The following is a 107,399-nucleotide window of genomic DNA, read 5'->3' as shown; positions in this document are numbered from 1 at the left end:
GCAGGACACCTATGATGTCGTGCGGGCGTCTAAGTAGCTTCTTTTCTAACTTTCTAGTCAAGACCGCATCGTTAGTTCTATCGCATCTGGTTGTCTTGTCAAGACCCCTTTACTAATTCTATCGCATCTGGTTGTCAAGTCCAAAACCCAGTCGTCAATTCTATTGCATTTGGTTGTGAAGTCACCCCAATGTTCTGCGTGCGTCCTTACATGCCTCCGATAGAGGCACATCTCACTAGATTAGGAAGTGGTGCCCATAGCAACGTGCCAAGCGCAGTGGTTTATCTACTTTCTCACGAAGCCTGCAGATCACAGGATTGCAGGTTCAATCCCCATCCTTTGAAGAAGGAAACCAACGCACACCAGAGGTTTCGAGGTGCAGGTAGCGGGTAGATCAGTTTTTGAGAAGAAGATACCGCACACTCTTGTCCATCGTGCTGCAATTTATTAAGAAAACAACATTTCGGTCCATATGGCCTTTCTCAAGTTTGTTGTTTTCTTAATAAATTGCAGCACGATGGACAAGAGTGTGCGGTATCTTCAATCCCCATCCTTAACAATCCCTACCAGACTCCATGGCTGAGGTGTCCTTGAGCAAGGCACCACCTAACCCCAGACTGCTTCAGGGACTGTAACCAATACTCTGTAAATAACTGTAAGTCGCTTTAGATAAAAAGTGTCAGTTAAATGTAATGTAATGTGTGCAGAGTTCAGTGCTGCCATCCTCTAAGAACTAAGATAATAAAGGTGTTGCTTGGCACATAGGTCTCACTGTGTTAAAGAACCTCATGTGACCTCTAAAGCCAGGCTCAAACTACACGACTCCCGATTTTGTGTCTGATTTTGACGTCGGGCTGTGCCGCACACATGAAGAGAATCTTTAACAAGATTATCAACTGTCAATCTTATCTCTGATCGTCAACACCGAGACAATGCCCAACGTTCTATTTCGAGTCGTAAATATAAAACAGTGTTTGATATCTACGATTTGCGATCGATGACTCTTTGAGCCGATGAGGAGATCTAGCCCGACAATCGCTTGTAATGGTCCTGGGGGGTAACGTTCCATCGATTGTCGGAACGGGGGTTTTCAGACAAGAATCGGGCCGATAGTCGTGTAGTTTCAAATCTTAAATCTGTACTCATTTACAGGAAAGCTCTACTTTAATCTTGGCATCATTGTTTTTAAATCACACATTGTTTTTTTTCCTGTGAAACTATGTTGTCTTCAAACCTTTGAGTCGCCCTCTGCAGTTTGCGTGAGTTTGAGTGTTGACCGCAGAATGCCTCAAAGGTCTCAAAATCTAAGCAATCAGGGAGAAAATGCTGTTAAAGTCCATTCGGGGTGTAAATGTTTTTCACCCCAGAGTACCAACAGTCGTTGCTAATGTGAATGTCTCCAGCAGCACGTGATGTCAGTTTTTGTTATGAGACGTCTTTTCCAGCGGCGCTCGCTCGACTCCGTCAGCCAAAAGTTACATCACTGCATCTGAATTCTGACAGCGGACCGAGAAAGTGGTTGGGAGAGTCACCATTCACCTACTAATGACTCATTTAAGCATCAGCTTACTCAGGACAGCAATTAATCAACCTTTTAATACTTCCTTGTGTCCCTTTAAGACTGCACCCATTGATTTGTCACATACACAACACCTCCGAGTACATTTCCACTCTTTCAGCCAATGTACAGTAGGCTATCTGTGCCAGCATACAGATTGCAGATTTGAAGTTAAGTCATCATCATCTTGTATTTTTCCATCATGCATGCCCTACTCGGACATACTACCCAGTGTGTTTGTGTCTGTGTTGTTACGGACCAATGGGGCTGCTCCCTACCCATTACTCATTAACCCACAGGTGCAGCACAGGTGTCCAGGTTACAGCACAACTCAGGTGTCCAGGTTACAGTGCAGGGCAGGTGTCCAGGTTACAGGGCAGGTGTCCAGGTTACAGGGCAGGTGTCCAGGTTACAGGGCAGGTGTCCAGGTTACAGTGCGGCAGGTGTCCAGGTTACAGCACAGCGCAGGTGTCCAGGTTACAGGGCAGGTGTCCAGGTTACAGGTTACAGGGCAGGTATCCAGGTTACAGCACAGGCCAGGTGTCCAGGTTACAGGGCAGGTGTCCAGGTTACAGCACAGGGCAGGTGTCCAGGTTACAGGGCAGGTGTCCAGGTTACAGGGCAGGTGTCCAGGTTACAGCACAGGGCAGGTGTCCAGGTTACAGGCACAGGGCAGGTGTCCAGGTTACAGGTTACAGGGCAGGTGTCCAGGTTACAGGCACAACGCAGGTGTCCAGGTTACAGCACAGCGCAGGTGTCCAGGTTACAGGGCAGGTGTCCAGGTTACAGGTTACAGGGCAGGTGTCCAGGTTACAGGGCAGGTGTCCAGGTTACAGGGCAGGTGTCCAGGTTACAGCACAGGGCAGGTGTCCAGGTTACAGGGCAGGTGTCCAGGTTACAGGTTACAGGGCAGGTGTCCAGGTTACAGCACAGGGCAGGTGTCCAGGTTACAGGGCAGGTGTCCAGGTTACAGGGCAGGTGTCCAGGTTACAGCACAGGGCAGGTGTCCAGGTTACAGGGCAGGTGTCCAGGTTACAGCACAGGGCAGGTGTCCAGGTTACAGGGCAGGTGTCCAGGTTACAGGGCAGGTGTCCAGGTTACAGCACAGGGCAGGTGTCCAGGTTACAGGGCAGGTGTCCAGGTTACAGGACAGGTGTCCAGGTTACAGGGCAGGTGTCCAGGTTACAGGGCAGGTGTCCAGGTTACAGGGCAGGTGTCCAGGTTACAGGTTACAGGTTACAGCGCAGGTGTCCAGGTTACAGGTTACAGGCACAACGCAGGTGTCCAGGTTACAGGACAGGTGTCCAGGTTACAGGGCAGGTGTCCAGGTTACAGGGCAGGTGTCCAGGTTACAGGGCAGGTGTCCAGGTTACAGGGCAGGTGTCCAGGTTACAGGTTACAGGGCAGGTGTCCAGGTTACAGCACAGGGCAGGTGTCCAGGTTACAGGGCAGGTGTCCAGGTTACAGGGCAGGTGTCCAGGTTACAGGTTACAGGGCAGGTGTCCAGGTTACAGCACAGGCCAGGTGTCCAGGTTACAGGTGTCCAGGTTACAGGACAGGTGTCCAGGTTACAGGGCAGGTGTCCAGGTTACAGGGCAGGTGTCCAGGTTACAGGGCAGGTGTCCAGGTTACAGGGCAGGTGTCCAGGTTACAGGTTACAGCACAGGGCAGGTGTCCAGGTTACAGGCACAGGGCAGGTGTCCAGGTTACAGGTTACAGGTTACAGGTTGCAGGTGTCCAGGTTACAGGCACAGGGCAGGTGTCCAGGTTACAGGTTACAGGTTACAGGGCAGGTGTCCAGGTTACAGGGCAGGTGTCCAGGTTACAGGGCAGGTGTCCAGGTTACAGGGCAGGTGTCCAGGTTACAGCACAGGGCAGGTGTCCAGGTTACAGGGCAGGTGTCCAGGTTACAGCACAGGGCAGGTGTCCAGGTTACCTGCGCCCAGGTACTGCTCATGTTGGCCTTGACTGACTGGCATTAAAGGTACACTGTGCAGGAAATGGTCAAAAAAGGTACTGCAAATATGCTGCTTATTGAAACTATGTTGCCTAATTGCCAAATTTGATCTTTTCATGAAAGTTTACTGAGTAATAAACTAATAATTTTGTAGTATGGCCTAAGTACAGTCATTTTGCCGATAAAAAAATGGCTATTTCTGGAAATTCAAAATGGCGGACCATGCAGAAGATGCCCCTTTTCGTGTATGAAAAATGCATTTTTTTCCTGTCATAATGAATACTTAAAATTTGATGCTGATGGTAAGTATTCATGAAAAGGGTAATATTAATGTATGGGTAGCATGAATTCTGGAAATAAACAACTAAAAATCTCACACAGTGTCCCTTTAAGAGGAGACCAGAAGACACAACGGACGCCCGCCGCATTCTCCTGCTCTCTCGTCCCGCACCTTTTGGACACTTTTGTTTACCTTTCATGCCACCCTGAGAGGACTGATGTGTACATTCATAGGCAGGTTCAGGGGGGGGGGGGAATGATGTCATTATAGAGCTGACCAATCCTAGGTACAGTTCTGTAAGATAGGAATCCTATGTTTGGAGACACTGGTACCGTACATACGCCCCAGTAATGTAGTCTACATAGAACGTGGGTATACAGAGTATACCCACTTCAAAATTTCAGTACACCCACTTAAAATTGATTGATCCATTATTTAGAATGGCACAAATATTTACAGTATTGGCAGAGGACGCGCTCAACTTCTTGGAAAAACGAAAGTCTTTGGGTGCGAGATAAAAAGCGTCAACTTAAGGAAGAAAAATCCGCACTCACAAACTGCGTCTCATTATTTATTTATATTGGACATGGTGGTAATATAAATAAATAATGAGACGCAGTTTGTGAGTACAAATATTTACAGTATACCCACTTCAAAAAATGCTCAAATATACAGTATAGCCACCACAAAAAAGTAGACTACTCTCTCTCTCTGTACGGTATACAGTATCTCTCTTGCACTCCTTCTCTCTCTCTTTCTCCCTCTGCACGGTATCTCTCTCTCTCTCTCTCTCTCTCTGTTCCTCTCTCTCTTTCTCTCTCTGTTGTCTTTCTTTGGCAGTGTGGCTGGTAAGGCCACCTCTTTGGCAGTATGGCTGGTAAGGCCACCTCTTTGGCAGGTGTGTATTCCCCTGAGCTCCTCTGCCTGTGTGGAGTTGGACTGTTTCACTTTATTTTATCCCAAACAAACATCCATTACCTTTAGTCTTTAGATAGTCACCCTGTCCTCCAAGGCGAACTCTGTCTCCCTCTTACCTGCTATCTCTGTGCTGTGCTGTGTGTGTCTGTGCGCGTGTGCGTGTGCGTGCGTGCGTGCGCTCGACCTGGGGCACTGATGGGATCTCGGTCAGCCTCATGGCTGATAGACAAGCCCTGGTTGATATACGCTCAGTACAGTGAGAGATAAAGAGCTGGCAGAGGAAGAGCTTGTTGAAAGGCCGAGATAACGGCATTGTAACATAGTGGAGTCCCAGCCAGAGGAGCAACAACTAAATGGAAATAAGTGATCAAGTGCCCCAAAGGCATGTGTGGTGGAGGATGGAGAGGATCAAGTGCCCCAAAGGCATGTGTGGTGGAGGATGGAGAGGAGGATGCACTCTACTCTTTGGGCGGGCCGAATAATCTCTTTAGATATCTCAACCACATGCAGAGGTGGACTTACCATTTGGCAAACCTAGCCAGATGCCTAGGGCCCCGACCAAATCTGCCCTCCATAGGGCCCCCCAACTGTCACACCTGTCACAGTAACCACACAAAATGTAGGCCTGATTTAAAGTAATCGAAGATACAGTATATACAAGACAAAACACTAAAATAGCACCTTCACTCCCTCTATGCCAATTGATGAGGTGTTTAAAGAATGACTTTTGAGGCCCCATGTTTATATTTTGCCTAGGGCCCCGAAATGGCTAGATCCACCCCTGATCACATGGTGGCTCTTACTGTATATATTCTACCGTGTACAGTAGTAGTGTAATATCTGTTATTTCAACTTCAGCCAATATCACAACACATTAAGTATTTGGGCCCCTGTGGTTTCACCTCCATAGTAAACATGTCAGATGTGCAGAGAAAAAAAACTGTAAACAAGATGACACAATTCCAGTTTTTAGTGACGTTTTATTAGTGTTGCCATACTTTACATCTTTATTGTCTCTTCTGAGGACTACAAGACCAAAAGGACATACAGTACAATACAGGAGAACAACAAGTAAAGTGTGCCTTACAGTACAATACAGGAGAACAAAAAGTAAAGTGTGCCTTACAGTTCAATATGAACATTTACTGTGTTTAGTAACTGGTGGCAGCTCTGAACTTCTCTCCCATGTGTGTCTCAGAGAACATTCTGTGGTGTGGCAACAGCGTAGCAGAAAAGTCTCTTTTATCATACCATGCCACTTATTGTACTCACCATTTCATTGAAAAGGCACTGCAGATAATAACTTATTGTGCTCATAATTGCTGTTTATTTCTAATTATTTAATTATTCTAATGATCTAATGATTAAATGACCATATACAGTATGCTTCTGTATTTGGATATAGTAGTAGTTGGGGTAGACTTCTTTGTTGTGTAGCTACAGTATGTGTGCCTGTTGCTCTCCACAACCGATTAGCCTCCTCAGACACCATCTCTGCTGATGACAGACGAGACTTGTCACCTACTGGTGCACAACAGGGCCAGACAGTGGGCTGCATACATTGTCTTTGTCAGTATCTCACTTACTACAGTAGAGTAGATACACTTATTTAACCCCAAAGCTAATTATGGATTAAGGGCATTAGTAGGGTGTAATGATTAATAATCATCTGTTATTCCTTGTGGTGTCCCTCTCTCTTACCCTCTTCCATTGCCCCTGTCCCTCTCCCTCTCCCCTTGCCCCTGCCCCTCTCCCCTCTTCCCTCTCCCCTTGCCCCTGCCCCTCTCCCCTCTCCCCTGTCTCTCAGCCCCTCTCCCCTCTGCTCCTCTCCCCTGCCCCTCAGCCTCTGTAGGCCTCCAGTGCTGCCCCGTACGTCTCCTTAAAGCCGGTGGCCTTCGCCCCCACAGCTGAGGCGTCCCTCGTGTCCCTGGGGTGCCAGTGGAGGCTGGCGTTGGGGTGCCCAGCGGCAGCGCCCCCCAGAGGCAGGGTTATCCTCCGCGGCTGCCGGTCGACCCCCCCACTGCGCAGCTCTGCCAGGCCCGCATGGCAGCCTCCGTCTGTGGGGAGAGAGCGCCGGCAGCTGGCCTCCCACTCCTGGGAGAAGCACTGGTGATGGGAGCTATCCACCTCTCTCACCGTCTCCCTGGAAGACACACAGACGCTGGTTTAAGACACACAGGACCATCACAGACGCTGGTTTAGGTGTCTGTTTTTCAAAGGGGTGTGCGTGTATGGGTATGTGCATGTGTGTGTACATCTGTGTGTGTGTGTGTGTGTGTATGTCTGTGTGTGTGTGTGTGTTTATGTGCACCTGTCCTGCTGTATCTGCGGTAGTCTCATGCTCCACTGGTTGCTGTATCTCTCTCCGGTGCTCCAATCTTCCTCCTCTACGCAGCACAGCAGCTCCCTCACCCCCCCAGACATCAGCCCCCCAGCCTGGGGCCCAGTCGCACACATCCTCCCCTCTCTCTTTCCTTCTTTCTCTGTTGAAGCTTCTCTCTCTCTTTCTCTCTTTCTGTTGAAACCCGTCCCTCTATCTCTCTCTATCTCTCTCTGTTAAAGTCCCTTTCTCTCTTTGTTGAACTCTCTGTTGAACTCTCTCTCTCTCTCTTTCAGTTGAAACCTCTCTCTCCCTCTCTTGAAGTCCCTCTCTCTCTGTTGAAACCTCTCTCTCTCTCTCTCTTTCTGTTGAAACCCCTCTCTCTGTTAAAGTCTCTCTCTCTTTCTTTGTCACACTCTATTTCTATTTCCTCTGCTGCAGCTATCACTCTATAACACACACTCTCTCTCTCTCTCTTCGTCTTACTCTTCCTCTCCCGTCACACGCCCTGTCAGTTTCTCTCCTGCCAGCTGCCTGTGAAGAAAGAAAGTGATTGATATGTTATAAAGCACGAGGCGTGACAAAGTCTCCCAACAGATTATGTACTTGTGTGCCTACACACAATGGCATTGTTATTAAAGTGTCAACATGCTTTAGGCTAATGCATTTTTTAAATAACGTAACTGGGTGTGAATAAATTTGTTTCCTCATTCATTCACCTCTTGACATATAATGGATTATGGCACAGCTTCCTGCCGTGTTTTCATGTTCTGCTATTGATGTTGAGCGCTAATAGCTAGGGATGCACCGATACCAATACTGGTATCGGTATCGGCTGTCGATACTGCTCATTATACTCGTACTCGTCAAGCACTTGCCGATAGCAGGAACGATACTGCTATTACACAAAACAATGCAAAATCTTGTCACATTCTGTGGACTTGAAAGCAGCATGGGAAAAAAGTGCCACCTCATACATTTACTAGCATTTAAATCTACATGGAAATGGACAATACAATTATCACAGGTGGAAAAAACAAGGCCATGCATTTATTTTCATTGTATTTTGGCGGTAAAAGCTATCGGTATCGGTACTCGGTATCGGTAAGTACATTAATGTACTCGTACTTGTATCGGTTTTCAAAAAAGTGGTATGGGTGCATCCCTAGTTCTGAGAGTAGTGCAGCAGGTTTCTTAGCCACACTCAGTGCTGCCAGTTGCCACTAATGAGGCTGCTTGGGATAGCCGTCATGGCCGTAGCCAGGAGCTAGAAATAAGGGAGGTCCATAGTGCACTCGCAGCGCAGCACAGCACGCCAGAAATGGAGAAGATCCCCTTTTTCATGTATGAAAAATATTATTTTCTCTAAAAATAAGGGAGGTTCCGGACCTCCCTTACCTCATATGTGGCTATGGCCATGATAGCCGTCTGCCGTTAAAAACGGTCAAAAACAGCCATTGATGGACAGGTTTTTCTGTAGCTTTATGCCCATAGAAATCAATACAATTTGGTTGAAATTGTGCAGAATGTATGGCCTCCAGCCCAGGCGGTTGTTGAGGACCGTTTGGGCTGGAAATGATGAGACACATCTGGCAACCCTGGCCACACTTTGATCTAGCGGTAGTTCACTTTGAGTTGTGTTGCCTCACAAGTCATTGTTTGGTTATGCTCATTTCTTATTGGTCCAGGAACACCAGTCGGCACACTCACAGTACTACAAAGCATAAGGGTTATAGGTTACTGCCGGCCATTAGAGTCAATATTAGACTAAGGTGCACTATGTGTTTATCCATAGAGAAATGGACACGTGCTGACTCCGTCCACACTAGTTAGTTGATGTAAGATCTGCACTTACAGTACATGTGTCCTCAATCTCCTGTATTGTCCTCTGGGGGCTAGTCTGGAGCCTGGTGCGTCAGTGTGTGTGTGTGTGTGGAGTTTGGCGGTTGTGTGTCAGCAGGCATTGGGCCTTATATACTGTAGACCAGTTGGCTGTGTTGGAACAAGCTGGAGTGTAGAGTGCTCTTCCCGACACTTGGCTGTTCTCCTCTTAACTGCCAGAGATAAAGACATCAGCTGACACACACACACACACGCACACACAAACACACTCAGTCTCATGTTGTCTGAGCCTACGTGCCTACATAGCTCAAATCCTACATGCTATCAGCACTCCACACAACTATCAGAATCAGAAGACACACACACACACACACACAATTTATCAGGAGCCTGACAGAGCGGTCAGCTCCTGTGTGTGTGTGTGTGTGTGTGTGTGTGTGTGTGTGTGTGTGTGTGTGTGTGTGTGTGTGTGTGTGTGTCTGGGTCGAGCTGCAGTCTTATGCAACAGGGGCCACAGACGGCAACACGGCCCTCACGAGTCGACTCCCACTGACCTGAGGAGGAGCGATAGTCTTCAAATGCCATGTGAACCAGATAGTGTCGGCTTGCTACTACTTGTATGTTGTGTGTGTGCGTGTGTGTGTGTGTGCGCGGGGAGGTGGGTGGGTGTTCTTGGGGGTTGTTCTTGAGCCTGTCTACGTGGGGGTGTTTTGTTAGTTTGGTGGGTTTTTTTTTAGAGACGAGAGGTTGCATATCTCAGGCACAGTACAGCGCACTAACACGTCACAATGGAGTGTGTGCGTGTGTGCATGCGTTTGTGTTTTTCTTAAGACAGGGATTAGAGGCAAGATATTTAGGTTTGTATAGGCTGAGGGCAACTTTCCCAACAAGGGCTTAGGCATCAATGGGTTAAGACGGGGATTGGTGCCAGAGAGGCCGCCTTACAAGGCTCCAGGCCATCAGGGCAGCATTGTGGCAGCTCTGTGACAGGCTGATGGCAGTGTGACAAACATGCCACTGGGGAGTGTGGTGTGCCAGGAGCCTGGGCTCCCCCTTGATCTGACACATTTCACTTACTTAGTAGCGTACACAGCATACAATGATGATAAATAGATATTACGTTACACTCATTACACTTAGCTGAAGCTTTTTATCCAAAGGGACTTACAGTTATTTAAGTACAGGTTATTGGTTACAGTCTCTGGGTCAATGTGGGGTTGATGCCCTGCTGAAGGGCACTTCAGCCATGGATGGAGGTGCTGGTAAGGATGGGATTTGAACCACCAACCCTCTGATTTTAAAGGTGCACTGTGTAAGATTGTGGCCAGAATAGGTATTGCAACCATGCCTCTCATTGAAAGTGTGCTGCCTATTACAAATTCTCTTACAAATCTTTTCATGAGTATTTACTAAGTAATAAACTAATATTTACTAGTATGACAAAATTACAGTAAGTTTTGCAGCTAAAAATGTCTATTTTTTGACATTCAAAATGGCGGACCATGGAATAGATCCCCCTTTTCATGTATGAAAAGTGCAATTTTCTCAGTCATATTGAATACTTGGAATTTGATACAGTAGTGGCGTCACAGTTAAGTGCGTGTTCTTTCAAAAGGTAACACTGTCAAAAATAGGGGCTGACATCTTGAGATTTCAGCTCCTGTTTTTGCCATCAACATCAGTAAAAGTAAAAGGGGAGGCTGCTGGCAGCTGTGGCTGCCTGGCTTGTACATGGCTGTGTCTCTTCATGTGTGTGTGTGTGTGTGTGTGTGTGTGTGTGTGTGTGTGTGCATGTGTGTGTGTGTGTGTGTGTGTGTGTGTGTGTGTGTGAGAGAGTGAGTGAGTGAGTGAGTGAGTGAGTGAGTGAGTGAGTGAGTGAGTGAGTGAGTGAGTGAGTGAGTGAGTGTGTGTGAGTGAGTGAGTGAGTGAGTGAGTGAGTGAGTGAGTGAGTGAGTGAGTGAGTGTGTGTGTGTGTGTGTGTGTGTGTGTGTGTGTGTGTGTGTGTGTGTGTGAGGTTGTGACCTCGGTTACGTCACCAGCCTGTTACATAATAAGGAGCGCAGACGTGATGTTTGGCACCTGCCCTCTGCATGCAGTACATGTGGGCAGCCAGTGCATGGTGCTGTTGGGTGATAACAGCATGGGGCTCAGGACATGGGGATGGGAGGTTGGCAGACACCAATGACAAACTGACAAGGAGTAAAGCATGTCTTCTTGTGATGTTAAATTCAAGTTGGATAGGTGTGAAAAAGAAGCCATGGCAAGGGGTTTATTGTGGGAGAAAATGGGAAGGAGAGTGTTTTAAGGATGTGTGTCGATTTTTTCCTCACCCATTTTACCTTAATACATGTAGCCAGGTGTAATGAGACACGACTGACTCCTGTGCCTGCCTAATAACAACCAGGGGCGGTTCTAAGGGGTGGCAGGGGGTGGCATTTGCCCCCCCAGAAATATGATTTGCCACCCCAATTAAGAGCCCTGATTGTGACCAATAGCCTTAATGCTTGACATCATTTCAGACACAGAACTTTAGGTTGCAGGGTTTCACTTTAAGAGACTCACTGTATCACATAAGTGTATGTGTCGATTATATAGCGTTTATAATTTTCCCTTAGTATAGGAGCATGCCCCCCTGAAATACACTTCGCCACCCCTTTGCCACCCCAAGAAAAAATGTCTGGAACCGCCCCTGATAACAACTGATTTATGTGATGATGAAGCAGTCCAGATTTACATTCGGGTTGGGTGAAGAGGCGGCGCCCTCTAGTGCCGCGGAATATCATTTCACCAGGAACGCCGACACGGGGGGACAAAGGGGTCTGTTGATCCGAGCCCTGGGGGATGGGGGCCCCAGAATTGAGTCCTCATTACATTGAATTTATTGGGTGGGGGGCCCTTTCAGATGAGTTTGTCCTGAGCCCAGTGGAAGCTGCCAGCGGCCCTGCATGTAGCTGTGTATGATTGACGATGTCGTGCTACAGGTGTGTATGTTTGAAGCCCTAAACACTCTCTGCTGTGTGTGTGGCTGGCAGCTAAACGCTGGAGATGAATGTGATGAATGAGATGAGATGAATGTGATAGGCCCTAAACGGGTCGACCCTGCTCCCCCAGAATGTAATGTTTCCCGGACGCACAGAAATCTGTCATCATACTGTCAGGCTGGCAGCCACCGAAGTCAAAGAAATTGACAAATCTATTATCCTCACCCCTTTCACCCTCGCCCCTTTCATTCTAAAATCACAGTCAAGATACGTAAGTGTTTCCTGTCCTACTGTCTTTCAGAGGTCAGTGTCACCGTAGGCAGGGAGCAGAGGGCACAGGTGAAGACAGGGGGCAGCGTGAAGAGGAAACAGGTCATATGGCAGGGTATTTCGCAGCGTGCGGAGGGCAGAGCACAGAACAGCAGCACTCCAGAGCATTAACCACAGGCACTTAAACTTCACAATAACACTACAAAACAACACACCCTAGATCAGGGATGCTGATAGGGGGGACATAGGGGACATTTGTCCCGGGCCCAGGGAGACAGGGGGCCCAGAATTTTGTCCTCATTACATTGTATGTATTGGGCTGGGGGCCCTTTCAGATGTCCTGGGCCCGGCCAAAGCTGTCAGCGGCCCTGCCCTAGATACATACCATTGCACATACTCAAAAGAATTTAAGAACAAAACAAAGAAAAGATCATGGAAACCTGTCCTGCTGGTTGATATAATCTTGGATGGCAGCCAGTTCAGGGGTGAGTTTCTCAAAAGGGAAGTTGTTAGCCTGTTAGCAACTTCGGTAGTTGCCAATGGGAAAATGCATTGAAAGCAACGAAGTAGCTTATGTAGTTAGCAACTTTGGTTTTGAGAAATTCACCCCAGGTTGAGTACAGGGTAATGAGCTGAAACCTGACAGGACTGGAGGGTAATTTTGTTGGTTTGTTTGTTTTGTTTATTTATTAATTTTGTGGGTTTTTTTTAAACAAACTAGCACATTACATTAGATTACACTTTATTTGATCTTAGCTTAGCTGGCTAGTGGATATCTTTGCAAGTGTATCTGATTGTAGGCACTGGCTTATGTAGCAGTAAGCAGTGATGCCAGCAGAGATGGTCAAGGGCCAAGGCAGAAGCCATAGACTCTGATAGCAGCCATAGCCGTCAAACACTCACCTGCCTGTCTGCTCCTGATGGATGCCACAGAGATGAATTTGCTGATGATAACAGCTAATCTGAACACAGTAATCTCTCACTCGCTCGCTCTTTCTCACTTGCACGCACACACACACACACATTCAGCAAGATGATTATCAGTAGTTTTGTCATGCCTTTCTTGAGCGGAAGACAGATCTGTCATCACCTTGTCATGCCTCAAGCACATGAAAGGCTCGGGGCTATGGGCCTGTGGTTACTGCTTATGTGTGACGAGGAAGCCCAGTGTGTGTGCGTGCAAGGGGAAGGTTGTGTGTGTGAGAGAGGGGAAGGCTGTGTGTGTGTCTCTGTGTGAGAGAGTGTTTGTGCATGTGCGTATGCGTGCCTGCGTATGTGTGAGGGGAAGGCTCTGTGTGTGTGTTTGGATGTGTGTGCATGAGTGTGTGTCTCTCTTTCTGTGTGCGGGCGTACAGTATGTGTGAGGGGAGGGGAGGGGAGGGGAAAGTCTCTGTCCGTGGTTCTGAAGAACAGAAAGTGAAAGAGTAGAGTGTCTGTCTATTACGCGTGTGGGAGTATACTGCAGCTGAAGGGCAGTGATGACTCATGCATACCTGAGACGAATGGCAGCCATGCAGACTGGCAGGATAGCCTACTGGAGGATGTTGCCACCGGGCAGGATAGCCTGTTGGAGGATGATGCCACCAGGCAGGGTAGCCTACTGGAGTTGCCACCGGGCAGGGTAGCCTACTAGAGGGAGTTGCCACCAGGCAGGGTAGCCTACTGGAGGGTGTTGCCACCAGGCAGGGTAGCCTACTGGAGGGTGATGCCACCGGGCAGGGGAGCCAGCTGGAGTTGCCACCGGGCAGGGGAGCCTACTGGAGGATGTTGCCACCGGGCAGGGTAGCCTACTGGAGGGTGTTGCCACCGGGCAGGGTAGCCTACTGTAGGGTGTTGCCACCGGGCAGGATAGCCTACTGTAGGGTGTTGCCACCGGGCAGGATAGCCTGTTGGAGGATGATGCCACCAGGCAGGGTAGCCTACTGGAGTTGCCACCGGGCAGGGTAGCCTACTAGAGGGAGTTGTCACCAGGCAGGGTAGCCTACTGGAGGATGATGCCACCAGGCAGGGTAGCCTACTAGAGGGAGTTGCCACCGGGCAGGGTAGCCTACTGTAGGGTGTTGCCACCGGGCAGGATAGCCTACTGTAGGGTGTTGCCACCGGGCAGGGTAGCCTACTGGAGTTGCCACCGGGCAGGGTAGCCTACTGGAGGGGGGCAGGGTAGCCTACTGGAGGGTGTTGCCACCGGGCAGGGTAGCCTACTGGAGGGTGATGCCACCAGGCAGGGTAGCCTACTAGAGGGAGTTGCCACCGGGCAGGGTAGCCTACTGGAGGGTGTTGCCACCGGGCAAGGTAGCCTACTGGAGTTGCCACCGGGCAGGGTAGCCTACTGGAGGGTGTTGCCACCGGGCAGGGTAGCCTACTGGAGTTGCCACCGGGCAGGGTAGCCTACTGTGTGGTGATGCCACCTGGCAGGGTAGTCTACTGGAGGGTGTTGCCACCGGGCAGGGTAGCCTACTGGAGGGTGTTGCCACCGGGCAGGGTAGCCTACTGGAGGGTGTTGCCACCGGGCAGGGTAGCCTACTGTAGGGTGTTGCCACCGGGCAGGATAGCCTACTGTAGGGTGTTGCCACCGGGCAGGGTAGCCTACTGGAGTTGCCACCGGGCAGGGTAGCCTACAGGAGGGTGTTGCCACCGGGCAGAATAGCCTACTGGAGGATGTTGCCACCGGGCAGGGTAGCCTATATACTGGAGGATGTTGCCACCGGGCAGGGTAGCCTACTGGAGGGTGTTGCCACCGGGCAGGATAGCCTACTGGAGGGTGTTGCCACCGGGCAGGGTAGCCTACTGGAGGGTGTTGCCACCGGGCAGGGTAGCCTACTGGAGGATGTTGCCACCGGGCAGGGTAGCCTACTGGAGGGTGTTGCCACCGGGCAGGGTAGCCTACTGGAGGGTGTTGCCACCGGGCAGGGTAGCCTACTGGAGTTGCCACCGGGCAGGGTAGCCTACTGGAGTTGCCACCGGGCAGGGTAGCCTACTGGAGGGGGGCAGGGTAGCCTACTGTGGGGTGTTGCCACCGGGCAGGGTAGCCTACTGGAGTTGCCACTGCCAGATATGCCACTGGGCAGGATAGGCCACAGCCACGACAGTTCACACAGCTGCTCTATTCATACCATTCAGGCCCAGCGTGTGTGTGCGTGTGTACTCCACTGTTATTGGGCCGTTATCGAGACCTTTCTCCTGGGACTCCACTATGTTGTTGTCCTCTTATCTATCTTATCTCGGCCTTTAAACAAGGTCTCTCTGCCTGGCCGTATGCTCTCACTGTCTGTTGAGCATATATATCAGCCAGGGCTTATGGTCTTTGGAGCAGTATGAGAGTATCAGAGTAAAATATTTGAGTACAGTCAAAGTGACAGATCAAAGTGCGGCTAAGAAACTTGTTGTGCTACTCCAGGAATGCTGGCATGCTCTACTGAGAAAGATTTTTAAGACGATTACTCCTCAAGCTACCTAACCAACAGGCAACAACAGGAAGCTGTGAGATAATCATCCATTATATTGTATTTATGTATGTTCAGAGCCGTGGCACGCACGGCACCACAAAGTTTATTCACACCCAACTGAAATCTTAAAAGCATGTTAGGTCACATGTTGCTTGTCACTTTAATGAGCATGTCATTGTGAATTAGCACATCATTACATGGTGAGTTTGGTATGCCTCAGGGCCTTTACAACAGAAGAACAAATGAGAGAGAGAGAGAGTGAGAGAGAGAGAGAGAGAGAGAGAGAGAGAGAGTGAGAGAGAGAGAGAGAGAGAGAGAGAGAGCTTTGCGGGGAAGAGTGTATGACATAAACAAAGGCAAAGAGATAGAGAGAAAGTGAAAGGGAGAGATATAGAGAAAGGGAGGGTGTGACAGAGAGGGAAGGTGTGACAGAGAGAGGGGGGGTTGACAGAGGAGGGGATGATGTGACAGAGAAAGAGATATATAGAGAGATGGAGGATGCATGAGACTGGGCCTGGCAGGGCTGGGTAGTGTGGGGGTCGACCGGCAGCGTCTGTCTGTGATGGTCCTGTGTCTTAAACCAGCGTCTGTGTGTCTGTGGTGGTCCTGTGTGTCTTAAACCAGCGTCTGTCTGTCTTCCAGGGAGACGGTGAGAGAGGTGGATAGCTCCCATCACCAGATGTCTTGGTTTTTGTTTGTTTGTTTGTGTTTTTTGCACATTTGACATGCTTATTATAAGCAGGTGAAACTACAGAGGGCCCAAGTACATAATGTGTTGTGATATTGCCTGATGGTGTGAAACTGTATTTGAAATGAATCATGACACAGTAGAATACAATATATACAGTAAAAGCAACGCTGCAGTTGCGATATCTAAACAGTTTGTTTTCTTCATATCAACCCACACAGATTAGAGTCCATCCTCCTCTCCATCCTGCACCATAAATGCCTTTGGGCAGTGGCCTTCTCCTTTCAAATTGGGTTCATCTGTTCTCGTATTTCCATTTCCATCTCCAGTACTCCTCTGTTGTTGTCCTCTTATCTCAGCCTTTCAACAAGCTCTTTCTCTGCCAGCTCTTTATCTCTCACTGTACTGAGCAACTATCAGCCAGGGCTTGTGGCCTATTGAGGTCTATCAGCCAGGGCTTGTGTCCTATCAGTCAGGGCTTGTGGTCTTTGGAGCAGTATGAGTGAATCTGAGTGAATCAGAGTGAATGCTGCGGGAAGGGGTCCTGTGCAGAGGCTATTCTAGGGTCAGATGGGGCCCCAAGCAAAAATGCAAAAGAATGAACATTTGAACCAAAATCACCACTACTGTAGTATAGCACATGTTGTTATTCACTATCTAGGGGCCTGGGGGCCCCAAGCAGCTGCCTGCCTTGCCTGGTGGCAAGATGCACCTCTGACTACTGTAGTATAGTATGGGCTGTTATTCACTATCTAGGGGCCTGGGGGCCCCAAGCAGCTGCCTGCCTTGCCTGGTGGCAAGATGTGCCTCCGGTCCTGGGGAGGCCCAGTGTAAATGCACTGGTGATGAGTGCAGAGGAGGTGAGTGCAGAGGGAGAGAGTGAGGGAGTGGAAGAGGGGTAGAGGGAGGGATGGAGAGAGGGCTAGAGGTAGAGAGGGAGGGAGAGAAGGATAGAAGGAATGATGGAGAGAAGGCTACAGGTAGTTAGGGAGAGAGGGGTGCTGAGGGGAGATAGCAGCAGAAGGGGCCGAGGGGTCGAGAGCCACCAGGAGCAGCCTGGACCATTACAGGATACACCCCCAACCCACACACACACACACACACACACCGAGATCCCATCAGCGCCCCAGGTCGAGCACACACACACACACACACACACACACACACACAGCACAGAGATAGCAGGTAGGAGAGAGACAGAGTTTGCCTGGGAGGACAGGATGGTTATCTAAAGACTAAAGGTAATGGATGTTTGGGATAAAATAAAGTGAAACCTCCAACTCCACCCACACACCCACAGGCAGAGGTATATTAATGACAACTAAGGAGCTCATATCTGCCACACATGCAGCCGGTCACACTGCCCAAGACAGACGACAGAGAGAGAGAGAGAGAGAGAGAGAGAGAGAGAGAGAGAGAGAGAGAGAGAGACGTACAGAGAGAGTGAGAGTGTGTGTAAAAGGCAGGAGGTATGCCAGGGGAGCGCGAGGGCCAGGAGGGAGCGGAGCAGCTGAGTGAGAAACCAAAGAGAGAGGAGGAAGAGGAGGAGAATGATGAAGATGAAGATGTAGTGGAGGCTATGCGCGCGTGTTACCAGGGCTTCGACCCGGCCGCCTACCTCCAGTTCAACTACACGCCACCGCGAGCAGACTTCCAACGCGCCGACAGCATCGTGCCCTGGAAACTGGCCTGTCTGCACAGGGCCTTTACAGAGGGTAGGTGGCCATCACACACAACACCAGTCCTCTTGTTATTTATCACTCTCAGAAATAACTACTACTACTACTAATAATAATGATAGTAATTATGGTACATACACTCTCAGAAATAAAGGTACAGAAACCGTCGCTGTGGCAGTACCTTCAAGGGGAGTACCATTGCGTCGCTTGATTGGTACCCCAAAAAAGAGGTGCGTCCAGGTTCTTGCAATGTCGACCAATGTGCATCTGTCACCTCTTTTTTGAGGCACCATCCAAGCGACGCCATGGTACTCCCCTTGAGGGTGCTGCCACAGCGACGAGTTCTGTACCTTTATTTCTGAGACTGTATGTACCATAATTATTATCGTTATCATTATTAGTAGTAGTAGTACTGGTGGACGTGGTTTGGGGCCGATGTCCTCTTATTATTCATAGCTATTTACAGTATTTATTACCAGATAGGTTATGTTTTCGGTCGTGTTCGTCTGTCTTTTGGTCCGTCAGCCTGTTTGTCTGTCTGTCACCAAGATAACTCAAAAAGTTATGAAAGGATTTTGATGATAGTTTGTGGAGTTGTTGGAAATGACAAAAGAAACAAGTGGTTAAAATTTATTTTAAAATTTAAATTGTATTAAATTATATTCCTGCTCTTCTTCTTTTATATCTTCTTATTAGGAGATGTGTGTGTGGGGAGGTACTGGTGGACATGGTTTGGGGCTGCTGTCCTCACTATAGGAGACATCTTGTTATTTATCACTATTTATGTATTTGTCATTGTTTTTATTTCTATTACTCTGACTATAGGAGACGTCTTGTTATTTATCACTATTTATGTATTTATTTATTTGTCATTGTTTTTATTTCTATTACTCTGACTATAGGAGACGTCTTGTTATTTATCACTATTTATGTATTTATTTATTTGTCATTATTGTTATTTCTATTATCCTCACTATAGGAGACGTGCGTGGGGAGGTGCTGGTGGACGTGGGTTCCGGTCCCACCCTGTACCAGGTAATAAGCGGTTGTGAGGTGTTATGATAATTATTATTGTTATTATTACTACTATTATTATTATTGTTGTTGTTATTACTATTATAACTATTATTGTTATTGTTATTATCATTATTATTATTATATTCTCTTTTTATGTATATTATAGAGGATATTCTATATCCTCTTGTTCTCCTTCTTGACCTGTCACCTGTGCCAGGTGATGAGCGGTTGTGAGGTGTTATGATTATTATTATTGTTGTTGTTGTTATTATTATTATTGTTGTTGTCACTATTATTATTATTGTTATTATTATATTATTATTATTGTTTTCCTTGTTCTCCTCCCTGTGCCAGGTGATGAGCGGTTGTGAGGTGTTTGGCCGCGTGGTGCTGACTGACTACCTGGAGGCCAACAGGAGAGAGCTGCAGCGCTGGCTGAGGGACGGCAGCAGCAGCCTGGACTGGAGCCCCTACCTGGAGCACGTCTGCAGACTAGAGGGCCGCAGGTAAGACTGGAGCCCCTACCTGGAGCACGTCTGCAGTCTAGAGGGCCGCAGGTAAGACTGGACTGGAGCACGTCTGCAGTCTGGAGGGCCGCAGGTAAGACTGGACCTGGAGCACGTCTGCAGTCTAGAGGGCCGCAGGTAAGACTGGAGCCCCTACCTGGAGCACGTCTGCAGTCTAGAGGGCCGCAGGTAAGACTGGACTGGAGCCCCTACCTGGAGCACGTCTGCAGTCTAGAGGGCCGCAGGTAAGACTGGACTGGAGCCCCTACCTGGAGCACGTCTAGAGGGCCGCAGGTAAGACTGGAGCCCCTACCTGGAGCACGTCTAGAGGGCCGCAGGTAAGACTGGACTGGAGCCCCTACCTGGAGCACGTCTGCAGTCTGGAGGGCCGCAGGTAAGACTGGACTGGAGCAGGTAAGGGGGCAGGGCAGGTGGAGGTGAGGGGGCAGGGCAGCAGGTGAGGGGGCTGGAGGGCAGGTGGGCAGGTGGTCAGGGAGGAGAGCAGATGGACGGAGAGGAGGAGATGGAGAGGCTCTAGTGATCTTATCACTTCATCTGGGCTATTGGTTTTAACCATTCACTTGAACAAACCTCTCTAGCAAGCCAGGGAAAAAAACATGATTATCACAATTCACAATTTCCTTCAGGCTCTGATTAGTGTACATTTGTGCGGCGTTAAAAACATCACTTTAGGTCCCACAAATCGTGCTGCAAAGTCCTTCAGTGTTTTCCCTCCTCTTAGCCCTCTGGAAGTCTTGAAAGAGTTTTCCTCCTCTCTCCTCCTCAGTGTGTTCCTCCTCTGTTGTCCGTCCCCTGTGCTGTAGGCCGTCCGCGTCCAGTGAGAAGGCGTCTCGTCTGCGTGCGGTGGTGAGCGACGTGCTTCCTATCGACGTGCACCGCGCGTGTCCCCTGGCTCCCGGCTCTCTCCCGCCGCAGGGGGCCGACTGTCTGGTGTCCTGCTTCTGCCTGGAGAGCGTGAGCCCAGACGTGGCGTCCCTGCGGCGCGCCCTGGGCCACCTGTCCTCCATGCTGCGTCCAGGGGGACACCTGCTGCTCATCGGGGCCCTGGGAGAGAGCTACTACCTGGGGGCGGCCGGCCTGCGCATCCCCGTGGTGGCCCTGGACGAGGCACAGGTTGGTTGGTTGGTTGGTTTGTTTGTTAACACTTGTTTTTTTAAGTACATACATAAAAGAAATACATAAACACCAAATAAATAACTGAATAACTAACTAAGTAAGTAAATAAATAAATAAATTACACAGATAATACATACGTTTCTCTTCAAGCATCATTAAGAAATTCTAAAATCAAAAAATAACACAAAAGACAAAACAAAGAACAGAATAAATACAAGGCATCTGTGTCTGTTGATATTCCTATAACATTTTTTACATTTGTATTTTAATTTGAATTGTATTTGTATGTGTATGTGTATGTGTATTCGTATTGTATGTGTATGTGTATTTGTATTTGTATTCGTATTGTATGTGTATTTGTACGTGTATTTGTATGTGTATGTGTGTACAGGGCAGCTGTGGCCTAGTGCAGTGTTTCCCAACCACTGTGCCGCGGCACACTAGTGTGCCGTGAGAGATCGTCAGGTGTGCCGTGGAAAATTCTTGGGGATTTTTTTTTTTAATTCATCGTTATTATCAGCAAATAATGCCTATGTCATTTTCTAGTAGCCTAGTGTCTGCTGTTGACTGGCGTCCTAAGCATGAAATAATTCCTTATCACTAGGTGGCAGCAGGTAGCGAATTGCATTGATGTATCTTCAGTAGCCCTAACAAAAAACGTCCATCAGCTGCTAGCCAAAACAATCCTCCAGACGTGACTGATAGTTAACTTTGCTAGCGCTGTTTCTTCATTAATTAGGTCAGAAAACCAAAATCCTACCCTGAAACAGATTTGTGTTTTGCTTACAACCTTACTGAAAAGTTAAACGAGTGAGGTGGTGGCATGATTGAGCACACAACGTAGTTTGTTGGTCCGCGTGCTTTAGTTAGTGCAGTGAGAAAGACACATTGTAAACAACAGCGTTATTTGCAAAGTTATTTGCAAACCCTTCACTCGGTCACTAAATCCTGTCCTCGCGCTCGCTGAGATAGCCTAATAGAGGCATGCATGTAGCCTATAGCTCTCAATGAGGAAAACTTAGCCGCAGTTACAGTTTTGTAATAAACAACAGCCAGCGAACACTGTTGTTAACATAGCGAGGCTGTCTTATGAAACTTAGTGGAGATATTACTTAGTAATGGGATCTGGACCGAAAGGAGTTGCCTTTTATTAAATAGGCAGATGGACACTTCACCATGGCATTTTCTTGTGTTGCACTCTCGGAAATCGCCTCTGACACGTTGTCCCCACATCAGCAGCCATCAGCTCCATGACAATGCATAAAAAAAATCACGACATGGAGGCTCAATCAATTAACTATCAGCGACTCAATTTATTCCGTGTGCGCGCGTCTGTATGCTTGCCAGCGACGTCGTGAAGTATAAGGTGCCACGTTTGTGCCACGACTCGGTGGACAACTTACCTCACCTTGAGGTTTGGATAATGTGAGTAAAATTAAATGGTACGAAACGTCATTTGCATCGCATCGTTGGGTAGGCCTGTTTTTGTTTATGCTTTTAGTGTCATCTGTTTCAAGAGATGAGGCAAATCATAAGAAAATGACATATGGCATTTGTAGGCCTATTCAAGGGAGTTTCCTGCAGTTAGTATAGCCTAATGTAAAATGAAATTGTAACGTCATTTGTAGGCGCTATAGGCCTACCCTAAATACTGGAGCTCATTGCATCGTTGGTTATGCCTACTTTTATTTTGTGAGGTCTAGGCTACTTAATATAGGCCTATCTGTTTCAAGAGATAGGCCTAAGCTATGCCAAACCAGGTAATGAAATAAAATGAAATGGGACACGGCATTTGTATAAGCGTAGGCCTAGCCTACTTCATCGTTTGGGTAACCTATACTTTTTTTTGTGTGTTAGCCTACTTTTAGTGTCATAGCCTATAGGCTACCTTAAACACTTAAGCTTTTCTTTTGCCTTAAGACTATAGGCTGTCTGTTTCAAGAGATGGGCCAAATTATTTGTATATGCGTGTTCTGCAAGCCTGCCTTGAGCGCGAGTTGACATTCTTGCTGTCAAATGAAAGCCATCAGAGGGGAGGCACAAGGGAGCCGCTGTGGCCAATTGGAGACGAGAAACGCGGGCGGACGCAACATCGCCCTATGTTTCGCAAACTCGCTCGCGGGGAAACTTGCACCTTTGTCACAAACAGCCCAGGCACAATTTCCAATCAGTTTTTAATAATAATATGACCGTATTATCTTGCATTTGAAAACATGAGATCCGCTTTGAGTATGGAGCATGGAGCGCTGTCAAACTGTCCGACTTCTTCGGACCGACCTCATCCTTTTGCATCGCTGTGATTGTGGTCAAACAAACAGCATTTTAGGGCCGGCCTTAGCCAAAGGTGAAAGACGCATAGGTTTCACATTAAAATTAAGTGAGTAAAATATACAGAGATTGATATTTGTACATATGCATCTTCAGTGAAATATTTCTCAAATGTTGCTATTGTCAGAATAAGCATTATTTTCTGTATTCCTGCTAATAGAATGCTTTTGGACAGAATAACAATTTGTAAATTGTAGGCCTACTTTGAAGTTTATAGCATTAAGTGCTCTTTTTATTTGAAAGAGGAAATATGAAATATGACTAAAACAATACAGTTTTGTGTTTATTTGATTGCTATTCAAGACACTTTGTAGCCGCCTATATTAACAATATAGTCATTCTTATCAGAGAATTATTTGTTTTCATTATTTCATCATTTTTGGTTGGTGGTGTGCCGCGAGATTTTTTCAAGGGAAAAAGTGTGCCTTGGCACAAAAAAGGTTGGGAAACACTGGCCTAGTGGTTAGGGAGTTGGTCTTTCAATCTAGGGGTTGCTGATTCGAGTCCCCTCTGACCTCTCCCTACACCTCCATCAATGGCTGAAGTGCCCTTGAGCAAGGCACCTAACCCCACATTGCTCCAGGGACTGTAACCAAAACCCTGAAAAATAATAGTCAGCTACACAGTAAATGTTGTGGTGTTAATTCAACACTTACAGATTTCATTTAAGTCCAAATGGACTCAAATGAACTCTCTAAGTGTTAAATGAGCACTGCAGTATTTACTGTGTAAGTGAAATGTAATGTAATATGTGTGTGTATTCATATTGTATTTGTGTGTGTATGTGTATTCGTATTGTATGTGTATGTGTATGTGTATTTATATGTGTTTTTTTTCAGGTGTGCAGTAGCCTCAGCAGTGTATGTGTATGTGTATTTGTATGTGTATTCGTATTGTATGTGTATTTGTATGTGTATTCGTATTGTATGTGTATTTGTATGTGTATTTGTATTTGTATGTGTATGTGTATGTGTATTTGTATGTGTATTTGTATTTGTATGTGTATTTGTATGTGTATGTGTATGTGTATGTGTATGTGTATTTGTATGTGTATGTGTATTTGTATTTGTATGTGTATGTGTATTTGTATGTGTATTCGTATTGTATGTGTATGTGTATGTGTATTTTTATGTGTATTTTGCAGGTGTGTAGCAGCCTCAGCAGCGCCGGCTACCGGCTGCAGCAGCTCAGCGTCTACACGCTAACGGCCGACATGAGCGTCGGCGTCGATGATGTCACCGGGGTCTTCTTCGCCAAAGCCAGGAAACCGTAGCCATGGAAGTCATAGTCATAGGCCATGGGACTGGTGCCAATAATACCATAAGCCAGGAAAGAAGGCAATATTGAAGAGCAGATCTCATCACATCACATCATGTCTTGTCATGTCATACAACACCGGAATGAATTTGTAAAGCCAGGAAACCGCAGCCATGGCAACACTAAAGAGTAGCTCACGTCATGGCACGTTACGTCACGAAACATGTAAATTAAAAAACAAAAAACAATTCATGAATGTGTAAAAGGTCATTCAGATAACATCAAAGAATCAGAGACAGAGAAAGCTGGAAATATCGTACCCATGGTAGTTAGCAGTGGCAAAGAAATAGAAGACATAGACGAAGATGATAATTAACTATGATATCTACCTTAGTATATATCCTAAATACAATGTAATGCTAGTGAAATATAGTTGCATTTCCATTTCTTGTGTATGTTATATTACACAAATATAATTAGTGTACTTACAGTAAGTGTAGCGCCTAGGCGCTAACCTAGGTTGTAGTAATTTGTACACCCAGGCGCTAACCTAGGTTGTAGTAATTTGTACGCCCAGGCGCTAACCTAGGTTGTAGTAATTTGTATGTTCTACCGTAATAAGAGCCTCTGGTGTTTATGACCTTGCATCCATTCAAACCATTTGATGATGAAATTCCACTTTTACACCACACGTCTGTGGTCAGCTTGACATGTTCACTATTCTAAATAAATCCCTCTATTTGTCTATGATTCCTGGTGCATGAAGTCTGTTTCTGTCATTACGACTACAGCATGAGGGTGTGTCTGCAGAGGTGAAAGTTATGGTTGACCCGGGAACATGCTCTTCATATCCAGCTAAAGGGCCGTACACACACGTCGCTGCAAGTTACTCGCTCAGCGAATGAACTCAATAGAATGTCAATGTGTCCCAGCGAGACTCGCAGGTGAGTAGGCGAGTACTGTACAAGCGATGCGATGTGGGCGGATCCCGAGTTGAAAATATTTTATCTCCGAGCGAGGCGAGTAAGCGAGTAACCAATTGGAGTGCAGAGTTCGGTACTTCTCGGCTGTCCATTGGCAGTTAAAGCCGCGGGAACTATCAGCGAACGTTCCATGAAAGAGTGGCGAGTAGACGAGCAAGCGAAATGCTAGCTTTGTGTGTGTACGCCGCTTAAGGCATCTGGGCCGGTGGCCAGGCTGCTTACCAAAGAATTCAGCACAATAACACTACGTAACTTTGGGCTGATCCCTGCACACCTACGCATGGCATCTCTCACCATGCCACCTGTTACCATGGCACCTGTTACCATGGCACCTGTTACCATGGTACCTGTGTTACCATGGCACCGGTCACCATGCCACCACATAAATGTCACCAAATGAGGTGGCACCACACTATGATACTGATCTGGGCGGTACCAACAGCGTTGCTTTTCTTTATCCTACATGTGTAGTAATGTTAACTGTGTCACTGTGTGGAGGTGTAAGAGTGCAGTAAATGCCATAGGACTCATGTGGGCAGCTGTGGCCTAGAGGTTAACGAGGTGGACTTTGGATCAAAGGGTTGCAGGTTCGAATCCCACCTTTCCACTCCCTACCACACACCATGGTTGAAGTACCCTTGAGCGAGGCACTGAAACATGATACTGCTCCAGGGACTGTAACCAATACCCTGTACTGATTGACTGTAGGTCGATTTGGATGAAAGCGTCAGTTTAGTGTAATGTAATAATGTAGTGTATCAGGGTACAGAAGTGGAAGAGAGCAGTAAATGCCTCACGACTCCATGAGTCTCGAGTACCCTGATGGGTAGTGAGACAGACAAGGGAGGGTCTTTAGGTAGAGTAGAATTAGGATGTCGAGTAGCTTGCATACGTACACACACACACACACAATGCTCACATTGACATTTGAAGACACATATAATACAGGTAATAGTTGGGGGAGGAAAATAAAGACTACAGAAAAAATAAGAAGGTAATAGTGCAAAACATATTCTATGAGTGGAGGTAGAGAAGACATTAGCATGACCAAGATGTGGGTTAGAGAAGTAGGACATGACTAGTTTTCAATAGAGATCATTAATCCTGAACGGTATCTGGGGAGCATCTGCACAGATGACTAAAGGCCATGGGAGGAACTCAACTGCAAAACAACAGGGCTACCAGTTGAACTACTTTTGTGCACGACTGAACTATATCCGACCCAAATTCCTTTGAACAACATACCACACACACACACACCCTCATTTCACCTTAAACAAATCTCATCAGCAATCAGAACTAAACAATAACAAAACAACAGTGATGGTTTCAGTCACGCAATGTTAAAAAAAATACTGTTTAATTGAAGTTATATTCTCAATTTACAACCATCGCATTGGTATTACAAGGCCTAGTGTTGACTGATTCGCTCTTCATGTATTAGACTGAAGCAGTGGTAGGCCTATACCCCATATGGGAATCAATCCGACTTTTCCTTAGCTTGAAGCAGCTACTACTGCGAGGAGGAGGAGGAGGCCCAACCATACCTGTCTTTAGTCAGAAGAACTACAGTACAACAGGTATTTCATTTTCAAATGGTTTAAAGCATTTAACATTTCAAGAATAAAAAGGTAGACAGTAGACATTCTCTTCCACGTTAAACGGGGTCTGATTTCACATGGTTTCCCCACATTTTTGGGGGTCTTTTTTTACATTATTTTTTGATAGGACAGCGTGAGAGGTGGACAGGAAGCGAATTGGAAGAGAGGTGTGGAGGAGTTGACAAAGGGCTCGGGCTGGGAATCAAACCCGGGTCAGCCGCATGGCAGGCGAGTGCCCTACTGGTTGGCCACGGCAGGGCCGTTTCCCAACATTTCACCTTGCAGTCCAGTTGAAAGTATGAAATATGTTGTTTTAAAAAAAGACGACTTCTTTAAGACTTTTTGAATTTAGTTATGTGACATTTAAGATCTTTGTAAAACACCTTGGGACTCTTCTGTGCAAACGTGACTTATGACTTATGACATGTTGTCAAGGCTGTCAAAGCATTCCAGGTTACGGAATAAGAAAAGGGCTTTCCTGTAAATGAGAACAAGAATGCATAATATTTGTTGGCTGAGCAAGGCTCCACTTGAGGCCTAGAGTGTGTGCAAATAAACCAGTTTATAAAAGACAGACTGCACTGGACACGGCCCTTTTGGCAGCGTACACTGGTGCTGATGCACAAGAACACAAGACACATTACTGGTACAGTAGGCATTACTTCACTACAAGACCCATTACTGGTACAGTAGGCATTACTTCACTACAAGACACATTACTGGTACAGTAGGCATTACTTCACTACAAGACACATTACTGGTACAGTAGGCATTACTTCACTACAAGACACATTACTGGTAGGCCATTACTTCACTACAAGACACATTACTGGTACAGTAGGCATTACTTCACTACAAGACACATTACTGGTACAGTAGGCATTACTTCACTACAAGACACATTACTGGTACAGTAGGCATTACTTCACTACAAGACACATTACTGGTAGGGCTTTACTTTACTTGACACAGACTGGCATCACTGCCTGGTACTGTAGATACATCCTAACTCCACTTTCCATTGTTTTTGAAGTATTATACATTCACTTATCACTGTTTTTCAAACAAATCCCTGCATGCAGAGCCTATGTTACAACCTTAGTGTCACCAAAGTTGTATTGCCCAATGTACTTCAAAGCAGGGTAATTTCATATCATGTCAATGTTGCAATGCTGTAGTCAAGTCTTTTCAGCAATGAGTGAACGGGCCCACCATGCACAAAGAGGCTACTAAACATTGCATTAAAGTTGGGATCAAATGATTTAAAACATATACTCTTGGAGACGAACTAATACTATTGATTTGTATTTAAATAAATAAATGATGGGGAGAAGTATATATGAGTCATGAGGTTTCTGCCAGAAAGTGGCGATCAAAGCCCATGATTATTTGCCTTAGAGAGATCATCGTGGGAAAACGAAGTATGTGGGGTGTCAAATGCCATTCATTGCTCGCTGACAAGACAAACACGGTACGGTACTATATCTTGCCAGCAGAGATATGCTGTTACAGAAAGATGCTCCACCTCAGTGTCATGTTTGTTTCTGCTTAACAGGTGAACTCCAACAGCTAGGCTCCTCACACAGTCACCACACCTGACAGGGAGGAGGAGACCCGACGCTCATATAGGTGATGCACTAGCAACAGGTAATGCACATTCCTCACTGCATATTATGGCATGTTGATTATTTATTACTGAACGACACGATACTTTAAAAGATTTTAAAGATCTTAAAGAGAGTGATCAGTACGATCCATTGCAAAATGACTTTGTCTCAGTTGAGGTAGTTTAGTTAAGTTACCTTTGCTTAAAGTGGCCATGCCAATCTAATTATAAACCCATTTCGGCCATTTTTTCACAATCCTTTATGTCATCTGACCCGGAATGCAAATTATTGTAGCTAGAAAGTTATTTTGTGGTATGTTTCAAAGCCCTTGATTGTGCCTAAAAAAGCCATCATCGGAGAGGCGACTGAATTTTCCTCATTCACATTATGTTTTGGAGCTGTGCGCTGATTGGCTCAGCTGTTGCTAGAGAACACACTCATTCACGACTCGCGCAGCTTCGCAGAGCTAGGAAGTTAACGCTAGTTGTTACGCCAACTGAAACAATAAAACAGGCGACGCTATTTTGTAATAAAAAAGAATGGCAGGAATCCAACCTTATGCATTTGAACCGGAGACCGAGACCGAGTCGGAGGAGGAGATCTCTGAAGAGGAAGCCGGGGGTCGGAGAAAAATGGATGTATCAGAATGGTAAGTTAATTTATCCCTTTCTCGTCGTAGTTTCACTACACGCCAACACCAGGCATATAGTCAATATATGTATTTCCGACAATGAAACTTTATGATCCTTTAGCGTGACACTTTATGAAGACATAACATTTTCATTAAGGTACGGATAACTATGGTTATTACCAGCGGCGCATCTTGTCACCAGGCTAACCTGGCAGCAGCTGCAAGACCCCCTAGTAGAGCTCTAGACTAGATAGCTCACGCTTTACCACCACAGTAGTGGTGAATGTCTTTCAATCGTTTACTCCTTTGAAATTTTACTTTGTGTTATGTTGTAAGATAGAAATAAAGCAGGAAGCCGTAGTACATTTTATAAACTTTATAACCAGGGTCACGTCATGTCTGTATCGTAGGTTTTACATCTTAGCATTGCTGCTGCACCAAGAACTTCCTCTATAATACATTGATAAATCATAAGATGTACCGGTGCCACCTAGCGGCGTGGCAATGTGTAGACACAACACTTTTAGCCCCAGCGGCTTCTGGTAATTACAATAACACTTACAATTTCCACGTCATTGCCTACCTTTTACCTCAGGTGTACATGTGGGCATTGCTGCACTATGGAGACGGAGGCAGAAAACATTTGTTGCAGAGAGGTGACCGTGGTAAGATGCATTGTATAACATTGCCCTCACACTTCAAATACTACTTTTGACCAAAATTATATTACATGTAGCTGACTTTTCTGCATTACCATTAGAACACGGCTGCATGTCTGAATGCAATATACCCATCACAGGTACTAAATAGAATGCAACAGCTGGAGTCACCAGTCCACTGCATGACAGACCACCCTGGCCTTCATCCAGTGTGTTTGAGCATTTATGCTTTACAAAATGCCCTCAACTTGTACCAACGGGATTTCGGGGACATACCAATTAGAGGTTATGGGAAGTATGTACAAGAATATTAAGCACATTCACTTACATCTACCAATAATACTTTATAAAGAAATAAGGATCAATCAGACAGAATTTGTTGTATTTTGCTGTATTATGACTTAAAAGGCAACCACCCACGCGCGCACACACAGACACACACACACACACACAGTAATGCTAACAGTGTACTAATATATATATATATACAGTAAGAAATTCCTATACATTAACAGCATCCTTTTCCCTCTTCTTCCTCTTCTTGTCTTTTACAGCCGTTGTAGATTCCTGGCGTATCGGTTTTTTGTTAGCTGGTGCTGGGGGTATCTGGGCCGGACAGTTCGAGTAGTGATCCCCTCCTGTGTCGTCCAGCGTGTCCGGCGAGAGTTCCCTGATGGGACGGGGCAATATGTTGGGTTCAGGCCTCCACTCTGAAACGCGACTTGTATGCTGCCACAGCGTCGTCCATGGTGGGGTGTACATACTGCGCTGAGAGGAAGCTGGGGACATTGATTGCTCGCATTTCATCTTGGAATGGCTGGGGGTTGAGGACGACCTCCTTGAAAAGCAACTCCATCAATTCGAAGATGTAATCTTAAAAATAAAATGTATATGAAAATGAAGTGAGCATTGACCAATTGCTATATTTAACAGTATTTAATAGGTACATTTTTTTTTAAATCCCAAAATGTAGTTCTTACTGTATGTAGGTGCCGTTTTTACTGGCTTCACAGATGCTGCTCCTTTTTTTGCCTTGGGGAAACTCATTTTAAATTTCAGGCGGCCAGATGATGTTTTAGCTTGGCAGCGACGAGCATTCTCATTAAAGTGCAGTGCTGCCAGGTACAGTCTATAGGGAGGGGAAGAGTGTTTGTTAGTAACTGTACTGTACTCAAGGTCAGAAAGATAACAGCTTAGGTTGGGTAGGTTATGTACTACACATAGATGTATTTATTCATTAGAAGTGAACATACCTGCACAACATCCCAATAAATGGGAAGACCACATTCTTCGGTGTGAATCTTAATAGCACACTATGGAATGCCTCCAATGTAGACGTTTGGTAGTCGGAGCTGAGCTTCTGCACATCTGTCAGGACCCTTTTGCTAAGAAGTAGCTTCTCCACCTTGCAGAGAGCTTTGGAGCCTACCAACAGATTTTTTGTTACTTGTACGACATAAACGGAAAACAAACCAAATTGACAGTAAAAATGTGGTGGGGTGCAGTGAGGAGCTCTAGGACTACATACCTGGCTTAAACCATTTTTTTGATCTTTTTTGAGGCAGCGCAGGGTGCAGACATTTGGGAAAGGTGGGGTCATCATGGGTGTGCCTATTTTGTATGTGGTTTAAAATGGAGGTCCATTTGGCCAGTTTTTCAGGGCCTGTGGAAGAGGATGTTGCTGCCCAGTAAGCATGGTTCCCGATGCTCCGCCGCCACTTTTTTAGAAGTTCGCATTCTTTGTCTTTGGACAGCTTGTCAAGTTTCTTAGATAGACCTGGTGAAAAAGAAAATGACAAAGAAAAGTTTTGAGAGATTTATTTTTGGTGTACACCTGGATGTCCTTGCAAAATGGTTTGTGTAAATATCTTGAATAGTTATTTTGTTGGGCATCCCATCCTTTCAGTGTTACAGTTATTGCTCAAATCAAGTTAAAAGACAAACATTACCTTTTTCAAAGTGCCAGACGTCATAGAAATGCTGGACATCACGATCACGCAGGTATTTCTGTATTTGAGGGTGCCGGTCAGTTACAATGTAGTCCACTGCCACACCCTTTGAGTCAAGCAACTCCAGGCTTCTTCTCAGACCCTCCTTCTCCATATTGCAGCTACCTCCAACCTCATTGCTCTTGTGGAATAAAAATCAAAGCATGATGAGTGTATGAATCCAAGAATGTCTATACTACAAAATAATGTTTCTACTTTTCAGTCTGTTTGAGTAGACTGGATATGCAAAACACACTTGCTGGTTGGAACATAGCTGTGCTAAATACTACCATCTACTCACCTGAACAAGCTGCACATCAATAATGTTGTTGTTCTCCAGGTTCATCAGCGAGTAGCTGCCATACTTCGCACTGTGACCTGCAAACACAATTAATGTCATGGGCACACTGATTTTGAGCGTTCAGACATAACCTCTGTTATAATTTTGCTGGCAGTGTAGTACTGTGGTAGTACGAGTGTAGTACTTTTGAGGGACCATTAAAGCTATGTAGGCCTACATTGTGAATCAATAAGTAGGCTTACCTGGACTGTCTGCCCTCATATCGCCACCAAGTTTGACTTTGTGTTGGCTGAGATCCTTCCACTGTTCCTCCTGAAATTGATGCCACTTGTGAATAATAGCTGGCTCCAGGTATGTCCGTGCATGTCTTCTGAAAGTTGTATACCCAATGGACCTGAGGTTCAACGCTTTGAATACCTACAAGTGAAATAGTCATTCATTACCACAGTTCTATGACAATTCTGCTCTTTGGATGACAATATTACAGTTATGAACAACAGTAGGACATTTGTGCTATACACAATGCATAGAAATGTGATGGTGCTAAGTGTGATCCCATACCTTGTTCAGCTGGAAAAATGATGTGCCGGTGAAGTAAATGGCTGCAGAGAGTTGTAAATTTGTTGTTGGACAGGTCCCTGTCACTGGCTGACTGCTCCATTCCCGGTAGTACCCACACCGGCCACATTTTTGCTGTACAGTCAAGAAGGTGCCTCGTCTGTGCGGTGTGACATCGCTTTTTGTTTTGCAAAGGGGGCACTTTTCGAAGATCTCCAAAAGGCACTTCTCGCTCACAATGTACTTAACATCTGTGTGACTGTGGCTGGTGTCACTAAGTAAGAAAATTAGACAAGTGGGGATTTAGAGTGTTCACAACACAAAAGCTTATTCTTTGCCATGAAGGAAGTAGGGGTGTGTTGTCTAGGTGGCATTTTGTTTTGTATGGTAAAGGATTTCAAATTCACTTACGAAATATGCGATGACTCCAAGTCTGACATTGTGTCTTGGTCGGGCACATATGTGGAGTCATGTGGTTCAGCGACTAATGAGGAGTCTTCCCCTTCATCTAGCAGTTCATCGTCATCCTCCTCCACAGCCAAGCGTGGTCTTTTGGCTGGCCGTGACTTGATGGGTGTGGAGGTCAGGGCTTCCCAAGTCGTTTCAGTGGCAGCTGCGCATGGTGTTTGAATTTCTATTTGCAATGAATTTTTACCACAATTACCATTATGTGAAAACACAGGAATAACGACAAAATAACACAGTGGCCCACACAACTATAGATGTCTATCAGATGCAACTAAAACAGAATAGAAGACACTGTTGCAAAATTTACGAAATCACAAACCTCTGCTTTTCACACGATAACCTCGTAAAGTCTTTGCTGACAACTGAGTACCCTTGGTGGACAGACTGGGTGGGTCTGTCTGACAAGCCGCATCCTTGAACGTGGGTGTTCCTAAGCAGGTCTGAGTGACAAACAAAAAGGGAAATGAACACAGAATAGTTGCTTTGACTTTTCAACTGCGTGTTGAGGACTTAAAACCATAATGAATTAGTCAGCGAGTTTGTCAGTGCCAAAACGCCGCCTAGCCTAATAAAAAGTTAAACATGGCAGACTGGCGTTACGTGACAGTAGCCCAAGATGTGCAGTGTTAGGCACGCAAACTAAGTTACGTTTATAGTTAAAATGTTAAAGATAGCAAATGACAGTTGGTTGTTGTTGGTCGCCTGTTGTTACGCTATGTTGCTACTTTGTATCACTAGCTTACGAGTGTGAAGACATTGTAGCGACAAAGGGCACAAATGTAGCGATTGCAGCCTGGCTACTTTGGACTGTGGTGGAGGCAATGTAGCCACGTTTGCATACGGTGGCATGGGAAACAGACTAGTTGCCTATTAAACATGGAGACTGTCAGAATCTTTCGGGACTTTTGAAATACGCCAGCTTTAACGGTAGAGCTCTAGCTACGTCTGCCAGCCAGATTACCCAGGATAGATACACAGTAGGCTACACACGCACACACGACACATTCATCAAATAATTGGTTTAGGTTACTTACGGGTACAGTAGGCCTACAACCAGACAGTCGGGATGATGGCACTGCGTCTGGTTTCAAATGTAACTTCGCCGCAAATCCACTATGGAACTGGCCAAAGTTGGTATAGTCATTCTCGTCGAAGTGCAGTGTACACACACTTAACTTTGAACTATGCTTCTCTGGCACAGCTCCAAAAATAAATTTAAGCCATTCCGTTTTCACTTGTGGGTCTTTTGGTAACATATGCAATTGTCCAATTTTGTTTGAACAAAGTTCGCAAGTTCGTAGACGTTCAGCCATAGTTGCTCGAAAAAATAACGATTAATTATGGAATTATAGAATCTGACTCATAGATACACATCTATGATCTGACTCCTCTGTGAGTGGGCGTGGTTAAGCGGCCGTGGTAGTCAGGGTGACGTAAGCCTGCCCTGTTTTTTGAATTGGCCAGGCTTACCATTTTTTTAATTTTCATAAACTGTAACAATCAAACGAAGTAAAAATATTTTTTCACATTCACAGGACCAGGAAAACATATTATGAACTTTTATAACACATAATCATGTAAGAAGGTTTAAAAAATGTGGCATGGCCTCTTTAACAATGTGAATGTGATCATGTGAACTAGGGCCGCGCAATTAATTGAAATTAATAGAAAATCGTGATATAATCGTGAAATCGAAGTCGTGATTTCAATCGTGATTTAATCGTGGCAATAGTGACCAACCTTTGAGAGCGTCCTTGAAGCCAGAACATACTGACAGACTGGTGTTTCTGGCCAGAAATTTGTCCACCTAAGTTTCATGCTATTGCCTTTACATAATAATCGTGATTAATAATCGTGATTACAATTTTGTCCAAAATAATCGTAATTATGATTTTTTCCCCTAATGTGAATGCAACAAACTGTTTTAATCTGTGATGTGAACTTAAAAGTACTGTACTCACCTGTGATTACTGTATATGAATGTAACAAAAAACCCGCTTAACCTGTAATCAGACGTATCTAAATAAAATTCTGAAATAGGCTATCCATTCATGAGGCCAGTCTAACTAACACATTAGAATGTGTGTGGAAAAGGTTCTCTATTCAGTCTGAGTACAATGCAAAAAGGGTGTTGTGTTGGTATGTAGAGCCAAGGAGGATTATAAAGTCCTATTTCCGTTTTACCTGGCGGGGCAATCAATATGTGTATCACTATCAAGCAGTACAAAATATCTTGGATAGCTACAAAAGAGACCTTGTGTAAACAGCATATAACGACTGCTTGAGGATATTGCTGAAGAAGCCTATAGGAGTAGTAAAATATTTTGTGACTCAGGACTAAGTACTTTACAGGCTCTCTCGTTTTCGCCTAGATAAGTCTCAAAACTGTATTATAAGGAGGATTCTCACAAGCCCCAGATGCAGCTCTACCAGATACCAATCATATATGTGGAAGCACTGGTATGGCTGCCTCACCCCCTTAGCGCAGCACTATGGCTCTCAGTAATGTCATAGCGATGTTGTTATGATGTAGTTAAGCATTTTCAGCAAGTGAATAGGGTCGCCGGCGACCCCTGCTGCAGTAAGAGACTGCGACTGTCATGACTGATGGTATGTTTGTATTACAATGTGTGTGCTAAAGGCATTTTGCATGTCACAGGTGTGATCCTGCCCAGATTTCAGAGACGAAAATTAACAAGATTTGCCTTCAGGTGACAACTTTTTTGAAAACTGACCCTGACTATTAAGGGGACCCTATTGAAAATGAGATGACACATCTCAAGAGGCACTCCCTGTAAATAAATAAATAAATAAATAAAATAAATATGTGGAAGCACTGGTATGGCGGCCTCTTAAGACTGTCATGACTGATGGTATGTTTGTATTACAATGTGTGTGCTAAAGGCATTGTATTGAACTACTTTGCGTGTCACAGGTGTGATCCTGCCCAGATTTCAGAGGAAAAGGTGCGGTCGTCTGCAGCATGACGCCTCATACCACCCTGTGTGTGATGGCTGCCATCATCCTAATGGGTAACGACAGCTTGGCATCTAATGACTTACTGTTATGTTTAAGTGGTGCAGTCTGACTACATTCCATTGATAATTAAGACACTAATACACATATAATTTCCAACAGGTGACCTGGCAGAGGCTCAAGGTATGTCTTACTGATGAACTATTTCAAGTAGCACAAATACAGACTTACTGTACAGGACTTAAACATTGTGTGTGTGTATGTGTGTGTGTGTGTGTGTGTGTGTGTGTGTGTGTGTGTGTGTGTGTGTGTGTGTGTGTGCGTGTGTGTGTTTTTACTGCTATAAGGTTGATTGCTGTACTCAAGTGAGTACTATATTCTTAGTGTGCAATAATGTGTATTAGGTCTTTGTGTATGTTTTGTATCTGTGCATTTACTGTATGTAAGACGACAGACACCTTAATGTCCTTCTGGATTAATAAAATTACCTCCCTACTCTACTCTGCTTTGCACTACTCTACATGGCACTACTGATTAACTATTAGAAGCAGCACAAATACCATACATACCTTGTACATATTATATACGGTATAATACGGTAACACACATGGTATTATAAGTTTTATATTGTATACTGTATATTTGTGCGTATGTGAAAATAAGCTGGCGTGCTTGTATTCATTGTCAACTGTAAACTTTCTTGTTAACAGGCGTGTTCTACCCCTATGGAGCTGGTGACATTGTAAACAGCCGCGTTGATGACGGGAGCTCCTCGCTCATCAATTTGCTTCGAAATTTCAAATTCTTCGGCAACACACACAGTAAAATATTTGTGAGTATACAAATCTTTTTACACACCGCAATGATGCACCTATGGTTCTGTAGCTATGGTTCTGTAGCATCTATGGCTCTGTAGCATCTATGGTTCTGTAGCATCTATGGTACCAGAGATTCTTTAAGTAGGCCTATATAGAGATATGCCAACATAATAGGTTTCTATGGGCACCTAACATGACCAGGTTCTGGTCTACCTAAAGGGGCCTGTCATAATGCACCTCGAATGAATAGAACAGTCCTTAGGTCTGCCTAAAGGGGGATCCCCCCGCCTCCCCCTTGCGACAGTAGAACCCGGAAACAATGGGCCAGCGGAACCTCTCTCTTATCTACTCTCTCTGATGGCTCTGTAGCATCTATGGTATTGTAGCATCTATGGTTCTGTAGCATCTATGGTTCTGTAGCACCTATGGTACTGTAGTTGGTTCATAAGGTCATCAAAGGGCAACATGGCATCATACGAGAGTTGTGACAGTGATGTGAATAGAACTACTGTATACAACTTGTGGTCACAACTTGCGTCTGTCTGTGCCTGTTTCGTGTCCTTGTGCATTTGTTAGAAAGCAAGAGAGCATGCTGGAGTTGGGGGAGTCAACGCAGTTTAAAAGATCTCGTGGTAAATAGTAAAGGTAAAGCGAGCAGCGAAAATGTAGCAGCAGCAAAAATGTACAGCTTTTCAAAAAAGAATTTAGACTAGGCTACCTTGCGTGTCAACTTCAAGTTATTTGAAAGAAATTAGAGGCGGTCAGTCATTAGGCTTTGCTGAGATGAAAAAAAAATGATAAGTGACAAAAAAGATTGTCAGACACATTGAAATAGGCCTATGATGTTTTGGGGCGTGCGATAGTGATCGTGGTGTGTGTGTGTGTTTCTGAGCTCCAGAGAAATCTGGAACTCCACCCACTTTGTCAGGAAGCAATAAACTTTGAGCAGCTCCAACGGCCCTGGGTAGAGGCATGTTCAAGGTAGTGATGTGGGTTAAGCAGAGACGTTCTATTGGGACTAAGAAAATGTTTGGTTTAATCTGGCCTCGACCAGTAGCAAGTTTGTCATCTTTTTGGTCAGACCAACATCTCGGTATGAGATTAGAAAGTCGATGATAATCAGGCAAGGGTTTAACCATGTTTTTGTTTTTGAACCACATGATGGGTGAGGCAGACAGACAAAAGAATTATAAAAATGTTTTTCACTGTGCCAGGTGTAGACAAAGACATGCCAAAGTACAGGGCACACATTGCAAAGCAGCACAGGGCGTATTGCAAAGTAATGTAAAGTGAATGGTGCAAAAAGGTACAGTGCAAGTAATGTGGAAGACATGGGTGGGGGTGAGACCAAGTTTTCCTTCTTGGGCAGATTCCTGTCTTAATGGTAGCATAGCGGTGCAGATTTCTAGTTTCCTGACAGATTGTGGGTGGAGCGGGAGATGGGAAAGGTGAAAGAGGGGCGGGGGAGTTCACCATCCTGATGGTTTATGAAGATGTTGGGGAGTCTAGTGGTTAAAGAACAGGCTTCTGTAGAATGTTTCCATGATGATGAATTGTGAAGCACTTGCCCCTCTTCAATTTGCGCAGGAATGTATGGCACCTACCATCGCTTTTTCTTTGTATTTTAGCACATTGTACCTTAAGTAAGCAATTAAATAATGAAAGATATTTTCAATAGAATACAAAATAGTTGGAAGTGTGTCCCCAAAGTGTGATGCTCTTAAAATAATGTATTGATTGACAAAGTCTCAGAAGGTGATCTGAAAAATGTTCGGTACGCACACGTGCACGCAAAATACCTCCTCTAGGGGCTAAGCCACCCCTGTCTCTCAAACCTAGTGACGTCCCCGACAGTATGTACACTACACTGCAGAAAGGTCAGGGGCGACATGCAGTCATGTCATTTAATCTCAAGGGGGCCGGACCAAAATTTCTGCTTCGTGATGGAGTTGTGAACTTGTGACCTAGATCATTGACTGTAAATGGCGAGCAAAAAAGGCAAACTCATTCTCAAGATTTGAAAACTTGATATTTTTTAGACACTTGCCACTTTGTAAAGGGCAGGAGATGTACTTCTTTTTTCAGTTTTTTTTCCCTCTCTTCAAGTCTGGGGCCGGATTAAACCCTCTGGCGGGCCGCTTCTGGTGTTTTTAAGACTCCTTGTCTAGATTCACAGTACTGTATATAAATGATATTTTTGTTTGTTTATTGCAAATAATGCTGTACCCAACTACAGGTGAATAACAATGGCCACCTCACATTTGACAACGCATGGTCCAGATACGTCCCGTCCCACTTCCCAGCGTATGGTCATCGTGACCTGATCACGCCCTTCTGGACAGACCTGGACAACAGAGAGAGAGGCACCATATCCTACCGCCAGTACACCAGTGGCAGTGTCCTGCAGCAAGCCACCACAGACATCAACCAATACTTCCCTGCCGTTAGCTTCTCCGCTAGCTGGGTCTTCGTTGCTACATGGGACAGGGTGGCATACTTTTCCAGGACAGCGACAGTAAGTCATCGTGATAAACAATGCTAATAATGAATTTTGTGTACATACGCATGATGAAGTGTGAGCTGATGGTCATGGTCTATATTTGCTACTATGGATGTGTACAACCTGAGAATGCGATTTTAAAAGAAATCACATACAGGCACTTGGGTGCTGCGGCGGCGACCCGGGTTTGATTCCATCGCAGGTCCTTTGCCGATCCCTGTCAATTTCTCGCTCTCATTCGTTTCCTGTCACTCTCTCATTGTCCTGTCGTAAAATAAAGTCAGAAAATACCAAAAAACGAAAGAAAGAAACGTCATACAGTAGTCTGCACACAAAGCTGACATTCCATAATCCCAACCTAGGAGACTTCATTCCAAGTGGTTCTCATCTCAGGAGGTCGATACACGTTTGTGCTGATGAACTACGGGGCCATCGCAGCAACACACCGGAATGTACAGGTATGTTAACATTATTTTGAGTTCTAATGTGAAGTACGCTAACACAGTGTAATGTACAGGTATGTTAATATTATTTTGAGTTCTAATGTGAAGTACAGTAAAACCAAATGTACTCAGTATAATTCCACTTTCCCAGGCTGGCTACGACACCGCCAACTCCACTCATCATTTTTCAATTCCTGGATCGTTTACGAGAAACTTCACAAATTTCACGCACACAAGCAACGTTAATGTACCAGGTCGCTGGGCATTCAGAACAGATCATGGTTCAAGGGACTGTCAATTCAATGGTAAGATTTTTTTAAAAGTGTTAAATGTCTAATTCACATCTGTGAATAAAAAACACCACTAGGAATGTACCCAAAACCGCAAAAATCGCAAAAACTGAATGCTCAGACGCCCAATGCTGTGCCATGCTGGGCCACATCACTAGTGTTGCAAATTTAGTGAATAACAAGTCTGGACCAAAAAGACATCTCTACTCTAAACAGCTCAATTTTAATTTAATTTCAAACCCATGCCTCTACCGTCAAATGCATGCCGCTGTGAACAACAAAGCAACTGAGAAATTAAATCATGCCAGTGCTGTCATGAAAACCCGTAATACATTGTATTCCATGACTTCAGCCAGTTTTTGAGAGTATGTTTACAAACAGACCACATAACAGCGAATGCAGTAGGAGTGTGGTGGCTGACGGGTTAGGGTTAGGAGTGTTTTTTTGGTCTAGGCAGGGTTCCTACAAGTTTCTTCAAGTAAAATCCAAGGCTTTGTAGAGTAGAGTAGAGTAGAGTAACTTTATTGATCCCCAGGGGGAAATTCAGGTATCCAGTAGCTTACATAAATACACAAATACACAAAAGCCCACATGGACATTTCAAGACAAAAATGAACACAGGAATAGTCATCATGGTGGGGAAAATAAAATAAAATAATAGAGATAATAAATGTAGAAAAGATAATTGTGCAAAAAGACATTCTGTGAGTTGGGATAGACTAATGCAGAAAAACATACTCTGTCAGTTAAGGTAGACAACAAGTGTTGATGGATACATCTATGATATAGTATAGTATGTAGAAGTAGGCAGTGTACAGAGTATGATAGGGGTTAAAAATTCTTACAATGTCACAGTAAAGTACAGGTAAGTGTATTAGGCAAGCACACACACACACACACACACACACACACACACACACACACACACACACACACACACACACACACACACACACACACACACACACAACACACACACACACAAAGAGGTTCCCCAGTAACTGGGCCAGCTCCGACAGATCACAGTCTTTGCTTGTGGTAAGCAGGAAAAACAAGTATGTCCAGTGGTCAAGGGTCAAAAGTTCCTTAGTGCAGTTATTGGACAGCACACACACACACACACACACCCACACACACACACACCCACACACACACACACACACACAAACACACACACACACACACACACACCAAGAGGTTTCCCGGGCTGGGCCAGCTCTGGCATCTCAGGCAGTCCAGTCCCCTATGATGATGTTCTTCTTAGTGTCCTTCTGTGTGTTGTTAAACAGCTGAATTGCCCATGGGACAAAGGACTTCCTTAGTCTGTCAGTCCTGCAGGTGAAAGCACGGAGTCTGTGGCTGAACAGACTCAGTTGGTTAGTGAAGGTGGCGTTAAGGGGGTGATGCTGATTGTCCATAATAGAGTCTAGTCTGCTCAGTGTTCTGCTCTCGGTTATTGAGGTGAGTGTCTCCAGTTCCATGCCCACCACTGATCCCGCCTTCATCACCAGTCTGTCAAGGCGTCCAGCATCTCTCTTCCTGATGCTTCCTCCCCAGCATGTCGCAGCAAAGAAGAGCACGCTGGCCATGACAGACTGGTAGAACATAAGCAGAAGTCGGCTGCAGACATTGAAGGACCTCAGCCTTCTGAGGAAATAGAGCCTGCTTTAGCCTTTCCTGTAGAGTGCATCTGAGTTTGTGGACCAGTCCAGTTTATTGTCGAGGTGCACTCCTAGGTACTTGTAAGTGCTGACAGTCTCCACTTTCTCTCCCCCAATAGAGACAGGCACCAAGGGTGGGATGGAGCGCCTGAAATCAACCACCATTTCCTTGGTTTTGGTGGTGTTCAGGTGCAGCTGATTGTTTTGACACCATCCCACAAAGTCGTCAACCAGTCCCCTGTACTCCTCCTCCTGACCATCTCTGATACACCCCACAATTGCAGTGTCGTCTGAGAACTTCTGCATGTGGCATGTCGCAGAGTTGTAGCTGAAGTCTGTCGTATACAGAGTGAACAGTACGGGGGAAAGCACCGTTCCTTGTGGCGCTCCTGTGCTGCTCACCACTGTCTCAGATGTGATGTCACCCATCCTTACAAACTGGGGTCATTCCGTGAGGTAGTCAGTGATCCAGGTCACCAGGCCAGGCTCCACTCCCATCTGCACCAGTTTATCTCTCAGCAGCAGTGGTTGAATAGTGTTGAAAGCGCTGGAGAAATCAAAAAACATGATTCTCACAGCACAGCCACCCTTGTCCAAGTGAGAATGTATCCTGTGGAGGAGATACAGGATAGCATCCTCCACTCCCACATTCTCTTGGTAGGCAAACTGCAGAGGATCCAGTGCGTGTCGTACCTGGGGCTTGAGGTGGTAGCGCAGCAGCACCCGTTCGAATGTTTTCATTAGATGTGAGGTGAGGGCAACCGGTCTGTAATCGTTGAGTTCCTTGGGGTGTGCTTTCTTTGGGACGGGTATCAGGCATGATGTTTTCCACATGGTGGGGACCTTTCCTTCCTGCAGACTCCTATTGTACAGGTGATGTAATGGCTCAGCTAATGCCTCAGCACATGTCTTGAGCAGTCTTGAACAAACGCCATCAGGGCCAGCTGCCTTGGATTTTAGCTTTTTCAGTACCCCTCTGACTTGTTCAGAGGTGATAGTCAGTGATGGCTGTGGCCGAATGAGGTTTGGGCGGGTGGGAGGGGTGGATGGTGGTGGTGGGTAAGTTGTTTCCAGTGGCAGAGGTGAGGGACTGGAGCGGGGGGTAGCGACAGTGGGGGTTGGTGGGCCTGCTGTGTCCATCAGTGGGGGTGCTATGGCAGAGTTGCAGATGGTCGGGGTTGTAAGACCATTGATACAGAAATTCAAGACCTATATCGCAGTTCACCAGAATTCACGGGCAAAGAAAAATCTCAAAGTTGTGTTTACTTCTCAAGACAAATCTAATATGTGTAAAGGATAATGAATAGTGTAACTTAATCTCATATTGTGTCACAGTAGGCCTACTCGCCCAACACCACAGTAGGCCTACTCGCCCAACACCACAGTAGCCCAACACCACAGTAGGCCTACTCTCCACAACACCACAATACAAAAATCATGTAATGTTCAGCAGACTATCAATCAATCAACCAAAATGAAGAAAATGGATAGTTTTTCCACCTCTTATCAACTGGAAAGGAAATTATTCCATATTTTATAAGTTGTGGTTCATGATTACAAATCCCATCACCAACTATTCCATAATTCCACTATGACAGATTTTATTTATTGGTAAAAAAAGACTTTCCTTTACTGCCAGCCGAACAATTTTGACAGGTTAGAGTTAGGAATGGGTTTTGGTATAGACACAGTTCGACATTACAAACATGGCCATAGCAGCCTACCATAACCAAAAACAGCATCATGTGACCACACTTGGATTGGCATGTGCTACATGCCACTAAATCATCTAACTCCCTCTCAACAGGAGGCTTGTCTTAAGAATTTAAAGAGGAGGTGCAAAATTGTATTTATATAGACAATACCATTGGCTGGCTTTGTTCTCACTTAGTTACACTATTACACTTCCATTTTCATTTCATGTGTGACGAGACAGTTGTAAACAAAATTAAATCTTAATATCATTACCTTAATATCATTTAGGAATGCCTGTACAGCAGGGAGATTCCTTCTGGACAGATGCTACGTGTCAGCAAAGATGCACGTGTGCAGGTGGAGGAGTCCTTCAGTGCCAGCAGCAGTCCTGCTCCTTCTCTCAAGCATGCAGACCTGCAACCTTCCAATACTCCTGCCAGAATATTCAGAGACAGACCTGCACCATCTCCGGTGACCCGCACTACTACACCTTTGACAGGAAACTCTTTCATTTCCAAGGCACCTGCACCTATGTGCTGTCTGAGGTATGACTTGGATATGATTTTTACTATTATAATTATCATCATCATTATTATTATTATTTTATGAATGAATGAAAGAATAGCCTACACCTTTATGGCCCCGAAGGGAATTTGTCTTGCGTTTTGGGAGTACAACAGACACTTGGAGAGACAATTACAATAGTACACAAAGACAAGACTAGACTAAAAAACAAACAAAACATACAAACAAAGGCTACATGTTTGACACTTGGACTGGTGGCTGAATTTGTCTATGAAATATCCCTCAGGCATGTAGCAATGGACTGCCTTATTATCGAATTGAAGGGAAGAATGAACATCGGGGAAGCACCCATGTGTCATGGACCCGCCTTGTGAGAGTGTGGGCATACGGTGAAGAGATTGAACTTGTCAAAGGACATCGTTATAATGCGATGGTAAGTGAGAAGAGCTTACTTTCCATATTGAGACTACTGTATACCAGAATCATAAAAAGTAATTTGAATCTTATGATGACGTAATTTTGCCACAGGTCAATGGGACATTTGTAACAACCCCATTCAGTCTAAAAGATGGAGCCATAAGAGTCTACCAGTCAGGATGGTCTATAGCTGTTAGTACAAACTTTGGACTGCTAGTCACCTATGATGCCTCCCACTATGTCACAATCTCAGTTCCCTATGAGTACCAGAATGGGACATGTGGTCTCTGTGGCAACTTCAACCACCGTTCTCATGATGACTTTCGGACGCGCACTGGCCAGATTGTCAGCTCAGATGTGGAGTTTGCCAACAGCTGGAAGGCGGCAGGGGACACTGACCCTGGCTGCCAGGACGTGCCCTGTGCCGGACTAGCGTGTGCTGCCTGCACTTCGAGTCAAAGGCAGCTGTATGGGAATACTGCTCACTGTGGAATCCTCAGCAACAATGTTGGCCCCTTTGCTGCCTGTCACTCAAGCCTACCCCCACACAACTTTGAGGAGAACTGCGTGTATGATCTCTGTGTGGGAGGAGGTTACCAGCCCATCCTCTGCCAAGCCCTCAATGTGTATGCTGCCCAGTGCCAACAGGAGGGAATCCAGTTGGGTCAGTGGAGAAGAGAGGGATTCTGTGGTGAGTACTGACTCTCTGAGCCACTTTGTAAATCAGGCATCAAGACATGTTGTTAAAGTTGTCTGACAACTTTTCCTCTTCCACAGAAATCCCATGTCCATCCAACAGTCATTTTGAGTCTCAAGGACCAGGATGCCATGCTACTTGCAGCAACCCCAATGCCACCCAGAACTGCCCACTTCCCAACCAGGAGAGCTGCATCTGTGATTCAGGCTACGTCCTAAGTGCTGGAGAGTGTGTTCGGCAGAGTGACTGTGGCTGCACATTTGAAGGGCGGTACTACAGGGCTGGGGAAACTGTGGTGCTAGACCAAGACTGTGAAAGGCGTTGCACATGCAGCCATGGGTCAATGACTTGCCAGGCACACGGCTGTGGAGATCTGGAGGAGTGCGCGGTCCATGAGGGCGTGAGGGGCTGCAGACCCGTTAGCTACGAAACCTGCTGGGTGGAGAGTTATGATTCATACCGCACATTTGATGGACTGACATTCCATTACCCAGGTGCCTGCAGTCTGACACTGGCAAGAGTCAGAGGACAGTCACAACTGGCACACTTTCAAGTAACAGTTGAGAAAGTTCCAAGAGGCCTGGGCGACTTTGTCAGAAACCTGAAGTTTGAAACAGAAGGGACACAAGTTTCTGTGGAGATGGACGATGGAGCCACAACAAAGGTAAATTTGTAAGATGGCAAACTTCAAAAGGTGAAACTAGCCTCCAAATAACATTATGGCTAAAAGTTGTAACATTTTGTTCTCTTATCAGGTGGATGGGCAATCAGTTGGCATTCCTTTCAGTGTCAGCTCTGGTCATATTCGCATCTACCACAGCAGTGTCAAAGGTGTTGTCATAGAAACTGACTATGGTGTGCTGGTGAGAGCAGACTGGCCACATGTCATCCGCATCACTGCTCCTGGCAACTACAATGGCACGCTTGGAGGACTGTGTGGAAATCTGAATGGCTACCCTGATGACGACTTCTTCTCTCCAACTGGTGTTCAGCTGAACAGCTCACAGCAGTTTGGGGACAGCTGGAGAGACGGCTCCCTTTCAGCACACTGTGTGGAACCCCAAGTGTGGGAACCAGGACACTACCAGAACAGCACACATTACAGGGAGCTCTGTGGCATCATGGCATCCGCCAATGGACCTTTTGGCCAGTGTCAAGCAAGTCTTGACCCCTCAATGCAGATTGAGGACTGTGTCCAGGAACTGGAGAGGACGCAAGGGGCTCAAGAAGCACTCTGTGAAGCTTTGCGTGGATACACTCTGCTTTGCCAACAGACTGGAGTCACAGTCGGGGAATGGAGGAACCTCACCAACTGTGGTAAGAGAATGACTACAGTAGCGTTTTGGAGGTGCCGGACTTAAACACGATTAAACACGAAAAGAAGGAAGGCCCGCATACTGTTGCTGCTCCAGGTTTATTAACACAACGTTTCGACCATGCAGTCTGGTCTTCGTCACCTTCTTTTAAAGAGAATGACTACCCCTGGCTATGTCAGGCATTTATGTAATAACATATGATGTTTAGTAATGGTATTAATACGTATTTCTCTTTATAGAGGTAACCTGCCCTCTAAACAGCCATTACGAGATATGTGGAACGTCCTGCCCAGCTTCCTGCCCCAGCTTGTCTTTCCCCTTCCTGTGCAATCAGCAGTGCCAGGAGGGCTGCCAGTGTGATGATGGCTTCCTCTTGAGTGGGGATCGCTGTGTGCCTCCCACAGGCTGTGGCTGCCACCATGGCGGACGCTACAGACAGAGTGGAGAGCGCTACTGGTATGGTGAAGAGTGCCAGCAAATCTGCCGCTGTAATGGCCTGACTGGTCAGTCCCATTGCACTGCCTCTTCCTGCAGTGAACAGGAGTCCTGTCGCATTGTGGACGGCCAGTTTGGTTGCCATCCTAAACCTGAAGCCACCTGCAGCGCCTCTGGAGACCCTCACTACACCTCCTTTGACAGGCAAACCTTCGACTTCCAGGGCACATGCCGTTACGTCCTGGCATCTGTCTGCAATGGAAGCCAGGGTCTACCACACTTCCAAGTGGAGGCCCGCAATGAGGCATGGAACGGTCTGCAGGTCTCCATAACAGTGGCAGTTTACGTCAATGTGTCTGGACATCAGATCTACATCTCAAAATACCATCCTGGAACTGTGCAAGTAAGTGTTGCCAAACATTTTTCAACTTAAACTTCACAGATGCATTCATTGTAGAACTAGTTCCTATTTTAACATGTGTTATTTTAGTGAAATTGCTGTAATTTTACAATTAATCACAAGGAATGTCCTGTCAAACCATGTTTGTCTTCAGGTAAATGGGGAGACAAGAAACCTACCAGTCCTCCTTGGTCAAGGCAAAGTATCGGTCTATGGCAATGGTCTCCACACATTCGTGACAACAGACTTTGGCCTGACTGTCAGTTATGATGGCCGCTGGGTGTTGGACATCACAGTGCCATCAAACTACAGTGGCGCCACCTGTGGCCTGTGTGGCAATTTCAACGGCCTCCAGGCTGATGACTTCACTGTCCAGAATCAGGTTTCAGGCTCTCAAGTCCTCTCCACCTCTGACTTTGGGAACTACTGGAAGGTTGATGATGGCATCCCCTGTACTGGAGGATGTGGAAACTCCTGCCCAGTATGCCATGATGACCGAAGAGCCCGTGCCATGTGTGAACTGGTCAAAGCTAGCAATGGACCACTGAGTTTCTGCCATGCACATGTGGATCCCCAAACATTCTTCAATGACTGTGTTTTTGACGTTTGCCTTTCTGGAAACAGAGCGGATGTTCTCTGTCGAACAATGGAGGCCTATGTCAGTGCATGTCAAGCAGCAAATGTGATCATCTACCCCTGGAGACAGAACTCCACCTGCCGTAAGTTTTCAGGTTATGGGAGCTAAAATCCTCAATATACTATGTAACATATAGTATTTGTAGTCTTTAGTATAATATGAGTATGTTTGTACTATTTGTACGTCTAAAACACAATTTCAATTTACCATTCACACAGAAATGGAGTGCCCAGAGAACAGCCACTATGACCTGTGTGGCACTGAGTGTGGCCACACCTGTGCTAGCAGCATTGATGCCAGCTGTGACAGAACCTGTGCTGAAGGCTGCTTCTGTGATGAAGGGTTTGTGAGGAGTGGGGGGCGTTGTGTTCCAGTGGAGCAGTGTGGCTGTCTGTATGATGGTCTCTACTTCGAGGTGAAGTGTACTTCCTCATTTGTTCATGTCATGATTCCATGTGCACACCATATTTGAGGAAGTTTAAAATGTCAGTGTTCCTTGTGTTTGACAGATTGGCGAAACCTTCTGGACCCAAGACTGCTCCCATCACTGTGAATGTTTTGCTCAAAACGACCTCCGTTGTTCCCAGTCCTCTTGCCCCCCTACTCAGGAGTGCTCTGTCAAAGATGGTCGACGTGGTTGTTATGGTCAGCTGTCAACCTGCACCGTCTGGGGAGACCCTCACTACATCACATTTGATGGAGCTGTGACACACTATCAGGTAGGAAAACAAGCAATGCCAAGAGGACTCCTTCCAAATACGTATATCTTTATATTTCATGTTTACTTGCCACATACAAATCCTGGTGTGTTTCCATCCACAGGGCACCTGTTCCTATGAGATAAGTCACACCTGTGGCAACATCAGTCAGGATGCCTTGGCCTTCCGCGTAGTAGCAGCCAACAGTCACCGTGGCAACCTGGTTGTGTCATTTGTGTCCACTGTGGACATGTGGCTCTCTAGAGGAGGAGTGCAAAGGCACATCACCATTGGCCAGAACAGGAGAGTCAAGGTGCTGCCCTTTGCTGTTATATACACATATACAACATACTTACTAAAGTGTGTTTTCAGAGTCAACTCTATGCAATTTGATTCATTTGGGTCCTGATATGCTTTCAGGTTGATGGCCATGAGAACAATGCGAACAGCATTCAGATTGGCTCCCTTGCACAGTTGACACGAGACTCTGGATTTGTGGTGGTGAACGCCTCAGGAGAGCTGGTGGTGCAGTTTGATGGGCGCAGTAGACTCCTGGTCAGACTCAACCCTGGTTTCCACCAATCAGTGTGTGGGATGTGTGGGAATCACAATGGCAACCCAGCAGACGACAAGGCCCTCCCCAACGGCAGTCTGGCGCAGACTGACACACAGTTTGGTCAGAGTTGGAAATCAGATGTCAGCAGTCCGGGGTGAGTTAGGAGATGTTTTACCATGGACAGATGCTACTGTTGTGACTGGTAATCTAATCTAATAGCTAATCAATCAAGTTATGCACCTTTAAAATAAAACATACAAATGCCTAATTTCTTTCAATATCTCCTTATTATCCTTGCATGTCCTGCCTTCTTCCCGATCCTCCATAGATGTGGTGCCAGTGACCGGATCGGTGATGGCGTGTGTCTCTTCAGAGAAGAATACACAGAGCTCTGCAGCATCATCAGCAACAGCAGCGGGCCATTCCAGCCGTGCCACCTGCATGTTGACCCTCAGGCCTACGTCACTTCCTGTGTGTATGATCTCTGTGCCTACACACCAGCCAATGGCATGCTGTGCTCAGCAGTGGAGGCTTATGAGACAGCCTGCAGTGTGCTGGGGCTGCAAACCCCAGAATGGCGCTCTGCACTTCACTGCTGTGAGTAAAGCTGGACATTTCTGTCTACCAATACAGTATAGCTCAGCTTGGGATTGTTGTGCTCTAGTTTTGTTTACTAAAGGGTTTTTTTTTGTAAATGACTGTGAATGTGCCATTTGACTTGGTAGCTGCAGCTGACCCCTGTGAGGATCTGGACTGTACTGAGGATGAGTGGTGTGGTCAGAAAGATGGAGTCTACGGCTGCTTCTGCAATGAGGACCATGCCAGACCTCAGTCTTTTGGTGAGATCCAGGAATATGTCCATGCACATCCAATACTTTCAATTTATCAAGTCTGCCACTGACACACAGTAGGGATGCAAATTATCAATTAATTCATTAATCGTTAGTTGATTGCCTTATCGATCGACTTACGATTAATTGATAAGCTGCGTTTTTCCCCCGAAATCTCCATGTTTCTCGAAAACAACCTACTAAATCTAAAAATGTATATTAAAAAGTGAGATAAAATGCTACATTTAAATGAATTCCATTTAAATTCTTTAGACCAAGGGTGATTTAAATATTCCCACTATTCACATCCCTCTTCACGCACACTCTTCTCATGCCCATTTCACCTGGGTCTCTTGTCAGTTGAATTGGCGATTAATTGCGATTAATGTTTTTTGATCGATTAAAGTTTGATTCCCTAACACACAGTGATCTTTCCCCTTGCCAGACTCTATGGAGCAGTGTTCCAGCAGCACAGGAACCATGTCTCTGTCTCGCTGCCAGCTGTTTGAGGCCGGCTTCTCAGCAGACACCCTCCACCTCAACGACCCCAGCTGCAATGGCACACTCCAAGATGGCCGACTGGAGTTCTTCTTCAACAATGACGACCACATCTGTGGCACGTCTCTGAGGGTACAAATGTTTTTCCTACATCTAGGAGCTCTCTAAACCTAAGTCTTTTTTATAAATCTAATAATTGATTCAACAAGAATTAAAAACAAGACCCTTTTACTTTGGTATTGCAAATGATGTACAACAGAACAAGAAAATAGCCATTTTTATATGTCTAACATTTTTACAAAGAAAGTTGAAGAAAAGTAATATCCACCACTGTTCACTGATCATTTATTGAGGTATGAGCATTTAGCGAGTTTGCCTATGGATTTTGATCGAATATTTAGGGCAGTCGTGGTTAGGGTGTCAGACTTGTAGCCCAAAAGTTGACGGTTCAACTCCTGACCCACGAGGTTGGGGGGGTGGGGAGTAATTAATCAGTGCTCTCCCCATCATAAATGCAATTTCTTTGTATGCAGTGTTCACTTGTGTGCTGTGTCACAATGACAATGGGAGTTGGAATTTCCAAGTTGGGCTTTCACTTTCACTTCACTTTAGACCTCTGTCCCTATCTCTTCTGCATGCTGTCCAACAGAGCAACAGCACTCACTTCATCTATGAGAACTCGGTCCAGGGGGAGTCCAACTCTGCCAGTGGCCCCATCAGCAGAGAGAGACAGATCAAACTGAATTTCAGCTGTGCCTACGCCCTCACTCAGACCCTCTCCATGAACGTGGACATCAACCCTCTGGAGAGGTGGCCTTTCACTATTTCATTGTCTTTTTATCATTTTATACTTGAAATTAGGCACATTTTTAAGACATTGTCAGGTTATTCTTTTCACTATTTATATCCCTGAAACGTGGAGCGCCGGGGCTGGAAGCATCACGTTTTGGGGATATACCTTTAGCAGTCAGAGACGACAGGCCTAGTTTCTCTGTGCTTTTTACATTGTAATTACTACTCTTTTTTGAGTTTTGAATTTATGCGTAATTCTGTACCTTCTAGATAAAGTAGTCAAAAAATAATTGACCGGTTAGCCTAACTTAACTTAAAGTGTCCTTACTGACTGTCATAACTATTCTGTGATGGAATGTGTGGACTGTGCTTTTTCACATGCAGTGACTCTAAGACCAAACCGGTTTCTGACAGACAGCCAAACTCTACTTGCAAGACTTCAGCCAGTCTATCTGTTGGCTGCAAGTATTCAGCCAGTCTATCTGTTGGCTGTCTGTCAGAAACCGGTTTGCTCTTTTAAAGGCCTGTGGACCTTGTTTAAGATCATTACGTTTTCACTTCATATAAAGTGCTCCATACATTTGCCTTACCTTGCAGTATTTAGGGTAAAGCAACAGTTGAATGCAAACGCACGAAAAAGCCAACTAAACTAACTACTAAAAAGCAGTGCAATCAATCCTCACAAACACAAAATGTTTGTTCAAACGCACAAACAAGCTAAATGGTTTCCAACCACTGACATAGAGTCTTCTACAGCTTGCATACACCTAAAAAAGCAGTCCAATTCTCACCGTATATTTCCATTTACAAGACCAATCAACATTTCAACTACACAGCTTTCAGCTATCTATCTATTTCTATTAGTTAATATAAAAGTCGTTTTTTATCTTTTGCAGTGTTGTGACCAAGACGTTGCCAGGAGGGGCAGGAACCTACCGAGTGCGCATGATTCCCTTTGTGGATGCCGGCTTCTCCCATGCCTACTCAGGGAGGGTGAATGTGGTGGTGGACCAGAGGCTCTATGTGGAGGTGCGGGTGGAAGGGGTGGACAGTCGCCAGATCGCCACGGTGGTTGACTCCTGCTGGGCAACTCCTGTCAATCAACCGAACTACCACATCCGTTGGGACCTGGTCAAGAATGAGTAAGAGAGAGAGAGGACCTCCTTAAAGTCATGAATATAGATACTCAATTCACTCCTCTCCACCCCATGTCAACATTGGCTCCTGAAGCCTTGCTGTTGCCACCAGCTAACTGTGTTTGTACTGCATGTGTCTACTAGGTGTCCCAACCCGAATGACAACACAGTGGAGCTGCTTCAGAATGGGGTCAGCACAGCAGGTCGTTTCTCCTTCAGGATGTTCACCTTCACAGCTGATTCCTCCAAGGTCTACCTGCACTGCAGTATCCACCTGTGCTTGGTGGCAAACAACGACTGCACACCTGTGAGTCCTGAACTTCAGTAGAAAACTTGACTAGTGGGGGGATATTAGGCTCTGGTTTATTGTAGTCTTCGAAGACAGGACAGGACAGTTAGAGAGGTGGTTCTGGCCCAAAATATTTTGTGAAGTTATGAATGTATGGTATGTCTTCAGGAAACACATGGTCATGTGGGCTGGCAAATAATGACGACACACTTGTAAATTCAGCATATCATTTTTAAGACAGCTGAGGTTAAAGAAAAAAAATGCAGCTTTCCTGAATGTAGTTATGACTGATGACGAGATTATTATTGTAGGAGGCTGTTTACACAGAGACTGTCAATAAATACAGTTTCCTGTTTACAGCACTGTTACCCGGGTTACCCCGTGAGGCAGCGGCGTTCTGTTGATTTCCATGACAGTGCTGCCATCTCACTGGGGCCGCTGGTTTGGGGCAGTGACACAGCAGGTAACATTGTTTAATTAATATATTTTAACATTGCTTACTGTATTTACTGAAAATACACCTTTAGCTTCTATTTAATGTATGATTTCTAGAACGGTGAGAGAATCCATATCCCTAGAAATCTTGCTTTTAAAAAAGTACAGATTTAAATTGTGTACATTTTTTATCAGGTATGATTTTCACTCCCCGACATGTTTTCACACTGAATATTTCTTTTCAGTGGGTCTCTGGCATGAAATGTTTTGCATAATTTTACATTTTTCCACCCGTCATTTCATCCTTTAAATCATGTTTTTTTTTTCAGATCGGAATGCTATGTCTTCTCCCCGACTTGTCAGGGCGTCTAAGGCCCCGGGTCTGACTCCATCTCTCATGGTGCTGTTCCTGTATGTCCTGAGTCTAAAGACTCTCCTCATGTAACTCATCTACCAGAAGACACCTTACACAAACACACACATGCACACACTAGCGTGCTAGCACACACACACAGCTAGGAATACAGGCAAAATACATGATCAGTCTCTTTTTTAGCATTGGCTAATGTGGATTCATGACCATGATCAGGACTGGATCGTAGAATTTCACATCACAACAGCAGTCATACAATATTTTATCTGACTGTGCTTTTAAGGAACAGAGTAGAATGTACAGAATAGAAAAGACGTGTTTAAAAGACAAATACTAGCCCTAAATTAACACCCGCTAACCGGCCAAATGCTACTCACCAACTTGGCTAGGGATGAAAGTTAATTTATAGCCTTGTACTCATAACCAACCATGAAAATCAGGAGCAACTTAATAAAGTAATCAATTCCTGTAGCTTACCTTAGAAAGGGCTACAAGGTAGGATAAATAAAGTTAATTAATTACCCTCCCGAGTTAGTTAAGGCTTAAATGAGTCATTAGCAAGTGACCGCTGACTCTCTTGACCACCTCTGTGATAAGCTGTCAGTAGGGTTGCCACCCGTCCCTTGGAATACAGAATCGTCCCTACTGTATTTGGAAGCTAAGTCCCTTACTTTTTCCTCATTTTCCCTTAAAGTTCCTTATTTTCATGAATAGCTAAGGCTGAAACGGGCCACAATTTGGTTAAAATGCAGGAAATTGCATCTAAAAAATACATTTTTTTTCTGGGGGAGGACCCCTAACCCCCCGGCGACAATCAAGTGTCCCTTATTTTCATTTCTGAACGGTGGCAACCCTAGCTGTCAGAATTCCTCACAAGTAACTTTTGGCTGGCATACCCGAACAACCATCATGAGGAAAAAACGTCTCATCAGAAAATCTAACATAAACATTTTGTAAACATTTGTTATAACAGTGTAGAGTTGTATTTGCTTTGTTTTATTTCTTTATTACTTCTTACAATGCTTTCATCTATACAGTACACATATTTGTCTCTGGGAAAGCTAACAATCTTTGGTCAAATTTGTATGGCTATTTCTGTGGTAGAATGTTGGGGAATATTCTTTACTGCTAACTGAAATAAGTGTGGTGTAATGTTTGAGATAAACCAAAAATAAATCATGAATCAAAAACCAACATATTATTCTTGTGTTATTCTGGTATTTGGCTATGAAAAAATAAAGCTGCTCTCTTAGTGTGCAATGTGTACAATGTTTTTGTTGTTTTGCTGTTGGCACGGTATCAGGTCAGGGCAGTTCCCTGACTGCAGGGAAAGATTATCAGTCTTTGTGGTGGTGAGTTATCGGGAAGCACCTGTCTAGCTGCAGCACCTGTGTGCACCTGCCTTGGACTAGGCCCAGATTATACTACACCGTGGCCAATGCATTTACCCCCGAGAGATTGTTCTTCTGTGTGTAGTTCTACCTTCTTTGGTTATCACTATCGGGAAGCACCTGTCTAGCTGCAGCACCTGTATACACCTGTGTGCACCTGCCTTGGACTAGGCCCAGATTCCTCTACACCACATGCTCACCACTTCAAAGAAGTCAACACATGCAGCAATAGAAAACAGATAACTACAGATCAACAGATAGCAGAAAGAAAAAAAAATTGAACTCTCAAGGAGGATGTTCAGATTTGTCATACATGTACATTTATATGCAAAACGTGTTGTATGTGTGTGCTGATGTTTGGCCTATATATTCCAATGTTTGTATTTCAAAAAATGCAACTACTGTATACATGGGTTCTAAATTGTTACTGCGCGAAACTAGCTGCGCACAACTCAACCTCTGATTGTTGGAAACCGCTGTCGGTCAAAAAATTAGCTCATGTGGTTGGCTGCCAGTGTCTTGCCCCTCCTCATAACATCGTGTTGATAAACACTCAGAACCCATGTATAGACCCCTTGCACCTCCCTTGACAACCGTCGTCAGAACGAACTCAGAGGACAATCGCGCTCCGAACTCAGTGCGCAGCCCGTGGAATAGCCAGATTACTGCAGATCAGTGGTCGGCAATTTCGTTTGTATACGGACCAATTCCCGCCCTCAGAATTAAAATAATCAGATTCTAGAAAAAAACAGTATATGAAGTTGACAGTACCGATATTCCTCTGCAGACTTCTTTTGTGCTTCAAACTTTCTCGCCAAAGGACCACTGAACTGAATTGACTCGAGCTGTAGGCACTGCAAATGCATCTCGCTTGCTTTGTTAGACCCGTGTATTTTTTTGGTGAAATGTCAAGATAATGTTACAAATATAGACCGGTATTCTTCTGTAAGCTTCCATTATAACGGTGCGTTTCAAACTTTCTCACCAAATGAAATGACGCGCTGGAGCTACAGGCACTGCAAATTCATGTCGCTTGCTTTGTTAGGCGAGGCGTGAAATGTAGCCTACACGTGTGTGTCTTTTTTGTGAAATGTCACGAAAATGTCTCAAATAGGCTACGGTAGGCTGCTAAAATGTTGATTGATGTTTAGACATAGTCTAATCCACGGACCACTAGCCTATTTTGCAATGGTGGCGCCAACTGGGGAATGAGATCATGCGGATGCTGGCAGGGAAAAAAAAAGATATAGCCTACACGTAAAATAAACAATGTGCAACGTTTAGGCCTATGCCTTACGATTATTTAGACAGGGTGTAGTCAGAGTAGAGTGGAGCTAGGAGCCAATGGTAGGCTAACAGAATAGACAGCGTGAGGACTGCCCAAAGCGACTGTGCATAATGCGTGGTGATTTGCTGTTGGAAAACGCACGGTAGTCATAGGCATATAGCCTATTTGCTTGAGCATCAGCACACAAGACATTAAATTTTATGCAAACAAAAAATCCTTACTAGGACACTTTATTTTACTAAAAACAACACGCGATGCATGTCAGCGCAGGTCACGGGGAGTTGTTCTCCGACTGTACAGCCTATCCGTCAAACATGGGAACACTGACGGGCTAGACCCGAAACCTTTTCATCCCACTTTTTGTTTTGGCTTCTCTTTATTTTCAGCTTTTAATACAGTTTCACTGAACAGCATCAAGCTCCTGTGCGACTCCTTTATCTTCACACTGCATTTTTGGTTTGGAATTACGCACCGAGCGAAAACTCTCAAGTAAGACAAAGGCGCGGACACCATCTCTACATTTACCCATCAAACAAATCATCATTGTCCACTCAAGGTGTGTCCATGAACATCTGATGAATAAAACGTGAATGGTGACGATCAATTTGGCTGCTAACCAAAGAAGCAATGATAATATCGTAATGGCAAAATATAGGCTATGCATGCGCAATAGCAATTATAACGGCCAGAGGGGATGCTCAATAAGCCAGGGGAAAGAGGGTGCCCCCTGTTCCAACAGCAACAAGGTGGTCATCAATGCTGGTCAAATTCATTATATTCCACATACTAAATGTTAGGGCTGGGTTCAAAAGATCGAATCGCGATCCAATATCGATTCACGTTCGAAAAGTGTGATATCGATTCACAACTTAGTGGATCGATTTTTTTGCAGATGATTTATAGGTGCTATTTTCTCAACCACATCCTGTAGCTTTCTTCCACATTCATGTACACTACATGCACAAATACACACAGCCTGTTCAAGTATATAGTTTCGGTGTAATGCCCACCTTTCTCTCTCATGCCAAGTTTCCCACTTCTTTCTCTCATACCAGGGTATTTCATGTTTGTGTGTGTATCAAAGGTTGAGATATTTAGGTTTTTAAAGCCGGTCTTAGAATTTTAGGTATAAATGGTTTAAAGTGACAACCCAGCAATACAGAAGATCGATATTGAATCGAATCGGATCGTGGATCGAATTAGATCGTGACCTTCTGGATCGGAATCGAATCGATCCAGGAAATTTGGATCGGTTCCCAGCCCTACTAAATGTAAGATTAATCAAAGTTGTGCAGCGAGTGAGACGGTTTGATCACAAAGCCATCAAGTTTATCAGGGGGCGCGCTCAGCCTTTGTGTGTCTTCAGTGGCAATGGGACCATTGATATAGACTAGACGCTGTCAGCGCCTGCTGTTTGTTTGAAGGCAACTTTTCGCTGCGCCATTCCAACTTGGCAAATGTCTCACAGAAAGCATATAGGCTAAAACACGGTGGTGTTGGAAGAAACGCAAACGATCGAAAAGGACCTCCATGGTTTTAACTGAGATTGCCGAGATCCTTTTGTATCAAGGGGGTATTCACACCAAAAGCCCATCTAAAATCTGACACTTGTAGTCTATGCACAACAGACTGGCCATTGACTCCACACTGTAGACTACTCTTAATCTGACCTTGTATAGATTCAAATATTGAGGCGTAAACGTTGCGCATTCTTTATTTTACGCGTGGATAGGCTATAGCCTCTTTTTCCCAGCATGATCTCATTTTTCAGTTGGCGCCACCACTGCAAAATCTGGAGTCTGCAGAGGCTATTTCTAATCGCCATCCTTATTTTTATGGCTAGGATATTAATATGAACATATTTGTAACATTATCTTGACATTTCACCAAACAAATAAGACAGCATTGAAACGGGTCTAACAAAGCAAGCGAGATGGATTTGCAGTGCCTACAGCTCGAGCGCGTCAATTCAGTGGTCCTTTGGCGAGAAAGTTTGAAGCAAAACGGAAGTCTAGAAATATCGGTACTGTCAAATTCAGATATTGTTTGTTTTCTAGAATCTGATTATTTTAATTCTGAGGGCGGGAATTGGTCCGTATACAAACGAAATTGCCGACCACTGATCTGCAGTAATCTGGCTATTCCAACGGGCTGCGCACTGAGTTCGGAGCGCGATTGTCCTCTGAGTTCGTCCTGACGACGGTTGTCAAGGGAGGTGCAAGGGGTCTATAGTCAACATTTTACAAGATTATGTAAACGTTGAAGCATAATTACAACCAGTCCACTTTGCACAGACGCCAGGTGATACAACCACAGCTAATGCCCATAACTTAATTAACAATATTGGTAATCAATATACATGCAATGGATATGCTAATTAGATAATCCAGTAAGAAAAAGAAAGATTTAATCCTTAAAATAGTGGCATAAACTGTGGTTGTACCACACCGACGTCTGCTACTAAAAAAACATTAATGACATTACTTACATACTTTGTGTGTGTGAGTTGTGAGAACTGAATTGACATGATTCCTCCACTAATACAAACTAAGTCACAAATGATGGCATGTAGTGTTGCTGGCACTGTTGTGGGTAGTGCAGGCGAGCAGGTCATGTTTCCTAATCCTTTAATACTACATAGTACAAGTGGTAGTTTAGGCTGCAGGACTCTGTGTGTCTCTGTGTGTGCATGTGTGCGTGTGTGTGCACGTGTGTGTGTGTGTGTGTCAGTGTGCCTGCATGGCTTGGAGAGTGGGGTGGGGGGTGGGGTGGTATTGGCTGCTCATGGTGTGTCATGGTGTGTCATGTGACTGTAGTGACAGCGGGGGTGTGAGGGACTGCAGAGAGTGGTTTGTGCTTTGTGTTTTCTAAAGCATGATGGTTCTTAAAGGGATACTGTGTGAGATTTTTAGTTGTTTATTTCCAGAATTCATGCTGCTCATTCATTAATGTTACCTTTTTCATGAATACTTACCACCACCATGAAATTGTAAGTATTCATTATGACTGAAAAAAAATCACTTTTCATACATGAAAAAGGGGATCTTCCATAGAGGTAGAAAATAACACTAGAGAGGACACAGCAATTTGCGACAGCACTGGGAAATGGCAGCTGGAGCTTCCCAACTTCCGTAGGTAGTGTACATGTAGGTACTTTCAGGCAATGCAAGTCAATGGAGATCACGTCCACACCTGTCAAGAAATTAACTAAAACTGTGTAAATATAAAGTAACACTTTAATCAAAGACCAGATTTGAAATGTCAGGCTACAACTACTGAAATCATGAGTCGATAAAATACATTTAAAAATCAAATAATATATTTTATGAACATAGTTAGCAACACACTTCAACTATTGTCCTTGTATAGTGTGTTGATGGACATTTTCACATGATTAAGCCATTTTTGACAGAGGTGAGCCTCGTTCTCCGTTAATTTCCATTTCTCTGATCTACCTACAGATAATGGCCGCTACAGATTGCCGTAAAAGGGGGGCGGGGTCCTCTCTAGTGTTATTTTCTACCTCTATGGGATCTTCTCCATGGTCCGCCATTTTGAATTTCCAAAAATAGCCATTTTTAGCTGCAAAAATGACTGTACTTGGACCACACTAGAAAATATTTGTTTATTACTTAGTAAACGTTAATGTAAAGATCAACAAATGTGGCAATGGGCAACCCAGTTTCAATGAGCAGCATAGTTGCAGTACCTTTTTTGACCATCTCCTGCACAGTGTCCCTTTAACCTTTTTTCTGAACGCAGCCCCTTATCTGTTCCCAAGACAAGCCGCGCACCCCCATCCCAAATGTCTACATGTGTATAAGCACCAAAAAAATGATTTAAGCTATTAATTACAATGATTCTTACATTAATCAATACTTTCATGAATTTACATGGGGACGAAAACATGTTGAAATTTGGTCTTAATTTGGCCTAATTATAATATTTGGAAGCAGAATTTTGGTCACAACCGCAACACAAACAAAATTCCACAATCACTCTGAAATTTCTGGCACACCCCCAGGGGATGCCCGCACCCCAGGTTAAGAACCCCTGTTGTAAAGCATGATGGTCAGAGCCAGTGCAACTACAATATATAGTATATCATCATGGCTAAATAAGGTGGGGGAGGGGGGGCACGCACATGTACATTAGCCACGTCGTGCCCTCCTAGTCACGCAACACCTTCAGCGCTGCTTCAAGTCAGGCCAAGAGCAATACAAATATCGCGTCTGAGCTCCGGAAACATCGGAAACTCCTCCCACTTTGTCGCGAAGCGAACAACCATTAGCAAACCAAGGGAGTTGGTTTGCTTGGGAAATGTTAATTGTCATGCTTTTGGTCAGACCAAGTCTTGAAGAGATTTGAAAGTCGATGATAATCAGGAAACGTACAGTGGTGCTCATATGTTTACATACCCCAGCAGAATATACGCTTTCTTGGCAATTTCTCACAAAATATAAAAGATTTCACAAAACCTTTTTTTTCACTCATTGCTAGTGACTGGCTCAATATATGTATTAGCAATCTTCCGTGTTTACTCTTTCAAAAGCATGATCACAACCCAAACTACCAAAATGACCCTGTTCAAAAGTTTACATACCCTAGTTTCTGATGCTGAATATGGCCCTGTTTAACATCAGGGACCGCTCTAACTTGTTTGTGGTAGTTGTGGATAAGGCTCTTTATTTTCTCAGATGACAAAACAGCACATTCTTCCTGGCAGAATGGTTGTTTCCTATAATATTTTTGGGTGTCTTGCTGGAACCTCACATTTGAGGTTTCCCCTGAATGGCTCAATGATGTTGAGATTAGGAGAGTGAGACGGTCGGTTTATTCTTTCTGAAGCTAATAACGGGTTGATTTGGCTTTCTTTGTTGAAATATTGTCATGTTGGCATGTCCAAACAATGGACCATGTGCAGTTTCAAGGCTGATGTGTGTCAAGTTTCCTCCAGTATTTTTCACAGGGCAATGTATTCATCATTCTGCGAGTATGGACCAAAAGTATTGTGCATTTGTAACTCAAATGTCCCCATGACATCAGTGGTCCATGACCATGTTTCACAGAAGGGATGGTGTAACTTTCATCATAGGCTCCGTTGACTGTTCTCCAAATGGTACTGTTAATAGTGGCTGAAAAAAGTTCCATATTGATCTAATTTTTCCAAATGACTTTGTCACAGGCATTCTGATGCTTCTCACTATGCTATTTGGTGTATCATATGCAAAATAACATGTTTGCATTTTTGTAGTAATGGCTTTCTCCTGGCAACCCCCAACCCCCATCTTTCCTCAAGTGCCTCTTTGCTGTACAGTTTAAAACATTTTTTCATGTTGTCCTATATTTCACCTGAAGTTATTTTTTGGTTGTCCTATGCCTCCTGAACAATTTCCCTTGCGATGAGCATTGCAATGCAATGATTCCCTTGCCCAATGGCTTGATTCCAACCAAACACCCTCACATTGCATTTCTGAATTGAAATTCCAACAGTGCCAACATGACAATATTTCGACACAGAAAGCCAAATCAACCCGTCATTAGCTTCAGAAAGAATAAAATGAAGGTTTTTGAGCGGCCATCTCACTCTCCTGATCTCAACATAATTGAGCCACTCAGGGGAAACCTCAAATGTGAGGTTCCAGCAAGACACCCAAAGATATTATAGGAAACAACCATTCTGCCAGGAAGAATGTGCTGTTTTGTCATCTGAGAAAATTAAGAACCTTATCCACAACTACCACAAACAATTTAGAGCGGTCCTTGATGTTAAACAGGGCCATATTCAGCATCAGAAACTAGGGTATGTAAACTTTTGAACAGGGTCATTTGGGTAGTTTGGGTTGTGATCATGCTTTTGAAAGAGTAAACACAGAATATTTCTAATAAATGTCTTAAGCCAGTCACTAGCAATGAGTAAAAAAAAAGGTTTTGTGTAATCTTTCATATTTTGTGAGAAATCGCAGAGAAAGCGTATATTCTGCTGGGGTATGTAAACATATGAGCACCACTGTAGATATCCTGTGCTGTCATTTGATGCTGTCAAGACTTCTTGATTTCTTACTCGAGGAAATTATAACCTCACCAGGTCTGCTGTAACACCTCAACACACTGAACCTGTTTAACCCCTTAGCACAGAGCCTATGTTATAATCTTACTGTCACCAGAGCCTTTGCTATAACCTTACTGTCACCAGAGCCTATGTCATAACCTTACTGTCACCAGAGCCTACGTTATAACCTTACTGTCACCAGAGCCTATGGTATAATCTTACTGTCACCAGAGCCTATGTTATAACCTTACTGTCACCAAAATTGTAATGGCTATGTCTTGATCTGTTACATGAGGCTCTCTGTAATGTCATAGCAATGTTGTTATGAGGTAGACCTGCTGGCCAGATGGTGCAAAGACAACAACCTCCTGCTGAATGTCAACAAGACCAAGGAGATTGTTGTCAACTTCCAAAGGGTCCAAAAACAACTGCCACCACTGAGCAGCACCAAGTTCCTTGGAGTGCACATCAGCGACGACCTCTCTTGGACCACCAACACTACATCACTGGCGAAGAAGGCCCATCAGCGTCTCTACTTCCTGCGCAAACTAAAGAAGGCAAGTGCTACACCCTCCATCATGACAACATTCTACAGAGGAACCATAGAGAGCGTCGTGTCCAACTGCATCACAGTGTGGGGAGGAAGCTGCACGGAGAAAAACAGGAAGACACTCCAGCGTGTTGTGAACACAGCGAAGAAGATCATTGGAGTACCACTCCCCTCCCTGCAGGACATTTACACCACACGCCTCACCCGGAAAGCACTGATGATCATCAAAGACACAAGCCACCCTGCACACAAACTGTTCAGCCTCCTGCCCTCTGGAAAGAGGTACAGGCGCCTCCGTTCCCGTACCACCAGGCTGGCGAGCAGCACAATGCACCAAGCGATCAAGATGCTGAACACTCAACCCACTCTCCCTCCACTGTCAGCCTCTAGCCAGCAAGGCCACTGACAACCCCCCCCCCCCCCCCCCCCCCCCCCCCACCTCCCCCACCACCATATCTGCGACTGAACATTCCACCTGCACTACTATACTTGTGACTGAACTTTCAACCTGCACTAACTCAAAACATGCACACACACACACACACACACACACACACACACACACACACACACACACACACACACACACACACACACACACACACACACACACACACAAGCACACTGCACTTTCTGCACTAAACCCAAACATAAACACACTGACACACACACACACACAGACACACGAACACACACACAGACGCACACACACACACACACACACACACACACCTGCACTAAACACATACACACACACACACACACACACACACACACACACACACACACACACACACACACACACACACACACACACACACACACACACAAACAACACACACACACACACCACACACACACACACACACTGCTGCTGGTGTACTTGACAACCTTTTTAATATTTATTTTTCTTCAAAATGCTACTATTACCATGTCTAGAACGCTATAAAGGACTTTTTTAGGAAAAGCACAAAAGCACAACAATACCTCTTAATGTATGTCCTCTACAAGTCTTCTGTTGTCCAGTCTTGCACTTTAAATGTCTGTATGAGCACTGTCTATGTCCATACTGTCTTAAGTCCATGTATAAGTACTGTCTATGTCTATACTGTCTATGTCCTTACCTAGATTAGTCTATGTCTGTATGGGAAAGCAAGAAATGTAATTTCAAATTCTTTGTATGACCAGTGCATGTAAAGAAATTGACAATAAAACCTACTTGACTAGTTGAGTATATTCAGCAAATAGTGAATAGGCCTGCAGGAGACTCCATCTGCAGTAAGAGGCTACGACCTTCAACACATACTGGAGGTCATTGTTCAAAGCCCAGTTGTGCAGGAGGACTGCAGTTATGAAAGCATGGTAACGGCATGATGGAGCGAAAGCCCAACTGGGAAACTCCAACTTCCATTGTCATTGTCATTGTGACACAGCACTGCACATTGCACACAATGAAATTGTATTTATGCCTCACCCATACAAGGTGGCTGCCCCAAATGGCGCCCAAAAGGGAGCAGTGCAGCGGGACGGGTACCATGTTCAGGGTACCTCAGTCATGGAGGAGGATGGGGGCTCAGACCAATGATTAATTACTCCCCCCACCAACCTGGCGGGTCAGGAGTCGAACCGTCAACCTCTGGGTTACAAGTCTTACGGCCTAACCGCTTCCCCATGCCTGCCCATGATAGTGATGCCCAGGAGGGATGCAGTTATGGTAACAGGATAGCGGCATGATAATGATGACACCAGGCCCAAGTACAACAGTAGACCAAAGTCTCTATTCCACACCAGGCCCAAGTACAACAGTAGACCAAAGTCTCTATTCCACTGCAGCGGTACGCTACACCAGTGGTTCCCAACCAGGGGTACGTGTACCACTAGGGGTATGCGAGCACACTGCAGGGGGTACTTGGAAAAGTGTTATTATTATAACAAATGTATGACGCAGCCACATCAGGACAGAGAAAATGAATTAGGGGGTACTCATGGCACAACTAAGAGGCTTAGGGGGTACGCAAGACAAAAAAGGTTGGGAATCACTGCTCTACACTATAAGGTGCTTGTTTTCACCTCACATTGTACCTCATAACCTTGAAAGTTAAGGCAAAAAGCTAATGGAAGTGTTTGCTATATTCTCATTGTAATGGAAAAGTAGTGTGTTTTAGATTTACGACACTGACATGTATTCATGACAAGCTCTAAGTCTAGCAGTAAGAACAGGTAGGGGCATACCATGACAGAAATTGTTAGAAGTATTTAGAGGGTGCACAGTTCAATTCTGCAAACAGTAATTTTAGTTATTTTGCAAATATCATGATTTTTACCAATTATGGGCAGCTTAGGAAATTGGAGTCATTTGGGACCATTTTTGATTTTTTTTTTTTTAATCTAATATGGTACAGTATTTGAAATGGAACTGTTGTTGGTTAAGTGTCTTCTTTGCGTGTTTTGCTTTATCACATCTTTGCACCATCAAGGAAATGAGTGGCGTGAACATTTCAGAGGCGATTACGAGAACTGGCACAATGCATCAAGCATGCTTTCTGGTAAATCTACAAAACAGGTTTGTAAGTTTCCAAGCGATGCTCCACCTGCAGTGTACGGCGTCCAAGTCCTATATAAGAGGCACCAGAGTGGTGATCCCCAGCCCCGGAGGAAGAGGAGACAAGAACGCTGATACTGTACCACTCTGATACCCCAGCCTGACGACTGGTAAGATGAACATGGTTTTTAATGACATACAGTATATGCAGAGATGCAGACAGTAGAGGTAGGAATACTGTCAAGGATGCCGGCTTGCAGGTCATGTTTCTTAAATCCTTTAATAGTACGGCATTGGCGGTGGTTTACAGGTAGGCTGCAGGCCTGTATGTGTGTGTTTTACTTAGTTGCAACTATGCAAAGTTATGCTATTATTGTTGCAATTACATCTGTAACAATACTTCTACTTTACACATCTTTGCATATTTGAAGATTCAAGAGATTGAAGAGTTGTATTGTCATTGTCAAAAAAGGCAACAAAATTGTGTTTGGAGTGCAATGTACACTGGGCCGCTGCGCTGTAAGGGAACAACATGATCTCCAAAAATTCCGGGCTCCTGGTCGACATCCGTGTCCAGGAGCACGGATTTTGCCTAAATTCTGTGCTCCTGGACACAGAATTGTTCTCCGTGATGGACACACAGAAGTACTCTCTATGTACTCCCACAGTTCTATGTTTCCACAGTCTTGTGTTTTCTCAGGATCTTTCTAATTTCAAATATTTTTTGTCTCAAAAAAACATTTCTTACTGACAGCTTAGGGTTACTGATTGTTTTGGTCTGGGCACAGATCATATTCTTTCATTCATTATATGAATTTGATAGCCTATCAACCAACTGGAAAAGATATTTCTCAAAAATATGTGTTTAATGACAGGTTAAGGTTAGGGAATGTTTTGCTCAGGGCACAAACTAAATTGCTATAGCATTATTTTGTTTAGGATTAGCATTTGGTATGTATCCCAGCTCCCTGGTTGGCAGGTGGGTGAGGCTGCCAGTGATGGGAGAGTGGGAGAGGAGTTCAGCATCCAGCCAGCTTGGTGAAGCTGTTAATGAGTCTAGGGCTCTGGTTAAATAATACTTTGGTGTATTAGGGCTGTTGATTAAAGTTTATATTTTACTCCATTTTTCATAGAGGGAACTAACTTACTGGGCAGACTTGAAAATTGATAACATTGATAACATTGTTTTAGTATAGTGATTCTCAATGGGGGTGGTACAACCCTCACGGGGCGTTGGGGAGCCCTAGGAGGGCGTTGAGAAGGATACAGTTGAGAAGAGGCGTTGCTTAGTTGTCATTGGGGGCATTAGTCAATTTCATTTGTTTAATACTAAGGGGGGTGTTGGCAGGCTTATGATGAGGTCAAGGGGGCATTGGAAGGCTTAGGATGAGGTCTATGGGGCGTTTGTTCAAAAAAGGTTGAGAACCACTGTTTTAGTATGATCTAATATGATGTCTTTTAAGTGTAACTGGCGAAATGCTTTTTTTTTTTACATTTCTTTTTACAGTCAGTCTCTATGTTGCTATTTCATTTGATCAAAATGTAACTTGAATGCAATACAAGAGTGAACAACCACGGAACAATAACTATATACATTTTATTACAATATCGTATAATATAATGTCAATTCAATTCAATTTCAATTTATTAGGGACCATATACAATTAAAACGTAAATGTTGCCATTCCATGCAATGTACAAGATTAACTTAACCCTCAGGCTAGGCTAGCCCCTGGCAGTCACTGTCCGGTGTCTTTAAATGATGGTCATGTGGACACTAGGGATGGCACAAACCGCACCGAAAACCGAAACCGTACAATTCACACACATACCGAACCGAACCGTGCAATCCATCACAAACCGCAATTCATGTACAGCCCAGAAAAATATGTAAAACAGAGATTCTAGGAGTATCTTATCCAGTCTCTCTGATTAAAACATTAGCATATAAGACCAAATCAGAGATTGACACAATTAAAATCACACCATTTTCACATTATAAGCCTATACAAACCATATGTACGATATTTAGTGATAAGTCTGATTCTATTAGCCAGTGCACCATTTATCATGAACTAAAAAAAAAGAACCGTAGAGAACCGAAAACCGTGACCTTGACACCGCGATATGAACCGAATAGTGAATTTTGTGAACCGTACCACCCCTAGTGGACACATTTAATAAAATCCTCCAAGCAACGGTAGGCTACTGTAACGGCTCCAAGCGGCCCACAGTGTTGTGTCTGGCTAACCTCAGCATGGTTCTGTGTCTGTGTTTGGCTACTCTGAGCATGATGGTTCTGTGTCTGTGTTTGGCTACTCTGAGCATGATGGTTCTGTGTCTGTGTTTGGCTACTCTGAGCATGATGGTTCTGTGTCTGTGTTTGGCTACTCTGAGCATGATGGTTCTGTGTCTGTGTTTGGCTACTCTGAGCATGATGGTTCTGTGTCTGTGTTCTGCTAACCTGAGCATGGTTCTGTGTCTGTGTTCTGCTAACCTGAGCATGGTTCTGTGTCTATGTCTATGTTTGTGTCTGTGATGGTGTAGTGCTGTGTAGATATCAGGAGCTGAGGAGTGTCCCAAGTCCTGCTTGTGATAGAGATCTGGTGCAGCAGTCACCATGACCTCCCCCGTGTCTCTGTGTGTGCTGGCCATTGCGCTGATGATGATGATGGGTAAGATCTTCGTAAACTGGTTAAGCCAGATTCCCACACACAAGCACACCCAGATACACACACACACACACACACACACACACACACAGACACACACGCACACAAACAAACACACTGGATGACGTTAAATATTTGCCTGCTTGTGCCCTCTACTGGTATTAATAGTTGATGATCTTTTTTTTTGTCAAACAGGTGAACAGTCTGCTGCACAGTGGCAAGGTAGGCGATGAGTTCCCATATTATTTTCTAGCAAAACAGACAAAGAAATACAATCTACCCGGAAATCCCTTGATACATGTCTCTATCACCCGTGATTATGTGATTAAATGTATTTGTAAATAATGTGTTCTTCTACATACAGATAGCAAACAGACAAGTGGATGAAACAAATATGTTTGTACATAAATCATTGATAAGAAATACTGCACCATCAATGTTACATCTTGCCCGAAATCCTGGGGCCATGTTGTGTTCCAATGATCAGACTGTTAGTCCCACAGGGTTACTTGTGAGAGGGGTCGGCCCATTAGTCAGACAGCCCATTAGTCAGACAGCCTGTAAGTCAGACAATAAGCTATACAGGAGCATTACGCAGCTACACTAGGCTAGGATAGGCTACACATGGGGACGTCTTGTCAGACAAAAACATAACTTTACTGACGGTTAGGGTTAGGAATCGTTTTGGTTTGGGCATAGTTCTTACTTTTCAGTAAACTTAAAAGTGAATATTTACAATCTTATGATGCTAAAACAATTGTATACTGACAGAACATGCCGTTAATGGCGGTTAGGGTTAAGAATTGTTTAGGTTTGGTAGTAAAACATATCTGGTCGGACTAATGGGCTGTCGGACCAATGGGAGGTAACCAGTGATACAACCCATTTTCAAACAGGACAGATGGACTCTGTACTGCAATACCAGCTTAATAAGATTACGCCTTCCTGGAGATTTTCTAGGGAAGTGGTCGTGGGCATTTAAATTGAGAAAGATAGAGCCATCGAAAGAAGCTCATAAGCGTTTGTGACTAATAATGAATACATTTGCAACCACATATTGTACATGTATAGGCAAGGCAAGTCTTTTTGTAAAGCGCATTTGATACACAGATGTAGAAAAGAAACATACAGCATATGACTTGATCACATGGCTGAGCAAGGCACTGTCTCTCCCTTCACATGAGGTACTCACCTCAGGCATGCAGAACTTGCTCATCTCTCGCCATCTTGTTTATTTCATCACCACCACCTGGCCTCCAGGACCTGAACACTACTTCTCTCAGGCTAGAGTGAGCTACAGTAGCACAGAAGAGTCTGATCATCTGAAGAGGGCTAATGGCAACCTCTAATGACAAACTGTACTGATTTCTTTCACCAGGAACACCAATGCCAACTGCACCAGCAACTGAAGAGGCATCAACTGACACACCCTTGGCGCCAACCCCAGCACCAGCCACCAATCCACCAAATACCCCACCCCCAGCCACCCATGGACCACCAAATACCCCACCACCGACCACATACCCACCCAATACCCCACCACCAGCCACGCATCCGCCAAATACCCCACCCCCAGTCACACATGGACCACCAAATACGCCACCACCAAATACCCCACCCCCAGCCACACATGGACCACCAAATACCCCACCCCCAGCCACACATGCACCACCGAATACCCCACTACCAGCAACATACCAACCAAATACACCACCACCAAATACCCCACTACCAGCAACATACCAACCAAATACACCACCACCTGCCACACATGGACCACCAGCCACCCATCCACCAAACACCCCACTAGGAATACAAACAACAACCACCCCCACTACACCAGCTTTATCCACTATGACCCCACCAACAACTACAGAACCACCACCAACCACCACCACCACACAGCCAACAACAACACCAGGTGCGTACTGTACCTACATTAGGGCTGCACGATATGTCGAAAATGTATCGATATCGCGATATCACGGCTTGTGATACACGTATGGTAAAAGTTGGTTATATCGTGATACCTACTTTTTAATTTTTAATAACAGCCAATTTGGTGAAAAGGTTAAAAAAGGTATTAAAAAGGTTGACATTTTAAGTTGATGCTGTATATTAGTCATGTTTTTTCCGAATAAAAATAATGTTGGGAATAAAACATTGCTCTCAGTTGTTTCATACATGATAAAGTGTAGAATGGGAAATAGAGAGGGGAAAATATACAGTATGTATATATTAAATATATCGAGTAATATCAATATCGCGATACAGTCATGTTATTGTGTATCACATATTTTTCTAATATCGTGCAGCCCTACATCCACTCTTATGATTCATAACTAACTTGTTTCTCGGTTGAGGATACAATAGCCTATCTATTATTACTTAACATAGCTCCTTCTTATCAAAAGATTACACCAGGAGCGTTTCACAATGCTATTTTTATTCATAGTCTAATAATAATAATAACAACTTGGTTTTATATAGCCCCTTTCAAGTAACCAAAGGTCGTAATGGCTAACAAAGAGGGATTTGATACAACAATACACAATCAAATTTAATAGATATGCACCGGATCCGGCAGGATAAAGGGCCGTACACACACGTCGCTGCTATTTACTCGCTACTTGCTCACTCGCCTACTCGCCACTCGCTCTGGGTGATTTTGTTTACTGGTTGTCATGGTTCCCGCTGTCCGCGCCAATAACGTCCGTACGAAACAAAATGTACGCTGTTTAACGTTGATCGTGTGCTGTGCACAGCCATGCATATAATGGTGTACACTGTATTGGATGTATTTTCCTCAACACTTTTAACCAAAGTGTGATGGCGTGCAGAAGTTGGGTGGTCAGAACACAGACCTGTGTTAATACAGGTCTGTGGGTCAGAACACCACAGGGGCAACGTCAACTGTCAATAATCTGTATTCTGCATTCCAATTGGTTACTCGCTTAACTCGCGTCGCTCGAAGATAAAATAAGTTTATCTCGGAACCCGCCCACATCGCATCGCTTGTACTCTCCTCGCCTACTCGCCAGCGAGACTCGCTGGAACACGTAGACATTCTATTGACTTCATCCGCTGAGTGAGTAACTAGCAGCGACGTGTGTGTACGGCCCTTAATAGGGTTTTTCACAGGATCCGGGTCCGGCAGGATCTTAAGTAGTGGATCCGGTATCCTGCAGTTACCTTAAAATCAGGATCTGGGGCATCTCTACTTTTTACGTAACCTTGGCTTTTCAGTCAGAGTGAAAGCCCTTTTTAAGCGGCCGTTGAAGGCAGTGTGGCAGTAAGCCAATGAGTCTTAAAAATAGTTGGCGACAATTTAATAAAAAAGGCCCACGTGTGCGAGTTGGCTATGTGTTTCAACTAGGGGTGGGCAAACATGAAAATCTTTAATCGCATTAACTCAATGACGTTCTGTGATTAATCGCATAGCGCGCGAACCCCCCCCCCCCCCAAAAAAAATAAAATAAAATAAATAAATAAATAATAAATAAAATAAATGATAAATAAAATACAAATATTTTATAAATTAATAAAATAAAATAATTCATAATTTGCATATGTACTGTGTAGATAACCTATGTAGGTCTAATATAATATTCCACAATGGAAATGTAGGCTATTTGCCAACCTATCAGTCTAAATTATGCCTATCCAATGTAGGCCTACTAATGAAACAAATTATTGCATACAATATTACACTTGGGCTATTTAAGATTGTAGGCTACAGAAACTGATATATTAGAAATTAGAAACTCAAATTAGGATGGTCTACATGGGCCTACAAGAAGAAAAAAAAACTTGTCACTTAAAAAAACGGGCAACAGGCAGGCATGCGTCTGTGAGATATGTCCCGCCTTCTCTCACTGTCAAAGACTCCCACCTTCTCTCTTATCTGTCGCTATTATTGGTGTTTCAGCGACTAGAAACTATTTGACTGTCTGTTGGCATTGACAGCAATTACATCTTTCAAAACAATAACGTAGACATGACTAACACTATCTAAAATGCTGACGAGGTTGCCGATGTCGCAAAATCATAGCCTACCATGTTGATGCAGCCTACTATGCACGCGCAGCGCCATGTAGAAACCAAAACGTTGCGTGAGGAATGTAATATCTCGCGGTCCGCTTTTTGATCAGGGCCTTATAGCCGGGGAGCCAAACTCTCAAAAGTGCTTTAAAATGGGAGGAACCTGACATGGCCTGCCATACTTTTTATTTGTGATTTTTTTGTTAGTTCTATCCCTTAGGAGAAATAATTGGAGGGTCTGCTCGGGCGGAAATATCGCGAAAAAAAGTTGTGCCTATTGTAATGTATGTACCCTTCATTTTTCGAGAGAAATTTCTGAAAAATGAAAAATGACCTGAAATCCTTGGTGGCTTGGGTAAGCTGTCAATAAAGGCTTTCCAGGTGCACAGGACATACATGCTGACAACATTGAATTGAAAAAATATTTTTAAATCACATTTCAATAGGGTTTTGACTCAATTTTATGCTTCAAAATTAGGCGTTTTTTCACTTTTTTGCTATATTTTCATCTTTACCTCATTGGCAATCAAGTTTTTCTTCATGCTTTGACATCAAACAATATGCCATTATTTTTATTAAGAAGTATAGTGATACCATAACAAAAATTATGAAAATACAACCAAAATCAATGGATCTGTGATGACTGTACTGTATGTACCCTTCATTTTTAGAGAGAAATTTCTGAAAAATGAAAAATGACCTGAAATCCTTGGTGGCTTGGGTAAGCTGTCAATAAAGGCTTTCCAGGTGCAAAGGACACATCTACTGATGATATCCAATAAAGAAGATATTGTTAAACCACATTTTTACATGATTTTGGCTCAATTTCATGACCTAAATTAGGCGTTTTTTTCACTTTTTTGCTATATTTTCATAATTTCTTCATTGGCAATCAAGTTTTTCTTCATGTTTTGACATCAAACAATATGCCATTCTTTTTATTAAGCAGTATACTGATTCCACAGCAAAAAAATGAAATAAAAAATACAACCAAAATCAATGGATCTGTGCGATTTCACCTCTAGTTGGTGATCAATAGGCCCGGAAACTCAATAGGATTTCCGGCTACAATCAAAATGCTGAAAAGCACACTGTATACTTAGCAATGACATACATCCTCTCACACTCACACACACACACACACACACACACACACACACACACACACACACACACACACACACACACACACACACACACACACACACACACACACACACAAGTAATCTGGGGATTCTACAATTATTTGCATCCCGGGTGACACCCCCCACAACGTATGTACTACTACGTACAGTACATCACCCGTACACTCTGTACATACTTTGGGGATGTAACAGTGAGCTATTTTCACAGAAGGGGAGACCGTAGAATTACACAACTACCATTCAGTACCTTCTGCCATCTGCAGGCACAGTAACCCAGAGGAAAGCCTAGACTACTCTCAAAATTCTAAAAGATACACTGTGTGTACTGTTGAGTAGAGTACATAACTATCAATCCTGAAGGAAATTAAGGTCTCTAGCAGCATAAATAAATAGATATGCAAAACATGATACATATTATTGCACAACATATTTAACATGTAACACACATTTAGCCATAAGGCATTTCACACAACCACACACATACTGTTCTGTAATACACATCATACACACACAGCACCTATACATACAGCAGTATGCCATGGAGATGAGGTTCTAGCGATTAAATGCCCATTCATTACCAGGAATAAGCTCACTTATAGCTTGAAAGTTGTGGGCCCTCATCTTCCAGAGGGTGGGGTAACCATAATAATATGTATCAAATTCAGGCAGGCAAAAAATGCATATGGTGCATATTATAAGGTCACACTCAATCTGCAATATCTGGACTTTTTCCATCTAGTGTTGCTTTAAGTTTTTACCAAGGTATTGTATGATGGTAGAATTTGAACACTATGTAAAGCCTTCTCCAACCAACCTCAAGAATCTGAATGAGAGATCTAAACTCTGAGGAGTTGTGTTCACTCTGAGTGAATTTTGTTCCCTGAACCAATAGGTGCAACAACTTGTTTCTAACGTCTTTAAAGAACTTCTTGAAATGACCATATAAGGTCATATAAAATAAGCTAGTCTGTTTGAAAGGGTTAAATAATTTCCATCAACAGTCACTGAAATACTTTGTATTTGGAAAGCTGAATCAATATGCAATGATATCAATGGATTCAAAAAAAAATACAGCATATTTCAAGATTAATCAGGCTCAAATTATAAAATCATGGTTCAGGAAGCATGCGCGATCATTGTTACACATGGATTGGCCACCACAGAGTCTAGACCTCAACCTCACTGAGAATCTTTGGGATATGCTGGAGAAGGTGTTACATAGTGTCCAGACTCTACCATCATCAATACAAGATCTTGCATTGGTGAAAACTTGGTTAAAGTAAGTCCAGACATTGTATACATTTATTAAGACAATACAACACCAAATTTGTATCATAATTTAAGAAAAGGGTGGTCATACAACACAACAGTGTGTGAGACCTTTCCGATGCTGCCGTTTTAGACCACACTGTGTAGAACACTTTCTGATAGAGTGGAGGGGTGGTTCTCCTTATGTCAAGCAACGTCTCCTTAGTTTTTATGGAATTCCGCTGCAGCTAGTTGGTCCGGCACCAAGTTATCCACCTGTCGCCTGTACTCCCCATCCTACCCACCCTTGATACGCCTCACAATTGCAGTGTCATTATGGAAACTTGCATGTGGTAGGTATAGCAAAAGCATGTGGTAGTGCTGTAGCAAAAGTAGGTGGTATAGGGTGAACAACACCAAGGAGAACACCATTCCTTGTGGCACTCCAGTGCTGCTGACCACAGTTTGTGATGTAAGGTCATTTAGTCTGATGTACTGGGGTCATTTATCCAGGTCACCAGAGCTGTATCCACCATCTGCAGAAGTTAGTCTCTCAGCAAAAGTGTATGGATGTTTGAGGCACTACTAGAGAAAATACTATTCTCACTGTCTCCTTTGTCCAAGTGAGAATGTTCCCTATGTAGCAGTTACAGGATAACGTCCACAACTCCCACATTATCCTGATAAATAAACTGTATGGAATCCAGAGCATGGCAAACCTGGGTTTTCTTTTTGAGCAGCAGTACCCACTCAAATGTTCTCATTATGTGAGAGCAGCTGGTCTGTAATCATTGTTGTGTTGCTTTTTGGGGACTGGTATGAGAGAAGAGGTCTTCTACCGTAGGCACTATCTACAGGTGTCTTACCCGTTTGTAGACTCTTGTTGAAGATGTGTTGCAGTGGCTCAGCTACCTCTTATGCACATGTTTTAAATAATATTACAGGCTTGAGGACCAAAAGGGATACATGAAATACACAGTACACCAATACTTCACAACAGCATACTTTCATACAGTAGCCTACATACAGTACATATAAACAGGGAAGCTAATGAAGGCACTTATACCAGTGTTCCCAGCTCATAGACATGTCCCTAACAGAGCTATGACCTGGATCAACTAATTGCGTTATCAGTTTCAGCCATCAGGATGCAGGATGCACCACAGATATTTTGTGGCATTTGCTACTCCCAGCTCTTAGATAGATAGACAGGAGGGAACTTTAACCACAGTATCACACTCTTCCTAACATTGTTATTAATATCAAACTCTACCTCATAATCAGAACAGATATAAAGGAGCTGTTGGAACTAACTCTTACTTGGAGATAGAATGGTAAGGTTGGCTGCATATAGCAAGTGATTAGTCAACACCAACTATCACCAACTATAAAACTTGTTTGTCATACCTCATTTCATCCATATAAGCATTGAATAAGGCTGGAGATAAAATGTTCCCCCGTCATACCCCGTTGATGACATTAAAACGTGTAGAGAGGATGTTTGCCCATTTAACATGCACATACACAAATTTGTACCAAACTACTGGGAACTCCCCCATGCAGATGTTTCAGCAGCTGCAGAACAGACCAATCAGTGGACTCAAAGCAGTATTTCAGCACTTCTTCTGCTTTTGGTGTCCACATCCTTACAGTGCGTGTGGTTGATAGTACTAATCTCTGGTAGAGGCATCCCAGGGATTTTCTGAGCTGTTGTCATCACATGCTGGAGTGCCTACTTTTGTCCTCTGATGGCACAGATGTGGAAGTTGATCAACAGTGGCTTCAGGATTTGGTAGCCCATCAGTTTCTTCTGGTAGAAGAGACATTGTTGGGCCTTGCTGACCACTGAGGCCATGTGAATACTCCAGGACACGTCCTCCAGGGATTTAAAGCTGCTGACCCTCTCCACCACTGTATGAGTCACCAGAGGGGTCTGTGACTTCTGTGATTGTTTTTGTGAAAGTCCACAATGATTCCCTTGTTGTTTTTGGAGTCCAATACGAAGTAATTGTCGTTACACCACGGCGGAAGATGTTTTGTCTTGTTCCTGTAGCAGGCCTATGTCTTGTCTTCATTCATAATTAGTGTGAGAACGTGTCAGCAAATGAGGAGAAAGAGGCAGTTGTGGGTGGATAGGGTGTAGAGCAGAGGGCTTAGCACACACCCTTGTGGTGTGCTGGTGTTGATAACAAGAGGAAACAGTTAGAGAGAAAATCCTTGGAAGTACATGATGGTTGTACAGTCTCAGATAGTGGGGTTTAGAACAAAGACTCTATGGCTGGATGGTGCTGAAGGCTGAACTATGGTCCAAAAATGTGCATATGAAGAGTTCAGATGCAAAACCCCCTAAGTGCCTTTTCAGAAAATAATTTTAATTCATTTTTATTTAATGCAAAGCTATCAAAATTGCACATTTTTTATTTTATTTATGTAATATACTATTTATTTGTATTATCAACTACATGAATGTAAACCAAACCAAAAACAGGGTTCTCTAAAAATATAGAAGTGCAGGTCTTCAGAAATGGAGTTAGGGAGTTTTGCATCTGAACTCTTCATATGTGTTCCTCAGCTCCATGTTCTCCAGTAGTGTATGAAGAATGCTGGCAATGATGTCCTATGTAGAACAGTTTGCCCTGTGTGCAAACTGCAATGGGTTATGTGATTCCTGAAAATATAGGCTTTCCAGGCTTTGTGTAGGCCCGCCTTTGCCCCCATCTCTGTAAATAGCTCACTGTGTCACATCCAGGAAGTAGGGCTATGTATATGTGGGGTATGTACGAAGCATGTACAGTATGCAGGGTGTCACCTGGGGTGGAGATCATTGCTGGATCCCCAGATTAGGTGTGTGTGTGTGTGTGTGTGTGTGTGTGTGTGTGTGTGTGTGTGTGTGTGTGTGTGTGTGTGTGTGTGTGTGTGTGTGTCATATTGCTCAGTATTCAGCATGCATTTCAGCACTTTGATTGTAGGCTGAAATTCTATTGACTTTCTGGGCCTGTTGATCACTAGAGTTAGAGTCCCCACAGATCCATTGAGTTTGGTTATATTTTCATGGTTTTTGCTGTGGTATAACTATACTGCTTAATAAAAAGAATGGCATATTGTTTGATGTCAAAACATGAAGAAAAACTTGATTGCCAATGAAGAAATGATGAAAATATAGCAAAAAAGTGAAAAAACGACTAATTTTAGGTCATAAAATTGAGCCAAAATCATGTAAAAATGTGGTTTAACAATATTTTCTTTATTGGATATCATCAGTAGATGGGTCCTTTGCACCTGGAAAGCCTTTATTGACAGCTTACCCAAGCCACTAAGGATTTCAGGTCATTTTTCATTTTTCAGAAAATTCTCTCTAAAAATGAAGGGTACATACACTACAGTCATCGCAGATCCATTGATTTTGGTTGTATTTTCATAGTTTTTGTTGTGGTATCACTATACTTCGTAATAAAAAGAATGGCATATTGTTTAATGTCAAAACATGAAGAAAAACTTGATTGCCAATGAGGTAAAGATGAAAATATAGCAAAAAAGTGAAAAAACGCCTAATTTTTAAGCACAAAATTGAGTCAAAATCCTATTGAAATGTGGTTTAAGAATATTTTTTCAATTGAATGTTGTCAGCATGTAAGTCCTGTGCACCTGGAAAGCCTTTATTGACAGCTTACCCAAGCCACCATGGATTTCAGGTCATTTCTCATTTTTCAGAAATTTCTCTCAAAAAATGAAGGGTATATACATTCAAATAGGCACAACTTTTTTTCGCGATATTTCCGCCCGAGCAGACCCTCCAATTATTTTTCCTAAGGGATAGAACTATCCAAAAAATCACAAATAAAAAGTATGGCAAGCCATGTCAGGTCCAACCCAATTTTGGGACTTTGGCTCCCCGGCTATTAGTAAGTCCGCGTGGCGTTATTGACAGCTGATAGACGGCCAGCACAAGAGTACCCTTTTCATGCTGACCGTAGGCTACAATAGACTAACCTTGCGAGCTGCAAAGGCGAGCCACATGCTGCTCGAGAGTTGCGCAAGGAGGACTGTAGAACTGTGTACCGAAAATGTCCATTCAGAAGTTGACGTCCTTCTGTAAGCTATGCCTGTTTTGTTTTGCCTACTTTTCTAGACATTCTTCTTCACTGCTTCTCTGACTGTCAGCAGTCACTGGAAGCAGCAACAAGCGCGCTGACGCTTTCAAAATAAAAGCCACGAACGACGGTCATAAAAGGCAAAAAAAGAGAAAAAAAAACACGAAAAAAAACCCTGCTGCGTTATAACGTTAACAAAATTGTCGGGCGATATTGACCTCAATAGTTAACGCACCGTTAACGCGTTAACGTTGCCCAGCCCTAGTTTCTACTCTTTCGTAGGATCCGGTATCCGGTTCCGGATCCGGCAGGATCTTAAGCAGTGGATCCGGTATCCGGCAGGATCCTAAAAATCAGGATCCGGTGCATCTCTAAAATATAATAACTAGAGATGCACCAGATCCGGTTCCGGTTCCGGATCCGACAGGATAATAGGGTTTTTCACAGGATCCGGGTCCGGCAGGATCTTATGTAAGCAGTGGATCCGGTATCCGGCATGTTACCTGTCTGGTGCATCTCTAACCTAGGCTTTTCAGTCAGCCTTTCACAACCCCAATCACTGCATAGAGTGAAAGCCCTTTGGAAGCGGCCGTTGCAGGCAGTGTGGCAATAAGCCAATGAGTCTAAAAAATAGTTAAAGCCAACATAATAAAAAGGGCCCACATGTGCGAGTAGACTATACGTTTCAACCCTTTTGTAGGATCCGGTATCCGGTTCCCGATCCGGCAGGATCTTAAGCAGTGGATCCGGTATCCGGCAGGATCCTAAAAATCAGGATCCGGTGCATCTCTAGTAATACCTGTTAACTTTTTCCAGGTCCAACTCTAGGATATGACCCTTGCCATCACTACACAGTGCTGGATGATGAGTGGAGGGCTGCAAACAACACAATCCATGACAACTCCTTCAACTGGAGGTGTGACCGGAACATCAACTGGCAAGGCTGGTACCGCATGTACTACAGAGGGACTGATGCCCACATGCCAGAGTACTGCGTGAGGATGAACCGCTGTGGTGCCCATGCCCCTCTCTGGCTCAACGGGACCCACCCCCGAGTCGGCGAGGGGATTGTAACCCGTCAGGTCTGTGGCCACTGGAAATGGGGAGCATACAATTCAGAGATTGAAGACTGCTGCAACTTTGCCAACCCACCTGTTCGGATCAAAGCATGTCCTGGAAATTACTATGTGTATGAGTTTATGAGATCATACTATTGCTACTTGACTTACTGTACTGGTGAGTGAGTGATCAAAAAGAACAAAATGCTGTTAATGATTGTTGAGTCATGACTCAGATTCATAATACAAGTAACCAGTGTATCGCTAACAGTCCTGATCCATGACTGACCTTGTTTTTTTCAGATGTTGGTGACATTGCTTTGAACAGGATTGGGCCAGACCCAACTGTTGGACCAACAATACATCCTCACATTGGCACAACAGCAAGTTACCCTTCAAGTAAGTCACTTAGACTTCACAGACATTCCTCCTAACACAGAAGTTGGTCATACAGTAGCATCCTATTGTGCCGGTTGTAACAATCTTACAATATGGGCTGTGTCTGGGTTAAGTACAATGCTACTACAATACACATACCATATACATAACTATCTGTAAAATATGATAGACTGACTAGAGGATCATAATGCTCTGTTTTCCCAACTCCTGCAGGTGCATTTTACCCATTTGGTCCAGGGGACTCCTACAACAGCCGAAATGATGATGGCTGGTCAACAATTAACATTGCACAAACGTTCCTCTATTTCACCCAGACAATATCCAGGATATACGTGAGTCAATATTCTCAGGAATCTATTATACAGTATTTCAGATTAGGAATTAGAACAAAGACAGAAATAATGCTAATGATTACAACATGAAAATACACAATGAGAAACATATCCAAAAGGCAGCAGAGCTATGGCACAAAAGAAACATAAATACTCGATGGTCAGAATGACATCAGCATTATCATCTTTCTAACTTGTCCAAATGTAATTTCACATGTGCGTGTCCTGCAGGTTAGCAACAATGGATTCCTCACATTTGAGAATGGATGGCGAGGCTGGAGTCCATATGAATTTCCCGCATATGCTCACCGCAACATCATTGCCCCCTTCTGGACTGACATTGATAACAGGCGCAGAGGCACCATATCCTACCGCCAGTACACCAGTGGCAGTGTCCTGCAGCAAGCCACCGCAGACATCAACCAATACTTCCCTGCCATTAGCTTCTCCGCTAGCTGGGTCTTTGTCACCACGTGGGACAGTGTGGAATACTATGAATATTCTGGAACTGTAAATATGATTTTTTAAATTCAATTTAAAACAAAAATTGTAGCAACACTTGGTTTGCGATAATCTAACTGAAACATGACATTATATTACAAGTGAAGACGTATTTAAAGACACAGGCAAGACCAGTATTCAAAATGTTAGGAGTTTAGGTGAGCGCACTTAATGTAAAGTGTCTGTAATTTCATGCCAGGAACATCAAGTTTACAATGCTACGATTTAACAATGAGTACATTGACATCTTACTCCTCATTATTGCAGGAAACATCTTTTCAAGTGGTCCTGATTGCAGGGGGTCAACGCTCATTTGCACTGATGAATTACGGCGCGATTGCCTCAACACGTCATCATGTGCAGGTGGGTGAACCAATAAGCAGCCAGCCCTTGAACTGTATTTACGTTTTCCATTTTTATTAAACCAAGCCCAACTTGACAGTACACAAAACTGTCAAGTTGAGCTTGACAGAAAAAACACAAAAGAGTTTTAAAATCAATGATGAAAAAGTATTTAAATTTTTGACACATAACAATGTTAAAACCTGTACTTTCTTGGATTTCAGGCTGGCTATGACACAATCAACTCTGTACATCATTTCTCTATCCCTGGCTCGTTCATGAAAAACTTCACAAATTTACGGCATACTAGCAATGTCAACACGCCAGGCCGTTGGGCATTCCAGATCGATGATGGACCTCAAGGCTGCCAATACCATGGTGATTAAGAAAAATCTAGAAAAGCAAAGTCCATGCTCTACTTCACAAAAAACATTCAATTTAGTAATAGTATCTGAACATGACAGACATAATGCAGGACAAAGACTAAACAATAATACTGACCAAAAGCTCTTGTTGTTTAGGCTTCGCAGTGCAGGTAGGAGACTCCTTCTGGACAGATGCTACGTGTCAGCAAAGATGCACGTGTGCCAATGGAGGAGTCCTTCAGTGCCAGCAGCAGTCCTGCTCTTTCTCTCAAGTGTGCAAACCCGCAGCCTTCCAATACTCCTGCCAAAATATTCAGAGACGCACCTGTAGCATCTCTGGTGACCCGCACTACTACACATTTGACAGGAAACTCTTTCATTTCCAAGGCACCTGCACCTATGTGCTGTCTGAGGTATGACATACATATGATTTTTTTAAAGGCTGCATGACTGACACTTGGACTTTTGGCTAAATTTGTTAATGAAATGTCCCTCAGGCATGTGGTGATGGACTGCCCTATTATCGAATTGAAGGGAAGAATGAACACAGGGGCAGCACACATGTGTCATGGACCCGCCTTGTGAGAGTGTGGGCATACGGTGAAGAGATTGAACTTGTCAAAGGCCACCATTACAATGCCATGGTAAGTAAAGACAGCTTACTTGACATGAGACAATAAGAGAAACATTAAATGTCATTTTAGTCTTATGATGAAGATGTCATTTTGTCACAGGTCAATGGGACATTTGTAACAACCCCATTCAGTCTACAAGATGGAGCGATCAGAGTCTACCAGTCAGGTCGGTCTGTAGCTGTTAGTACAGACTTTGGACTGCTAGTCACCTATGATGCCTATCACTATGTCACAATCTCAGTACCCTACGAGTACCAGAATGGGACATGTGGTCTCTGTGGCAACTTCAACCACCGTTCTCATGATGACTTCCGGACGCGCAGTGGCCAGCTTGTCAGCTCGGACGTGGAGTTTGCCAACAGCTGGAAGGCGGAAGGGGACACTGACCCTGATTGCCAGGATGTGCGCTGTGCCGGACTAGCGTGTGCTGTCTGCACCTCAAGCCAAAGGCAACTGTATGGGAATACTGCTCACTGTGGAATCCTTAGCAACAATGCTGGCCCTTTTGCTGCATGTCACTCAAGCCTACCTCCACAGACCTTTGAGGAAAACTGTGTGTATGATCTCTGTGTGGGAGGTGGTTACCAGCCCATTCTCTGCCAAGCCCTCAATGTGTATGCTGCCCAGTGCCAACAGGAGGGAATCCAGTTGGGTCAGTGGAGAAGTGATGGATTCTGTGGTGAGTACTGATTCTACACCAACTCTTAACTCATATGAGCATGTGTTTTGAAAGTTGTCTGACTCATTTTCCTCCTCCACAGAAATCCCTTGTCCAGCCAACAGTCATTTTGAGTCTGAAGGAACAGGGTGTCCTGCTACTTGCATCAACCCCAATGCCCCCCAGAACTGCCCACTGCCCAACCAGGAGAGCTGCATCTGTGATTCAGGCTACGTCCTAAGTGCTGGGGAGTGTGTTCGGCAGAGTGACTGTGGCTGCACATTCGAAGGGCGGTACTACAGAGCTGGGGAAACTGTTGTGCTAGACCAAGACTGTGGAAGGCGTTGCACCTGCAGTCATGGGTCAATGACTTGCCAGACACATGGCTGTGGAGATCTGGAGGAGTGCGCGGTCCATGAGGGCGTGAGGGGCTGCAGACCCGTTAGCTACGAAACCTGCTGGGTGGAGAGTTATGATTCATACCGCACATTTGATGGACTGACATTCCACTACCCAGGTGCCTGCAGTCTGACACTGGCAAGAGTCAGAGGACAGTCACAACTGACACACTTTCAAGTAACAGTTGAGAAAGTTCCAAGAGGCCTGAGCGACTTTGTCAGAAACCTTAAGTTTGAAACAGAAGGGACACAAGTTTCTGTGGAGATGGGGGATGGAGCCACAACAAAGGTAAACAATCAGATGGCAAATGTCAGATGGTGATTAAGAAAATTGACCTGCACTTAATAGTATGGCTAACAGTTCTTCTAACATCACTCTTCTCTCATTAGGTGGATGGACAAACAGTTGGCATTCCTTTCAGTGTCAGCTCAGGTCATATTCGCATCTACCACAGCAGTGTCAAAGGTGTTGTCATAGACACCGACTTTGGTGTGCTGGTGAGAGCCGACTGGCCACATGTCATCCGCATCACTGCTCCTGGTAACTACAATGGCACGCTAGGAGGACTGTGTGGGAATCTGAATGGCTACCCCGACGATGACTTCTTCTCTCCAACTGGTGTTCAGCTGAACAGCTCACAGCAGTTTGGAGACAGCTGGAGAGACGGCTCCCTCTCAGCACACTGTGTGGAACCTCCAGCCTGGGAACCAGGACACAACCAGAACACCCAGCAGTTCAGGGAGCTCTGTGGCATCATGGGATCAGTCAATGGACCTTTCGGCCAGTGTCTAGCAAGTCTTGACCCCTGGGCACGGATTGAAGATTGTGTTCAGGCACTGGTGAGGACCCAAGGGTCACGAGAAGCACTCTGTGAAGCTTTGCGTGGATACACTCTGCTTTGCCAACAGACTGGAATCACAGTAGGGGAATGGAGGAACCTGACCAACTGTGGTAAGGGAATGAGCATCCCATACAATGTCAGTTATTTATCTCGTAACATACAATATTTAGTAATGGTATTAATACGTCATTTCTCTTTACAGAGGTAAACTGCCCTCTAAACAGCCATTACGAGATTTGTGGAACGTCCTGCCCAGCTTCTTGCCCAAGCCTGTCTTTCCCCTTCATGTGCAATCAGCAGTGCCAGGAGGGCTGCCAGTGTGATGATGGCTTCCTCTTGAGTGGGGATCGCTGTGTGCCTCCTACAGGCTGTGGCTGCCACCATGGGGGCCGCTACAGACAGAGTGGAGAGCGCTACTGGTATGGTGAAGAGTGCCAGCAAATCTGCCGCTGTAATGGCCTGACTGGTCAGTCCCATTGCACTGCCTCTTCCTGCAGTAAACAGGAGTCCTGTCGCATTGTGGACGGCCAGTTTGGTTGCCATCCTAAACCTGAAGCCACTTGCAGCGCCTCCGGAGACCCTCACTACACCTCCTTTGACAGGCGAACCTTCGACTTCCAGGGCACATGCCGTTACGTCCTGGCATCTGTCTGCAATGGAAGCCAGGATCTACCACATTTCCAGGTTGAGGCCCGCAATGAGCCATGGAACGGTCTGCAGGTCTCCATAACTGTGGCAGTTTACGTCAATGTGTCTGGACATCAGGTCTACATCTCAAAATACCATCCTGGTACCGTTCAGGTAAGCGTTTGTGTTTTAGCTCTTCAACTGCACAGTGTGATTTATGTAGAAGTAGTTCCTCATCTGGAGTCGTATGCTTCTGTTTGTGACACTGAAATAAAATTACTCACTCCTGCCACCAATTACAATAAATGAGACAGTGTATACATCCAGTGTGACAAAATGTTTTTCTTCAGGTAAATGGGGAGACAAGAAACCTACCAGTCCTCCTTGATCAGGGCAAAGTATCGGTCTATGGCAATGGTCTCCACACATTTGTGGTAACAGACTTTGGCTTGACTGTCAGTTATGATGGCCGCTGGGTGTTGGACATCACAGTGCCATCAAACTACAGTGGAGCTACCTGTGGCCTGTGTGGCAATTTCAACGGCCTCCAGGCTGATGACTTCACTGTCCAGAATCAGATTTCAGGCTCTCAAGTCCTCTCCACCTCTGACTTTGGGAACTACTGGAAGGTTGATGATGACATCCCCTGTACTGGAGGATGTGGAAACTCTTGCCCAGTATGTCATGATGACTGGAGAGCCCGTGCCATGTGTGAACTGCTCAAAGCTAGCAATGGACCACTGAGTTTCTGCCATGCACATGTGGATCCCCAGACATTCTTCAATGACTGTGTCTTTGATGTTTGCCTTTCTGGAAACAGAGACGATGTCCTCTGTCGAGCAATGGAGGCCTACGTCAGTGCATGTCAAGCAGCAAATGTGATCATCTACCCCTGGAGACAAAACTCCACCTGCCGTAAGTTTCCAAGATATCTGGTAACAAAAACATGAATATAACTGTACAACACACTATTTGAAGTCTTGTCCACTAAATTGCCTGAAAAATATTAATTTGCCATCCAAACAGAAATGGATTGTCCAGAGAACAGCCACTATGACCTGTGTGGCACTGAGTGTGGCCACACCTGTGCAAGCAGCATTGATGCCAGCTGTGACAGAACCTGTGCTGAGGGCTGTTTCTGCAATGAAGGGTTTGAGAGGAGTGGGGGGCGTTGTGTTCCAGTGGAGCAGTGTGGTTGTCTCTATGATGGTCTCTACTTTGAGGTAAAATGTACATCCTTATTTGTTTATTTGTGTCATGAATTAATTTGTATACCACATACACAGATGTTTTCACTGTAAATGACAACATTCCTTATTTTTGCCAGATCGGAGAAAACTTCTGGACTCAAGATTGCTCCCATCACTGTGAATGTGTTTCCAAAAACGACCTCCGCTGCACTCAGTCCTCTTGCCCTCCCACTCAGGAGTGCTCTGTCAAAGATGGTCGACGTGGTTGCTATGGTCAGCTGTCAACCTGTACCGTCTGGGGAGACCCTCATTATATCACATTTGATGGAGCTGTTACACACTTTCAGGTAGGACAAACAGTAAAATGTAGAACTTGTGTCATTCTAAGAGGACTTCTTCCAAATGTGTCTTCATACTTCATTTTAAATTGTCTTTATAAAATACAAATCCAGGTGTATTTCCATCCCCAGGGCACCTGTTCCTATGAGATAAGTCACAGCTGTGGCAACATCAGTCAGGATGCCTTGGCCTTCCGAGTAGTAGCTGCTAACAGTCACCGTGGCAACCTGGTTGTGTCATTTGTGTCCACGGTGGACATGTGGCTCTCTAGAGGAGGAGTGCAAAGGCACATCACCATTGGCCAGAACAGGAGAGTCAAGGTGCTGCCCTTTGCTGTTATATACACATATACAACATACTTACTAAAGTGCGTTTTCACAGTCAACTCTATGCAATTTGATTCATTTGGGTCCTGATATGCTTTCAGGTTGATGGCCATGAGAACAATGCGAACAGCATTCAGATTGGCTCCCTTGCACAGTTGACACGAGACTCTGGATTTGTGGTGGTGAATGCCTCAGGGGAGCTGGTGGTGCAGTTCGATGGGCGCAGTAGACTCCTGGTCAGACTCAATCCTGGTTTCCACCAATCAGTGTGTGGGATGTGTGGGAATCACAATGGCAACCCAGCAGACGACAAGGCCCTACGGAATGGCAGTCTGGCGCAGACTGATACACAGTTCGGTCAGAGTTGGAAATCAGACGTCAGCAGTCCGGGGTGAGTTAGGAGATGTTTTCCCATGGACAGATGCTACTTTGTTGTTGTTGTTTGACTGGTAATCTCGTCTAATAGCGAATTAAAAAGTCTAATAAAATAAAACATACAAATGCCTAATTTCTTTCACCATCTCCTTATTATCCTTTTATGTCTTGCCTTCTTCCCCATCCACAATAGATGTGGTGCCAGTGACCGTATCGGTGATGGCGTGTGTCTCTTCAGAGAAGAATACACAGAGCTCTGTAGCATCATCAGCAACAGCAGCGGGCCATTCCAGCCGTGCCACCTGCATGTTGACCCTCAGGCCTACGTCACTTCCTGTGTGTATGATCTCTGTGCCTACACGCCAGCCAATGGCATGCTGTGCTCAGCAGTGGAGGCTTACGAGACAGCCTGCAGTGTGCTGGGGCTGCAAACCCCAGAATGGCGCTCTGCACTTCACTGCTGTGAGTACAACTGGATAGGCCTGGGCAATATGGACAAAAATGTATATCACGATATGGATTATTTTATATCACGATAGCGATATGTATCACGATATAGCCTTAAAAAAACAAAACAAAAAACATAGTCAGCCAGTTTGACGGACAGGGTCGAAAAAAATCTTTTTTTCATCAAAAAAATCTTTTCACCAGTCATCTTGTTTCCCAATGTGAGAGTCCCACGAACCAAGAACACCACAGATGCGCAAATTGCGGGCATAAACAGCAAGGTTCACGTTAGCCAACTGTGGCCGGACATTGGCATGAATGACCGGCAAAATAAAATGTGACTGGACAAAATGTCTGACAAAAAATGACTGTAATTAGTCAGTAAATTATATTAGTGCATTTTAAATAGGCCTAAGTTACTTAATGTTACAAAATACCAGTAGGCCTAATATGAAACTGAACAAAGCTGAAAATATTTGTGAATAGCCTATGTAAGAACTTGTTATAAACAGCACGCAATAGCCTATTGCTTGCTCTCGTCCCCACCAGCGTTGTCCCCAACCACGTTATGCTTCCCAATAATCACTTGACTCACGCTGGTTGCTGTCGAGGAAGAACAATTCTGTTTGTTGTATTTTTACCAATACATTAGTGAACACAACAAAGGGCATTGCATTTGCAAAACCGTTTCATGCCCAGAAGTCAAACCTAACTGTTTGGGACTCAATAGCATGCGCAGCATCATAGCATCGAGTCACTTTAACTTTTAGCCTACCTCTGCTGAAAAATGGTGGTGGATTTCCAAGTAGGCTACAGAGGGTCAAGTTAAACATTTCAGAGAATGATGTGCTCACGAGAAGTCCCAGTGAAAGTGCACGAAGGGCTTTATAACTGTTTTCATCACCGGCCAAAATGTGTAGCCCATAGTGCGTCGTACGGAACGTGTCAATTCCATTACTTTCGAGATCCATTGCAAAGCAGAGGTTGTGTAGGAGAGATGCGCTTCACAGAAGCGCAAGGGGGAGGGGGGCTCGGGGGGAAGTCTCGTGCTCAGAATCTACAAAACAGCGCAGGTAGGAATGCCAAACTTCACCGCAGCATCTAGTTGGCTCATTTTTGGTAAGTTGTCCAACGCCTTTTTCCAGCCATGATTCGCACGCTTGCTGCCCGGTGCTCGTCACGTTAGCTGGAAAGGCAGTGGCAAATACACTTTTCCGGGTACTGCACTCTAGGGGGCGCCAACCGAGGAGTGACTGACTCAAAGTTTGAGTCAAACAGACTGAATAGGCTGCGTGCGCTCTCTCGACAGCATACACGACCAGAAATAAATCATGGGAGTAAAACAATAAAATAGCCTAGGCCCACAAGTAGTTTTAAAATTATTTTTTGCACATGTTTACAATCATAAAATGGCTATATTATGAGGTGAAATTATATTAAAATGTGTATTAGCTGTAATAATGAAAATATTTTTTTATCACGATATAAACGATAGAGGAGAAAGGTCACGATAGACACGTTTCTCTCGTCCTCACGATATGTCTCGTCATATCGCCCAGCCCTACAACTGGATATCTTCAAAGTCTACCAATACAGTATAGCTCAGCTTATGATATGATATGTTATGCTCTGGTTTTGTTGAAACTTTGGTTCACAAATGTTTTTTGTCAATGACTGTGAATATGCCATTTGACTGGGTAGCTGCATCGGACCCCTGTGAGGATCTGGACTGTACTGAGGATGAGTGGTGTGGCCAGAAAGATGGAGTCTACGGCTGCTTCTGCAATGAGGACCACGCCAGACCTCAGTCCTTTGGTGAGGTCCAAGTATATTTACAATTTGTGTCCAGTAATTTCTATCAACTCTGGCACTGACACACAGAAATCTTTCCCCTGGCCAGACTCTATGGAGCAGTGTTCCAGCAGCACAGGAACCATGTCTCTGTCTCGCTGCCAGCTGTTTGAGGCTGGCTTCTCAGCAGACACCCTCCACCTCAACGACCCCGACTGCAATGGCACAGTCCAAGATGGCCGACTGGAGTTCTTCTTCAACAATGACAACCACATCTGTGGCACGTCTCTTAAGGTACACATGCTTTTACTATCTGTAGGAGATATCTAAACTCTAATAATTGATTCTACAAGAATTTTGGTAAAAAACTATTTACCTTGGTATTGCAAATGACATACAACAGAACAAGAAAACAGCCATTGTTATACGTCTTACATTTAAACACAGAATTATTTTCCACTGTTCACTGGTAATTTACTGTGATATGACAGCATTTAGTGACTTTGCCCATGGATTACGTATTGAGACCTTCATCCCTATCTCTTCTGCATACTGTTCGACAGAGCAACAGCACTCACTTCATCTATGAGAACTCGGTCCAGGGGGAGTCCAACTCTGCTAGTGGCCCCATCAGCAGAGAGAGACAGATAAACCTGAATTTCAGCTGTGCCTATCCCCTCACTCAGACCCTCTCCATGAACGTGGACATCAACCCTCTGGAGAGGTGGCCTTTCACTTTCTCGTTGTGTTTTTTAATAGTTTTTTAGTTAGTAATGGTGCTTCATTGCAAAGAGCGAACCTGAAGACGCACTAGGCGAACCTTTTCGCTATTTCACTTTTTTTGTATAGTTAGTTTGCAGTGGCTCAAAATGCTGAGCATTTAACATTTCTATTGTTGCTGTTATTATTACTATAGACCTACTCTTGAAACATTGGCAAATATGGGGAAAGTGGATTTAAAAATATATATATTTCCGCATTATGTCTACAATTTTGTCTAGTTGAAAGGTAACTTAGTCCTTTTTCTTTTCGGGGTCCTGACTTCTACAGACACATACTTGCCATGCCTAGTTTGGCATGAGGTAAATCCTCACCATTTCCCTTTACACTGAGCAACTAAACCGCAAAATGCAAATAGAGGCCTCGCCTTTTTGGCACGAGGTTAGATGTTTTAGGAAAAATAGCATACATGCTAACATACCTTAGCAACGTGAAAGTGGAATCACCACAACATATGAAACATACAAGAAAATGTGTAGTAAAAAACGACTTAGCAAGAACAGTAAGGGGGATATGCCTTGGCAATTTCCCTTAATCATCAACTACGTCAACAAACAGCATTTCATCTTTCTATAAGTTAATATGGTAGAGTATTTATTTCATCTTTCTATAAGTTAATATGGAAGAGTATTTATTTCATCTTTCTACAAGTTAATATGGTAGAGTATTTATTTCATCTTTCTATAAGTTAATATGGTAGAGTATTTATTTCATCTTTCTATAAGTTAATATGGAAGAGTATTTATTTCATCTTTCTATAAGTTAATCTGGTAGAGTATTTATTTCATCTTTCTATAAATTAATCTGGTAGAGTATTTATTTCATCTTTCTATAAGTTAATATGGTAGAGTATTTATTTCATCTTTCTATAAGTTAATATGGAAGAGTATTTATTTCATCTTTCTATAAGTTAATCTGGTAGAGTATTTATTTCATCTTTCTATAAGTTAATCTGGTAGAGTATTTATTTCATCTTTCTAGAAGTTAATATGGTAGAGTATTTATTTCATCTTTCTAGAAGTTAATATGGTAGAGTATTTATTTCATCTTTCTAGAAGTTAATATGGTAGAGCATTTATTTCATCTTTCTAGAAGTTAATATGGTAGAGTATTTATTTCATCTTTCTAGAAGTTAATATGGTAGAGTATTTATTTCATCTTTCTAGAAGTTAATATGGTAGAGTATTTATTTCATCTTTCTAGAAGTTAATATGGTAGAGTATTTATTTCATCTTTGTAGAAGTTAATATGGTAGAGTATTTATTTCATCTTTCTATAAGTTAATATGGTAGAGTATTTATTTCATCTTTCTATAAGTTAATATGGAAGAGTATTTATTTGGTGGTTATTTGTGTTTTACAGCATTGTGACCCAGACGTTGCCAGGAGGGGCAGGAACCTACCGAGTGCGCATGATTCCCTTTGAAGATGCCGGCTTCTCCCATGCCTACTCAGGGAGGGTGAATGTGGTGGTGGACCAGAGGCTCTATGTGGAGGTGCGGGTGGAAGGGGTGGACAGTCGCCAGATCGCCACAGTGATTGATTCCTGCTGGGCCACTCCTGTCAATCAGCCGTACTACCACATCCGCTGGGACCTGGTCAAGAATGAGTAAGAGAGAAGACGTCCTTAAAGTCAGATGTTCTATTCCGTCCTGTCTACCCCATGTCAACATTGACTCCTGAACCCAACTGTTGCCACCAGCTAACTGTGTTTGTACTGCGTGTGTCTAGGTGTCCCAACCCGAAAGACAACACAGTGGAGCTGCTTCAGAATGGGGTCAGCACAGCAGGTCGTTTCTCCTTCAGGATGTTCACCTTCACAGCTGATTCCTCCAAGGTCTACCTGCACTGCAACATCCACCTGTGCTTGGTGGCAAACAACGACTGCGCAGCTGTGAGTCCTTCACTTCAGTAGAGAACCTGACTAGCTCCTGATTGCTGTAGTGTTACAGGAGTGGCTTTGTAGAAAGATATGTACAGTATGTATGCATTTATTGTGGAAACTCAGTGTCACATGTTGCCAAGTAATGACTACACTATTGTGAGTTCAACATACTGTATCATTTGAAGACATTGGAGGCTGAAGCCAAATGAAGTTTTTCCTGAATGTAGTGAGACTGTTTACACTGACACTGTGTCAAAAGGAACAACATGTTAAGGTGAACAAAGCTCTGACTATTGTCCCCAAACCTTCCTTTTTCTTGTTTACAGCACTGTTACCCGGGTTACCCCGTGAGGCAGCGGCGTTCTGTTGATTTCCATGACAGCGCTGCCATCTCACTGGGGCCTCTGGTTTGGGGCGCTGACGCAGCAGGTAACATTAGCAACTCAATACTGACCTCTAAACATCTACCCTGATTTCTACAACCTCTCAACATACCTGTGGAAATGATTAAGCAGCAGCTTTTATCCTAATCTCTTGTTTTATCATTATAGTCCCTCAAATGAATCCTCCACTTAGAGTGAATCCACAAGTTTTGCCATGAATTTGCTATTTTAGCTCTCGCCTGCCAACCTGGGACATTCAAAGACATGAACATTCCAATTGGTTTTCAACGAACCGCATCTTAGCTCATTACCATAATATTAACTGATTTATAGTCACTGGTTGCAATTAAAATATTAAGTGGTTGCCCAGTTCGCTTCGCCCCTATCAAATTCACGTTGGCTGCCGAGTTCACAAACCTAAAGCCTGTAATGCACAAGAGCGCCATCTGAGACGTTTCTCCCCTCAGCCCTGCTAGTGTCTACTGTTGGCTGCTCTGATTTATTGTAGATTCAACAGCACAGGACTATTTGGAAGATGAGGGCAAAGCCCTCCTTCTGAGAAATGGCTTCACAAGATGACTCGGGCAGACAACCAACACTTGCAGATCTTTGAAGTCGCATTACCCAGGCAAAGTGTCACCCAGGCATAGTGTCACCCAGGCGTAATGTCACCCAGGCATAGTGTCACCCAGGCAGATTGTGTCACCCAGGCGTAGTGTCACCCAGGCGTAGTGTCACCCAGGCGTAATGTCACCCAGGCATAGTGTCACCCAGGCATAGTGTCACCCAGGCATAGTGTCACCCAGGCATAGTGTCACTCAGACTTAGTGTCACTCAACTCTCCTCTACTGTTCATCTTTGGGATATGTGCACTGCAATGCAAAGCTTCATTTGACATTTTTCCAACTGACATATTTTGTGTTTTTTTCCAGATGGGAATGCCATGAGATCTCCCCGTCTTGTCCGGGCGTCTAAGGCCCCGGGTCTGACTCCATCTCTCATGGTGCTGTTCCTGTCTGTCCTGAGTCTAAAGACTCTCCTCATGTAACTCTCTCACACACACACACACACACACACACACACACACACACACACACACACACACACACACACACACACACACACACACACACACACACACACACACACACACACACACACTATAACATCTGTAACCCCCTGGCTCTAAATGAACTAGGCATGCAAATTATCGATTAATTCATGAATCGTTAGTTGATTGGCACATCAATCGACTTACGATAAATTGATAAGCGGTGTTTTTCCCTCGAAATCTCCATGCTTCTAAAAAAAAAACCTACTAAATCTAAAAATGTATATTGAAAAGTGAGATAAAATGCACATTTAAATATTCCCACTATTCACATCCCTCTTCACGCACACTCCACTCATGCCCATTTCACCTGGGTCTCTTGTCAGTTAAATTCGCGATGAATTGCCATTAATGTTTTTTACTGTTCTCTCCCTAAAATGAACATTTACATCATAGCTTGCATAACACGATTACATTACTAAAAGAATTCTACAAGAATCCAATTGCACATTCCACACTCCTCACCTATACTTCAGTGGATTCTTTCCTTGACTGTGTGCATCAGAGATTCTATTGTCTTTACTGTATTTCGTCCCTTAGAGGAGCTGTGACTGTCATGCTACTTTAGTTAGACAGTACTGCCCCAACAAAGAAAAGTGCTGTATCTATATATTTTGACAAAATTGAGTCAAGGCTTTGAAGTAATTTTTCTCAGTTTTAATGTTGCCCCAGCATTTGCACTTAGCCTTTGTAGGGCAGGGTACAGATTCTTGTGTTGCTGATTGTAATTCACAATAAAAACAAACTGTACAAATATGTAATCATATGGTGCGGGGAAAGTCTTTTATTATGCCTCAGCCATGAGATCAATATTCAAAATTTCCTGTTTCTATCGTTTGTAGTGAATGCAATTTATTTTCATTAAAATGTTTTCTTGTGTGTGTTTTTTTTGTTTTGTTTCTTTTGACATAATGAGAACGTGTGTGTCATTAATGTGGCTCATGGTTCTGTGTTAAATCATGAATGATTTTTTGCTATACTCCTCTATTTTTTATTTTATTACTTAACAAGAAATCTGTATTCAACCGGATCACACCGCACTCTCGATTAAAAGTTGCCAAACATGAACAGAAACTGTGAACAAAAAAATAGAAAGAAAAATGTCTGCACACTAAAATCCTCTTTGTTTTCTTTTTAATAAGTCAAGCTTTCGGTCTACTGACCTTCCTCAGGGCTCAGAGCTTTGTATTCTATTTTTTACCATGAAAAAATCAGGATTGGTGTAATGGTGAAAGGCGCCATAGTACCTGTATTCAAAAATCGCATTTTATGTGTTTTGTATTGTCATTTGCATCTGTACTGCACCAGTAAACACTAAGTACTACCAATCCACCCATGCATCTATTTGTCTGTTTATTTTGAGTCAGAGAGGGAGAGTGGGAGAGAGAAGGAGGTGTGAGTGCGTGCGTGCGTGTGCGTGTGTAAGTGTGTGTGTTTGTGTGTGTGCGTGTGTGTGTGGTGTGTGTGGTGTGTGTGTGTGTGTGTGTGTGTGTGTGTGTGTGTGTGTGTGTGTGTGTGTGTGTGTGTGTGTGTGTGTGTGTGCGTGCGTGCGTGCGTGCGTGTGCGTTTTTAAGTGTGTGTGTGTGTGTGTGTATGTGTGTGTGTGTGTGTGTCAGGGCTTGACATTAACTTTTTGACCCACCGGCCACTGTGGCTAGTGGTTTTCCCGAGTCACTAGCCATTCAGGTAATCCATTAGCCACAGATTTTATTTTAAAAAAATGTTTTATCATAGTAGTGCTGGTCTAACCTCAGAAGATGAGGTGCTAAAGCCAGATGAGTGTATAGCTATCTACATGGAAGTATATCAAGTAAATAGAAAACTGAGTTACTGAGATTATTCTGAACTTAAATACAACTAATTGATACACAAGGGGCAAACAACAGAATATAGGCTGCTATGATGCGTATGTCATTCAAAGGAATAAGCGGCAAGCCAAATGGGCCAGTGACACTGAAAGAATTACTAGCCACAGCCAAGTTTTACCAGCATTTGGCCGGTTGTCTGGTGCCAGTGTCAAGCCCTGGTGTGTGTGTGTGTGTGTGTGTGTGTGTGTGTGTGTGTGTGTGTGTGTGTGTGTGTGAGAGAGAGAGGAATGCAGCAGAGCAGCTGTTTCCCAGCATCATCAGGCTCACCCCCAGCTCTCCACTCCCATGGTAACAAGTATACAGTAACACTCACATCTGGTCATGTGACCTCTGATTACTCTGAAACTGGTTGTGTGATCACCCAAAGACTGTTTAGAGAAAATCAGAGGCTGGTTTAAGGATAGTGGCTGACAATGAAAGCCCAACTGGGAAACTCCAACTCCCATTGTCATTGTGACACAGCACTCCACAGCACACAAGTGTTTACTGCACACTGCACACAACGAAATTGAATTTATGCCTCAGCCATGCAAGGGGGCAGCCCCCAATGGCACCCCTAGGGAGCAGTGCGGTGGTACAGTACAATGCTCAGGGTACCTCAGTCATGGAGGAGGATGGGGGAGAGCACTGGCTAATTACTCCCCCCACCAACCTGGCGGGTCGGGAGTCGAACCAGCAACCTTTGGGATACAAGTCTGACGCCCTAACCGCTTAGGCGCTTACCCATGACTGCCCATGTGGGTAGAGAAGTAAGAGGATGCCTTTACTGAGACACTTTACGTTTCATATTCTTACTGTTGTCACCTAGCCAACTGACTGATAAGAATCATGTTATTTCCAGGGTTCAACACCAGGTCAGTTGCATATCTGACAAAAAAAATGCACACGTGGTCCTGCAATTTCTGGTTACTCAGAAATTGGTTGTCTGATTTCAGGTTATTCAAAGACTATTTAGGGCAGTGGTTTGAAACCTTCTTTGAACAAACGCCCCCTGCTGGACCTCATCATAATCCTGTCAACGCCCCCCTTAGCATTAAAAACTAAAATGTGATTTAAGCTGGCTTGACAAAGACATGCTAAACTACCAAATGTATCACATATCATAAAGTCACCTACATTTCAGGGTCATTGCAGGGCCATTACAGTTTCTAAGAATCCTATAAGTTCATCATATACCATATACAGTACAGTACATACATTTCCTAATGTAGTGCAATATAAATCATTGTGCATGGCATCATATTTTCTATTGTAAGGGGCTTGAGTGTAGACCTGTGTTCAGCATGTTTTTGTGCAGGTGTGAGTGAGTTATATGAATGAAAATGTTCTCTGGGGTGATAGTGAAAAAAAATCCTGAGCCTGAACTTTTTCCCCTGCTCTAACGACGACAAGATACTGCATAGTGACGTAACGTAGGCCTATTTTGACACATTATTCAAACATTTAATAGCCTGTGTATGTCCATTATTCAATGCTGACAGTAGAGGACAACCCTGAACCTGTAACGCTTTCTGAGATAAGAATAACCTAATGGCTAATTATTATCAATGTTTTTACTGTATTTTTGCAAACTCTGTCAAGACTGAAATCAGGCATGGAGCCTGGATACTATCAGCCCTGTGTTCTTGTTTTTCTATGGGCCCCACATCATCCTAGCTCGTCTCAACTGACTGCACCTGTCCTGTCATCAAGTAGGTGACGGTAGAAAACTTTCCCACAAGATGCACAAGGAAGAGACACCAATACCCGATATAATATTTGATCCAGTATATTTGATTACGGTGATTAAGGGGAATGCACTGTGAGAGTGGCTGGCAAGTGGTTGTGCACCTGCAGTCTGAGTGAGGTTGCAGCTCCTATAAAGCACAGGGATCAGCACTGCACACCTACAGCACACAAGAGACCAAACACCAGGAGCAATACCACTCTAATACTGCAGTCTGCACCAGACAGGGCCTTCACACTGGTAAGACACACTTCGTATTACATGAAATGATTTAATTTATAATAATTAATATTAATGCTTATGTATCATAATTAGGAATTATTATTTAATGCATTTATCTGATGACATCAAAGGTTAAATTGCGGGTGACATCAATCAGATGAACACGAATGCCTTTTATGTCTTCATCATGTATTTTCTTTGTACTGCATATATGCAAAACATTGCAGTAGCAAATTGCCCTGATTATCATCGACTTGCAAATCTCTTCGAGACTTGGTCTGACCAAGAGCATAACAATTAACACCTCCCTTGGTTTGCTAATGGCTGTATGCTTGCATACAAAGTGGGAGGAGTTCCTGATTTTTCGGGAGCTCAGAAAAGATATTGTATTGCTCCTGGCCTGACTAGAAGCAACGCTGAAGGTGTTGCGTCACTAGGAGGGCACGACCTGTAGCTCATTAGCACCTCACTGGAGATGTCGAATGTGTACCTAGTCCATATAAGATGCTTAAGACGATGTTATACATTTACTGTTACCAGAGGGGCAATGACCAAGTCATAGCACATTACTAAGGGCCCTGTGTTATGTTACAGTATTGTAGTACTATGGCAGTTAACATTTCAATGACTATTACAACGTGCCACTGGAGGTACGGTGTGCATTAAGGGGCTACGGTGACGCTTCATTTTTCAAAATAGAAAAGCAACGCAAGTATTTGTAAATGTCTAGTTTGTGCTTGAGACATGTTTTGACTGTTTACTTAGAGATTGGGTGCAGCCGCAACCATGACCTCCGCCATGTCTGTGTGTGTGCTAGCCACGCTGATGATGATGGTAATAATGATGGGTAAGAGCTTTGTTAACTGGTTAAGATAGATTCCTTCACACAAGCACACCCACACAGGTGCACACACACACGCACAGTGTGCACACAAACAGACACACAAACACCGGATGCCATTAAATAGGCTAGTTGGCTGCTTGTGCCCTCTACTGGTATTAATAGTTGATGATCTTTTCTCAAACAGGTGAAAGCTCAGCGGCAGAACAAGGTAGGTACTGTCCTCACAATATCAGGTAACAGCCTCACACCATCTTCCAGGCCTGATCTGCACAAGGCACCTCAATAAGCAATAAAATACACCTTCTGCACAGTAGAGAATGAAGTGCCACTATTTCAGAGTAAACTGAAGAAATCCAGATAAGAGTATTAAACCCATTTTAGCCTAAGGCGCCTGAAAAAAAAACGGCTGCTGAACGCTGAAGCCCTTTTTGGGAAAAGGTGCCCTCTGCCTCTCGATTTTTTGCCATTACTTTTCCACTTCTATTATGTTATGGAGCTAGGGCATTGGACAGGGGCCAGCGATTCAACTAGGATTGAATTGGCTGTAGGATAGATGCATCGATACACACTGATAATTATTTACACCCCTAGTGTCAACATCAGCTCCAGAAGCAACGATGGACACCCCAAGAGGAACCCAACAGCCAGCACAGCTGCCTACCCAGTCAATGGGCACCCCAAGAGGAACCCAACAGCCAGCACAGCGGCCTACCCAGTCAATGGGCACCCCAAGAGGAACCCAACAGCCAGCACAGCGGCCTACCCAGTCAATGGGCACCCCAAGAGGAACCCAACAGCCAGCACAGCGGCCTACCCAGTCAATGGGCACCCCAAGAGGAACCCAACAGCCAGCACAGCGGCCTACCCAGTCAATGGGCACCCCAAGAGGAACCCAACAGCCAGGACAGCGGCCTACCCAGTCAATGGACACCCCAAGAGGAACCCAACAGCCAGCACAGCGGCCTACCCAGTCAATGACTACAAACACCCCAGCGGCCCACAGGGCTTCAACAGGTGATTGCCCAGGTGAAGTGATCCATCGCTATTTCCTGGTTTCAAAAGCATGTGTCTAGCTGTGGTATCCCTTAATGATAAAAATGTATTCAACAGGAGGACGTGGCGTTTCTGGGAGGGACTGTGGCTGTCTGTACCATGACACTTACTTTCAGGTAAGGAGACTCTGACGCAAAGTTAAAACTTTGCATACTATGTTTTTAAAAACATTCTGACCTTATCAAATACATTAAATAATCATATTTTCTTCATTTTTTGCAGACTGGAGACAAGTTTTGGGCAAAAAACTGCTCTCTCCATTGTGAATGCTATGGCCCCGACGACCTCCGATGTACCCAGTCCTCCTGCCCCCCAGCTCAGGAGTGCTCAGTCAAAGATGGCCGACGTGGTTGCTATGGTCAGCTGGCCACCTGCACCGTCTGGGGAGACCCTCACTATATCACATTTGATGGAGCTGTGGCTCACTTTCAGGTAGGACAAATAGCAAAATCTGCAAGTTTTCCAAATGTGTTATAATTTCACATTGAATGAATGTGTTTCCATCCACAGGGCACCTGTTCCTATGAAATAAGTCACACTTGTGGCAACATCAGTCAGGATGCCTTGGCCTTCCGAGTAGTAGCTGCCAACAGTCACCGTGGCAACCTGGTCGTGTCATTTGTGTCCACTGTGGACATGTGGCTCTCTAGAGGAGGAGTGCAAAGGCACATCACCATTGGCCAGAACAGGAGAGTCAAGGTGCTGCCCTTTGCTGTAACATACACCTCTGAAACGACTGGAGATATACTTGCTACATTATGTAACTGTCACCTCTATAATTTATTTGGGTCCTAATTTGCTTTCAGATTGATGGTCAACAGAACAATGCAAACAGCATTCAGATTGGCTCCCTTGCAAAGTTGACACGAGACTCTGGATTTGTGGTGGTGAATGCCTCAGGGGAGCTGGTGGTGCAGTTTGATGGTCGCAGTAGACTCCTGGTCAGACTCAACCCTGGTTTCCACCAATCAGTGTGTGGGATGTGTGGGAATTACAATGGAATCCCAGCAGACGACAAGGTTCTGCCCAACGGAAATCTGGCACAGACTGACACACAGTTTGGTCAGAGTTGGAAATCAAACGTTAGCAGTCCTGGGTGAGTTGTTTTACCATGGACATGATGACTACTTATGAATAGTAATCTCGTCTAATCACTAATTGATCAAGTTCTGCACCTTTAAAAGAAAAAGCAAATGCTTAATTTCTTTCAATATCTCCTTATTATCCTCGCATGTCATGCCTTCTTCCCCATCCTCCATAGATGTGGTGCCAGTGACCGGATTGGTGATGACGTGTGTCTCACTGTTAGATTCATATGAATTAATCAATTGTACACAAGACATACCTGACTTCTTTCAGTTTCTCCTTATTATTCTTATTTGTCCTGCCTTCCTCCCGATCCTCCATAGATGTGGTGCCAGTGACCGGATCGGTGATGACGTGTGTCTCTTCAGAGAAGAATACACAGAGCTCTGCAGCATCATCAGCAACAGCAGCGGGCCATTCCAGCCGTGCCACCTGCATGTTGACCCTCAGGCCTACGTCACTTCCTGTGTGTACGATCTCTGTGCCTACACGCCAGCCAATGGCATGCTGTGCTCAGCAGTGGAGGCTTATGAGACAGCCTGCAGTGTGCTGGGATTCCAAACCCCAGAATGGCGCTCTGCACTTCACTGCTGTGAGTAAAGCTGGACATTTCTGTTTACCAATACAGTAGAGCTCAGCCAGAGACGTTTATGCTCTTGAATTAGTAGTCTTAGAACATCCAAATGCTCTTGAATTAGTAGTCTTAGAACATCTACATATTTTTCTATAGCCTTCATATCATGGCCAGACTCTATGGCATGATGTGTATGCATGTGTTCTTAAACCTATGCTAATGTAACCTACTTAGCATCTTAATTTGTTGTTCTGTATATTTCTTGTGCACTTTGTATCTGCTAGTGATGTTGATGTTGGCTATGATTATGTCCTCGATTGTAAGTCACTTTGGTTAAAAAGCGCCTGTAATGTAATGTGTGCCATTTGACTGGGTAGCTGCAGCTGACCCCTGTGAGGATCTGGACTGTACTGAGGATGAGTGGTGTGGCCAGAAAGATGGAGTCTACGGCTGCTTCTGCAATGAGGACCACGCCAGACCTCACCCCCAGTCCTTTGGTAAAGGCGTACTGTATACACTGAGTCCAATATGTATTTGATCCCTTGCTGATTTTTACGGTTTGGCCACTAATAAAGACATGATCAGTCTATAAATTTATGATAATATGTACTCAAACATGGAGAGACAGAATATCAAAAAGAAATTCCAGAAAATAACTTATAATAATATATTTTAATTTATTTGTATTTAATTTAGGCAAATGCGTATTTGACCCCTCTAGCTAAAGAAGATAAAGTGCTTTGTGGCAAAGCCCTAGTTTTCTAGCACTGAGGTCAGATGCTTCTTTTTGTCGATGACAATGATTGTGCATATAGTAGAACATAGTTTTGCCCATTTTTCTTTGCAGATTATCTATAAAACATTCATAGTTTGTTGCTGTAGCTTGGCAAATGAGAGGTTCAGTTCTCTCCATAGAATTACTATAGGGTTAATATTTGGAGACTGTCTAGGTCACTTCACAACTTTAATATGCGTTCTTATTGAGCCACTCCTTCGTTGCTTTGACTGTATGTTGTGTATTATTGTCATGTGGGGAGATCCAAAAATGGCCCACCCATCAGTGTAGTGGTGGAAGGAAGGACGTTTGCACTCAGGATTGCACATTACATGTCTCCCTCCATCCATTCGTTGACGATGTGAAGTTGTCCTGTGCCTTGGCCAGACAAACACCCTCAAACCATAATGATACCACTTTCATGCATTATGGTGAGAAGGGTGTTCTTGGGATCATAGACAGCAGTACTCTTTCTCAAAACACATTGAATTGTGTTAATGCCAAACAGCTTGACTTTGGTTTCATCTGACTACAGCACCTCCTTATCGTATCCTAAACCAGTCTGATGTCTGTTGGCAAACCTCAGGTGGGACTGCACAGGTTCCTTCTGAAGTAGAGGTACCATGTGTGCACTACATGATTTTAAACCTCTGTGGCATTAAGTGCTACCAGTAGTTTTCTCAGTGATTTTGGTCCCAGTAGCTTTGATATCATTGCCTAGTCAATCCCGTACAGGTCTAGGGTGCTTTCTTTCTGTTCTCATGATTATCAAATCCCTACAAAAGGTAAAATCTTGTATAGAACCCCAGACAGGCTGATGGGAAGTCATTTTGTATTCCTCACATTTTGGAAGAAATGCATTGGCAGCTGGGTCATTAATACCCGGTCTCTTTCTTGTGGCTTTGCAGCCCATTTAATCTTTGTTCAGGTGTAAAATCTTGTCCCTGATATAATTTGAACGCTCTTTGGTCTTTCCCATGCTGGTGAGGTTGGAGTGTGACTGATTCACTCATACTATGGACTGATTATGCTGATTCAATGTGTCTTTTATGCATGTTAGTATGTACAGGTGTCATTAATTCAGATGACAAGTTGATCGGAAGTGCCCATCTGGTCTGTGGGCCCGGAACTGTAATCAGTTGGCAGGGGATCAAATACTTATTTTGCTTGATAAAATGGAAATAAATTAATATATATTCTCTTAAGTTAATTTCTGGATTTTCTTTTTGATATTCTGTCTCTCCATATTAGAATACATATTATCATAACATTTATTGACTGATCATGTCTTTGTTAGTAGGCAAACCAAAAAAATCAGCAAGGGATCAAATACTTATTGGACTCACTGTATGAGCACAGTTCATCACTTGCAACTAGTAACTTAACAAACTGTTAACCAAACACTAACACACAGGCACCACATCGCTATTTTCATCATATTTCTATTGCGTTGGTCTTTCCCCTGGTCAGACTCTATGGAGCAGTGTTCCAGCAGCACAGGAACCATGTCTCTGTCTCGCTGCCAGCTGTTTGAGGCCGGCTTCTCAGCAGACGCCCTTCACCTCAACGACCCCAGCTGCAATGGCACACTCCAAGATGGCCGACTGGAGTTCTCCTTCAACAATGACGACCACATCTGTGGCACATCTCTCAAGGTACAAATACTTTTCCTATCTTTAGTAGCTTTCCAAGCTTAAGTCTCTTATGTTTAAAATTTGATTGTAGTAACTAGTTGGTAACAGATCAACTATTTACCAATTACCAGTGACAAAAAGTAGAAGATAACAGCTTCTTAGGTTTTACTTTTTAACAATCTTAAAGCAAAGTTAATGCTATGCATACTGTTCGACAGAGCAACAGCACTCACTTCATCTATGAGAACTCGATCCAGGGGCAGTCCAACTCTGCCAGTGGCCCCATCAGCAGAGAGAGACAGATAAACCTGCAGTTCAGCTGTGTCTACGCCCTCACTCAGACCCTCTCCATGAACGTGGACATCAACCCTCTGGAGAGGTGGCCTTTGTGTTCGTCTTGTTTTTTGTTTCATTGTTAAATAGCAACTTTGGCAAATAGCAAGTTGAGTTTGTGACTACCGTACTTATTACATTTGGTATGCTTAGCGTTTTCACTATTTCATTCTTGCTTTGTCTGATTATCTCTAGTTACACTGTATCTGTTCTATTATGTTTTTCTCTTTTTTACTATTGATTACTGGTATTTTTATTTCTTTATTTTATTAATATTGTAATTGGTTAATAGTGTTGCTGTTATTATTGTAGCTAATAGTATTACTTTTCTTCAAATTGAGTGTGGAGTGGGATTTTTTCTAGGTTCAGTTCCAGAACCTGTATCCTGAAAAGCTCCTTACAATCATGTCTTGCCTTGATTAGTTTATTTGCTGAAGTAAAAAACTTTCCACGTCTCCCCTAATACTGAGGAACAATTAGCATTTCATAGTTCTGCCATCTTACTATAATGTAATACAACTCAATATTTACAGCATATGTTTTGCAGTGTTGTGTCCAAGACGTTGCCAGGAGAGGCAGGAACCTACCGAGTGCGCATGATTCCCTTTGTGGATGCCGGCTTCTCCCATGCCTACTCAGGGAGGGTGAATGTGGTGGTGGACCAGAGGCTCTATATGGAGGTGCGGGTGGAAGGGGTGGACAGTCGCCAGATCGCTACGGTGGTTGACTCCTGCTGGGCCACTCCTGTCAATCAGCCGAACTACCACATCCGCTGGGACCTGGTCAAGAATGAGTAAGAGAAGATGTCCTTAAAGTCATGAATACAGATGCTCTATTCACTCCTCTCTACCCCATGTCAACATTGACTCCTGAACCCTTGCTGCCACCAGCTAACTGTGTTTGTACTGCATGTGTCTACTAGGTGTCCCAACCCGAATGACAACACAGTGGAGCTGCTTCAGAATGGGGTCAGCACAGCAGGTCGTTTCTCCTTCAGGATGTTCACCTTCACAGCTGATTCCTCCAAGGTCTACCTGCACTGCAACATCCACCTGTGCTTGGTGGCAAACAACGACTGCACACCTGTGAGTCTTGCACTACAGTAGAGAACTTGACTAGAGGGGGAATATTGGTTTCCAGATTACTGTAGTGTTTGAAGACTATTGTGAAGATGTTTATATTTTGTGGACATACTACTGTAACTGTGCAAAGTCCCAACTCATGAGGAGAGACAACAGAGTAACATTGTAAGGTTCTGAAGGAAAGACCGCAATTACAGTAACTTACTGTAAGGTGGCAACTTACCAAATCACCAGTGGAAAAAAATAAATATTGATTTTTTTTGCTCTCAATGTTTCTACTGAATTAATAAATACAATATCTGTCTTGGGTAACTGTGTGTAGGGTAGAATAAAACATGAAATAGTCAAGCAACAGTTTCTATTCTTGTGCTTGTTTACAGCACTGTTACCCGGGTTACCCTGTGAGGCAGCGGCGTTCTGTTGATTTCCATGACAGTGCTGCCATCTCACTGGGGCCTCTGGTTTGGGGCGCTGACGCAGCAGGTAACATTAGCAACTCAATAAGCTTTGATTGTCTTACTTGCTATAGTGTGTGTGCAGTCCCAGCATTATGTGTAGAGTGTGTGTGGTGTGGGTCTATGTGTGTGTGCGTGCGTACATGTACATGTACTGTGTGTGTGTGTGTGTGTGTGTGTGTGTGTGTGTGTGTGTGTGTGTGTGTGTGTGTGTGTGTGTGTGTGTGAGAGAGAGCTCTCTCTCTCTCTCTCTCTCTCTCTCTCTCTCTCAAAGACACATTCCTGAGGTGTGTCAGCCTGACGGCTCCTGTAATGGTCCTGCTCTCCCCTGCTCTAGGTCTGAGGATTCTCTTCATGTGAACTCATCTGCATATCTACCATCACTCAGGAGGCCACGATGCCAACACAACACTACACTGTACCATGATGCCAACACAACACTACACTGTACCATGATGCCAACACAACACTACACTGTACCAGCAAATACAGCTGAGCAGATGCTGCTCTGTACTGTTGCATCACACGCTGATGTAGAACTAATTAAAGTCATGGTGGTTAATTCTGCTTTTTAATGTGTGTGGTTTTACTATCAGATGATTCTGTCTTCATGTCCTTGACTGATTTAATTCTCTACATGCTCTCATTAGTAGTCTTGCATTACCTGTTAAAGTTGCACTGTGCAGGAAATGGTCAAAAAAAGGTAATGTAACGCTGCTCATTGAAACTGGGTTGCCAAATTTGATCTTCTCATGAAAGTTTACTAAGTAATAATATTTTCTAGGGTTGCCCAAGTACAGTCATTTTTGCAGCTAAAACTGTCTATTTCTGTAAATTAAAAATGGTGGACCATGGAGAAGATCCTCCTTTTCATGTATGAAAAGTCAAATTTTCCCAGTCATAATGAATGCTTAGAATTTTATGGTGGTAAGTATTCATGAAAAATTGTAACATTCGTGAATGGGTAGCATGAATTCTGGAAATAACCAACTAAAAATAATACATAGTGTACCTTTAAAGGTGCATTTTGTGTGTAATATTTTTAGAAGGTCATTTCCAGAATTCATGGCGCCAATTTGCAAATGTTAAGCTTACCTTTTTAACTTAGCACCACCATCAGATTCTAAGTAAGGAATTCATTATGACTGGGATTTTTTTTTTTCATACATGAAAAGAAGGCTCTTTTCCATGGTCCACCATTTTGAATGTCCAGAAAAAAACATGCTTACATACAGCACTAGTGTGGTTTATTATTTAGTAAATATTCATGAAATGGTCAAATTTGGCAATAGGCAGCACAGTTTCAATGAGCAGCATAGTTACAATACCTACTCTGGCCACCATACTACAACTTTAAAGGAGAAGTCCGGCTGTTTTGGGTTCATATCACATCTTGTGTAGCTTAGTGCTAGCTTTTTTTGTTTAAAAGTAGGTAACTTAAATGCTTCTTAAGTAGGCTAAATATAAATGAGTAAATGTACATAAGATATGTCTAACTAACTTAAGCTTATTTTTAACAAGAGATTAACAGGCAAGTCAATTTGTGTTTACATTACATTAAATTACAATACATTTAGCAGACGCTTAACCAAAGCGACATACAAGGACACATTCAAGCAAGTACAGAGTGTGGGATTAGTACAGAGTAGAGCACAAGAAATGATAAGTGGCAGCGAATTTGACAACTAATCTCAAACATTCAGTTTTCATGTGTGATTATGCATAGCGTAGCCAGGGCTATTCAAATGGCGGCCCTGGGGCCAGACGCGGCCCTTGGATGGCAAGGTTCTGGCCCCCGACAAGCCCCTTGAAATATGGAATATTTTTCGGAATTTACGGATAGAAGTATGGTTTCCATATCGAGCTGAAATGGGACATGGGATGTTATAATGCAGGAAATTACATCTAAGAAATGCAAAACTGCAAACATAATACATATGTACAATTCGGCCCCTTTACTGGGAGGAATTTGAAAAACTGGCCCTGGTTGAGATTTAATTGAATACTGTACCCCTGGCGTAGGCAATCAATTAACTAATACAATTAATAACTTTAAATGAACAGCTGAGAGTTGACAATAACCGTTGTAATACAATAAAACTTTTTATTTACTAGATCTGCTCTTTTTCTTTCTTTATTTATTTTTTTGTTTAACTATTAGGCCCAAGCTCATAATTTTATAGAAGTCTATCTCAGTGGGTAACTTAGGCTGAGCCACAAGAGGGCACAGTAACAAACAAATCCTAACATAACATTGAGAGTAATTTTTTACAGCAAAAGTCATAGTGTGTTATGATACAGTGGTGTTAGCATGCAAGGATAGCTATATATGACAAGCTAGTAGCAGCCTCTTTGCTAGTATGAAATAATGTAGGCTACCCTACCGGCTATTGCCTACTCTACTATTTAAGGATTAACATGAAAGTCGAGACCTTTGTAAGTAACACAAAATAATTACAGACATACCGTCATTGTCTTTCCTTGGTCTTTTCCACCAACTTTTTCTCCTCATATAGATAGAGTAATAATCAATAATTAAAGTAATGG

The 107,399-nt window shown here is 44.0% G+C and overlaps 3 protein-coding genes and 1 long non-coding RNA gene across 6 annotated transcripts; 3 read left to right on the top strand and 1 right to left on the bottom strand.

Moving 5' to 3' along the window:
- The first annotated feature begins 17,659 nt into the window (after positions 1 to 17,659).
- On the top strand, positions 17,660 to 24,906 carry LOC134442586 (phenylethanolamine N-methyltransferase-like). The gene is made up of 5 exons (XM_063192654.1): positions 17,660 to 17,975; positions 18,919 to 18,974; positions 19,311 to 19,462; positions 20,287 to 20,596; positions 24,072 to 24,906. The coding sequence occupies exons 1-5, from the start codon at positions 17,732 to 17,734 to the stop codon at positions 24,198 to 24,200; spliced, it is 891 nt and encodes a 296-aa protein (XP_063048724.1). The 5' UTR covers positions 17,660 to 17,731; the 3' UTR covers positions 24,201 to 24,906.
- Positions 24,907 to 28,357: 3,451 nt separating this feature from the next.
- LOC134465220 (IgGFc-binding protein-like) lies at positions 28,358 to 94,527 on the top strand. The gene is made up of 53 exons (XM_063218769.1): positions 28,358 to 28,415; positions 35,916 to 36,012; positions 36,119 to 36,139; positions 36,667 to 36,788; positions 39,011 to 39,289; positions 39,637 to 39,732; positions 39,869 to 40,022; positions 43,652 to 43,908; positions 44,175 to 44,321; positions 44,417 to 44,996; positions 45,083 to 45,666; positions 45,758 to 46,319; positions 46,558 to 47,156; positions 47,308 to 47,872; positions 48,009 to 48,205; positions 48,300 to 48,509; positions 48,613 to 48,801; positions 48,909 to 49,198; positions 49,373 to 49,641; positions 49,770 to 49,883; positions 50,320 to 50,504; positions 51,022 to 51,182; positions 52,061 to 52,306; positions 52,445 to 52,607; positions 52,950 to 53,052; positions 53,354 to 53,465; positions 69,340 to 69,813; positions 76,899 to 76,912; positions 79,246 to 79,653; positions 79,779 to 79,874; positions 80,088 to 80,206; positions 80,438 to 80,716; positions 80,975 to 81,070; positions 81,274 to 81,427; positions 81,571 to 81,827; positions 81,912 to 82,058; positions 82,149 to 82,728; positions 82,811 to 83,394; positions 83,496 to 84,057; positions 84,150 to 84,748; positions 84,925 to 85,489; positions 85,601 to 85,797; positions 85,902 to 86,111; positions 86,235 to 86,423; positions 86,531 to 86,820; positions 86,998 to 87,266; positions 88,953 to 89,066; positions 89,152 to 89,336; positions 89,606 to 89,766; positions 91,185 to 91,430; positions 91,553 to 91,715; positions 92,033 to 92,135; positions 93,022 to 94,527. The coding sequence occupies exons 2-53, from the start codon at positions 35,964 to 35,966 to the stop codon at positions 93,135 to 93,137; spliced, it is 13,431 nt and encodes a 4,476-aa protein (XP_063074839.1). The 5' UTR covers positions 28,358 to 28,415; positions 35,916 to 35,963; the 3' UTR covers positions 93,138 to 94,527.
- Positions 29,973 to 34,379, bottom strand: LOC134442490 (uncharacterized). Of its 3 annotated transcripts, XM_063192643.1 has the most exons (11): positions 34,015 to 34,379; positions 33,300 to 33,420; positions 32,924 to 33,146; positions 32,516 to 32,786; positions 32,197 to 32,371; positions 31,955 to 32,031; positions 31,615 to 31,795; positions 31,194 to 31,442; positions 30,919 to 31,090; positions 30,646 to 30,794; positions 29,973 to 30,538 (listed from the first exon to the last, which is right to left on the bottom strand). In XM_063192643.1, exons 1-11 carry the CDS (start codon positions 34,291 to 34,293, stop codon positions 30,363 to 30,365), a joined length of 2,073 nt encoding a protein of 690 aa, XP_063048713.1. In that variant the 5' UTR covers positions 34,294 to 34,379; the 3' UTR covers positions 29,973 to 30,362. The 3 variants fall into 3 exon arrangements, with proteins under 3 accessions (XP_063048713.1, XP_063048719.1, XP_063048714.1); XM_063192649.1 differs by lacking the exon at positions 34,015 to 34,379 and having other exon boundaries at positions 33,300 to 33,455; XM_063192644.1 differs by lacking the exons at positions 31,194 to 31,442; positions 31,615 to 31,795 and having other exon boundaries at positions 30,919 to 31,056; positions 31,995 to 32,031.
- On the top strand, positions 65,327 to 69,833 carry LOC134442595 (uncharacterized). The gene is made up of 4 exons (XR_010033404.1): positions 65,327 to 65,390; positions 67,768 to 67,895; positions 68,088 to 68,114; positions 69,271 to 69,833. It is a non-coding gene; the product is annotated as an uncharacterized LOC134442595 (long non-coding RNA).
- Positions 94,528 to 107,399: the final 12,872 nt, after the last annotated feature.

This window comes from Engraulis encrasicolus, chromosome 2, assembly GCF_034702125.1.
Source record: "Engraulis encrasicolus isolate BLACKSEA-1 chromosome 2, IST_EnEncr_1.0, whole genome shotgun sequence".
Classification (NCBI taxonomy): domain Eukaryota; kingdom Metazoa; phylum Chordata; class Actinopteri; order Clupeiformes; family Engraulidae; genus Engraulis; species Engraulis encrasicolus.
The sequence above is the reverse complement of the archived record's forward strand: the minus strand, read 5'-3'. Positions and strand labels throughout refer to the sequence as shown.

What these genes read in the sequence shown, in the direction of transcription:
- LOC134442586 (XM_063192654.1), top strand. Translation starts at nt 17,732, where the DNA reads ATGCCAGGGGAGCGCGAGGGCCAGGAGGGAGCGGAGCAGCTGAGTGAG. An exon ending in GCACAGGGCCTTTACAGAGG is followed by an intron (nt 17,976 to 18,918) that starts GTAGGTGGCCAT and finishes TCCTCACTATAG; the next exon opens with GAGACGTGCGTGGGGAGGTG. An exon ending in TGCAGACTAGAGGGCCGCAG is followed by an intron (nt 19,463 to 20,286) that starts GTAAGACTGGAG and finishes CCTGTGCTGTAG; the next exon opens with GCCGTCCGCGTCCAGTGAGA.
- LOC134442490 (XM_063192643.1), bottom strand. Translation starts at nt 34,293, where the DNA reads ATGGCTGAACGTCTACGAACTTGCGAACTTTGTTCAAACAAAATTGGA. An exon ending in TTGGAGTCATCGCATATTTC is followed by an intron (nt 32,787 to 32,923) that starts GTAAGTGAATTT and finishes TTTCTTACTTAG; the next exon opens with TGACACCAGCCACAGTCACA. An exon ending in TTGATGTGCAGCTTGTTCAG is followed by an intron (nt 31,796 to 31,954) that starts GTGAGTAGATGG and finishes TTATTCCACAAG; the next exon opens with AGCAATGAGGTTGGAGGTAG.
- LOC134465220 (XM_063218769.1), top strand. Translation starts at nt 35,964, where the DNA reads ATGACGCCTCATACCACCCTGTGTGTGATGGCTGCCATCATCCTAATG. An exon ending in CAACACACCGGAATGTACAG is followed by an intron (nt 39,733 to 39,868) that starts GTATGTTAACAT and finishes CCACTTTCCCAG; the next exon opens with GCTGGCTACGACACCGCCAA. An exon ending in CTACTTGACTTACTGTACTG is followed by an intron (nt 79,654 to 79,778) that starts GTGAGTGAGTGA and finishes TGTTTTTTTCAG; the next exon opens with ATGTTGGTGACATTGCTTTG.